The sequence below is a fragment of the Daphnia carinata genome, chromosome 8 (genome assembly GCF_022539665.2).
Source record: "Daphnia carinata strain CSIRO-1 chromosome 8, CSIRO_AGI_Dcar_HiC_V3, whole genome shotgun sequence".
NCBI lineage: Eukaryota > Metazoa > Arthropoda > Branchiopoda > Diplostraca > Daphniidae > Daphnia > Daphnia carinata.
Genome location: NC_081338.1, coordinates 2,987,995 through 3,130,697, shown reverse-complemented (window position 1 = coordinate 3,130,697; position 142,703 = coordinate 2,987,995). Strand labels below are relative to the sequence as shown.

Genomic DNA, 142,703 nt, shown 5'->3' with positions numbered 1-142,703 from the left:
ACGTTTTTCTTTGCTTAGCTCACTTCTCTTTTCAGTTGTAACGTTTGAAATTTTGCTTGGATAGAGACCTGCCGAAATGGCATCGATGTCAAACCGTTTTAAACTGTCTCTACGACAACAATGCGATTCAATTTCCAGTTTGACATCAATCTTCTTCAGCTTCATTTCCTTCGGCTTCCCGCATGTCTTTTTTTCAGATTTTGCTCAATCACAAAGTGTTAGGTGATTCCATTGCCGTTTCACAAAAGGCACAGGCCTTTTGTCACCTGACGTGATACATATTGGATTTTGGCCGTATTCTTTTTTTCTTTCCGCGGTTTTGTACGGTCACATCGCGTTCGGCCGTGAAAACTTTCTACACACACATTTCTCTTTGTAGAGGAACAAAGCTTTTGAAGCTGCACTTGTTTTCACTTGTTCTGTTTCAATGGGACCGTTCGCACGTTCGAGTACATGGCGTCCCATTGTCAACAGACGCATCGCAATTTATTTTTTTTTATTTTTTTTTATAATTCGATAGAGAGAATGATTGTTATCCCTTTGAAAGGAGGTACTTCACATTCATACAAGTGATTATTGGTTTGAAGTAGGTCCCATTGAATCAAAGTAGCCAATTGAGCCGTTTTTTTATCATTAGACTATCGTCACGTAATCCTACATCCTTTTCCAAGAATGGCCTTTAGTTTTATCCTATTCACTGCCGACAAGCTTCTAATCACAAAAAAAACTTAATGAGCATCCCATTTTAAAAATTGTGAATGAAATGAAACATTATCAAAAGGGTGTATGACATCATCGTCTAAGAATTAGCACAGTATCTTCTATGAGTTACACACCGATTAAATGCTCTGCACACAGACCAACAGACACACGGACAATCTAAATATCTGTGAAGGAAGGCGATCACGAAAATTTAAAAAAAAAGAGGAACGGAGCACGCGGCCGAAATTGGAACGATATTCACGGGCAAGAGAAATGGACTGTAAAAGAATCAGATCTCGTGCATCTAAACAGAAATAGAATAGGCTTCTTTCGCTATATATCGTGCTGTCCAATCTGTAAAAAAAAAAAAAAAAAAAAAAAAAGGAGAGAGAGAGAGATTTACATCTAGCTGTCTGCCATGTTAGACATGAACGCGTGAGGCCATTTTCCCCGGCTGGGGATATACAGTCGAGATATAATCATTTCGAAAGTGGATAGCCATCGGACAGCACAGACGCGTGTATATATACTTTACATGAAGGGTGGTCATATAGATCTATCCTATCGATGTAGTATAGACAACATCACAAACATAAAGAATATATAAAAGAGTCTATATAGGAGAAAGGCTATCTCCTTTCTTAGAATTAAAAAAAAGGATGTACAAATTTTCTGTTTCATTCGATTCGATGAGTCTTTAACTTGCAAGGTTTGACGAATGAATGTTCTTTTTAAATGTAACATACTTATTATCCGTGTGTAAATGTTAGAATGTTTTTTGTATTGTTGCAGTTCGATCCAGAACAACGTGACGGCCATTCTCGACTCGCTGCAGCGCGGCTACGACAAACGCGTCAGACCTAATTACGGCGGTAAGTTCTGAATCGATTCCATATGATTTATTCATCTTTATATTCCATTCTATACATATCCTGGTGTACTCTTTGCCTCTGACTCACATCAAAATTCCAGTAGTTATATTATTTTGCATTTATGCGCATAATTATTATTACACACTTGAAATGTCCCCTTCCGTTCTGTGCGATGCAGACTGTCCACAACCGACGCAGTCTAGTCAACGCGTTGCATATAATTGTATGCTGACTTTATTATATATTGCAGACACACACATACACATACAAAAAAAAAAAAGTCTGCAGCAGCTAGATCAAAAGCATTTCAGACTATACACTTGGATACATTTGCAAGTGTGTTTTTAGAAATAAGACGAGTCTTACTAGAACAAGGAGATTTCTTATGTATTATTCCATTTAGACATTGAAGAGTGTCTACACACACACACACACATGACAGACGTATATCATATATTATGAAAAGCCGGAGACAAGCCCGAGTGCTGTGTCGTCTATTTGTAACGAGATAGTCGCGAATATTGTTCTGCTACGTTCTGTGTTATGTTAAATTTTTATATGCAGCATAGAAGCTTTCGTGAAGTTTCCACGCAAAAAAAAGAGATTGTACATCTAAGGAGAAGAGAAAAGAGGGAAAAAACAAAATAATTGAAAAAGAGATGGCGCCGACAAACGACTGTCCTTTTTCTAAATCGCCTAATGGATGTGAATCTTGCGACGTAAGATAATAAAACAAAGCTGGAAATTTTAGTTGGCATTAAAGAGGTGACTACACTCCCGCCCTCTGCACATGTTCTTGGATTAAACGGATCATTTTGTCTAGGATTGAAAGATGGATTAAGTTATCAAGTGTAAGCGCTCGTTTCTGTCCCTCGTCGTAAACCCATTCTTTGCGTCAAGTGTTTTGAATTTTCGAAAAGAATAGCAAAGCATAGAGCTGGCCGATATTGATCAAATAACAAGGGGAGGGGGGATGGCCATCCTCCTTTCGTTTACGCCACCCCCACACAAACAAGAAAAAAGATGAAACATAACAACAACAAAATGAGACAAAAAAAAAACAAATTATATGCCACTGGCACATGGACGGGCTTACATTCTCAGCGCTTTAAAACATCCAGTTTAAACAAAACGAAATTTCATCACACTGGGTGTTTTTACTAGGCACGCAAATTCACGTTTATCTTGCGTATACCTCAATGTATCGATCATTTGTTTAGCCATACAAACAATCTCAGTATATGTAGGCCTATACATATTTAATACATAACGATTTTCGCTGGAGAATACGACGCGGTTTGAACGCCCCTCTGTCGGACACACCGTATATACATATTATATAGACACTGTATATACGTAGGTGTGTATGTGTGTGTGTGTGTGTGAGAGTGTGTACATAACGTTTATAATATGGATCGGTTTAGATTATTTTTCGCGTGTTGTTTGTACAGTACACAGCGGTCACGGAGCTGCGATGGTATATATAGCTGCAAGCCGCAAAAGACTCTGTACGCACACACAGAGACACACACACGTATGTTACAGTCTAGCTTCGACAAAAATCGATACGGTGGTCTCTCGCATTCGCTACCGGCTTTTAAGCTGTGAGACCCCGTTTGGTATCCCGTAGTGAGAGCCACACGCCCTATATTTGTATCAATATGTAGTCTATACGATATAAATCCAATAAAAAAGGGAAGTTAAGTTGTGTGCGTAGTTGATAACAGCTATAACATTTCTAAGCTGTCCGATTTTGCTTGTGAAAAAAAAGGGGCCGCATCATTGAAGTGGCCAAGGGCAACGAATAGATGAATCGTATTTCATTGCTATTTTTATATATATATTTTTTACTACTTATAGATTGATCTCTGCCTCTATACATTTGTCATATCTGCACACACACACACACACACACACACACAGAGGTCTACGTTTAATGAAAAGCTTCTCCTCTTCGCTCCTTGTTACACAGCGAAAAGAGGATGTATACGTATAAGCTTTCATATATCAAAGGGCGAGTATAACAACTACAAAGATTGCTGTGATAATATTAAAGCTTCTCGGCAATTAATAGCCAGACATCAACAAACAGCAGGCAGCCCCAAGTATTAAAAAAGGGGAAGGGGGGAGGTTTTTTTTTTTTTTTTTTTTTTTTTTACTTTTGCCAACAAAAGAAAAATTGCTATTGGCTTAATAATCTATGTATTCTCCTCCCGTTGCATTTAACGATGTGATCATACAGCACACCGTATCCCGTTTTATAGCTTCTTATATATATAAGAACGGCTTATGTCGAACAGTAGAAAGGTCAACAGACGCTCACCGAAGATTGCCACAGCAAAGTTTTTCGGCTTTACAAAGAATCTTTTTTTTTTCTTTACACTTTTATTGATGTGCTCTGTTGAACTGATTGCTAAAAACGTCCGATCTGTACGTATGTGGGTAAGAAAGTAAAGTTTAACGCGAGCTGTAATTGGGGAAAAGCATACCAGATAATGCTGTGCCCGCATGATAATATATATATATATATAGCTAGACGAGAATATAATAAGCGGCTTTCCTGAATCAGGAATGCATCATCAGAAAAAAAAAATATGGGCAAGGGTTTCGTTGAATGCACGACTTTGATGTCTCGTTCGTTATTTTCAAATGTGTAATCCTCCCCCCACTTTTTTTTAATGAGAATATTTTTGTATATTTCTTTTTTTTTCAAATAGGACCACCAGTTGAAGTCGGCGTCACCATGTTCATCATCAGTATCAGCTCCGTCTCCGAAGTTCAAATGGTAATTTTAAATTCCCCGAATTAACCACAAAATGACATTTTTAAAAAAGGTCTGTTATACAACCGTGTTTGCTTTTTTTTTTTTTTTTTTTTGCCCGGTTCATTAAATTCCCCCCCCCCCCCCCCAAAAAAAAAACGAATACGCCCAATCATCAAAGGCGAACCTTTTCGCACACAAACACAGATAAACGAATCATCTATAAACACCACACACATCACAATCTAGCCTATTATACGTATACGTGCTCTCTCTTTCTCGTCTATCTATACGTCTCTATTTAGAAAAAATAAAAAATAAAACAAGCTCCCTCAAACACACACACTCGAAAACCGAAGAGGTAAAAAGTCAGGAGAAACCATTGAGTCCAGCATACTGATTTTGCCTTCCTTGTATTATTTTGCTGCTGCGGTCTGCAAAAAAAAAAAAAGATAAATCTTGTAGAGTTATATAGCCCCCCCCCCCCCACCTCCGAAAAAAAACCTCGGCTTTCATATATACGCTTCCCTTTTGTATGTATATACTGTATATATATATACACAACTCTTTGCTTTTTTTTTTTTCAAAAAGAAGAGAGAAAAAAAAAAGAATGAGCTGATGAGTTCCTTGCTGGCCTCCTATATATGTGAGCTATATAGGAAAGTATGGGCGAGAGATTGCTGCTGGGAGTTGTTTAATGGGCAGCACGCGTCCGCGTTTCGTCACGCCATCTATAAGGCTAAATCCCCCTTCGTAAGATGGCTGTGAGGGACAACACGCAGGAACGTCTATCTAACACAAAAGAGAGTGTAGGATTAAAAAAAAAAAGGAGAGGAATATAACAAAGCGTATGTGTAGCATCAAAAAAAAAAAAAAGGAAGAATAGCCGATTTATGTAGTCTTCTTCTTGTTGTTTATTTTTCTTTCTCTTTTAAGGGATATCTTGATGTTGTTCTCTATTTACTGGCTATTATATATTGTTTGCGGTGCGGCGTACGGTACATGTAGCAACAGCCTCTATATATGTGTACAAAGGCACGTATCTATTGCGGGTTTGGGGCTGTTAGTTTTTCAGTAGAAAAAAAATATATATACGGTATATAAGGTAATTAGACAAGACGGTCTTACAACTTTATATATAGAGAGAGCTTGGTGATTACATTTTTTGCTTCGAGTTAAAAAGGGGTGCAGGAGAAATAGGAAAGACGAATGAAGGGAAGTACTGTATATATCAGACTAAACAAAAGAGCTTTGATTTGCTAGGTACGTGAGGAAGCTGTGCGGTTGACTGACTGCTTCCGGTTATCGATTGATGCTTTACGAACAGCATTACATTTACATGAAATCTATGCACATCCAGATGCTATGTCCATTCATCAGAAATCTTAGCGGGGAAAAAAAATGAAATCTGATTTAGAGTAGGACAGAGTTTCATTATTCGAGTGTAACACGACAATCACCTGACACTATATAGCCTCATATGTCTATATAAACAATGTAACAAGAGCGAGAGAGAGAGATAATATTACGTTTCAAGGGCTGTTGTACATAGATCCATAAAAAAAAGTGTTGATATCATAACAGCTATGTACACACAAGGCGCAACGTTAGATGTATTAGAATGATCCTCGCGCGTGTCTGTGTGTTTAGCCCTTCTATACAGTATGTACTGTATATAGGTAAAAGGTATTTCGGAAATGCGATCTCGTTTGAGAAAAATATGTTAGCCTTGCCAAAGCGCAGTCCCAAACAGCGGCTTGATTTGATACTGGACGCGTGAAAAGCGACGGGAGACTGGTCAAATGTATCTAATAAAATTGGATATCAATGTAAACCAATTCCCACTGTTTATAAAGGCCTCATACAATTAATTCAATCAAAGAAAAAAAGCTCTGACTAAAAGCCGAATGGCATTACATTAAATCGCATATCGGAAAATCCTCTTTCTTTCATTATTCGGAATGGTATTATACATTAAAGCCCTGATGGCTGCTGTTTCCTTTTTTTTTTGTTTCGTTTCGAACTACGCTCGCTATGCTCGGAGAATATATATAGATCCAACCTGCACTTTGCACGCCATATCCAAACTTGCCAATTAAACAGTAAACAACCCCGCACACTTAGACGTAGATATACACCAGCGTTGGCACTCTTGCAAAACTTATAATCCTCTGAAGAAAATGAAAAGAAAATATAAGCCTTTTCGCAACTCCCTTTTTCTTCCCCCCCCCCCCCCTCCGTGCCACCTGAGTATATCTAAACGCACCCTAGATATATAAGACCCAGATATATATATGTATGTATAGAAGGGGACAACTGCGTGCGCATGAATTATTCGTATAGAGCGGATCAGCTGATGTGTAATGCAATTCTACATATATAGTACAGCACGACCTTTATCTCTGTAAATGGCTCAGTCAACGACGTAGAACATTAGAATGAAATAGGATAGATCTACGCCTATTATATGTTATTGCGCTGTCCACGTTATATGCGAGCACGACTTGTTTTCGACGACAGCAGTGTGGTACGTACTCTGCAAAAAGATCCTGTAAATAATTATCGTCGTAAATCTCGATTCAAACCATCTCACGTGCCAGTCCGTCCAAGAAAGGTGCATTTACATATACATATACTATATTAAAAAAGAATAGTGGTCTCTATATTCAAATATGATGGAAGGGAGGAGGGGGGGGGGATTATATTTCACGTGAACATATATGAAAACAAAAAAAAAATGGATGTCGTGATTTTGTGCGTACAACAACATCGAGAAATAATAAGTTTGATGTATCCCGTGATGATGGATGGGTTGCGTATATATGCAATATTGTACGTATATATAGACCTATGGTGTTGTTGTACCAATATTTCGAGTGCTTTTTGAATGCCGCAGGCGAATGGCCAGGCCCAATCGATAGGCAGTGCCACGATATCCACAGATTTATTCATGACACCAGCCATCCCCCAGCAAAGTGTACAACAGAGTACATCGTGTGTATAATATAAACAGACCGTCATTTGAAATATATATATATAAAAAAAGGTCTATGTAGGGTTGATACCCTAACGTCATTGCATATAACCCATGTACTACAGTATATCGAAATGTTTCAAATACATTTATTTTGATTTTTTGAATAAGACAGGATTTCACGACGGATTTCTACTTCCGGCAGTACTGGAAGGACCCCCGTTTGTCATTCGCTCCGTTGCCGGGCGTCGAGCGGATCATGGTCAGTACCGAGTACCTCAAGAACATCTGGGTGCCCGATACGTTCTTCGCCAACGAAAAATCCAGCTACCTTCACATGGCAACGACGTCGAACGAGTTTCTGCGCATTTCTCATCTCGGCGAAATCAATCGGAGCATCAGGTAAGGTATATATACACACACACACACACACACACACACACACAATGGATTTCTGTTTCAAGAAGTATATCACACACACACATATTCCATTTTTTAAATACAGGCTGACAATCACGGCTTCGTGTCCGATGAATCTACAATACTTCCCGATGGATCGTCAACTATGTTCCATTGAAATCGAAAGCTGTAAGTGTTTGATTGCCCCCCCCCCTTTTTTTTTTTAAATCCCCGCCCCCTTCCCATTCACGTAAGACAATCAATTGATTTTGACGCAAAAAAAAAAAAAAATGTCTTTCATTCAGTTGGATTCGCCATGAGTGAGATCACTTACCATTGGCTGGGTGGCAAGAAAGCGGTGGCCGTCTCTCCGGATGTCCAACTGCCGCAATTTCACGTGCTCGGCTATCGGCAAGGCTATCGAGTCGAAGTATTAACGACAGGCAATTATTCGAGAATGTCGCTGGAGATCCAGTTTGTCCGCTCGATGGGCTACTACTTGATCCAAATCTACATACCGTCCGGCTTGATTGTCATCATCTCGTGGGTCTCCTTCTGGCTCAACAGGGCCGCAACGCCAGCCCGCGTCTCCCTCGGCGTCACCACCGTGCTGACCATGACGACGCTCATGTCCTCCACCAACGCTGCCTTGCCCAAGATTTCCTACGTCAAATCGATTGACATTTTCCTCGGCACGTGCTTCGTCATGGTCTTCGCTTCTCTACTAGGTACGTACACACAAACGCTTGCTTCAAATTGAAACGTGCGCTCATCAACTTGATGCGCCCTGTACATCGTCTATAATAGAAGAAGGGATCGTATACGTTGGGTTCATTAGGAAATCAGAAGGCTCGCTACATAAAATAAAAGGGGCCCACTCCCTAGCGTCCCTCAGTCACGATGAATCATCTTAGAGAGATATATAGTGTAGTTCTTATTTATACTAATGTATTATTTACAACAACAACAACAACAAAAAAAATTAAAAAAAAATAGTCCGTCCTCTGCGCCCTACGCATCACGGTCTCCTTTCGTTTTTCTCTCTCGTTGTTGTTTTATTTTTTTTTTTTTCCATCAGTGGCATCATCAGCCATACTTCCGGCTTCCTTTCAGCTTTATTCCGCTTTTCTTTTCTTTATTTTTTGGTGGGATGTTGGGTGGGTGGGCTGTGTGCTCGTAGGGATAGCCAAAAGGCAAGCACCAAATAAAAAGTGACGTCTAGCGCGATATCCTCCTCTTCCTGTTCACGTCTACCCATCCGGAATGTATATATAATATTAAGATCTATATATATGTGTTAGACACTACTATTGTAGACGTTACTTATACATGTATAGTAACATATATATATATATGGGATTGAACGCATTAACAGTTAGACTGAGACGCGGCTCGATTACACAAATGCATTTTTATCATGGCACTGCCAACATATTCACGCGTATCATTTCAAATCCTATTATCTCCCCCTTTTCTTTTCTTTTTTTAAATAACATGTTTAATCTTTGTCTCACAAACTGGTTATGCAAGACGTGTCCACATCGTATATAATCCTTTCTTGATGGTACTACACAGCGATAACACACACACACACACACACAAAAAAAAAAAAATGTGAATTTTTTTATTTTAAAAAACAACAGAGTACGCGACGGTGGGCTACGTCGAGAAGAGGATTCGCCTACGCAAGACGCAGTACCAGATGATGCAGAAGTTGGTCGAGAGCCGGAAGAAGACGGTGACGGTTGCCTTAGATGCGGAGATGGAGCACGCTCCCAGACAGACGGTAAAAACAAACAGCCACACTTCGCATTTCTTTTTTTTTTTATGCACACAAATATTAGACAAAGCGTTTCCATTCGACGGTATATACGACAGGAATGTAGTGCCATTTACAAGATCTCGAAAGAAACAAAAATCGGGAGAAACAGAAATGGCCCTGTTATAATGCGCGACTGAGAATAGTGTCATAACTGTAAATACGTCTACACACAATTGAAAGCACACACACAAAAAAGAAAAAGAATATTAACGTCACAGATACGCATAGTGCATATTACAGATATATGCGAGATGTGTGTAATATCCCATCCGTAACATTTCCCGGCGACTCTCATGTCTCACTCGGAACTGTTCGATTATGCAGTCAAGTTTTTTTTTTTTTTTTTTTTTTCTTTTTTCTTCTTTTTATTATTCGGCAGGGTGCTGCTGAAGAGAAATGCTACAAGAAAGTCATCGTGTTTACAGCGAATAATGTGAACCACGTTCATTTTTCTTTTGCGCCGTTTGTATAAAACGAGCGATATGTAAAAAGGGTTTTTAAGCCAATATTTTATATTGCCTGTCCTATTATTTTATTTTTTTTTATCTATAGATGATTGAAAGCTATTTCAAATGGCAAAGAGGAATGCCAAATTTTAAAGATCCTTCCTCTTTCTTTTATTCCTTTGGTGAAGCGCATTTTGTCCGTTACGACGTTCGATGATAACTCATTTGCATTTGACGACAGCACGGCTTCAATTTCGCATTTCGAGCTGCTTCTCCTTAGGCATATAAATCTAATAATGCAAACGAATGTACACGTTGATCGTTGTTGATGTTAAAAGATCCCATTTCCTTTTCATCGTGATGCAAATCCATTAACTGGAAAACGGGGTTAGAACTGAACTTGGCAGAAGACGTTTAGCCATTGGCATACATGGGACTAATTCATTATAATCTAATACGCGAGCAAAGTGTGCTGGCAGAAGTATGGGGCTTCTAATGTAGACCAATTAATATTTTGGGACAAAAAAAAAAAGAGGTTTTGAATGACGAGGGCGATTTAAATAGAACAAGAGCGAATGAAAATTGAAACAAACGAAATGGACCACTTGAAGTGTAGCCTTAAAAATTCCAATGCGTTCCCAACTTTGAACTGTATAGAAAGGCTTTGCACTTATAGCTTAATAAAAAATATCCCCAAACTATACTGCATGCGAGTGGTTCCAGGTATAAGAGTAACTTTATACGAGCGGCGTAATGTTGATCTTTTTTGTTTCATACCAAGAACTTCTTTTTGCCAATCTGCTAATGGCCCTACGAACGTTTCCTTTCCCATACATCCACTCATTAAACAGTTACACTAGCTGTATATATATATATATATATAAACGGAGCTCTCGAAATAAGTTCAATATCCGCATTCCAGTTGGAATTTCGCGAATGATGAATCGCCAAAAAAAAAAAACTGAAGGATCGCCACGCATAAAACCGCGGATGCGTGGCACCACGTTGGGCCGAAAGCAAAAGCAAAAACAAAAACAAAACGAAACATAGCGACATATAAAAACGAAATAAATGCGGCATTTAATCATTTTGCTGCGTCGCATATAGGAACCCATTAGGTTGCATACTGGAACGCATGCGTTTCTTCTTTTCTTTGCTTTCTTTTCATCCATTCGCAGAAATGTACTTATCCGGCCACCCGCGGCCAAAAGGATGTCATCCGTCTTTAACACATGAGACACACACACACACACACACACATACTACCCACATGAATGTATGACTATCACGTTCCCATATGAGCGATGATGATTTCTCTTTTACTGCGGCTCTTTCTCTTCCCCCATTGCGCAAGACAAATCATCTCGCAGACGAAGAAGACGCACACACGTCGATCGCTCAATGCGTCCCTTTTCTCTGCGCTGTCGTGGGTGTACGGTAAACGCAGACGAGTATCAAATGGCAATACGAAATGAGAAAAAGAAAAGCAAGCAAAACGCAAGAATTTTCTATCTCGAATAGGCAACATGTTAATGAAACATGGCGGCCGTGGATTAAAAGATTCTATATGAAAGAAACCTTGCTAACTGTGTCATGTTTAGACCAAGACGAATGGCATCATAACACGCACACACACACACACACACGCAAAAAGGGATCAGTTTTCATTTTTTTGTGTGTTTGGCCACGGGGGGAGGGGGCGGGAGCTGGCAGCACACGTTAACGATCCTTCACTCCCGCAATCCTACGATAAACTGTGTCTCGTTTCACCTCCAACATCACTGCGGGATACAACCGGAAAACACTGTAGGATGACAGCTATTTATTTTTATTTTTCTATCTCGATTGTCTTTAAACTAATCGAAATGATATTGGTGAATGCGTATCTTTAAATAATTTCATTTTTTTTTTTCGTTATTTTACCTGTAACATAAAATAACAGGAGGTGAGATTCCTCATGGGTCCGCACGGCAAGGCGATGCCGATTCACGAAACATCGGGACATGCGATGCCGTCGGCTGTCGGCTGCCAAGCGGTCGTCAATAACAGCATGATCATCAACGGTCCGCGGATCGACGAGGAAGCGACGGCCGTCATGATCCCGCCCGGCAAGGATCTCAATAAACTCTACGGCTTCACGCCGTCCGACATCGACAAGTATTCGCGCGTCGTGTTCCCCGTTTGCTTCATCTGCTTCAATCTCATGTACTGGATCATCTACCTGCATATCTCTGACGTCGTCGCCGACGACCTCGAATACATCGACAGGTCGTAATGATAATATCTTCATTTTTTTTTAAATTGCCCCCAAGGCCTAACACACGCTTATAAATTCAAACAAAAAATATCCTTTGCGCTGCTGTCCAGTGTGTGTTTTTTTTTTTAAATATGTATAACGTCTCCGTGTATGGAATAAGAAGCTTTGATAAAAAAAAAAAGGGCGGGCTGATTCAAATTGGACAAACTAAATCGAAGAAGTGCAAAAACAAACGAAGGCAGGGTTTGTTGATTCCAAACAAAGGCTTGTCTTTTTTCTTTTTTTTTTTTTTTTCATTCAATCAACAAATTAGTACACACACAACGTATACACACAACAAAAAGGGGGAAAAAATAAAATAGGATCGAGCGTGTGCCTGAAATGGGCTAGAGCGAGTCGATTTCTAATCACGCCACGACGCCTATATATTCGCACGGAAACAGCTCCCAGCGTTCGGGAATATCTCGTTTATAAGCAAATGAATTTTTCAAGCCGGTTTGATCCGCATCGTCTGTGTGACTGGTCTATACGATATACAAGTTGACACTGGCGTAGTTTAGTGGCTTTATTTATTTATACCCTTTTTTTGTTTTGTTTTGTTTTTGTTTTTTGTTTTTGTTCCTGAATGCTCTCAGCGTTCGATCAAAACTTCTTTCTCCGATTGCTCACAACCCCCTTCTAGCGCCAATCGATCGACGTAAATCGAGTTGTTGTTGTCTTTCGGTCGTCAACAACAAATAGAAAAGAGCCAATTGCCTGCTCTTCAGCTCTTTCTTTTTTGTTTTCCTTCTTCCCCGTAAATACACAACGTTGGGCGTCTTTTGATTTCATTTCCTCCCTCGTTTTTTTTTTTTTGGTGCTCGCGATATTCGAAAAGAAAAACGAAACTCATTAACGTTTGTTTTGTTTTCTTTTAAGTGTCGCCAGCGACACGTTCGAGCGCAAAGAGTTTCAGTTCGATTTTGATTTGTTTTTCGTTTTGAATATTGAGAGGAAAAAGAATCGCTTGTTGAATAAGGAAACAGCCAGTCAGTGTAACGTTCATTTTTTTTTTGTTTTATCAAGTGAATATTTGATTCATGTCGAATTGGCGATCAGATAAACTTTAGCGTTTATCGCCATTCATCGACATTGATCTCCAAGTTCGGACGATACGTGGTCTCGCGATTTATATCTAATGATTTGCAAATATTTCATTGACTATATTTGCATATGATTTATAATGTGTACATACCATGTCAACTCCTTTCAGTCACATGTATAGGATATTCTTGAATGCGCCGCATTTTTGTACGCCCCATCTCCCCCTTTTTTTTTTTTTTTACATATGCAAACGATCTCGGTCAGTCAGAAACACCATTTTTTTGTTGTTGCGGTGTTATTGTTTCATTCATTATGTTCTTGTGTACAATGCTCAAATGCGGTCTCGTTCCAGCGTCACTCACGTTATATCGAAAACACTCGTTCTGATTTCGTGTCGATCATTTTTGTTGCAACATTCTTATCTCCCTCGCCAGTCAATTGAAACACACGAACAATTATATATATATATATATATATATATAAAAGACGCCATTGATCTCGTACATACACAGACACACCTGCTATAATGTTACAAACAAATTCTAAACATGCACAAGCGACAACGCCATTTTCTTTTCCTTTTTTTTTACGGGAATTTAATAACAAAAAAAGACTATAGCACGTTATCTATTAAACACAGCCCAGTTTTAATATACATCTATATACATATATATATATAACTCAGCAGAAAAAAAAAAGAAAACAAAACAATTTTTTTGCCTTGATGCTCACCTTTTTTTTCTCCCCAATTTCGATACTCTATTGAAGTGCGTTGATTTGATTCATTTAAAAAAGATAATTTATAATTCGTGTTGAAACCAAAAAAAAAAAAAAAATGTGCAAAACTATTCTGTATACATTCTACATGAATTTATCTGGTTTAAAATGATCGTTTTATATTGTCAGCACCTGATGCTGGTGACGTCTCGTGTGTACGTTGTTATGCGGGATCTCCGAGTGTATCGTGTTTTGCTGTTTTTGAAACCCGATAATTTGGCAGTTTTTTGTTGTTTTTTTTTCGTGTGGGTGTGTTTTTACTTGTGGTCAAGCATTCCTCAGTCGTGTGTAACCTATACCATAGGCTAAAATAATATGAAAACAGTAAAAAAAATACTCTGAGGCACACCACGACGAATCTCAACTTCCTAATTTTCGTTTATCCATAAAAAAATCGTTTTCTTTTCATACTCTTTGTTTTGTATTTTTGATTTTTCGTGATCTCGTGTTACGACATTCATCTCGCTCCCTCCTCCCCCACGACGGTACATTGGCCAATACCTTTCGGAGGGAGGAAATGAAGTCCAATGTTTTTTATGTTCTCGAAAAGAATTTCATTTCCTTTTTTTCAGACACACGTTGCATCACACCTCTAGACCTATCCCCCATCTGTTACTCTTTTTTTCTTTTTTTTTTAAACAAATGTATACACAACTATATCGCTTCTTTCTTCTTTCATCTGACCCCGCCCTTGTTTTATTGTGAAACCCCGGCAGCACCGCAGAATATATAAAACTATATATGTAAAATGCATATTATTGATGATTTGATTTCTAATCCTTGTAATCATGACCGATCTGGACTGCTTTCAATATAAACGCACCGAAAAAAAAAATAATAATAATAAACATCAACACGATTTTTCAAAGTATTTCCCCCGTTTTCTTTCAACGTTTACAGCCACAAGGCTAAGTACAATGTTTTTCAAATTGAAATTCAAACTCAAACACAGTCGCAATATGCATACGCTAAGAAAACAGCGCATGCGTATCAGCAACGCATACGTTTTCGCGACCGAAATAATAATCATAATAATAAAAAAAAGAAAAAGGTAATAACTTCCCGTCGCTTGCGATGTCGTTCACTTTTATCCCACGTCCATTTTCTTTACGATTTTCTTTTTGTGATATAGCCTATAGTGAAGCGGTCCCTTCCGCCCACTCCTATGTCCTACACATATATATACTGGAACTGTATATGGGCAAGTTACATGGAACGAAAAAGCTATTTAGCAAGAGAGAGCAGGGAATGCAAGGCAAAGAACGGACAATATAATAACGACCGGCGACGAAAGGACGAAAGGCTTTCCGTGAATTATACGAGTCCTCCCCCCCCACCCTCTACAACCAGTGGCTCTATATGTAGCGTCGATATAGAGACGGACGTGCATATAGAGCATCTGGACTTATAATATAGCACGAAACATTTCAAAAGAGTCGTGGGGGGTTTCTTTCTTATTTTTATTTTAAAAGTCTGAACGTTTCACGTTTTTTTTTACTTTCATTTGAATTTGTTAAAATAATGTATTCGTATGTATAGCTATGTGCGTATGAAAAATTTTATTGACTTTGACGTCTTGACCCTTTCTTTTTTTTTCAAATAGGTAATTGAACAAAACTCTTGGACCCTCTTCCCATCGAGCATTATTCAAAATGCGTCATCAAAATTCCTTTTTTTAATGCCTCCTTCTATGCGTTTCAAATCCTGCATGCGACCTCATTTCAAATAAACGAAGAGCTCTTGTTCAATGGTGGAAAACAAACGAGCGAAACCATTATACGGAACTTCTCGAATTGATTCCGATACTGGAATCTATGAATGGCAAGATTTGATGAACAAACCCATAAACCACAATGGCTATCCAAACAAATCTCTTAATTGATGCTTGATTTTCAATTGACAAACAGCAGGCTCACAACCTTTGTTGTTTTGCATAACAAAGAAAAAAGCCAATCAAACAAAAGAAAAACATCCTGAATCATGATCCAGGAAATCAAAAGCAAAAACCCAATCAAACGAACGTTAATTCTATTCAATAGAACCCTCCATCCCCCAAAGTATTTGTCATATCTCCAAACTAGATCACGTAATATAAAAATGTCTTTTAACAACACACACCACAATCTATCGAGTCCCCATGTCTTCAATCGGTCCTCTTCTGATGTTTCGAATTCTTTTTTTTCTGGTTCTATTGTTCGCGAAATGTATTCACCATTGTGCCACGTCCCTCTCTATAAACCCCTATGCACAATGACAGTAGTGGGTTTGCCTTTTTATCAAAAGAGGCCCAAAAAGATCTTCGTCTGTTTCCCTTTGATGGCTTTGTGTCTCATATACGTTCTGCATTCCTAGATGTATACAACACTGACTGCGAATATATAAAGCGACAACGAGTTGTTGGCCCCCCGGTCTCTCCAATAAGATACGACCTTTCCCTTCTATTCTTTTCTACCACCCGCGAAAGAAAGTGAAAGGGATGACTCTAGATTGCTATATAAACTCTTTGAAGTGAAATGCTCTCGGTGTAATAAGCCTTTTTTTCTGTATTGCGCTCTAGACGCATCACTTTTCCTTTTTTGATGTAGTAAACTTTTCGGTTTCCTTATTGCGTCTTTCATATCCCCAGACTTTTCCTTTTTTTTTTTTCGTTAAAAGATATTTTTCAAAAAGAACTTTTTTGTTGAAAGCGACGACTTTAACGATAAATATAACTAATGTGCTTTGAAGGAACACACTCTCTGCCGTTTATATATATATAATACAGTCTATAAAGATTGATGTCTCAAGAAAAAGGGGAAAACGGTTATAGGTTAGGCTGTGAACAATAAAACGAGTTGAAGAAGAGGAAGGAAATTGCCTTAAATTGTTTTGAGTAGTTATATGTACGCATATATACGTATACAATGTCCTCAATAAATCTTTGTATAGACCTCGCTGAAACTGCATCTGGGAGCGCTCAATATTTAGGGTTATCTCAAGAAATATATCGACTCCGCCCTCTTGCCTATTCAATGTTATTACGTCAAAGAGGCTATATAAATATCCATAAGGCCAGAAAAAAAAAACTCAATTTGAAAAAGAAACAAACTAAATGGCCGTTATACTTGCGCTAACACGTGCCATTCTTTTACGTTAACGACAAACTAGGAAGACATAAAACGATGGCCGAGAGTGTCATCGTTTTTGTTGAGTCAGCCCATTAGGAATGTTTCAAGTATATGATGAACTCCAATTGCAAGTGATTTATTAGTGCAGACACGTCGGAGATGCACCTGTTCTTCCACAAGAACTCAAAGAATGGACAAACACACATCAGCAATTGTTTTACATAATCCATAAATCTGTCCTCATTTCAATGAGGATCCTTCAGCTTCCACGTGACACACGTAAATAGCCCTCCTCCTTGTTCAATGTCCCATTTCCACCCAATATACAATTTTTTTTTTTTAAATATAGTAAAATAGATATCTCTATCGAAACGTGTATATATCTATTACGAGACAGCGACACACTCAAAGATATTGGAAACCATTTGTGTGTTGCCATTTTTCTGCTCACGGTCGACTATATTTTATCTTGACGTACACACAAACACACACACACACACACGCACGTAAAGGAAGGGGAGAAAATATATTTATATTCACATCGAAATAAACCGGTCGTTTTTATTGCTAAAGAAAGAAAAAAAAATAATAATAATGTGCGAATAAATGAAAAAAAAAAAATAATAAGAAAATCTAGAACGAAATCATAAAAAAAGAGATGCGCGTGATGTAGCGTATGAATTCATCCGATGTATCTCCCACCCCCCCCCCCTCCCCCTGCTGGTCTGTTGGATATACTTTGTATCATTCGTCTGTATATATATATATATATATATAAAGACGGTCTATATGTAAGATAGATCCAACGCGTCTATACGTCTTTTTATATATTTTTATGTGAGAGGGGGTATACGATATTCTTTTCAGCCTCCATATAGACACAAAATAGAATATGTTTCTTGCTCTCATTTGATAGCGAAACATGGCGATCCAATCCCACGACAGATCGGCAAATATCCAGCAAAAGAATAACCCAAACGACCCGGTTATAGCAATCTTGTTCACGTTTTTCTTTTTTTATATCGATGGTGTGTATGTACATTTCGGATAGCAGATAATAATAGGCTGGACGCGAAGGAAGAATAAGGAGCAACTGCCATAAATTTGAGCCCCGTTTCATTTGGCCGTTTTTTTAACGTGTGATAACTTGATGCCGAGTCTCTAATCCTCCTATAGAAATTCGAATACAGCAGACGTTGTTATAGAGCTGGTGGACATTATAAATGCTAAGTTCTATCGCAAAGGCACAGTTCTATGCGTTGAGCGTGACGTTACATTCTCTGTGGAAGGCTCGCAAACAGATCCTCCGTTTCAGCTGCGTTCGATTCTTTGCAGTGATGATGGCGTGAATAGGCTACGCTTTTGATCCCTTCTAAAAAGAGAGAATAATAATGCAGAAAAAGAAAACACACACTGAGCAGCGAAATTGTATGTCAGAGCTGTACACAGCGTTGCTGCACTACGTCTATGTATGGCCGCGTGCGATTCGACGAAATTATGCAAAGCAGTAGCAGTCAGCTGTACCGGCTATATGGAGAGATCACTCAGCTGCAGTTAATCAGCCCCTCCACAAATGAACCAATTATAGAATCAACGGGCGTCCGCTCACATGCACACACGTAGAAATGTCTTGTATATATGTTTACCATGATCTATGATGCTTATATTTCTAAATACACCAAATGAAATTTCTTTTCGTGTTTTCTATCACGATCCGAAGCGTCCCCGATCTTGGTAATTACGTCATTCAGGTACTCTTAATGCATTTACGTAACGTGCGTTCTTTATCTTCGATCGGAATCCCACCAACAAAACAAACGAAAGCAAAACAAGATTAGTTTAGGCTATAAATACGTTTGTTTGGAAGGACCCAACTATATAACAATGGCACCTTGCACTGTTTGATATACACATGTAAGACCTATATATCAGAGACGTATCTCTTTTTGTTTGAAAAAAAAAAAAAAAGGAAAGAAAGAAAGACAAACGAAATCTTATATGCGTGTGCGTGGCTGACGGGCAAAGGGCCGGGCTCTGTGTGATCTATATCTACGATAAACTTTCCGCTTGAGCGGGAGGTACGCGCTCGAGCAACGCTCCGCTATAAAGCCCACCCCAACTTGTGGCCAATTGTCGGGAGACAGTATATATAACTCGGGTAAGTTATAGTTCACGTCGAATAACTTTCCACTCTAAAGCAGAACATCGCCCTTTTCTTTGAAGGTGAGCATTTATATTTTAGAGCAATGCTATACTGTCATCTCTTCCACCTCCATCTCGAAGGTTGCGAATAATTCATTTCACCATTTTTTTTTTTTTCCAGGTTTTATTTTTTTTTTTGCAATACTTTTTATTATTTTTGGATTTGAAACGAACGGAGAAGAAAAAGAAAGAGAGGATGTTTCGTTGCGTGATGATAGTACTGGCTGCTGCCAGCTGCAGCCGGGCACTATACGACCCCAACTGCAATGGAAAACAGGCAATCGTTCAGCTGTTCGAATGGAAGTGGACCGATATTGCGGCCGAATGCGAGAGATTCCTAGCAGCCAACGGATTTTGCGGTATGTTAAAAGCTTCACTGTACAAGTATAATAGGCTACTAGTTGCCCATACATACATAATTATCGGTTATAAACACGAGCCCAGTTCGCTTAAAACTCTTCCTCTATCCTATATGCAAATCCCATTACATCGTGACGCACGCGACGTTATTTATCGCATCCAGGTGTTCAAGTAAGTTCACTTTAATGATTCAACTTTAAAAGCCTTTCCTTTTTAAATAGTAAACGATCTAAATTTTCCAAAAAAAACAAAACAAAACAAAATTTAAATGGGCTTTTTTCTTAAAGATTTCTCCAGCAGCGGAACATATCGTTCTTGCCGACTTGGCGTGGCCGTGGTGGCAACGCTATCAACCCGTCAGTTATCAGCTTAACGGTCGGTCAGGAACAGAAGCCCAGTTTATCGACATGGTACAACGTTGTAACCGAGTCGGAGTAAGGTACACGCAAAACACGCACAAAAAGAAACAAGAAAACAAAAGCAAATAACTGAATATCCGTTTTCGTGCACACAACATCTATACACACCCAGGATCTATGTGGACGCTGTAATCAATCACATGACAGGAGCCAACCAGACGGGAGTCGGCCATGCTGGTTCAACGTTCAATACGATGGGAAGCGTCCGCGATTTCCCGGCTGTCCCTTACACGGCAGAGAACTTCACGCCTCGAGAACTTTGCCCTTCAGCTACTGGTAGAATTATTATTATTTTATTTTTTTATTTAAAATAATACCGAAATAAACAAGAACATCAACGTTGTGTGTTGGAAAAGGTAACGTGGACAACTACGACGATCGCAATAACGCCTACAATTGCTACCTCTACGGACTGGTGGATTTGTACCATAGATCCGACTACGTCCGTCAGACGATCGCCAACTATTTGAACAGAATGGTCGATATCGGTGTGGCCGGCTTCCTAATCGATACGGCGAAGAACGTCTGGCCGGAGGTATGTAAGAGTCCGTCGTTTTTTGTTTTTTTTTTTCAAACCGTTTTAAACCGACTTTGATCGGACGGCCAAGTTGAGTTAACAATATGCCATTGTTTTTGTTTGTGTACGAAAGGATATTGCAGCCATCGCGTCGCTACTTCACGATCTACCGACGGATCAGGGATTCAGCAAGAACGCACGGCCATACATTTTTCAAACGGTTGTTGAATTCAACGAATTTGACATCAAAGTGGGCGATTACTACAGCACAGGTCCGTTTGTTCGACGTTCTTCTTTCGTTCTCCGAAATTTTTTGTTGTTTTCTTTGTTATTCAATAGCAACAAACAAACAAAAATAATAGGATTATTACCATAATAATAAGGTATGGTGACGGAATTCCGCTATCCGGCCAAAATCACCTACGGAATAAACAGTTACGAGCAGCTGCGCAACTTGGTTGATTACAGTTGGGGAATGTCCATACCGGAGAGAGCCGTCGTCTTCGTCGACAACCACGACCTCCAACGTGATTCTAATATAGGACCTGGTATGCGTCTCATCACATCACATGCCTTCATTTGTTTTTCTTTTCTTTTCTTTTTTTTTTTATCCAATATCTATATGATCTATCCCACCCCATCCCTCACAAACCGCTATTGGTTAACCACAAAACATGTCTTTTTTCATCTCATTTATGTTTAATCAAACGATCAATACGGATGTATATAAAAATGAAGGTGATGTCACCACGTTCAAGACGCCAGCCCAGTACAAACAGGCGGTAGCGTACACTCTAGCCCAGGTATGTAATCGTAAAAGATGTGCCCACCAAAATACTAAACATTCATTTTTTCCAACAGGATTATGGTTTCGTTCGTTTAATGAGCAGCTATTACTTTGAATTCGCCGACCAGGCGCCGCCTAATGACGGCACTTACAAGTAATGCATAAGCTAGATGATACATTTGTTTCTCACCAATTCTACGTGCATGTATAATGTACGCATTTGGGTATTGCAGCACGCTGGATGTCATTATCAATCCGGATGGAAGCTGCGCCAACGGCTGGGTATGCGAGCATCGTTGGAACATCATCAAACGGATGGTAAGTATATCATCTTTTTCGGACACAATGACGTCTAAGGAAATGACATGCGCTAATTGTTGCCGACGTGCGCAGATCCGATTCCGTAACGCGGTCGTAGGTACGGCCATGGAAAACTACTGGAACAACGGCGTGGCTGTGGCGTTCTCCCGTGGCGCTAAAGGCTTCTTCGCCATGGCTCAAAGCGGTTATCTACAGAAGAACTTGCAAACTGGTAATTTATTCGAACGTGTGCCGCTCCTCTCCCCAGTGATCTTCCTTTTTCACATGATCGTTCTGTATATATGTTTCGTTTTGTTACAGGTTTACCGCAGGGCATCTATTGTAACATTATCGATGATTGCAACACTTCCATCCAGGTTCTGGCTGATGGCACAGCTGATATCTCTATTGCCAATCCAGACGAACCTGTCGTAGCCTTTCTTGTCCAATAAACCTCGCAACGATGAAACGAAACAAGGCTTTTCAAAACTGCTATTCGATTATATCCCACAGCCTTTCCCCTTTTTAAAAAAATATTTCTTGTCCAATAGCTCTTAAAAATACACACATTTATTCCTTATCTTGAAGTCTATTTCATTTTTTTTTTCTTTTTTTCTTGAATATTTCTTTATCGATTCAACAGTAACTACGTTTCCGTGTTACGTAATGACGCACGGGCGTCAAATACACGGCTGTCAGAGAATTGTTCATCTTTCCCTCTTTTGCGCCAGAATATATTAGGTGTGCAGATATAAAGCTCGCGACGTAAGTTGACAGGCCTACACCGCGATTGCTGAATCGATATGTTTGTCAGCTCGTTAACGTTGCAAACGTCCGGCGCTTGTATCCAAGAAGGAAGCGAGAAACGAGACGATGGGCGAAACAATTCAACAGAAAACTAATATGCCGTGAAAATTGGGTAAAACGCGTTGGAGAGTGCGAAGAAAATCGAAGCTTCCCCAGAAAGCAAGGCAATCATCAGTCACTTCAATCAGAATTGGGTTTTTTTCTTTTTTTTTTTTCATTTTCACCCATTTTTCAAAACTAATGAATGCCAAGACTCTGCCGTTGACAGCAACTTCCGCTTGCTCGTCAGTGACGATTGCCCCAGACACAAGTGGCCAAAAGAGAAGGGCGAGAAAAAAAAAAGAAGCCCCCATTTCGATAGATGTGCGCAAGCAACAAGAATAATGAAAGAAAAAGGAGAGGTGACAAGTGTTAGTCTGCAGAAATGCGCCAATTTTGGGCGAGCACTCCTTCGCAAAAGGCCGTTATTACTGTCGACTCGAACGATCAAAATGGCGATTCATCAACTTGAAAGGTCTTTCTGGAATAATCGAGCGAAAATCGGTTGCAAATCCCCAACAAACTTGACGACGACTCGAACCCGCCGCTAATGTACACGCCGTTTCGTATTGAAATTTCGGTTTTACGGGATAGCCATTGCTTTGTGTAACGTCGATGGAAACCGAGATCTCATCAAAACGTGCGCCGTTGATTTGATTCTTTCGTTCTGCGCGTTGTGCCATTCGGTTTTTCCTTACCTTCGTTTTTCTGTTCAGGGAACCGATATCGTTTGTATACGACGCTGCGTGTACTAACATCATCAAGTTGAACTGCTCAAAGAAAAACGAAGACAACGTCATATGTCTCATTACTTCCTGCTGATTCAATCCATTTGCGATCAGCCGATTGGTTCGATTGTTGTCAACAAACTTGATCGCTATAAACAAGCGCGTTTATCTTTGTCTGTAAAGATTTTTGTTTCACCTTCTAGACATGAAATCTCTGTCCGCCCCGCTATGCGCACATATTCAGCACTCTTTTACGCCTTCAAGTTTTCCTTCGCCGGCAGTAATTTTTGGGGGGATTTTTTTTTTATTGTTATTATTTGAGTCCTTGAGAAGTTTTGCAATCAAGAAAACTTTTCAAAGACCTCCCGCCCTCGTGAAATAAATGGCAATAAACATATGGGGTTTGCGCTGGCCGTTGCCATATAGTCTATACATATGCGACTTGTGGGAGGGTTCTTTAGCTTTCCAACTTTCATTGAGAAAAAAAATCAAAATAAAAAGCTTAGTTCGCGAACCCGGCCCTTTCGTTTGGCTATAGGGCGGGAAGTATGCAATCGTTAAGAATAATAGGTGAAACTGCCACGAAGAGCGTGGCAAAGTTCAAAACAATTATTTAAATGTCTACTTTTGGGCAATGTAAATTGACGTGACGGGCCTGTATACATATATATATATGGGATACGAAAAATGAAGAGGCCAAACTCAATTCCAACGAATGGCTGATATGCATGCGTTTCGCTGAAAATGATATCACAGTTCAGTTCATTTAAATTAAAGTCTCGCATAGCATTTCCTAGATTGTAGTTGGCACAAAAGAAACTTTTTTAACAAACGCCGGCGCTGGCAAGTAACGGTTGGACGATTACCACTTCAATGGGGTCTCCGACTTGTACAACAGACAAGCGCCAAAGAAGAGAGAGAGAAAAAAAAGAAAGGCAAAATAGAACGCGGAAAAACGCTGCTGTCGACTGTATAGCTCGATCGCTTCGTCCAGATTGGATATAGTCGTCGTCGGAATTCGTTTGGAAGCTGCCAAGCGCAGCATCTCTGACTTTGGGACCAACTTAAATCCCCGCCGTTTTTTTTTTTTCCTTGCCTGTTCAACAATGTTTATAAGACGGGTGACAATTTGTTGGCTTCCACTGTATATCGAATAGCGATGCAATCAGGAACAACTCGCACAACAGATCGAGAATTCCCGGCGCATCACTTTGACGTACTTTTCTTTGCGCATAGACAAACAGTTGACTTCTTGTATATATATATATATATATAAGAATATCGTAGAAGCGTCTGTGTACGACTTGTGCTGAATAAATCTAACACGAGTGGTTTGCGTTTTTATTGCAACTTTTAAATGAACCTAAAGGTCTTCAGCTTCTGACTTCTCTTCCGGAGGGATTCATCTGTGACAGCGACGGATCGCAATCACCGGTTTATTGATTGCAAAGGTTATACGTTACCCACTCGCTGCAACAGACCCACGCACCCTCTGTCGTTTCTGGGTTACCTTTATATGTCATTGATTACAATATCAAATATGTCATCATTGGCCGGCTAAAAGAGGAACGTCGCAAGGCAAGCTCAAATCAAAAGCTTGTTACATTATATTAACGAAGAATAAGGAAAGTCGATATCAAATCGCATTCGGGCCAAAGAGAGCTATTCTTTTCGAGTTACGACAGTCCTGACCTTCAAAAGTCCGAGAGACGTGGGACCTTTGGACGTGACAAATAAAAGACGGGCTTGGTCGGCTAGAGCTGCCGTGCCTGTGTGTATGCGTCGTGGGGGTGAACAAAAGCTTCGGCTGCTTTCCAGGCTGTTGCTCTCTCCGGCTGTAAGTCCAATTTGTGCAACAATGTCAGTAGCCGGAACCATCATGGAAGCTACTGGAACAATAGGCCGGAGCAGCAAGGCCAATTGGTTATTCTTGTAAGAACAATAAAGGTAACATTTTCCGGCCAACTAGAAATGCGACTGGACATTAAACGGATGAAACGAATTCTTTTTTTTTTATCTTCCTACTCCGGATGCAAAGAATTTTTCGTCGTTGACGATCGTCTCACGACATCTATCAGCGTTCGTGGTAAGCGGCCGGGACCGTGAATCGAAACCGAACGCTAGAAACATATAAGGCTGTGATGTGTTGGTATAGTTGCTAACCCGTGGTAACTTCAGTCTCTTGTTTAAAGGTCATCCGCTAGGACAATTGTCTTCATCGAAATGCAAATTGTTTTGGCCGTAGGGAGGCGGCCCAAAGATGCAAGTGCTTTTGTTCCAACTGACCGCACTTGGCGTGATACGTGGGCCATGCTTTTTCGCGAAATCCATGATCCCCTTTTTTCCTCTTTGTTAGTCAAACGCCCACCTTGCGGTACGTCTGTTATGACGCAGAACAGAAATAAAATTTGGAAATTCTTTTTTTAAAAAGTTGGGGATCATCAGCTGGAATTGAGTTCGCCTTAAAAGAGGCTATGTTAACAGTTTTGCACGGGTACGTATTTGAATAATCGATTTTACCTTCAAAATCTCGTTTATCTTCAAGAACTTTTTTTTTCATTTACTGAGTACGGTGTTATAAAGTTAACAACATCTCATGGGATATAGTTTGTTTTTGGTCGTGGGTTTTCTAGAATGTTTAAATTCATTTAAGTCGCCTAACCTTTGCTGAAAGAAAAAGGGTGGGGGTGCGCACCTGAAGATGCCGCTATCGTCCATGACCGGAAACGAAAGAGGTAAAAACAATTTGCACGACAAAGCATTTCATTTCTTTTAGCCCACTCCTTTTCTTAAACGTCAGTGGGCCTTTTAATAGCCTGGCTGTTAGTTTGAAATTTGCCTTGTTGTTCTTTTCAAAGATTGTTTTTGTGACGTTGTCGAAACTTATCGTGCTTTTAACTAGGCTTTACAATTTCGTGTGTGACGGAAGACGCAGGAGTTTAGCAGTATCCCTAAGTTTAGCTTAACATGTATACCTACTGAAAGTTTTTATTGCCTGTACGTGTTCCCTGTCAGCACGGTGAGTTGTTCGAACTAATCGCTTTTTTCGTGAATTTTAATTGATGTTCTCTGTAAGCATATTGTAGTGCAATTTTCTTTTGTTGCGTGGAATTAGCATGGCAGTTATGGTTTTAAAATAAAACTCGGATGACGTTCATCATAACTTTTTTAATGAAAACGCCGAAACGAGTGAAATAGAAAGTTAGGCGTTATGTACAGTAGGTGGAAAGAAGGGTGAGTAGAAGGACGCTAAATCTCCAACCACACGATGAAAATCACGAATTATGTACGTAAAGATACGAAGCCATCACGTAATCTGACATGCAGATTAGATGTCTCTATCACGAAATCCCTTTGACAAATATTTGAAGGCGAAAACAAATAGTTGTAAACAATTTCTCGTTCCCCTCGCGTTGCATACATTATGTAATAACGTCTCAAGAACTTTTATATGATTTTCAGAAACGCAGAACTAAGGATGGCTGTTCTTTAATTACATGGATTGGTTTTCAGGTGGATTTACATTGTCAGTCACGAGCCTGATTGCCTTCAGTCCCTTGGTTAATTGATAATGCGTTAAAACTTTCTTGAACGTGCCGCTTGTCGGTAAATAATGCGTTAAACTTGTGTACTGAGTATATCACACAGTATGCAAGACTACGCACTTTAATATATTGAACCGCAAGGACTTGGGATTTTGCTATCAGAAGGTCATAGAAGGCTCGTGAACATAAGCGACTACAGACTCCACAATCGGATAATGGAGAACATCGAACAAGGTAAACAGGACGATAAAGGCCCACCTATATAAGAATAGTAGAAACGTGTCAGCAAAAGGAGAGAGAACTTTGATCGGTCAGTGACTGTTTGTCAGGGCTCGATCTGGAACACTTTGACGGTGTTGCCTCAATAACACCTTTAAACAGAGAAAAAGAAATGTTACGTTGGTTGCTCTTTCTTAGTTTGGCCAGCCACTGCTTGGCTCTTTATGATCCCAACTGCAATGGCAAACAGGTTATGGTTCATCTCTTTGAATGGAAATGGACAGATATCGCTGCCGAATGCGAACGTTACCTAGCTGGCGCTGGGTTTTGCGGGCAAGTATATGATTCTTAAAATTGAAAGACATTGTTCTTAACTAGCTTCTTTCTTTTCCACAGTGTCCAGGTGAGACTTTATACAATCCAATCCTGATGACTTGATGACATCGAATTGTTTCGTCCCCATAATCGACGGAGAAAGCTTCCGTGTTAAATTGTTTGGTTTTATTCTAGGTATCACCACCAACTGAGCATGTAATTCTACCAGAAAACAATTACCCATGGTGGCAGCGTTACCAGCCAGTCAGCTACAAACTGTACTCTCGATCAGGAAGCGAAGCTGATTTCGTTGACATGGTCCGCCGGTGTAACAATGTTGGAGTGCGGTACGTTTTCTTTTGCCGTCGTACATCACGTGTGAAATTCTATTGATTTCTATCAGGATTTACGTCGATGCTGTTGTAAATCACATGACTGGCACGGGACGTTCTGGCACAGCTGACGGAGGATCGACCTATAACTCCGTTGGCGACGCTCGCGATTTCCCCGGTGTTCCATACAGGGCGGAACACTTCACTCCACGCGATCAATGTCCTTCAGGCGATGGTATGATATTTTTTTCTCTTGCTTCTTTTTTTATTCTCTTTTCAAAATGTGACAAAATTGGGTAAAATGCTAAAAGACAGTAGAAAATAATCATTGACTTCTGTTGCTAAGGTAACGTCAACGACTACAGCAACCCGGCCAACGTGCGTAATTGCTACCTAGTCAGTTTGACTGACTTGTACGGGAAACTAGACTACGTCCGGGACGCTGTGGCTGGTTATTTCAACCACTTGATTCAAGTTGGAGTGGCTGGCATTCGAATCGACGCAGCCAAGCACATGTGGCCCGAGGTAGGTTATATTCCTTGGAAATTTCAAAGAGCTAGTGAAAAGTAACGCATTGCGATGTTCATTAGAGAAAGAGGGAATTCAAAAAAGTTGGTGCAGCTTTATTTGTTTTAATCATTTCATAACCTTATCTTAGGGAAGAATGGCTTTATTAAACATTCAGCCGGCGTTGTAATTGTCCTAGAATTCATAAGGAACAATCAGACGTTAATTAACGTGCAATGATTTGTTAAAAAAAGGATATTGCAGCCATCTTGTCCAGACTGAACGATTTGCCCACTGATCAAGGCTTCCCGGCAGGATCGAAATTTTACGTGTTTCAGGAAGTTATCGATCAAAACGACGGCGCAATTAAAGTCGACGAATACTACGATACAGGTTAATCCTACGCTTAAGTTACTTCGATGGTATCTCTAGTTCTACATTAATGAAGCCTTTTTCGCTGATTACGAAAACAAAAGGGTACGTGACTGAATTCCGCTACTGTTCTAAAATCGCGTGGGGTATCAAGGACTACGGCCAGCTGAGCAACTTGATCGATTATGGCTGGGGTATGGCTCGTTCCGACAGAGCCTTCATTTTTGTCGACAATCACGACAATCAGCGCGGCCATGGAGGAGGCGGTATGTCACTAATGCATTATCTTGATTGCTAGCTGGATTTTTTTCGGGATGTGCGCGCTACAAATTCTGACAATGCCTTGTCTCTTTTTTTGTAATACTCGAATGATGATAGGCAATGTTATCATGCACGAAGCACCACGCGACTACAAACAAGCTGTGGCCTATACTCTTGCCCAAGATTACGGATTTACTCGCATCATGAGTAGCTACTATTTCACCAATTCCGATGAAGGACCACCTTCCAACGGAGGTTACAGGTAATTCGAATTGATTTCTCATCATAGTAAGAGCTTTTCTGGTTCAAACGGGTGTTGCTCTAACACTTTGTTTAATCCTCTTTCAAAACAGCACGGCTGATGTCATCATCAACGCCGACGGGAGCTGCGGTGGTGGTTGGGTTTGCGAGCATCGCTGGAACGTCATGAAGAAAATGGTATTATTTCTATTTGTTTCGACTCTCTTGTTTATTTTTTATATTGTGGATTTGATTGTAGGTGGAATTCCGTAACCTTGTGGCAGGTACAACAATGTCGAATTACTGGAACAACGGTAACGCTGTAGCATTCTCACGCGGCAATAAGGGCTTCTTCGCTATGGCCAAACAAGGCTCAATGACGGAAACTCTCCAAACAGGTTTTTGTTACTTCATACATTTCAAAACATCATTGGCCTCATTTTTCAATCTTCTGTACATTTTTTTTTAATGAAGGTTTGCCTGCCGGTAGTTACTGCAACATTATCGACGATTGCGCATCATCGATCCAAGTAGGAGCCGATGGCACGGCTCAGGTTAACATCAATAACTACGAAGAGCCTATTATGGCTGTGTGTATTGGTTGTGGTGGCGGCGGTGGAACTCCAGGACCTATAGTCACGACAACAGCCGGACCGACTCCGCCGCCAATGACGGGCATTCAGCGTACGGTAGTCTTCGTCAAGAAGCAAACATCTCCTGGACAGGATCTGTTCATCCGCGGAGGAGTCGATTCTGCAGTTCGCCCTGGTTGCTCTCAAGATATCACGTCCACCTGCGCCATTGATTTCCAGGTATGAATGCTATACTGAATCCGTGAATTTTCGAAATCATTATTGGTGATTTCTTTAACAGATAAAATCACTGGGAACAAGTTCGCATTACGATAAGTACAACAGCTGGAGCACCGGTGATAGCCGCCTTGATTGGTATGGAGTAGAACCAGGACAAGGATCTTACATGGGTCAATCGGCGGAAGGAACTCCATTGGCTTGGACTTCAAACTCGGCATCCAGCCCCGGATACCAAAGCCTCAACAGGTAAGAAATACTCGTTTTGGAATACAAGTGGAAAAACGAAAGCGCTTTTTCTCAGTGCTCGTCACTAACAAAAACACCTATTCTTCTTTTCATGTATTACTGCACTTTGTGTAGTTGGGGAGAACATTACTGGATGGTCGAATTCGACATGGATTGCTCGCAGAGTGAAAATGGCTGGTTCGAAGTGAAAGCGTATCTAACTAATGGAGGTGCATAGTCGATAATGTGCATTGATTTCAATATCGTTTGCTAAAATTGCCTTCTGTTTATGATTTTAGCCGGATGGGAAAGTGACATCAATCAGTCCACTTGCACAGGATCGGCTGGTGGCCGAGCTCCTTACACATCCAAAAATCATTTAGGTCGCTGCGGTTTCGTTAACGTCTTCGATTTCGGCATGAGCTCATGCCAGATTAGTCCGTTTTCAGCATAAACGGCTCAAAGAAAAGACTGGCTATCTTTGTTAAACAGGAGTTTTCACATTTTATCATAACTTGATCTTCCGAGAAAAGAATATAAATTTATTGATTAAAAGATAATTGGCATTTGATAAATACAACCTAACACACAGCCCTCGCTAAAGTAAAATCCGCTACATGTAAACTTCGCTAAATGTAAACTTCGTCAACTATCAAGAGAGTGCAAAAAAAAGCGCGTTTGTTTTAAAGAGGTGGTTAAATAAACTATTGATCAATTAGCGCATACAGGAATGAGTGACTGCCATTGCTTGAAGCCGATGCAATTCAAAAGTTTACAACAAATGCAGGGTGCTGCAAGAACTACCACTCCCTAGCTGCCGCACAGTTGGCCTCTGTTGCGGTCGCAAGAAATGCTGCCATGTTTTTGTCAACAGGTTTGCTGCAGTACAAATATACACCAAAACATTCCTGTAAATAAGAATAAGTACGTACCTACAATACGAGAAATACAGCGGAGTAAATAAATTTCAGATCTTTCTCGCTACAAATACAGATCCCATACAACGATGCTGACCGCATCCCGAAGTAAAGTTGCGCAACTGCCAATGTCCAACGAGCGCCGCAAACCGCAACAACTGGATAAACAGAGCAATAGGAAAACTTTCTTCGTCTAGATCAACATCTCATATCACAACGTAGCATTTCCAAACATCTAAGTTGGGAACCAATTGCGAAGCCGAATTTATTCCAGGTAGCACCACTCAAGAGAAATGGTTTGTGTTTTCACTATTCTACGTGGTATTCTGGTAATTGCGTTGGCTGGGCTTTCTTGTTCTGTCTGTGCGGTTACATTGAAACAGCATTTTCAGCACCTTCGGAATGATTGCGTAAGAAAAGATTCATTCTTTCGGCAAGTGCGTTGGAATTATTTTCTAATTTACTTCTGTGTTCTATCTGTGATTAGGTTCGTACAAAGGAATTACTGGAAGGTAATATCGTTCGATTAGAAAAGGTACAAGCCCAACTGGAGACGCTGGAGCTGAAAGCTCAGCAGCATGTATGAGATTTATTTCAATTTGTATTTTTTACTTTCAAACTAATATCAGTATATTATTAGAGCTTGTTGGAGGAAGTTTTATTTGATCAGTTTGAAGACAGCTCTGCTAAACTGCAGGAAAAAATGCTTGAATATGATAGCGAAATACAGCAAGAAGAAAATCTTACGAATGTTCCACAGGTTAGCATATCGTCAACTGTTACCGAATCAATTCCCAATGACGCTATCGGGTTCATACAAGAAATTAAAGGGCCAGTGATGGAAACATCTGATCCAGCTAGGCTAATACCCGTTCTAAAAGGCGTTTTTAAAATGGATTACAATTCGTTTACTCTTAATTAAGCGTCAATCTCATGCATAGGTCTAAGTTGCATTGGGCGATGTGAAAGAGAAGAATAAGACCTACGAGTGGAGATGGGTCGTAGAAGCGGATACATGCAATAAATGTACTAGAACAACTATGAATACTGTTAAAATATTTTGCTTTCAATTCTTGAAACGTTAATCTAAGTTACTAAAGACTGCGCTTGTAGGCCGTGGTACTGCTTTCTGCAAGTTCCCCATAGAGATTGGCTGGTTTGATACTATATATATCATGGCTCGGCTTCGATCTACATATTTAATCGAGTACGATAATTACTGGGCTTCAAAAACGTCATGTTTCACGTAAAATAAAGCCAATTTCGAGATCTTCGGTAAATTTTGAAAACAAAACCATGCTGAACAGCAAAAATAAGTCTTAAAAGTGAAGGGAATACGATTCAATCCGCTACAGCGCTACATCCGAGATTGCTGTCGCGTACTGGCACGTCAGTGCGAACCACTGCTAGCGCGATGCAGCACAAAAATTCGGTGTATTTCCAAAATTGTTAGCTTAATGAAAAAAATAAAAATTTTGTCAAAATCAGCATTCAATCTTAAGTATATCCCGTGATAATCAAACAATTCCGATGAATGCCGGTTTTTGCAGAAAAAAAATTAAGCCCGACTAAATATTAAGCCCGACTTTTCTTATTTTTTGCACAAATATTCGGTGTAACTCAAAAACGGCTAATTTGACAAGAAAACGAATGGCTTTTTCTGAATCTGCGTTAAATTTTGATTATACTGGATGATTCTCATCGAATTCCAAGAGATTTTGTTTTTGGCCGATTTTGACAAAAGTGGGAAGGCTATAGCCTTTGCACTTTTTCGTTTTTGGCTAAATTTTAAATTTCGTTTGAATTACATGATTTCGATTCAGAATTGAATGCTAATCATGGAAATCAAATTTATTTTTCAATTGGCCTTATGGTTTTTTAGTTAAAGGCAAAAAACGCCATAACAAAACAAGTCGGGCTTATTTAGTCGGGCTTAAAAAAATTTTCTACAAAAACTATGACTCATCGGAATTGGTTGAATATAACAGAACATACTCAAAGTAAACTTCGGATTCCGGTAAAATTGCTATTTCTTTCATTAAGACAATCGTTTTTGTAATATACCGAATATTTGACAGCGCTATAGCGTACTAGCGTGCTAGCATCACGAACAAGCAAAAAAAATTATGAATCTACTGACCAGGTTATGCTGCCATCTAGTGAATAAAGTAGCAACAAAAATATACAACAAATATATAATTTAGTGTATATTCCCAAAACCAGTGTCGAAGCCCTGTTATACAGCATTGAAAATAAATCCGTCGTTAAAATAAGCCCGACTTTATCACCAATTTTGTACTTTTCTAAAGGCTCAATTTTGCAATGAGCAGATGTGCTCTAGATCCAACATGAACAAGAATTACGTAAATGGATTCTTATTTTTCAGGAGGTCACAAATTTCTGAAATTAAAAAAACAAACGCTAATAATGCTGGCGCGCTAGAATGGTACGGAGCAGTCGTGCTACAGCACAACATTCAATACATTTCAAAATTAGCTGTTTTGACCGGAAAACCAATTACTTTTCTGAAATCAGCGTTTAATTTCGAGTGTAAAGTGTAATTTATTATATAATTCTCAGTGGTTTACTTTTTGTTGGGCTTGAAAATTAAGCCCGACAAAATAAGCCCAACTAAATAAGCCCGACTTTTCCATTAATTTTGTTTTTTCTCCATAATTTTTAATTTTGCAATGAAGAAAAAGTGGTTTAGATTAGAGAGAATTGAGAATCACGAAAATTTTGGCTGTATTTTCAATGAGATCACATATTTCTGAAATTAACGGATAAATCGGCGATAAATGTTGGTACGCCAGTACGGTACAGCGCAATTAATCCCTATCGGCAATTACATGGACAAATTTAGCGTTTGGTCAGATGGCAGATCTCTAGTTGTCAAATGAAAGACATCTTCAGCTCTCTTCTGCTTGTCTGACTGGCAATACAATAATATGGAAAAAGAGAAAGTCCATGTGTGGCAAAGAAGCCATGTTTGTCTTTTTCTAGATGGGTTCTTCATAGCCATTGGTCGTGGAACTTGAATGGCCGCCAGGAAATACCAAAGCCTCGGGAAACAATGGGAAGGAACCAGCGTCGTCACATGATCTTTTTCGCTATTGGTTCCCTCGTTTCTTTTGTTGTAAGCCTCACCTCCTGCCACCAAACTCTTGTTTAACGATCTGCTTGTAACGTTTCATGGAACAAATCGTGATTGTAAATTAAATGAAATGCTAAAATAAAAGCGTATATCAATGTTTTACTAGCTACTTATCTGCCAAAATGTCAAATAGGAAACTTAATTACTTTTAGCCCATTTTAAGGTAGCGCTATACTTCCTGATTGATTCACGACGGATGCATAGCAGAGTATTTCAACGTGGAAGTTTGATTTGGCCACTTCATTTTGGGAGCAATAATGAACTAATAATAGCGGAAAGCTCTTTCTATTTTTTTTTCCATTTTTTAATTTTTTATCTAGCCACTCTAAAAACCGTGGTTAAAGAATTAAGAAAGATTCATTTTGCAACTTTGAATTGGTTATAGTCTGGAGCGTCTGTTACGACTTGATGGAACAGTCGGACCTATTCCCGTTTTTACGCTGCGGCAATATTAAATAAACAGAAGGGTTTGTTACAGCCAAGGCGTGATGAGCTGCTCGCGCGACTGTTTTCGGGAAAAGCCATCGTTCCCGCATCGTGCCGTTATGCCACCACTGTTGGATGCTAAACATAGAATAAGCGGGGCGCAAGGACGATGAGGCGGCCAGCTAGATGATGAGTGAGTGAGAGGATGCCGTGACACGCACACACACAAACGCACAAAACACAAGCCCGCTGGTATAAATCTTCTCCTAGCGGGGCGAGACTGACGTCATAATGTCGCCTTCAACACGCTCCGGCTCGTTTATACCTATATACACGAACTCTTTCTATAGCTTCTTTCGCTAGCTACTGCTTGTTCCAAACCACACGGTATAGAAAGGACACTGGACAAAATTTTTAAGTTTTGGTCGCCATACGCCCTCCACTGACAAGCGCTTGATTCCAAATTTGGACGGAGATATTTGCATGACATTTTATACGTGCATCTTACTGCCAGAAGCTCTGGATGTGCACACATGGTAGCGTTGTTCCAAACCAAGATTTCCTGTCCCCCTTAAAACGAATAAAGAAAATGCAAGACAGAATCAACAAAAAAAAAAGCGGATCGTTTTGTTTCGTCATCAACAGTAGAGGAAGCCGGTGATTGTTACTGAATGATATTGTCCACCTACATCTATACAGCTGCTCGTTCTTTCTAACTGCTTTTTCCCGTCAACGGACACCGGGACGTCTTTGACGTCGCCAAATAAGAGAAAGAAATAGATTGTCATTTGCTTTCTATAGGAGAGAAAAAGAGAATGGAACATGGAAGGGAGGGCTGTTGGTTTGGGCGCACAAACTACGTATTTTAGAACACAATAGTATTGTTGCGTCACCAAGTTCTGTGTCTCACTGTGTGTGTGTGTGTGTGTCTGTGTGCTAAAAACGGATGGATGACATATTGTTCAACTTACATTTACAAGAACAAGAAACTGGGCTGCCCTTGGCACCGAGCCAAAGACTATGGGGTTCTGTTTTATTCTCTTACGTCCCCCCCTTCGTCTTCCTAAACTTTGTTATGTCCCCCCTCTTCGTATTCCTCAACTTTCAGGACGAGGGAAAAACCGGAATGTAAACTCGTATTGTCCTTCTGTTTGCATTATTTGATGTGTCCACAGATTTCTTTTTATTTCATTTTTTCCTCTTCCTGGCACTGTATAGAAAACGCTCATCCCACTCGCTTGGTAATTTACTTCAGGCAAGCGAATCAGCTACGCAATTTGTCCTTAAACGGAAGTTCCATGGGTATACACTTACACGGCCTAAATGATGTCCTATCTGCCCATGGTAAAATGCCAAGTTTGCATCTCCCTATGCTGATGACAATGGGACACTTACTGAAAGCAACGCTGTTAATCTTGGACGTTGTGCGCAGTAGGCATAACGACTGTTTTATGGAAAAGGGGTAATTTACTCTGTCAGCAAATGTTGTGTGCTACACGTACTTTGTTGCATATAACACCCAGCTAAAAATATTGCTGCGAAGTATGAATTCACAACACGGGCTCCGGTTTCACCTACATACTAGCAGAAGGATATTCAAAAAAGATGCAACACATCAGACTTAAAAACTGGTTCTCCGAATTGCAGCCAGAACAATTGTCAGTTCAGTATCGTACATTCGATCGTTCGTACAGTATAAGTAACGGTATATGCACCGCATATTTTATAGATATCTACTAGCCTAATACCCAACAATTGCATCGTGTAAGAGGAACCGATTTAGATGACTAGATGAGATTGTTTTGTTCCATCTATTATACACTGGGATACAATGAGCACATCATGGGACAGCGTCCAGAAGCAGATGTGACCGAGGGAAAGTACAGAGGGACGTGGGTGCGCTGATGATCCACAATAGGCCGGATTTGGACCTTCATGCTTGTAGCTGTCGGTATAAACTTGTAGCCTTTGCTCAGTTCTTATAGTCCTCGTATTACCGTCGACATAAACACAGAAACACAGTCTGTTTTCCATGCAAACTTTCGCTTGCCAACCATCTCCCCCCTTTAGAGCGACATAAAACCTCGCCGTCCCTTCAATTTCTATTACCGAGATCCTTATACATGCGTCTTAACTATTATCCTATATATATTAATCTTTTCTACCTCATGAATCTCTCCTTTAGTTTCATTCTCTGCTTTCGACACTATACCGAAGGATACGAACTTCGCGTACGTTTCATCTTTTCTTTCTCCATTCAGCGCCAAAGTAGCGTACACTCTTATACGTTTGTTTACATGCAAACCTGTACTATTTGCCAGGGTATGATGTCGTGCACCTTGTTCACGTGAAAAGAAGCAAACCCCCTATCGACGTTTCTATCAGCAGGTGTGCGCCACGTACACAGCGGTATAGAACATAGCGCATCGGAAGAGAGACACAGTGTCATATGTTTTCTCGGCATTTGTTTCACCGATTTTACCCAACCGTCTATTTACCCCGGATAACGATGACGCAATTCACCGATTCATGCGTCTAGCTCAGTGTTTTCAATGGTATAAGAGTATCAAGCCTCTTGTTCAAGTCCTGGTTTGTGCACCATTGCACCCCAAGGTGGTCGTTTGGTGCTTTATCAACAGCTTATTAGAAATCCGCCCGAGTAAATGACGAGAACGTATAAGCAACCCTTTATCAGATCGGAGTATTAGACAACACGAGCACAATAAGTGGGAAACTCTGCGAAAATCCTATCAATAACAAGAAAACGCTGCCTGTCTCTTAATGCAAAATGTGCATTATTAAATAGCACCGCTCACATACACAGGGCTCGATGTCGTCATAAAGATAACGGGCAGCAGACTGGACGTCTTCGAGTGTGCAATCAGCCCTTTCTTCTTCTTCTTCATCTCTTTGGTGGTTTTGATTCATTCAGGCCAACTGCCGCTGCTCTAGTCCTTATATCAAATAGTTTGCAACGATAAATCCCGCTTTTGTTTCGGGACCCTGTTTGCGTGTTTTACCAGACGAAGCTTATTATGCAGACTGTGGAGGAACAAGATTTACCCAATTCGAAAACGAAACATGGAACGGAGGAGCCAATTAAGAATGAAGGGACCTCGTCTTTTTGAATAGTGCTTAATGCAAAATTGCGTTAACTACCATGGGACTTACTGAAATGAAAAAAAAAGGGGGAAATATGAAGAAGAAGAAGAGAGAAAAAAAAAAACAGAAGAAGATGAGTTTTTATACAAGTAGATTATGCAATGGCCTATATGAGTATACGCTCGTATGGGACAATAGCTATTTGGAACAAGAGCTAGTTGATGAGTTCCATTGCCGATTGGCACACGGTTGTCGTCGCTGTCCCTGCAATCCGATTAAGGCGCGGCTGTGATGAAGGTCTGGCGCACAGACACACAACAATATACTTGCGGATATTACTCGATGATGGATCCGTGCACAAATGTCCGCTCATCTCATCACTCCCTCAATGTCTGACTGTGTCTACGTTGTTTAGAAACTAGCAGATGCTTCGTTGTCAGGGAGACACATCATAGTCTCGTATTCTTCCCTCCGAAACGACGAGGAGATAGGAGGAGAGGGGTCGACAATCAACATCCTTTTTCGCTACGCTTGTAGTTGGATGACTCTGAAATGTTGAATTGTTTCCTCTCCAGCCGGATATGAGTCGGAAGCGCAATCGGAAAATTAACAACTTTTGGTAACCGAATTATTGTGCGTATGCATAAATGGAAATAAGGGCTGCCGAGCAACCTTTTGACACAATGAATCCGTAATGTTTCTTCACAACGACACTTTTGCTTGACTTCTATTTCAATATTTTTGAATATCTTCTTCGTTTTGCTTTCTCTATTGATTTCAAAACCCTCATTACCGCTCTCTGAAGTGTGAATTGATTTGGCCTAAGGAAGGATATTTAGTTTTTGAAAAAGGTGGCGGTCGGGAAATCATTTTCCTCAACAGTTGATTGTCGCCAGTCCTCAAACTTGTGGCGCTTCGAAATGCCCAACTGCTGGCAAACTGATTAATGCACAACAAAGTACGAGTTGTGTGCTCGACCTTCAATGAATCCCACATGTATTGCACGGTGCGTTACCTTGCTGTTGGAGATGCTGTCACTTGCATATAAAAACACATTTACTTAAACATTAAAAAATCCTTCATTTATGAACCGTAAATAGATCTGGACCGGGAAAAGAGTGGATCACTATCCTTGAAGCTTTCGACGTACAAAAGATAGGAGGGAGACGAGCCGTGTCCTTTTAAGTGCTTGTTTTGAAAATCTGCTTTCAATGGATTCATGTGTTTACATCATTTTTTGACACCCTGAAGAATATCGATGATCTTGTATTCCCCAAAAACATGCAACAGCGCGATACGATCATCAACTTTCCTGTATTCTTCCATCGTGCTGTCCCGCGTTTCAAACTCCAGTTTAAAGCTTTGCCAATCCAGTTCTCATTACTCGGGCCGAAGAACATTTTTTGATTGAAATCAGAAACGAAAAATGCATGAAAAGATGAATAGGAAATGCGGAGAATGAAGTGAAGGGTTACGTTATACAGTTTTTTTTTTGTTACTGTTCCCTTGCCAAAATCTCAATGAGTCGTTTGCATTGGGAACGCTACGTTATAGTCAATTGTCAATGATTGTATGACCACTAAAGATGCCTGCTGCTCCCCTCTCTCAGTTTCCCCCCTCACATTAATGTGCGCTTTCTATCTACTGCACCTCTTCAAATTGTATACACATCGGCGACAGTATCAGCCCTTGGAGCCCATCCGCATACACGGAGATGGAGCGGCTTCAATGTGTATCTATATAGGGTGTACAGAAAGAGAAGTTGACAATAGATTCATGCCTTTGTATTTTCAGAGGCATCAGCTGAAGAGGTGGGAATCGACCCCCCAAAAAGCTGGAATAGAAAAAAAAAAAAAAAAAACACGGAAAGAGAGGGAGTGAGCATATACAGAAAGATGCTGTGACACGAACTATAGGGCAATGATTCTCCGGGCCCCGATGCACGAAAACCCCAACAACAATAATGTACTTAAAGCATTAAAAAAAAAAAAGTCTGTTCACGTAAGTGCGTTGGTCTGTCTGGAAAAAAAAAGGGATAGGGAAGGGGCTACGTTAACCCCCTCAAAAAATAGGGAAAAAAAAACACAACGAAAATGAAAGTATGCTTTGTTTGATCAGCCCCTCTGATCTTCTTCATCTGGTTACATTTTACCATGAACAAAGTTTGGGCGTTGTCAAATCGTATGAGCCTACTGCATTAATACAATAACGCTATCCAGCAAAGCTGTCAAGAGCAATGACCCTGTACCGCCATAATAATCACTGACACAAGAGAACAACAGCAATCGTAATGATTCCGCAAGTCTTTTTCCTTCTTCATCTTGCGCCAGTACGCTACAGCGCTAGCGCGATGCAGCACAAAGTAGTGTATTTCCAAAATGGTTGATTTAATGGAAAAAAACCAATAATTTTATCGGAATCAGCATTCCATCTTAAGTATATTCCTGTGGTGTTCAACCAATTCCGATGAGTTCCGGTTCTTTCAGAAAAAAAATTTAAGCCCGACTAAATAAGCCCGACTTTTCTTATTTTTTTGCACGAAATTGGGTGTAATTCAAAAACGGCTAACTTGACAAGAAAACGAATGGCTTTTTCTGAATCGGCGTTACATTTTGATTATACTGTGTGATTTTCATCGCATTCCAAGAGATTTTGTTTTTGGCCGATTTTGACAAAAGTGGGAAGGCTATAGCCTTTGCACTTTTTCGTTTTTGGCTAAATTTTAAATTTCGATTGAATTACATGATTTCGATTCAGAATTGAATGCTAATCATGGAAATCAAATTTATTTTTCAATTGGCCTTATGGTTTTTTAGTTAAAGGCAAAAAACGCCATAACAAAACAAGTCGGGCTTATTTAGTCGGGCTTAAAAAAATTTTCTGCAAAAATTAACACTCATCGGAATTGGTTGAATATCACAGGGTATACTCTAAATTTAATGCTGATTCCGGGGAAATTATTTTATTTTTTTCATTAAGTCAATCGTTTTTGAAATATATCGAATATTTGACACAATGCTAGCGCGCCAGTACGCTACAGCGCCAGCACGATGCAGCACAAAGTGTGTTTCCAAAATGGTTGGCTTAATGAAAAAAATAAGAATTTTATCGGAATCAGCGTTCAATTTGGTGCTGATCCCCACGTAAAAATCGGTGCGCATAATAAAATTTAAGACCCAGAGTCGGTCAGCATTTGTTCACCATTTCGTGGCCACTTGGAGCGGCTCGTCAAAGACACAGCAGAACGCAACATAAACGACAGCCGCTGTTTGGAGCGCTTTCGGTGACACCGGCTTTATACAGACGGTGTGTATATAGGATAAAAGGATATGAGATACGATTATGTTGGATATGATAAAGCAAACATTAATATTGAGCTCTTTTTTTTTGGTTTCTTTTTTTTTTTTCATTGGTGCGGTCTGCTGCCATTTTAATGGGAGCTGAGCGATTTGTCGCTACCGCCCTCCAGTTTCTATTCATATCGTAAAAGAATTGCTCTCTCCATCCAACTCTTTTGCTATTCGGCGGCCCCTACGGACAAGTCTTTGGCTAACCATAACGTATAGAAGAGTCGGAGGTTGGAGCCAAAGTAAAGAAGCCTCAGGAGAGGAGGTAAAATATAAAAACAAAAATGGCTTATTTATTGAGAGTGGCTCCAACTGGGGAGAATTTCTTCTTTTTTTTTCCCCTTTTTTCCTTTGATATTTATAGGAAACATTTTTGTTAGCCAGAAAAAGAGATGATGCGCATCAATTTTTAAGAAAAGTTAAATGACGGAGAAGAACTAAAGGGAAAAGATTCTTCTGTGGCCTGTGAGCATTTCATTTGTCAGTTGTTGCTTTTGATTTTTCCAACCAGTCAAGCGAATAGAGTCATCCCATGTAAACCTCAAGTGGCACCTCGTACTGAACAAGGAAAACTTAAAAAAATATATATATGTATACATCGTTTATTTCGTGATCAAAAGAAGAAGGAGGGCCTACGAGAAAGGCCTATTCTCTTAGCTGGAAGAATTTGATTGGAAGTCATCAAGCTTTTAGCCTTTATTTCAAATAGTGTATTCAACGGCACGAAAGAATTCGATATTTTGTCTTTGATACGAATTGTTGGCACTCCACCATACATTACCTGGCATCAATTGTAAGCGTTTCCTTCCCTACCTACCGGACGTATCGTCTGGCAAACACACACGATGTGAATCGACGTCTATGCATCACGAAACGATTTAGCGCGGCCATCTTATCAATTCAACCCATCGCATTGAAATCAGCATAATAGACGCGGCTACCCTAAAATGCGGATGCATTTTTTTTTTTTTTTTGGGGGGGGGGGGGTGTTCGGATTGAGCTCAATAACATGCAGCGATGTTTTTCGAGGCTATTTATTTTTCGCCGGAGCGCTAAGGGAAAATGGATAACTGATAAAGGACCACACTCGGCTATACTATGAGAGAATAAAAGAGGACGGTAGACAGAAGCGGACCGATTCAAGGTGTTTACAGTTGTCACCCGTAGCTGTTTTGAAGAATAGCCCTACGTCCTCTTCTTTGAACTTCGCCCACCATTTTTCTCGCCATGTTTTCGATACACGCAAAAACACCTTACACTGGGCTGGGTTGGTGAAATCAAACAAAACCCTCTTCTACATCAAAAGGTACAAAGCGAGAACTTGAGGGTAATTCAATCAATGTAAATAAAAACTGAACATATCGCATCGAAAGTTAAAAACTCTTGGACATAAGAAAGAAAAGCATACAGAAAGCGACGAACCCCCTCTGTGTTAGTTATTGTTCCAAAAAGGACAGAAAAAAAAAAAAAAAGAATGTATATAAGTTTTGGACTGACAACCGTGCATTGCATCTCTTCTTGTACAGGTACACATATATAGAGAATATGGGCCTTTTTGGGGGGGTTTTGTGTCTCCGACGACGCAAGAAGATGAAATACGAGGCGTCTGACTGGAAACTATACAGTAGTGGTAGCACAAGGAATGTAAGAAAAAAGACGAAAGGAAAAAAATAAATAAATAAATACGGTATGAAAAGAATAACCAAGAGAAGGAAGAAGGAAGAAGAAAAGATATACCGATGTTCTTAATCGGAGGCGTTGGCGACAATGGGCCACGTACGTATACGTTCGTGTAGCCAATCCACGCAAGACACACAGGGCGTTTGTAACGGAGACAGCTTCCACAGACGGGAAAAAAGAAAACCTTAAAAGGAGCTGTTGTGTGTTGCGCGCGACTCCGCCGGCGTGGAAAATCAAATTAGCGATCGGATACACCTCGGAAGAAGAATTTTTATAAGAAGAAGAAAAAAAAAAAACGTAAAATCAAATGAAACATCCCCCTACATCGAGGATCAAACGCACCTTTAAAATATTTATTTTTTGTTTGTTATTCTCAAGTTTTTCTCTCCATTTTTTTTTTTTTTGTTGTTTAGGGAGGAGGCCGTCTCTTCTTAGAGCCAATGACAAAAGCTTCTCGGCCGTCATGACTTCTCTTTCTCTCCTCTTTTTTTTTTTTACTGTGCGTTGCACCTCTTTCATCGTCGGATACACACGAAGCTCCTGAGGCAGAACTTTTTTTTTTTTTTTTTTATGTAACCGGACAAAAACAAACAATGGCCTACTGAAAAATGCGGATAAAAAAAAAAAAAAAAAAAAGAAAAAGAAAAGCTCAAGCTCTTTTTGGTGTGTCCTGCTGCTCCGGCCCTCAACAAGCAGCCACACACACATAACCGATGAACTATGGATGATCGGCGAGGAAGCTTTTCCTTTCCACAATAGAAGCGCTCCTTTTTTTTTTTTTTTTGTTGTTATGCTTTTTTTTTTTTTTACGAAGAAAAAAAAAAGGGAAATATATGATAAATGATGGGCGCGTTATGTGTCGGCCGATGCCGCTCTATGCCACTGAATGAAGGGTTTTTTTTTTTTTTCCCCCCTGGCTCCAACGTCCTGTAATGACATAGAGATGCATTCGAAAATCGAGAATAACTTACATGAAAATGTAGTGGACAAGTAGCATACCTATCTGAGTTCTTCTCTTTTTTTTTTTTTTTTTTAGTCGTATAACGTATTGTGTTTATTTACGAGCGTGTGTAGGCTTCCGATGGGGATGAGAAAGAGCTCGCAGGATTTCAAAACCATTTTTCTCCAGCATCTTCTAACGGGTATGCTTTATTGCACTTGTGCCAAAACCGCCAAGTCATCCAACCTAATCATGACCTTTCGCTCGTCGTTGTTGCAACAATACAAAGTGTCATCGTTTTCCTTGTTCGTCTATTCTTCACCTTTTTTTTTTTTGTGTGTGGCCTCCCCTCCGCCGCTTATTCTTCCGGCTTTTTTTCCTTGTTGCAGGAACAGAGCAAAAAAAAAAGAGTCCAGTAGCACATCACTTGACATACTTCCTTTGCGCTTGGCTGTGTCTTAATAAAGCCGACCCGTATATCGCAAGAATGACTGTCCCTTTTTTTTTTGTGTGTGTGGGGATACTCTAATGCTAAACAAGATCAATAGTTAGGAACATGATATTTCGTCATTGTCTGGGAACAGGAACTTTGGATGTACTGCAAATCGATAACAATGGCCTCAAAAAAAAAAAAAAAAGGTATTGTGCGTATATGTAGAACAACGGTTGTGCTTGCGGATTAATCAAGCCAATTATTGGGTCCGGTTCGACCTTATTTTTTTTTTCCCCAAAATTTTAAATTCGTTTGTTTGTTTTTACGTCCTACTACTTGAAGTGGCAAGCGCAAATCAATGTTTGCGCTAACTGTTCGAGTGCTTCTTGATCTTTTGTCATCGTTTGTTTTCGTGCATGGGAATAGTTTCACTTGTTCTCCGATGGTCTTCGTCCCTTTCGGTGCCCTCCAACTTCGAAAGGGAACAGAGAACGCACGTTATACGCCACTACAATTCTGATGACAGCTGCAGTCTTTTGTCACTCTCAAGTGGGCCTGCTTTTTCATCGGCTAGCACAGAAAAGAGAAGTAAAAATACGATAGACACAACAACGAAAGGATCATTACGATGGGCAGAGAGGGGGAGGCAGTTTTTGCATCCACATAGGGCATGGCATTGCACATAAGAAAGGCAAGAAGAGGAACTGTTTTTGTTGATTGCGGACAAGAGAAACGAGATTTGTATCTCTCCTTTTTTTTCTTCTTCTTCTTCTCTACAGACAAGTATACATGTCCCTCTACTCCGTCTGTCGTTTGTTTCTCGTCTGATACCTTTTTTTTTTTTTTTCCTTGTAACTGAGGCCCTCTGCTACCGCTATTCAGGGCACTACACGTATTGATGTAAGCCTCTTAGCATGGCGGCCCCTGGCAACCGTATCCATAGACGCTCTGGCGGGGGCAGGAGGGTTTCGTTTATTCAGATTATTAGTGTATATTCTCTTGTGATCGTTCCACTGTCACAACAGTTAGGCCAAACAAGTTGAATGCTTCATTCAAGAGAGAGGAAAAAAAAAAAAAAGCAACAACAAAACAATCAACAATAACAAATTCCGTTTGTCTTCCCCTTTCCTTTGGTTTTTGTTCGTTGGCTCATTTTTTAAAAAATTGATTTAAAGAAGAATGAAATGAAATTCAAGTGGCCCATTTTCGAATAAAAGCGGGGAAACTCAGTTTTTCAGTTGCGCTAATTTCAAATACGTTAAACTGAAAAAAAAAAACGGAATTGACTGGAACAGACTGAAGCTTATTGTCCAGTTTTTATTCGCCCTATATACATTTTATTTTTATTTTTTTTGCCTATTCTACATCGAATAGGTTCGTATTATTCTATTTATTATCTCATTCTTAGTCAGCATATGTGGCGGAGACAGTAAAGGCCAAAGAAGGAAATCTATTGAGAACAAGAAGAAGAGGAAAGATTACGAAATGTGTGAGCTATATAATAAATTGAGGTTGAACAAAACCAGGTGGGGGGCGGATTTTCAGCTTGCGGTATAGACGTGAACAGAAAAGGGGAGAGTAAGAAAAAGGGAGGGGGGGGGAATGATATAACATTCAAAGAGGAAATAATGAGGAAAGCTGCTCCTGGTTCTTGAATCATCACTGCCTTATTGTCGTCATAATTCGCAAGTATTGTCGAACGTAGGGCAGGCATTGGTTATATACTTGCATCGACAAAAATTATATGGATCTCACGTGCTCCGGTAGCTGCCTCCCCACTAACACACATCAATCGGGGCTTCTTTTACGTCGATTATATACTCTATCAAAGGTTGTTTTTTTTTTCCCTTTCTCTTATCAATAGACTGAGTTATATAGTTTGCTCTAGATATTCCATTCTATACTTCGTTATGATTGTCGATTTCAGGTTTATACAAATTTTCTCGATTGTTCCTCACCCTCAGCTTGCGGATACGTTCAAATGCCTTTACTGGAAGTTCACTTTTTTTGATTTGACGGACTCAATGCCCTCCTCCGTTACCTTCTGTTTCCGCCCGATGTTTGAAATTCTCTTTATTCTACGCAAATGTTCAATGCATTCTGCACTCACATGCCCGACATAAAACGACTTACACGCCGAAGGTCTGCACTCTGCTATAGCGCGCAGGTTATGTTATGCACAACATCAAGCTTCTCCAATATGCAGAGTTGCGTCGCGTGACCTGTCCCGAGTCTAAACACAGGCACATCACTCTGTATCTTATATTTTTACATGGAATATTATAAGCGAGTCGTGGATGCTTCTTGTATTATTCCCTGTCTGTCGAGGGCCACCGCCCTTCTTTTATAGGACAGCCGGCAAGCAAGCCAGTTTCGTGTAAAAATACAAACACTATCAAGACTATAGAGCATAACACAAAACGCTACTTTCCCATTCTCAAAGGCCCACAGTTTTGCATCTTTGACGTCTACCGGCTACTTTTGTGTCGCCCCTCTCTTGTTACATCCTTATGTAAATAGGTGCAATGCTGCAAGCCGCCTTTTTCAACCAGTGTAGAAGGCCCTCCTTTTTTCTTCCCGTCTTCCTGTTTAGATGTGTGCGGACGTAAAACGGATGCGAGTCCTCCCAGCCAATGTCTTTTTTTCTTTTTCTTTCTCTTTTTCATACATCACGCTGAATCAGAATGAAATGACTTTTTTTTTTTTCTTGTCTTTTCAGCAAGAAATTCTTTGAAACTCTTCCCCATTTTTGTCTGGCTTTCCTTTTATCCAGTCAGCACCTCTTGTCGTTCGCGAGACTAGCTTAATGTAGCAACTACCTATTTTCTATGTACAAGGCTTTTTTTTTTTTTTTTGCTGGGTTGTTCTTTTGATTTTTCTTTTTTTTTTTTTTTTTTCCTCCTCTTCTTGTCCATTATGTGACGTACACAGAATCGAAGAAAAACGGCGTAATTTTATCAAAGTAGTCGAATGTTTTTGTTTGGTTCGAGCAGCACAGATCAAATTGAGAATGTTCCTATACACAATCTGTAAAAAAAAAAAAAAACGGAAGAGAATGAAGAAAAGGGGAAGGATATACCTTTTCACTATGCAGATTGGATTCCGGCACAAAGAAGTTCCATTTCACCTTTTCTTTTTTTTTTTTTTTCCTCCAGTTCCTATTTTATTTATTTATTCCTCTTTTGCCCTTTGAATTCCGTTTGTTGGCATTGGATGCGAGGATCCCCCTCTCAGCCAGTTTTGATTATGTACTTGCTACCTTTGCATACCAAGGCATTGAGGACATATAGTGTGTGTTGCGACGGACTTGGCCGTCTCTACAATTCGCTCTGTATACACACAGTCCTGTGTTGTGCACACTGTGCGTTTGATGCCATGGCGGCCGATTGTCAGCAGCTTCCCTTTTATCCGCCGTGATTGGATTTGAATGATAGAGCTGATGTCCGCCCTCATGAATCTGAATAATGCAAGTTTCTTTCCTGAATGTTGCAGCGCCGTCCGTCTGTGATGTCCTACGACCTATCTTCCGTTTTCCATTTAAAAAAAGAAGGCAACAAAAAATAAAGAAAAAAAGAAAAAGGAAAGGCCTGATTGTGAAACTTGAAGTAGACGATATACGAAACATGCGACTTGATGAAAAGAGGGAATCAAAAAGTCAGTGGATGTAACGCAACATTTTTAGAATTCATTAAAAACAAGGACAAAAAAAAAAAATGTTTTCCCCTGTTTCTGATTTGTTGCATTTAACAATTTTTTTCTTGAAACAGGGGAGTTCCTAAAAAGCAGTCGAAGCAGAAAAGAGAAATCAAATGAGAAATTTACGTCGTCACAGACAGTCGTCTAATCACCGTAACGAAGTCGAACTGTCACAAACGTCTGTCTTTACCAGCTGCTAGCTGTTTATATGCTTACTGACTTAGTTTTGCCCTCTGTTTCTTTTTCTTATACCTCAACTCTCCTATCCCCCCCCCCCCTCTCCCCGCGTGACAAATTTCGTAGACGGAAAAATTTCATTAGCAAAAGCGAAAACTGGATCAGCAAAAGTCTAGCAACCGAATGAGCTGTAAGAATTAATATCGTGTGTGTTGCTCTTACTTTTATTTTCTCTTTTCGTATAGCATCTTTGGCGCCACTGACAAAGATTGTCTAATTGCCGACACGGGCCTTCCATGCTCGCAGGCGAACATCAATATTAAACAGGGACGTTCTATACAAAGCTAGGCGTTCTGCGTGAAATATGTCCTGCACAAAAAAAAACAGGGAAATGCCACTTAGTTCTCTTAAAAATAATCGAGGCTTTCATTTGTTGACATCGTTGTTAAAAACAAGCTGAAATCGAAACATTTAATAAAGCGGGTTTAGGCTAAGAAAGGAATGAACACACGTCGTATTGAACGTATCCAGTATGTAAAACACAGGAAAAGGCGATCAGCCGGCAATGGATCAACGCAAAAACTTGCGTGGATTAGAGAATCAATTGTCACGGAAGAATTCGATTGTGCGATAAGTCATATCGGTTCTCTCTTTTGTCCCTTTGAAAATATAAAAACGTCTCGCAACTTAGTTCGATTGCGCTAGTGAATAATCCCTTTTGGGGCGTGACACAAGGTCCCCCCCCCCTCTCTTCTTCATCGGTCTATAGTTGTTCTGCCTACACACAAGAAGGACATCACTGTCAAAGTGATCCCAATATTACAAGTTACGAGCCCCTGACGAGAATGGCATCGCAACTTATCTCACTTACGCACATGTATGGAAACGCATATAATCGTATTCTTCCCTGTTTTTTTGCACCCTCCTCACTTTTTTTTTGTGGCAATCATTTTTTTTTTTGTGTGTGTGTGTGTCTCTAGTAGACGCAACTGGCGCAGTAGAGTCTCATTCTCTTTATCAAAAAATATTTTTTTTTTTTTTTGTGGAGGGAGTTGGTATACAAACCACACGGTAGTGTCGTCATCGGCAATGGATCTCCTGGGGTCACAAAAGTTACTTGCGTAAGAGAGGTGGGTGGCTTTTTACGATGAGGCCATTTATACCACACAAGGCGAACTTGTTTCGCCATCCCAAGAATATTAATACAAGTTATACAGTTTTTTTTTTTCTCTCTCTTATAAAAATGATGCGTTTCTCCGTAACACAAGGGACAAGAAAAAAAAAAAAAAAAAAAAGTTCCACATAGTGTACGAAGAAGAACGCAGGAAAAAGTTGGGAAGAGTGGGATGTAACCTTGTTATGGGTCTGTGTCGCATTGAGCCAATACAAGAATTCGGCCACTAGTCTTGTTACAATTATTTGATTCTTTTTAGATTAATTTTTATACGCCTCTTCTTACACGTGTCCCGCGGACTTCTCGCAGCCACGGCCCCTCGTAAAAAACGACGTGAAACACAAAAAGATCGAGGGAATTTGTGAGACGCTGCTCGTAAATATCTCGTCACAGGTGTGCTGTGTACTCGTATAGGTAACAGGCAACATAAACCGTTGTGCCATCATCTACGCGCACACTAAATAGAATAGAAAAAAAAAAAAAAACGAAACATTGCAATAGTTCCTATGACCTCCTCTCACTCGCTCTTTTAATTTTCCTCCCCAACAACACAACAAATGTTGAATGCCGTCCCGCATTAGCGGCTATACACGCGATGCGGTGCTGTTTGGATGAAAAAACATCTCGCACACGTCCAATTCCGATGCCGAGTGGGAAGCCAAATGCCTTCCAATGAAAATAGATGTCACATTTGTGAAATAAGACGCGTTTCTTTTTCGTGAGCTATTCTTTATGCACACGCGATAGAATGAAACACGACTCCGTTTAATCAGGAACGATAGAAATAAAGAAGAATGCAACACATGAAGGATGTTCTACTGGAGGAAAAAAAAAAACGGTCTTGTTTTGTGAGGAGGTAATACATTCTTCGGTCTTCAGACAGGTGGACCTATGTGTACAATTCATTTTTTTTTTTTTTTTTTTTTGTATTGTAGACCGTCTAGTCCAGGGCTCTCTGGAAGCGCAGCCACACTATGCCGCGCATGGTTTATACGACGGCCAATAAAGAAGTCTGCGGTTTGTATACGGGCATAACGAGCCTCCGTGTACTTTTGTTAAGCGGCGCCATCATTTTTTTTGGCCTTCTACTTTTTTTTTTTCTTTCAAAATGTTTTTTTTTTTTTTTTATTTTTGTTTCTTTTCTTCTTTCCCGGGAGCATTTTCACAATCGAGACGCTGTTGTCCTTCGGCCAGACTCTCATGTAATCGTTTTCTCTTCTTGCTTGCCTTTTTGCTTTTGTCCTCCTTAAACAGATGTATAGTGTTATGCTATCGCTGTTATTCTGCCTCCAGATGCGATTCTTATGTATATACTGCTATACCGTGCATATTTTAAAATATTTCATTATTTCTTCAGTCTTACGGCTCGCAATCGCCTCTTGTATGCGCAGCGTTAAGCCGTTCACGTCCCAAGTCGCAATCACGCAATGCGTGATTCTCCTTACAATAACACTGGAAGTCATTAACAGAATCGAATCGACTGTGCCGGATCGACGCTTTAATCTAATTCGATTCAAGCGAGAAAGAATGAAACATTTTTTTATTTTTTAATCCCATAAATCGTTCAAACGGTTGATATAAAGGGAATCTAGGGGTGGATGCCGCGCATCGAAAGACGTCCCGCAGATTCCAACGTTTTCTTTTAGCGTGTCACCTTGTGACGTACGTTCAACATTCCCACTCACCTACAAGTTTACTATATATATATATATACACATAACATCTATACTGTATATCACAAGGAAGTTAGAGGAGTTAGCCGCAGGCACTTCCTTTCGTTTATCCCTTTAATTCCTTGGGTACAGTTTCTATTGATACAATGTAACGCACACGTCCTTCTCCCACACCAATTTCATCTCGGCTCTCACGTTCTGTTGGGAGGTCCACCTGGCCATGGAGATCATGGCCCGCTTGCCCCAAAATCATTGAACAATAGCACCAGCGCATCGCTGAGCTCTCTCATGTGTCGACCTTAAAAGCCGGACCCCAAAAAGATGCAATGGACGATTCTCTTTACCTCGGCTGCCGCATTTTCACACAACAACAACAACAATCAAAGAAAGAAGAAGAAGACGAAAAAAAAGGGGGAAGCTTTTTTTTTTTTATTGTCCGATTTCCCATCTTTTCTCCCGTGGATTAGACATGGAACTATCCCCCTTCCCAAAACCCATAGGCCATACAATATCTACGTGAAAGAGCGCGAGTTGACAACAAGAGAAATGTACACGGCCAGTTCTATACATCAAATTTATATATTTTTTTTTCATTCTCCTATGGCACTTTCTCATAAACAAAATGCGGCCAAGATATATCTATTTTTTTCTTTATTTTTTTTTTTTGAAACGCATAGGTGCTTGCGTGGTGGTATTACACAAAAGAAGGGAAAAGGAGGGAAATAAACGATTCGACTGGACATTATTGTATAAGTTAGCATCGGTCGCCTGGCTTATACACCTCTTCCCACCGGTTGACAGACGAAGGTCTACACAACCGTTGGCACCTTAGACATTATAGTAAAATACAATCCTACGGAATAGCTCGGTCGTGATGATGCAATGAAGAAGTGAAAAGGCGAGGGGAAAGGCGGGTTCTCGAGACTGTGCTGTTTACGAGCCACTGCCTTTCCTCATATCGTCTTTTCATGGCGATTATATTTATTCCGCTTCTGACTTTTTATTTCATTTTTTTTTTTTCTTTTTTTCTGATTCTTTCTTCTTTTTTTTTTTTTCTTTTTTTTTCTCCGTCACATGTGCTGGACTAACAGCAGCCGCGGCTACAACAAACAACTTTAAGATCGTAAAAGAGAAGAAGAAGAAGACGAAGAAGAAAAGAAAAAGTGTGTGGAAGGACGACGAACTGGCGCTGCTGATTACGAAAAAGCATCAGCAGAACGCAGCAATCGCACACACAGCCCTTTTTTCTTTATTACAGTAGACGTTCCGTGAAGGTGACAATAACAAAAGACAAGCAAAGCCAAGAGAGAGAGAGAGAGAGAGCGGCGCATTCCTCGACGCCATCAGCCGGTTGTTGGTCTACCAATGCAACCAATCCTTTTTCTTTTTTTTTTTTCCCAAATGTTCCCGTCTCGTTTCTTTTTTTCTTCGAGGATATCTTTTATTCTTTCTTTGGACGAATGATAAAAGGAGAACGATGCAAATAAAAACTCTCGTCGGAGAGGATATTATTTATAGTTGGGAACATCCAGAGTCTCGTTGCCCTCATTTGGATGTGCTGAAAAGAGATTGAAACCTTCTTTTTAACAATAGGCACACACAGTGTTAACCCCCCCCCCCTCCTCTCCCGGCCCATGTGAGCACCTGTGCTACTTGCAGAATAGATAGAGTTTGATCCAATTTTTTTTTCGGACGACATGTTCAAACTGATGATTTTTTACTCATCACATAACGTTGAATAATAGTCATTTTATACGTAGGAATATAAGAGGGGTGTGTTACAAAAGAGAACTGGCGTGTTTTGATCGTAATTGCATGTTGTCGCCATCACCTGCGTCGAGTATGAAACGCCATCAACGTTTTGTTTTTTTTTTTTTTCGACTGCGACAAGTGGTAGTTACACAACTAGGCAGGGGTCAAAAGGAAACTTGTATGAAAAGAAACAGGGGGGGAAAATATGGGCGGAAACACGGAGGGTGACTGCTTTGGACACCCCTTTCCGAACGTATAGACATAAAGGCTTATATATGTATATATATATATATATATACAGAAGCGGGATAAGCTGCGAGTCGAACAAACAGAAAGAATGAATTCGAATGTAATCCTCGACGTTCTCCATATCTGAAGACTTTGTCAACAACAATCCGTTTCTAAGAGGAAAATAATTATTCTCTTGCCAAAAAATAATGAAAGTCCTATTTCTTTGTGTGTGTGTGTGTGTGTCGCCAAAAACGAATGAAGCTCTATTCACGTTTTTCGTTCTGGCACCGCTTTTGTTCCACAACATCTTTTGGCGTCTTGTTCCAACGTTCATTTCCTTCCACTCTCCTTTTCTTTTTCTTTTTTTCTTCTCCTACCGATGATTGAGAAAGGAAGAAAGTGGGGCGACACACGCAGACATGGATGGTATACAGAGCTATAGCACATTGCGGTTGATTTCCCTCGAGATGATCATATTCCCGAACCACATTGCGTTCGGCGTCGCTATTTGGCCGTTCTTTAACCACCGGTCCCTTTCAATCTGTCGTCGGGCACCAAACGGACCCAAACACATCTCTCGGTCTTTGCATCCCCTATAGTCTTCCTTAAAAGAACGAAACCATCCTTGTTTTTTGCTTTTTTTTTTCTTCTTCTTAAGTATAGTGATCACATTAATCACTCAAATCAGATTTAGAAAAATATAAAGTAGCAAGTGTTTAGGACATTACAGTGTCACTGGTACGGAGCTTCCAATTGCAGATCGTTCACCAAGGACAATTGGAAATCCGACTGGATTGACATCCGCCTCTCACAAGGGAAATGTTCATGGAGTTCATAAGCTATCGACCGACGTAGTTACGTAAGTGCAATACAAATCAGGTGTTTTAAGACGGGGGGAATCCTCTTTGAACGGGTAGATCAAAACATTGCAGCATCACTTAAGAATGTGATCTCAGCCTTGTGTTGTAGGGCAAACCCCCCCACCCCGGCGGTTTAAAAGATTACAGCCCAGGAAAATGTGTAACACACAGTGGGATACTGTTTTTGCTATGTTCAAAAGGCAAGTATAGGTGTAAGAGCTTACGCGTTATAAGAAAACACATACTCGACTTTTCTTTTTCTTTTTTTTTTATTATTATTGGTGTGACACTGCTGTCGTTGCTAGTGCAGGTTCAATCGAGTATAATACTAGTAAGCTCTTTCTTATTTTCATCGGCTAGAGTGTGTGTGCGGACGTGTACAGTGTTTGCGCCAGCATTTTATTGCTCCGCTGGATTATCGAAAACACGGTGGCGATATGAAAACGTCCTGGTTTTATTGACGCCAACGTTTTAAAACTATGTTCAAATAAGACCCTTGGCTTTCTTATGACGTGTATCCACTCTCTCTCTCTCTCTCTCTCTCTCTCTCTCTCTTTTAACCGATGATTATTTTCCGTGCGTGGGAGAAGAGGGGAAATGCATCATAGACACAAGAGAGAATCAGAGGCTTTTGTTCGAGACTTTGTTATTAGAGAATGCTGATCACGGCTCTGGAAATAATAATAATAATAATAATAATATATTTATGAAAAAAAAAATATATATATATATATAGATACAGTACAATAGTCATGGAAGCATTAGTTGTATCGGGGGAAACGCAGTTATAGAGCGCCAAAGGCTTTATATTCAAGCCGCACACCGCAGTGATGACAAGCGCGAGGCGATTAGTGATGGATTGTATTTCATAGAGACTATACAGACTTCTCTCTTTTTTTTTTTTTTTATCCCTCTCTTTTTTTGTGTGTGTGTGTGTGCGCGTGTGTGTCCCCTTATTCTTTTCCCGATTCGATGAATCCGATCGGTGACACAGTCGCCCGCATAAAAAAAAAAAGAGAGTCGATCATGCCGAGTTTTTTGTGTGTGTGTGTGTGTGTTTGCAAGGGGCGAACGTTCTCCCCTGGATCTCTATAATATTTCGTAGAAAGATAAGTTTGAAAATAAGGTTTTATTTTTCTTCTTCTTCTTCTTCTTCGTGCTGCCGATCGTGTAACACCGAAAAGATAACTGTGTATTTCTTTTTTTTTTTTGGATAGGGCCGTGAAGTTGGACAATCCGTTTTCCGATGCCCTTGAGCTCATTCTTTTACGCCATCCGCTGCAACTCACGACATGATGGAGTGAAATTTATTGTGCCTTGCTCCCGCAACGGATAAGCTCTTTTATGTGTGTGTGTGTGTGTGTGAAGTTTCAGATGAGGCCGGTACTTGCCATAGTTAAAAAATAAAAAATAACAACATTCCTTAAGTTAATTATTTTGAAATCGAACGATCAGTCGGACAACAGCTCAGATGAAAAACATAATCGAACATTACTATAATTCTGTGAAGATTGCTGGTTTCACCTACGCAACCAGACTGGCTTAATCGTCTGTTGGTTACATCCCCCCCCCCCCACCCAAAAAAAAAATGATGAGGAGACATAAAAAAAAAAGTAGAGGACATCGATGGAAGCAAAGTCTTTTGTATAAAGCCCTTGGGCGAAAGCTGGGCGATAGTTATTTCCATCGCCGTAAATGTTGCTGAATGGCCAGCAACGTCCTCCTCTTCTTCATCTTTTTTTGCTGCCATTTTTAGCCATTAATCATTGCCACTTTTCGATAACGGACCGTCGCCGACATTGACCTCTCACATCCGACAAGCTTAAAATAGAGCTACGATCCTCTTTCTTCGTGCGCCGTCGTTTTCAAAACCAATACGTACCGCAAATCCTTTGCGCTTCCGGTCCCGCATTCTGCATCATTTTCTGCAACATTTGCATTCTGTTTTCGAATTGGCCTCTTGTTTTCTTGTTTTTTTTTTTTAATATTTAAACGAATGAACTGCTCGTATAAATGAATCAATTTCGGGTAACGAAGAGAGCAGTTCTAATTATTTATTAAAAGCAATGAATTCACATTCTTCGTCGGCAAAGATCGTCGACTGGGCATGCTATTAGAATGGCCGTTGGTGGAACTCGCGAGATCCAATCGAGGTCGATACACCCAGCAACCAATAAAATAAGATAATCAATAAGATGAATGTTGCATTCTATTTATAGCAAAGAGGACAGATGGGTTTATTATGGGCTAGTGTTCTGGCCATGCCCGTCTTATATATCACTGCTAATGTCATGTTTATATAATGCGAGCGGCAGTTGAAATGAGGACAGGATGTTGAACAACATGTACAGAGCAACGGTCTTGATTATGCCAGGGTGGTAGGGGCAAAAGTTACGATTGAAGAAAGAGTAATGACATATCGTCAAACAGACCTTGGCTTCGCGTATATACGCACGGAACAAAACACTGTCGGTCATCTACAGCACGCGCCTCCTAAAAATATAAATCGAATTTTCAAAAACGTTCATTTTTTTTTTTTTTTTTCCACAAATGAAAGCCACCAATTATTCTTTCCTATGCAAATGTGTAGTTAGGAAACTGGCAGCCCATAATTACGTCGGTCGGGACCATCACCTTCTTTCAAACGAGGTTTTTCTTTTTTCTTTATGTTTCGCAATATCGTCCAGCAGTTGAAGATCAGAGTATATACACGTCAAGCAGTTCCCAAGCCACTCGTTCGTGATGTGAAGCGTATAGCGTAACGAATCCTGTACTTTTATTTTTCTTAACCTCCGCAGCTATAGAGGAGCAGCGTTTGTCACGTTCGTGATCGTTCGTCTCCACGGCAAAGAGCGATGTGTTGAATTGTACAGTGAGAAGCAATTATTGTCCGTCTTCCCGCCTACGCCGAACGCATTGAGAGCTAAAGGGAAAAGAAAAAAGAAAAAGCATATGAGAATGGGATCCTTTTGCTACATAATGGACATTGCGAGGAGTGAACAGAAGTGGCAAACGGCAGTAAAGGTTCGAAAAAAAGAAAGTGAAAGAGAGAGAGAGAGAGAGGGGGAGAGAGAGAGAGAGAGAGAGAGATCCGATGAATGTGTGAGGAGAGTGATCGGGACAGCAGTCAGCTTGGCAGCCGACTGATGGATGGCCAATCTATTACACCGTCCCGATAGCCCGACGCGCTGTTAACGTGTACACAGTCGGCATCGCAGTGTGTATGGGAGGTGGGCCCAACATAGTCTATCCCACACCATCAGACAACCGACTGAGATATGGATGAGCGGCTGCCGTTCACATATAGAATACGTTCTCTCACTGTATTACCAAGAAAAGGATGGTAAAAATAATATCAATAGAAGATTATATTTGATGTTCCATAGCATACATGTGATGCCATCTTCAAGAGGGGCGAAAGCATCATTTTGAATACACGCATGTCGGGGTTTTAAAAAATTCTAAATTTTCTATTGTACGTTTCAATGTGTTTTGCACGAGCATTTCAAAATTCTGGAACTCTGTCGTTCCGTTGGCGGAGGAACAACGAGATGAGAAACTTGATCCACGCCGACTGATCATCTTTAATGAATACCCCATTTTGGAGAACCGATGGGATGACAGTTTGCCAATATGCAATCGACGTCACTGCTTGACAATGCCCCTATTATTTAAAATGATGGATCGGATGTCGTTGTTCCGGCCGCATTTTAGTATGGGAAGAAAAAATTCAAAACGTCAAAGCGTCGGCACAGCTCCTCGATGCTAAGACCAAAACCTCGAGCCGCTAAACAACTGAAGCATAATACGTAAACTAAGTGACAGATTTCAAACAGGAATTGTGGGGCTCACATTTATCTCAGGTGCATAGAAAATTGTTTGTGGTTACCTGTTGTGAATACAAGAAAAACAGATCAAAGCTGTAAGCGATTCATGGCTCATCACGTGTCACTTCTCGTCATCTCCAAAACGCTCCAACAAGTTGACTTGTATAGTCGTTAAAACATGTGTTCGCATTTTCAATGCCCTTGATTTCCCCCTAATATCGAGCCGCATCACGTCACAAGATGTCAACTTGCTATAGGGCATCAGACGTTGTTCCCAGTTTGGCTTTGAACAATTCTGAATGAAACGTGCAACCGAAACGTTCCAGCCGACGTGTTACGTACATTCTATACAATGATCAAACCAGAGAGGCGTACATAAGTAGCTTTCGCACTTGATGGTACACGAGCAAGGCGACCCTGGCAAGCCCACAAGGACTCGTGCCACGTATTAGCCCTCGTACAAGCCGAGCAGAAGGTTGACGACAAGCCAATGGATGAGACACGCAAGACAGTAAGGTTAATGAAGGTTGAGCCACGCACTACATGAGAAACTAGACGCAAGGCTTTCGGAATGGGTAGGTCGTTGTGTGCGGTTATGGTGTGCCTGCCTTTGCGTCCCTATCTCTTTTTAATGGCCAAAGAACAGAGAGTGGAGGAACTGATAACTACAACTGCGTTCGCAGCGCTGGGGGGGGGGGGGGGGGGGGCGAACAGAAAAAAAAAAAAAAATGAATAGACCACAAGGAACGGCCTCTCTCATAGACGCATCTGCCGCGTTTGAATTTCTTGTTGTTTTCTTCGCTTTCAGACTTTGTTTCTTTCCGCTTCTTGCGTATATATCCAAAAGACAAAAAAAAAAATACAAGAGTGGGTTGGTGGGGTTTGAGAGGGATGGAAATGCCCCCCCCCCCCTCCCTGAAAAAGAGATATGACAGCACAGCGGCGGAGGAAGAAAACGAAGAAGCATGACTTCAATATCGCTGGGCGGACAGGACACAACCGCCTTTCGTTGCCGACGAGAGAAATGAAACGAATAATGGCACGACGCGATGCTTTGCTCGGCTATTTTTCGTTTGCTCATATCTTTTGCGGCCAGGGAGCATCTTTCCCACTTTTCCGCAGTCTGCCATCATTTACCATTTGCCTTCCGGAATTTATATGCGTGTCGCATTTTCTTGTATCGTTTTTTTTTTTTTTTTTTTTTTTTTTTGAACGTTCGACTATTTTTCTTAGTTACGCCCACTCTGTCCCCTTCCCCCCTGTGTTTTTTTTTTTTTTTCTTCTTGTTATTTATTATAGCGCTGAAGGTAATACGTAGGTATAGTTTCAAATGTGAATCAGTTCCTCAGCGCCGTTCGAAATCGATTCATTTTTGCCAATGCGCTGTAATGTCTATAACAATAAGAAGCTCATCATGTGCGTGAGGAACGCAATTTCACGTGATTGCTACCCGGCACTGAAATCGAACCAACACGAACTCAATCAGTTAAGCATTTCCCTTATGTTCATAAAAAGAGACCGTCGTATATATGATCCATCATAGTTTTCCAGCGACCTCCTTTCTTTTTTTTTTTTTTTTCTTCGTTGTTATTGAGACGTCTGCCGGCTGTATTCGTCAAAAGTTTTATACATTCATTGCGATAGAACAGAAAAAAAAAAAAAAAAAAAAGGGAAACAAACAGAAAACGATGGCCACGGAAACAGACTCGTTTATTTGTACGGCCCAACAGCAGGCATATAGGCGGCTCACGATGATGGATGTTCACGTTATATTTACTTCTTTCTTCATCTCTCTCTCGATTTTTCTTCCTTTTTTTTTTTTTTTTGTTTCTATCTCACGAGTTTCTTCTTCCGTTTATTCGACTCCGTTTGCTTTACCAACCCGTCCCAAAAAAAAAAATAAAAAATAAAAAGAACTGGCTGTATTCCATTGGTTTATCATTTTGTTTCTGCCTCTCTGTCTGACAACAAGCGTCCCGCACAGACTTTTGAAAGAAGAAATTGGGCCGGCCTTTTAGTTAGACAGAGGAGGTCTGATGAGTAACGCACGTGATTAGCAATCCTATACTAGTACGCAGCAAAGACAAGTCTATGTATTTCTTTTTTTTTTTTCATACATATATATATATATATATATATTTTATTTTAGGGGAGAGGTTTCGTGCAAGGCCCTGATTGGAGTAGAAGCTTGGGCGTTGCTATTTGGTCGGCAAACGAAATGTGACAAGAGAAGGGAAGGAAGAAAAAAAAAATGAAGAAAAGAGAGAGAGATACGATGATGAACGAAACAAGAGGGGAAAGATTAGGAGCAAAAGACAAAAAAAAAAAAAAAAAATGTTGGAAAGAGAACGAGAAAGAACGAAAGATGTAGAGATAGAACCGCAGCATAGCGTACATCATCACCAATATATAACGCAGATGTTCTTTGATGCTGACTGACGTCTTCAGATTGTTCCGTCCGCCCACTAAACTCCTTTTTTTTCTTCTTCTTCTTCTTCTTCTTTTGCTTTCCAACTGGGCGGCTCTTTCTTCCCTTCTCGGGCTCCCGTAACCGACACGGCTTTCCAATTAGATCCGGACAAACGAAACGAAAATAAAGAATGCCACGGATTGTTTTTCTCCTTCGTCTTATATCCCTTTCCTTTTTTTTTTCAAATCACAATTTGAATCAATTCCATTTCAGTGTTGTCTACAAATTAAATCTGTTTATTTATAATACCCAATCACGGCCAATTGTTTTAAAGAAAAAACGCCCTTGTCTGTTTCGAACTGTATATGCCACCAGTTATGCTTCCCGTTTTTATGAGCTCCGGATGTTTGCTACGTCGATATATAGTTCCTTTTGCTACAAAACGGGAGGTAAGGGGGGGGGGGTGGTGTTCTCTTGATGGCGTGACTTGTAGTTAAAAAGAAGAAGAGAGGTAACCCAGGCGTAGAATAGAAAAGAGATTTGAGACATTTTTCGGTACAACCCTCTGCATCACGTTAACATGCACAGAGACGAAAGGGAAGGAAGGGAAAAAAAAAAAGAAAAAGAAAGGAGAGCGCAGTGATTAACGACTAGAAGCATTAGCGACCATTGACATCACACAGTGAAACCGACTCAGAAAAGAGTGAATGGGAGAGGTCTTGGTGGGCGCACAAAAAAATAGAAATAAAATAAAACAGGGAAAATGTTAAATAAATAAAAATAGCGGTAATAACGCACAAAAGCCAGAAGAGAACTACATACGAGCGTGATTGTGGCTATATGCGAGACGAAACAAAAACGTATAGAAAAGCGCAGATTTATACAGAGTCACTGTCCTGCCATGTAATGTGCTTTTATTTTCAGCCAATTTATTATATGCCTTATATTTTATACATAAAAAATAAAATAAATAAGATTCTTTCAAATGAATTTCTCGAAACGATAAAAACAAATCTTGATATTTTGTATTTGTTTATTTTGTTTTTGTCTTCCTTTTTTTTTTCAAATTCGGCTTCCCTCGCCGTCGTTACGCGCTCATTACGGGCCTCGTTAGAGGCTTTTCCAGGAATAATCTACTGGACCGGGCAAACAAGCGTAGAGAAAACATCAACGTTCTTTCTTGTGCGATGATTGTCGCTTCACGAGAGCCATCGCTATCCCCATTGACAAAGGTTTTCCAAATTCCCAGTGACGCCCACTGACACGGATCCTATTCAGCCCGTCGACGTCTGTCTTCGGTCCCAGATGGGAAATAAAAACAAGACAACCTAAAACCTTTTAATGCTGACCCATTTTACATATTGGCGTGAAACAAACGACTGTAAATGAACCGTCCGCAGCCCGATGCGTTTTGTGATGTTCATTTGTCTTTCATTTGGAGTCTTCATATTTTCTAGACGCGTCCCGATTGCGTAACCAACGCGTAGGCTTTTCATTTCCACTAACCCGTTTGAACGATGCCCCTTTAAATTGAGTTCTAATACACGTACGTAGAGCGGAGAAAATCATTTCGAAGGCAATCGCCTTTTCTTTCAAGACTTGGTGGGTTGTTCTAGAAACATATTCGTGTCAGCGACGTATGATGAAGGCGCACCTTGATCTTTTAAATCTCCATTATAAAATGGATATTTGATTCTTTCCTCCACATTCAATCGATTACACACCAATTATTACAAATCTCTTTTCCCTCTACGTGTACACAACATTCGTTGTTAGCTCGTAGTCTAGGTGAGTGACTTTTGTCGAACAAACACAGCCAAGCATTGCTCTCTCTTGTTTTATCGCTACCCTTTCTTATAAAAAGCCAAAGTATCAAAGGAATGAACATGCAGCTACACACACTCGATTAAAGTCATTTTTTTTTTTTTTTTGTTTTTCATAATAATTGGTTTCATCATGTCGAATTTTTATCCTTAACCAGCAAATGAAAAAAAAAAAAAAAACGTTGCGGACGAAATGTTTCGAGCGCAGATTTATATATGGCGGGTAGGAAAAAGAGGAGGCGGAGGAATGAATGCACAAGGTGCAAGGGAAGATGGAGGGAGGAGGAGGAGGAGCATGCGCGGGCGGAGGCGAACTCACACGATTGGACGGCGGAGTATTAACAATGGGCCCTCAGCCAAGAAGTCGCTTGGCTGCGCACAACAATAGGTTCGTTTTTGGTCCTCCTCATTCTTTGGTCGGTCCATTGTTGTGCCGCGCCTTGACAGACAGGCCATCCACTCACGCTCCTTCAAAAGCCACGGCGGGCCGCCTCGTCTAATATAGCAAATAGAAAAGATAAGAATAGAACCACAGAGAGGTGCGCACCATTCGGAACGCGCGCGAGAAACCTCCTTTTCGGTATACGAAAACAGACCGACTGACTTCTCCGGGATTAACGTTCAGGATAAAGCCGTTTTGTGTTTAGACGGAGAGGAGATTACATTGGTGTAAAAAAAAAAAAGCAAAAAAAAAAAAAAAAATGATGTTGGAACGGAAATGTGCTGGCGCGCAGCAACACCTGCCGAACTGCGGTCAGAAGTGGATGCGATGACTTGGCGTTCGCGTGACGCACAATCAATAAAAATAATCAAAACACACCGGCGTTCTTGACGAACTTTCCTTTCGTCCCCTCCTTTTTTTTTTTCTTTTTTTAATATGCGCGGAGATAAGGAAAAAAGGACGATTGAAAAATACGTTACAATACAAAAAAAAAAAAAAAAAAATCCAACAGATGTTGAATCGTCATTTTCAGTTGGAAAGTCTTAGCTTTCGGTGGCATGTGCGTTATTTCCTTTTGTCTTCCCATCTCTTTTTCTAAATCCATGCCGCCCTGCACATTATTCATCCCTGTTACCAAGATAAATCCCACTTTAACTGCCTTTTTTTTTTTTTCCTCTCCTTATGTTCCTGTATCATTTCCATTATCATCTTACGCTCAATTAACGAACTTGCAGAATCCCACCAATTAAGAGCCCTTAATTTTTTTTTTTTTTTTTTAAATCCACCGCAAATGTTTTGCAACACGAACACGATCCAATCCAGCGAAAGCCTTGTTACGTTCATAAGAAACACATAGTCGATACAATGCCCATCCACTGTGCAGACACTACACCCAACTGGAAATATGGAAAAAGCAAAAAAAAAAGAGGGAGAAGAAGAAAGAGGAGGAGCTTAATAGAAAGACTTGTTTCCCCCCCCCCCCCCCCCTCTCTCTCTCTTCCTTTCTCGGGAGAAGTAAGGAGGATGGGAGGTGGGTCTGCTTGGTTTTCCTTGTCCCGCCCGGATCTGCATTTCAGTTGGGATCCAGCCCTCCGACTGTGCAGGTCGGTTCTATGGAGATTTCTCTTTTGATTTGACTTCTCCCCCACCTTTTTTTTTTTTTTTTTCCTTCTTGCTTTTATCAACCGGCTGCGCATCTCTTTCCTTGTTATAGTTTCATTACATCCGTTTTCTTTTTAATACGACCTATACGCGTTCGTATACGTGCGTGAATTGCCGTGAGTGTAGGACCAATTGTTTCGTGACATCATCATTTTTGTTCTCCATTTGTTCCTGAGCTGAACGCGGGACTCGTGAACGGGTGTTTCAGTGTGCTGTAATAGCCTCGCCAGAGATTGTTTCAATTTGTTGGACACCTTGCCTGCACGTTCATAGTGTCAACTGGCAGTACCTCATTTTTCAAAACAACTATATGTCTAAAAAGCAGTTGCACCTGTTGCCAAAACAATAACACGCACAGCCGTTGGAAGCCAAACAATACACCGACTGTTTGTTTTCAAATTTCCTGTGCAGATTCGATGCGTTTTTGAACTACGTCCGTGTCATAAAAAAACAAAAAAACAAAACAATAAAGAACATTTAAATTACGTCGCAGTGACATCACGTATCAAGGTGAATCCGGCCCCAGTTCAAAATCAACTTAACCTCCGTAAGTGATTTTCTTTGCTTAATTTTTCTTTTTTCTTATTTCTTTTTCATTGGCACAACATGAGAAGTGAGAGAAAACGATACTCTGCATACCCTGGGTAACATTCAAAACGATGAATCAAAGCCTTGACAAGTTTTCCTTGTCAACGCACCAGACTTTGTTCTCACGCTTTTTTTCTTTCTTGCAAGGGCGACGTTTCACGTTATTTTTCGAATGCCAGTGAGCCCATAGATTGTGTGGCTGTTATTGGCCTAGCCACTGAAACCGCTCCTTATTCAGTTGACATTCGAGACTTTTATTTGTCTTTGTTTCTCCCCTTTTTTTTTTTAAACGAAAATGGAGGGGGGTTTTGATGGTGGAATTCTTGCGGGGTCGCAATCATTTCTTGCTAGAAATACGAGTAACGCGTCAACCCTCTCAACTCTCTTTTATCTTCTTGTTACCATCGATAATCGAGAAAACGTTCAAAAAGTCGACAACTATACAACAGGGAAAGTTAACAATCGAGAACCCCTCGAAAACGAAACATTTAACTATTTTTCAAATTCTATATTGCGATGAAAATGAATGAAGCAAAAAAAAATTAAATGAAAAGGATTTTTACTCATATTCTTTTTTTTTATTCTTAGTCATCCGCAATTTAGGTTTTATATTTCAAGCTTAAATTAAACATCGCCTCTCCTCTCTATAGTATCCGAATTTTTTAATATGAAATAAAAAGAAAAAACATACACGTAGGATTTAAAAAAAAAAGGAAACTATTGTATCCAAGAAGCGAACATAATCGGACCCCCCAATTTCCAATTCCCCCCCAACATCACCCTTGCAACCTAATAATGGATCAATCATTGAAGAGTCACGAACACGTTGACATTTATGACGCCCAACAGTATATCCCCAGAAGTGGAGGGGTAGCCAAACACACACACAAAAAAAAAGCATCCGTTAAACCGAAGAAGCTTGAAACCTCTTCTTTTTTTTTCTTTTTTTTTTGACACAATACCCTTTCTCTATATATAATATCAGAGATTTAACACGGACTATTGTATGCGCAGCCCACCGATGACGACGCGCAGCACTTCGAATAAAAAAAAAAATATATATATTTCTAACCCCTCCGTGTTACTTTGTGTAACTCCGGCCCCGTATCTAAAGAAAGCCACAATAGCCCTTTTTTAAAGGGTATATATATATATATATATATTTTTTTTTTTTTTTTCACTTGACTTGCGTGTGTGCGACATTATATACAAACTGACGCTAGTAGCTATTTCCCATGTCGATATTCGAACCACCTTTTCTAATATCTAAAAGTCATGAGGCATTATATCATTTCTAAATTTTCAATCCGCTATTGTTATTGAACTCGCGTGTAGATTAGTAACGGCTTGATGCGACGAAAGGCCTTTATTTCTAAACCCCCATACGTTCTCCCCCTTCTTTATTTTTCACGGTGGCAAGTCACTGACGTCGATGTGCAAATATGAAGGATGAGTTGGTATTCATCATCACAGTTCGATTGGATACATACTGTATATGTATCTTAAAAAAAAAAGAATAACATTTCAAGGGTATAGACAAAGCGTGAAACGTTTGGCTATTTTGGGGGTCTAAAATAGGCCATTTACCGTAGACCGACTGGACATCATTGTGCGCTGTGCAAGTGACAAGAAAATGAGAAAGAACGGGGGGGTGGGGAAGTCGTTGGTTCTGTCATCGGAAACAATATTGTGGCAAACCATTTGAGACACTTGAAAAGAACGGTGGATTTGCGAGTGGGGGGTTGATGCTGGACGGACTTTCAGAGGCCATCATTAGGCCCTTCGCCACGAAAAAAACCTAGTAACTATAGAACTAGTGACGTTGGCGAGAAAGGATAAACAGAGGACGAGAGAGAGAGAACAAGCTACTTGCTGATGACAGCTCCAATATGACCGTCCAGTCTACACAAAAGCTGCACGAGTCAAAGCCAAAAACACACACACACACATACATACACATAGAAAAGAAATAAAAGGTTCGGATAGTTCGCGTTCGGTTTGTATCACTTTATTACGTTGTATTTCCTTTCTTTTCTTTCTTTTTTTTTATATATATCAGAGAGTGTGGAATAGAAGTGGCTGTCAGTGACATGAACTTAAGCAACAACAACAAAAAAAAAAAGAGTTGTCAAATGAGTTTCTCGTCGCTGACCGCCTTGGTTGATCGTTACAAAAGGGCTCGTTCAATCGCCAACTGAAATCGAGTCACGCGTGATACTCATTTGAAAACTATCTCTTGTTTTATGACAAAGCATTTCTTTTTCCATCGTCGTAATTCCCCAAATGTGAGCACAATGAATTATTGGTAGACAAACAAAAGACTCTGAGAGGCGATAAGAATCTGCTGCTCCTCGTAAAGCCGTCAACGTGATACTGAACACGTTCGTGCCATCCGACACCTTCAACCCTCTGAATTGAATCATTCTCTTTTTCTTTTAAAATCTCACCCTGCCTGTATTAGATGCAAATGCTTCGTTCCACTGTCCCCTTTCGCATAGGACTACACTCTGCCAATCAATTTTTGAATTTCGTTACGCATCTTCGTGTAACATCTCCGTTCCACATGATAATGCAAGCTGCAGTCAACCCCAGTTTGGATCTTTATTATACCACGAATAGAAATGCGCACTGCAATAATGTGCGGGTTTTGATATACAAAAAAAAAAATGAAAGGCAAATATTTTTTCGATAGAAAATAAAAAAAAAAAAGGGGCTAAAAAACTTGGTATACAAGCAACGACTATGGAGATGGGGCACGATTGGGTTGTGTGTGTAGTTTGTGGATGAAACCAAAGAGCCATAGGTCAAGACCTTGTCGGTCTTGATTTGTTGGCAGCGCATGCCCTTCTTCTTTTGGCCCGGCTTGCACCACATATCCTTGTACTCTATACGAATTGAGCGCGTGTAATAAAGACGAAGAGAAAAGAGAAAAAAAAAAAAAAAAAAAAGGGATGGAACAAAATAGCCATGGCTTTCATCACTGGCCAGGATTTCGAGTGCTTGTTTGACTGCTCGATTCCCCGGGCTTTTTCTTTTTTGTGTGTGTGTAACATTTCACAACGATTTTCAAATTTTTATTTTGTTTGGTGGCTTTTTGCGTTCCTTTCCAAGAATCAAAAGAAAGAAGATAAGTCTTTTATTTCATTTTTTTTCTTCTTCTTTTCTTCGAATGGGTTGGCCATTCTCTCGTCTCCCACCAATAGGATTTCTGAAAGTCATCACAGCGGCACTTATCTACAAGGAGAAAAAAAAAAAAAATAAAATAAAATGCGTCCCTGAGAACCCATAGTTATAGACGTAATCATAAAAGGGCTGGCGTTCTTCTTTTGCAATCTCAAATTCCAAAAACGACCATTTGCTTGTTTCTTTTCATTTCCATCGCAGCAAAATGTTGGACATTTATTTCATCCTTACCCCGTTCTTTTTCAATTTGGATCTGCCCTCATTTATAGAGTCTTCTTCTTTTTTTTAAGGAAGACAATGTCGTGTGATTCAGGGGAAAATAAAAGCGTGTCTAGACTGGTCTGAAAAAAAAAAAAAAAAAAAAAAAAAAAGATTATTGGTATAAGGGTGGGCGTCGGCTGTTTGGATCTCAGCGACGTCAAAAGGAAGTTGGCGTCATATTTCAATGGCGTACACAGAGAACGTCTAGCATTGGCTTGCTCAGTATAAAAAAAAAAAAGGAACCCGGTAGATAGGAATAGCTTTCCCTGGTTTTCGCTTTTATTTGTTTATATACGATGCGCGAAGGATTCAAAGTTTTTCTTTGAGTTTTCGCCTCTTGTGTTCTCCTCTTTGTTTCCTTGTTCCTTACGTTTTTCTCCGTTCGCCATCAACTAATCTGATGGTCAATTGTCCAATGTTCGATATAAGACTACCAATAAAAAATACAATGCCATGAAAATAGAACCCTCGCATGGCTGAAAACAAGACAGGTGCGCAACGTCGTGTAAATTGCAATCCATCGGTTATACGAAAAGGTCCAGTAAAATCGAGCAGCTGCACGTTTCTATTTTCCAAATCGGTTCATCTTTTTTATTTTGTCATGTCAGCGGCGGTCAGAAGAGTTTTCTGGATTAACCAATCCAAAGAAAAGCCTTTTTTCTTTACGAATTCGCTAACCGCTTCGCTTGCAATTGGGTAGACGCCGCACAGAGTATCCAACAGTACACAAAGAAAAGAACTTTTTTTTATCGAAACCAGATTGCTGATAACATTCTTCTCGTTCAAATCAATCGGCTTTGGCGCATCTTTTTTATTGAGATTCTTCATTTTATACCAACAAGATAAGGCGTCTTCGGTTTTCATCTGTCTATTGATGTGGAAAGACTGGCAACACAGGGACAAAACAACAACAACAAAAAGGAAAAGAAAAGATGCAAGCAGAAATGAAACCCAACACCCGAGCGCATCTTCCCTTTGGATTGGGCTCTACACAAAAAAAAAAAAAATATTGGCAATTGCAGCAATGTTGCGCTTGCTGAGTCAGACAATGACACGTCCGATAAAAGCGGAATCTTTTCTCTTCGTTGCCACTTTTTTCTTTTTTTTTTTTTTAAAGAAATATAGCGCCGAAGCGTGTAACTCATAGTGTGTGGATGTATCCGCACGAAGACGTTTTTATTTGTATGAAATCAAACAGGAAGCAGCAGCCAATAATGAATAAAAAAAAAAAAAAAAGAAAAGCCGAACGTCGGCTGCGATTACGACAGAAAGACTTGTCTAAAAAAAAAAAAAAGGCTATAAGAATTCATGCGTGTGAAGGATATAGGCTACATCATTCACATCGTGTGGTTGTTGGGGAGTGGGGGAAAGCAAAGAGTAAAAGATGGAGGGGGTGTAGGTTTAAATTTATTGTTTTTGGGTTGAAATAGAGCTGATACAAGCATCTTCTCGCTCCTTGGCGCGAGAAGAATGGCATGCTGGAACTATTAGACGGCCAGCGGTCAGTACATCATCGGCCAATCGAGCGTATCTACTAGACGAGCATCACGCCGTATACTTTTTCTTCCTCCATTGAAATTCTTTTTATATTTTTCTTCGCTTCTTTTGATTCTATGACGATCCCAATTTTTTGTTTTTCTCTGCTCTGTTTTTCATTTCTTTTGGATCTGTTATTTTGTTTGGTTTTTTTTTTTTTTCTTCTTCTATAGTTCAACATGAAAATGATACAGGACGAGCAACGATGCATTGGCACAATAGCGACCATTCGCCTTGAATTGGCTGCAACTGTCATTCTGCGGTTTTAATGACAAGTGCAGACTTCTCTCCTAACTGTCTCGCATACTTTTGTTTGTTCGACGTTCTTTCCCAAACGTTTGGCCGCGTCTACACAGTTTACACTGTGTCATTATAAATAGGCCAACAGCTATAGAACAGTACACCCAAATAATATACACACGCACACGCGCGCACTCTATAAATCCATTCATTTAAATCGCTTCATCCTCTACTCGTGATGGTCTTGAAACAAAGAGTCACAATCAGCTTTCTTATACGCATTCATTTTGATGAACAGCGGAGAACGACTGATGATCATTTTGCCCTCTCTCTTTGGATGAATAGCCGCCTTCCGCTCACAAGCGCATACATTATAGACCTTATACATACAAACAGTTTGTTTGCCTTTTTATTATTTATTTTCACACGTGTACCAAAATCGGTACAGTCCTACCGCTAATGAAAACCCGAAGCAAACGCACCAGCCGATGGGATGAAAAATAGGATAGAACCGTTGATGATGATGACCATGAAGAAAGGCAACTGGCTGCTGATGTATGGAGAATCACACATCTGTATATGGTTTAGAGTAAACTATATAGAGCTACATACAGAACGATATAGAAAACAAAAACCCCGACTTTTTATTTTTTTTTCTTCTTTCCCTTTCCTGTTTGCAGCCGCAACGGAAGCCCCGCTGTGTGCAATGGGGAAAGAGAATTCCGGCTGGTGAGGAAGCAAACACCACATAGTCTTTTCTTATGGGTTGGAGGGAGGCTGTGTGTGTGTGTGTGTGCTGACTGCAAGGGTCTCTTTTTTTTTCTTTGAAAAAGAGAGTCGACGTCTATTTACTGCGTAGCCCGGTTAAAACTCTCGAGATGCGGTCTTGTTCACGTCATCCTCAGAAAACAAGTCTCAGCTTCCCTCTTTTCTCTTGGCGTTGCGTCTTGACAAGCGGCTAACGAGTTTGCCGTCACTCGATGAAAAGGACCAACGCCATATTATTATTTTTTTTTTTTTGCGTGTGTGTGTGTGTGTGTGTGTGGGCTTTTGTTTTGCTATGTCTTATAATCTTCTCTCTCTTCCTTGCGATTTGCTACGTACGTTTCGCTATTACTCGATTCTTTTCTTGCTTCTTCATCAACTTCGTTCGCCAGTAATCAACGGATAAGAATCCCGCGGGGAGAGAAGCACCAAAAGAAAATCATAAGAAAGGCACAGTCGCTGTCTATAATAATAAAAAAAGAGGTAGAAACAAAAAGAAAAAGAGGGGGACAACATCCCTCATGAAATGTCCGTCCTACATCTGACGTTCTAATAATTCACAAAAACCGCCGGCCTTAAGCATTTACTTTCTTCGCTTGAAACGTTTTTCTTTCGTTCACGTCGGCAAAAAGCATCAACAAATTGAGGTAAGAATCAAAAGAGACGATTCACAAGTGGAAATGAATAGAGCACGCCCACCTCTCCCCCCGCCCCATTGAATAGTAGACCGCTTCTGCCTTTCCGTGTCCTCACAACTTCTTGTTCTTGCCTACATTCTTCTTAATTTCTGCGGTTCACATTTGCAAAAGTGTCTTTTCATCGTAGCCGAGTTTTAAATTATCCTTTCTCTTTTCCTCGTACTGGAGGCTGATGGAACTCACGATACGTACAGCCCAACTTTCGGTGTAAAACTCGAGGAGGTATTAAACACAAAGTGCGGGTACATTCAGATAGGCTCTCTGCAAAGAGATGCAAACTGAACATTTCTAGGGAAGGACTAGTCCGACCTTTTTTTTTTTACTCCGAGTTCATCACCATCGTTAGAACAGATATGGTGCTGGAGCAATAAGCAATATAATAATTTCCAAAAAGGGCAAGCTAAATATAGATTGAATGACTGATTGACTCGCTAGACAACACGTTCCCCGAAAGCAAAGAGTATTTGTCAGTTAGGCTCGTTATTTTTGAAGGGAAAAACGGTGCAGTTGAGAAAAAAAAAAGGAGAGGAAAGACAAGGGCAAATAACAAGAGGAGAAATATTAGACAAGTCAGGAAAAGAAAAACACAAAGACGCCAAAAACAGAAATGCCAAAGACCCTCTGTCACGCGCACACAGATCCCAAAGATCCCCCCTCCCCCCGCCTATTATTTTCACTTCATAGACACATACATATTTTTTTTTTTTTTACCGTCATATTTTCTCTTTCCCCACCTTTCTTTTTCTTTTCTAAGATAGCCAATCGGATTCTAATATATTCACGAAGAACGGACGATTACTTGTCCTCTTTGTCTTGCTTGCAACGTCGTTTGCTTTTTGCTTCTGGAAGACGGTACAAAACATTGTACTACAGCACAAAGAGTAGAAGGGAAATGAACAAATGTGAAACGTACATCTCAGAAGAAAAACGCTGTCTTGATTAATTGAGCGCTAGCATTATACCAGCTGTTGTGTCTGTGTGTCTGTACGGCAAACGTGTGGTGGGCGCATGACAAATAGGCATAGTTCCATCAGCAGTCGTTCGACTTTCCAAAAAGCTGCTGCTTTGCCAGGACCTGAACGAAGAGAACTCGAAAAAGATCATTTATTCTTTCGCACAAGGCACATGGCGTTTTTCGAGACAGCTGATTTCTCTCTGAAGACCAATTTCTTTTTTCTTTTTTTTTGTCTTATGACTGCCATCCTTCGTTTGGTTTTTTAAAAGTATCTTTTCGCATCCCTCTCTGCGTTAGTTCGACACTGTTTGCGAGGCGCGATTGTTTGTAGAGCCAACTTTTTTCGAAGTCAAAGATGATTATAGACAATTGCGTGGAGAAGAACAGTCTCGTGCTGGACCCAATGACACGATTGTTTGGTTGTTATCGCTACGCTACGCGCTGTTTACAGTTTGACTTGCCCCCCCCCCCCCCCTCTCTCTCTCTCTCTCTCTCTCTCTCTCTCTCGCCAATGTTATTTCTTGTGTCTCTAGCGGTACTTGTCCAAAGTTGCGGCCATCTTTTCTCTTTTTTATTGGCTGTCGATGTAGTCTACACACGAAATGCTTTGATAGGTTCAGCTGTTGTTTTGGCAGGGGCACGCTCGTGTTGTAGTATTTCACGTGTTCCGCAATTTGCGCGACGTTTGTTTGTCTTCGAACCATCGGTTTACTAGACCGAGTACAAGACACTTCGTTTGGAACACTGTCGTTTTTTATTTTGTCCATTTTTTTTTTTACATGCGTTGTTGGTAATTGAAATTTATCTTGTCTGCATGGCAACTTGATTTCAATCAGATCACGAAGATGAACGACAATCTTCATCACAGCCAATTGTCCGACACATCCAGCCACAACGGCAGCAGTTACGACAGTCTGGAACTAGAGAAAATGAATCCACTAGGAGAACTGAATTTCTTCTTCGGCGAACGATCCACCGGCAACGGCCAGCAACAGCGTTCGCAACACAATCATCAACAACCTGGCAAACGATCGATGGACGACGTTCTGAAGAAACTCTCATCCAAGATGCACATCAGCCATTCGCCAGTCGATGAAATGGATCCTTTCAATAAAGACAGGTATATACAGTACATGCATTCCGTAATTCAAATGCCCCACACAAACGAATCTAGTTGTTGCAAATCCGTTGAAATTCGAGAATCCATTTTCCCTCGTATTACACGTATTGAAACAGAGCGCTTTGAATAGCAACGTAGCAAAAGGGCTGCAATGAAAGCGCCTCGGAACCAATCGCACAGTGTACATGAACGTCATGGCTATTAGCTATATAAACTCTATATAGAACTAGATGTACATACACAAAACAAATCGGATATCCAGCAGGCATAAACCGGGGGTAAACAGTGGCCTGTATTGTTGTAAAGGCATCAATGATTAGCGTACGTGGTTTTCAACGACAACTTGTAAGATTAAATGCTCGTGAAACGATGCGGTCGGTATTCGTATCAAGTGCGGAAAGTAGGATAATAAATATATAGACAGCTATACGCTAGGTAGACACACATTCAATGGAGTCTAATTTCAATCTTGTTACATTTTTTTTTCTAGGTCAGGGCATTCGAATCAATCCGGCTCAGGCGGAATGCATCGCTCGTCTACTGAGAGCGGCAACAGTAGCGCAGCTGGTAGCCATGCGCAAGAAACCGGCTCGCTATTGGACGTTCTATCCGGCGAATCTCTGACGGAAAAGGAGCGCCGCCTGTCCGAGACGATCGCCGAATTACAGAAATTGCGCGAGCAGATGATCGCCCAGCGCAGCGGAAGCAGCAGCAGCGATTACACAGACAAAGTACGTCAAATCCAAATTTCGTACACAAACAATAATAATATTTAGCTTTCGATTGATGACGATTAATTAATAACCTACGAAATTTGCGCACGACACACGAAGCTTCGGATTGATTAAAGCCCATAAAAACAAAACGTTATGCGGCTCTTTGTCGCATTTGAAAACAAACCCATTTTGCAACAAGATGTAGATAAAGCAGAGTTTAAAAAATGTCTATTTAAGAAAAAACAAAACAAGAATGATCCCCTTTGAAGACCAAAAAGAAAAACGAATATATCAAAGTCCGCGAATGAAACAATTAGAAAATAAGGAGACAAAGATGAAGAAGCGGCTATACGATGCAAGCGGCGATGGTATTTGATGATGACGAACACACGGCCGAGGCTTTTGTAGTTTTCGAGAGGATGGCTTCGCCGCTAGTCTAATGAGCTGTTTCTAGTTGATATTCTATAGGGAGCGATAGATGAATATGTATACTCTTGTATATTTATATATATGAACACACACACACGGTAAACCACAAAGCCTTCTTCTTTGCGCGCACCCCCTCCGTTATTTTGCTTTGAATTGTCATATGCAAATGGCTGCTTCTATTTATACCGGCTATTTTCTTTTGTGTTTGTTATCCGATTATTTCGGTTTGTTCTCTTATCTTATCCAACTTCACAATGTCCTTTCGTGGTTTGCACATCACACTGCGGAAACTAAAGTTACACGTAGTGAGGCCAATTCGTACGAATTAAATAGGACAAACAAGAAAATGAAATTAGATTACGACTATTCACCTAAATTAAACAATATCCATTGAATAGTTAAACATCCGATGTGAATTTCGCTTAATTTCCCTATCTGAACTTCTACCCTGTTTTTTTGTTTTTTTTTTAAATATATATTTCATTCTCTCTTCTCGTGTAATGCCAGCCAATGGCGTCTCACAAAAAAAAAGGAAAGAAAGATGAATAGAAATTGGCACTTGTTTCACCAACGTTGTGGAAGTTTTGCTCTATACATGCGGTCTGCAACTAATTAGTTCAAAGCGGTCGATGTAATTAGCTCCAACCGATTCTACACGCTCAATTCACTTCATCCCTCCCAGCCCTCCTGGCGTGTGCCTGTGAACAACCCTCTTATTAACTCTATATATACAAGCTACTTATACATTGGTTTACAGAAGACATCTTGACTTCTAATGGCACATCATTCTGACGTGTTTCTAGTCCTCTCTTGTTTCAACAGCCACGAAAGTTCGATGCAATAAAGGACACACATCCGCCTCGTTGGCTATTACACAGAAAGATTCTCCCCCCCCCCCCCTGTTTTTCTTCTTTTCTTCTTAATTGTGCAAACTTACCTATTGAGATCGTGCCGTTTTTACTCTTTTTCATAGACGAGCCATTTAGTAATGCACACAAACCCAATCGAAAGTTGGTTTGATCTACAGGAACGGAGAGAGGGGCGGCCATTGATAGGAAACTTGAACTTAGACTAACTTTACAGCTGGTTTTCCTTCTTTTTACACTTGCACACATCGCGTTTCGCGCTGTTGTGAACATTCATACCTAAAGATACACTGTCATTAAGCTAATGAACTAATTGATGCCCTTGCGGTGTTGAAATCAATGGATCCCGAACACACACAGCGTCTTCTTCACAAAGTCCTCGAGTGTACAGTATCTCCAACCCTTCTCGAAATATTCAGAGCCAATTGGCCATCCCCCACTTCTTCCGAGTGTTCAATCTTTTCATTTGAAAGAATGAAACTTTACTCAAACGTAATAACACTCTAACTGAAAAATTAACAATTTTACACGACCAAAGTCCACAGCGTCGTTGGCCAAAACAAAATCCCAACTTTTGCCACATGCTATTTGTTTTGTTTATGATATTTTGTCGAGAACAGAGCACAGCAAGAACAGAGAAAACATGACAGCGCGGAACAGAGCCGCCCTTTTTTTTGCTTGTGTGTTTACGTCACATAACAGCTGGCATTACTTACCAATCTTGCCCCATCATTCCGAGCTGTGGTGGTCGCCCTAAAGGTTTTTCTTTTTGTTCTGGCTTTCGTTTGTTTGACAAAAAGAACAAGCAATCGACGCAAAACAAACCCTTGGAGATGTAGAAACATCGATAGAACAGTAGACTTCTCGTACGAGGCCCATGAGAAAGAAAATATTGAACAGCGCAGCGGAACAGATATCGACGGAAGTTCGGAACTGGCGAACGTTTCCTTTTAAGCTTTTGCGCAATTGACTGTATGAGAGACGCAAGGCAAGCTGCTTTCCGTGTATAGCGTTTCTCAAATAAAAAAAAAATCAGTTGGGGTGGAAACAAAAATGTCTCTTAACAAACGTTTGGCCTCCACAAATCGTTTTTGACAGCCTTTTCAATCCTTCGGTTCCGGTTTCCAACTTTTTTTTTTCGGCATCGTTTTTCCCCTCTTCCTTATGTCTCTCTCTTTCTCTATTTTTCCTTCCTCATATAGCCACTTTATATCCTGGCCGTACCAACAACAGCCGGTTTGAAAACGCTGTCGTGCCCCGTCCAATTGATTGAACACCACCGCATATGGCAAAGCTACCACCAAAGCTCTCGCCACATTAGACACCAACAATTCATTACCATAAAGAAAAAGAAGAAGAGCACAGATATATCCTCCCTTTTTTTTTTACACATTTCGCCTCTCTTCACGTTGCGGTATAACGTTTGTCCTACAACCGTACACCGCCGTTCTTTGTTGTATATACATCCCGTATTAGATAAACTGTGTGGGTGTAGGAACGGAAGTCATCCATACAGCGTCTTCGCAGAGACGGTGTGTGAGAGCAAGAAACAGTCGATAGTTTAACGAGGGGGTCTATTGACTTTAGATCTAAATGGCTTTGCTCCCTGTTTTTTTTTTGTTGTTTTGCCTCCCCCTCAAGAAAAAGAGGGGGATGACATCGAGTGTCAAAACCGTAAACCCCCTTTTAAAGCTCGTGAAAAATGATCTGAAAATAAGGAAGGAAACAAACAACGGAACACTCGTCGCTGTCGATAACTAGGGCAATTAAACTGAATCAACATCGAAGAGTAACCTTTGCAAAGAATATTTCCTGAAAATGATGGTTTAAAAAAGAAAAAATGCAACAGTTGCGCACATCTCATCCGTGTGGCACGTATTACACGTGCTGCTGGGGCTCCAGAGGCGCGAACTTATGACTGATGGGCTGGTTGTTTGTGTGTCGGGCATGTTTGCCATCATCGGAAAGAGGTAGACAGAGAGCGAGAGAAAGATATGGAGTCGCGTTATATTTACTGACGTGACTTCTCGCATCACACACAACGAGGCAAAACAACAACGGGACCTGGCCCGTGACACCCGCCCAAGCTGTTCATTAAAGCATTCTTCCTCCCGGGTGCCACCCTCCGCAGAGCTGCTGCACATCCTGTTGTCTGTCACAATTCATATTTCAAAGAGGAGGAAAAAAGAAAGAAAAAAAGACAACGATATGAGCGCCCCTTATACTCAAGCCGCTCGTTATGACCCTCTTTTCTGTCCCGACGTTCTCGGCTAGACAAAAACCTGCTCATATGTGTGTGTGTGCATATATATATATATATACACAAAAAATATATGGATACTTTGGACTCAATCTTTCTTGTGTATGCGTGTGATAATGTCCTTTTCTTCCTTCTCGCGACGTATTCACATGGCACCAAAAATATCTTGGACGTCTAACAAGTGAAGCTTCTACTATACCTGGAACTGGGAATCCTTCATTGTTAAATAGAAAAGCACAACGGGGCTAATGTCTTTTTCGCAGTCTCAAAATAGCAAAGATACAAAGGAACGTAACAAGCGTCTGTCTTGTCCAACCGAAGCTTATGAAGCAAAAAAATCATAGCGCAAAAGCCAACTCGCAATCGTTTTGGCCAGACGGTTTCATCTATTCCAACACGTCCAGTGAATGCAATTTCTAACGTTGAAGGTTTTAGAATCGATAAGGCAGGAGCCAATACGATGATATGGCGCTACTGTTTTGTTTCGAAATACTAAACCAACAAGCTGTTGATACATACCTGACAAACAATTAGAACTCGAGGCAGGTATAGTGTCTGCTAATAGCCAGATTTGTTTGCCTTCTCCTCTACATCGGCCACAAATGTTTACAGAAGAGTGCATTGAAACAATAGTAGTTAAATCGAGAGCCAAACATCGAACAAGATTTCCCTTTTCTCGATCGCTGTTTTAATTACTAAACTAAAGAAAAATAAAAGGCTCATTTGAACACAGTGCTCTTTTGACGCTGTTAAACACATGCTCACCGCCTGATGAATATTTTCTATAAAGAGAACAACAAGTTAACAAGAGACGGCGTCTAGTCCCAAAAGGAGAAGCGTCAAATGATGGAACGGAAAGAAAAGGGGTAAACAAAAAAATCTTACGTGATCTTTGACCTAAAGGAGAATGTCCTAGTTTCCGGTAGTTCCCTTCAACTCGTTATTTTCCCCTCAAAATTCATCACTTATCCATTTGCAAGTATGTCCCCCCCCCCCTTACTCTAACGAAACGTCAACGATCCCATCGTCTAGATAACATTCGTGGATGTTGCTATCATTTTCTTTGATTCATTTTGGGGAACGAAACAAGTGCTGGCTCTATCGTGACGTTCCTAATTGGCGAACGTCACAGCGTTTGGCTATGAGAACGTGTTTATTGGCGTCGATAAATAGCCCCGGATGGGATTGTTTACACAAGTTTAGACTAGCCAGTCAGTGAAGGTTTTTTTCTTGCTCGTGGTCTAAAGAAGGCGAGCAAAAGAAAAGCGCAACAGAAACACAAGACACAGCAGCAGGCCCAGTCGATGGTGATCGGAAAGCAAATGAAACAACATCAGAAACAGAAAGAGAGTGTTAAAAATGTCTCGGAAAACTTGCAGCAACTCGGCTGTCCAGGGGCTTTTGTGGTTCGACTTGTTTGTTCTGTATAAAGTTTTTTCGGCTACGTCAGTACGCAAGAGAGGGGAAGTTGTTTCAAAGGAGCTATAGTTTTTACAGACCTTTTCGAAAAACTATGCTGTATTTGTTGGCTGTCTGGCCTTTTGCACTGGCTCTGTCCTGTCCAGCCATGTGGCACAAATAATGTGTCGGACGTCATCATTGCAGCTCACCACTGAACCTCAACACATTCCCACTTGCACAGTCTTTTCTTTTTCTCTTTTACAATCCCCAATCAACCCACCAACACCATCGTCTTCTCCGCAAGACAAAACAAGAGAGTCGTGCCTGTGTTTTCTAACCATGTATATACATTTGTTGTAAGAAAGAGAGGATGTAAAGAAAAAACAAAACATCTAAGAACTTTGTCCGGTCCATATAGTTCCTCTTGTTTACACGCATATTGCCCTACAGCTTTTGTATGTAAAAAAAAAAAAAAAAAAAAGATCTAGAGTCTATTTTTCCATTCGTTACGTCTCTATAGTCTTCCCTCTTCAGCGTATCCAGACGTATATAGAAGGTGTAGTAGATACGAACTATGATAGAGGTCTGTGTCATCAAAAGAAATGCTCCCGGTGGGACATCACTCCGCCTTCTAAATATACATAACCTTTCCAGTTGATATGCGTATATCTATTCGACTCGTTGCTTCCAATCACGTCACAATGTGTCTACAAAGACGCACTGCCGTAAGGTCGATCTCCATACACTACACCGTAAATTACGCGCTCTATTGGCTTGACTTGGGGTCTTCAAGCCAAGCTTGAAATTTCAAAAAAACAAACAAAAAACAATAGGTTATTTAAAATTGCACGGACGAAGAGCCGTTGGCTGGTGAAATTTGACGTTTAAAAAAAAAAAAAGGCCAATTTCCTCAGGACCAACAACGCCCTCATCGCCCACTAACACATAAGGGCATCTCTCTTGATCACTAAGGAATATGTAAAAACGTCGCGCTTTACCGTGGGAGGTTGTGCGCACGTCAGCTAAAAATAAAAAAAAAATGAAATTTAAAAATCTCCATATTTTCGTCACACTCTTTTTTTTTCGGGTTGCCCCCTCTTGTGTTGCCCTTTTTTTTGTGTGTATAAGTACGTCCCTTGTTCCGGACAACGGAGCTCGGATGACAAGCCATGTGACATCTTTTCTCTCGTTTCTGTTCAAGAAACAGATACAGTCTGTGCTGTTTCAAGGCACAATTCTGAGCCAAAACAATTGTTGGCTAGCAGATTTTTTTCAGTTTTCACGGTATACGTGCAACGGTTGAACGATGGGGATGGCAAACAAAAGATCTTTTTCTTTTTTCTTTCTCCAAATCTAAGCGTGAATCACGTGTGCGCGTGACAGGGTCTTGTCAAAGAGAAGAAAAGACAGGCTTGCAGCCAAGGCGACCGAACGTACGACACGTTCCGTGAAATTTGAAATGTAGGACAAAAAAGAATAGAAGGCCGGGTGGAGTGACATGAAACACACGCCAAATAGACAACGAATAAATTTAAAAAAAAAAGAAACAAATAAAAATGGAAACTCATGCGTGCTATAGCCCAATGCTTATCCATTCATTGATTCATTTCCCTCTTGTTGGAAAGGGGGTGGGGGCTGCACATTTGTCTTGCCGTTTCTTCTTCTTCTTTCTGTCGATGAAAGATCATTCCTTCATGTGGACGTTCGTTGCTGTACTCTCATTTCCAGCAACAATTCTTTATGTGGCTTATGGAGAGGCACTAGTACAACCAGTGAGGTAACACGATACCCACCAACTGCTGATTGCTCTTGCTCGAGTTTTGTCTGGGAAAAGAAAAAAAAAAGAAAAAACATAACGGGGTGAATTTTCCCAGACATATCATGTCATGTAGTGCAGTCGTACTCTGTCACCCAAGCTTTCCATAGACCTACATACGATCCGCGCGTAGGAGCATCAAATCTGCTTTTGCAATCAGTTCTTGGAACCGTGACTGTTATCAAAACTAGTTCATTAAAATTGATTCAGACTAAATTCGGTTTTGTTGTTGGATTAACAAAAGATGGACATCCTTGGTCCGAGAAAGTTTGCCTTGCCAAAGTGTTCTTACACGCGTTTGTTTCTTCCGCCATTTGTTTGTTTTCAAAACGTTCGTCATTCATCGGATAGCGCGCGATCGATCGTCTTCCCCCCGTTTTGCCATAATGATTTTCCTCGACGGGAAGTTTGACAACTGCCAACGGGTCGTCGGTTCGTACGAAGAACAGGACTCAACCGGAAGTTGTCCGAATTGTTCCTCCCTATCTTCCAACACCCCGTTTTTCCCAATTCAAAGCCCATTGGTTGCCAGTTGCCGCAAACTTGCGCGGGCTAACAAATTCCGTAATAATCTGGCCATATTTCTTTCAACACTGTACAACTTATATATACACACATACACGAAACCTTCTCCTCCCCCTATCCCCCCCCCCAAAAAAAAAAAAAATGTTTTTAACTCGTTGACTTTGAAAGCCACGTCTTTGTGCCGTCCAGTGTCCAGATGGAAAACAGAACGGCCCTTTGTTTCTGATGCCTGAAAAAATGTAAGCCCCATACGAGAAAGCGTTGTTCGAATTAGGCCGTCTGCAGCATCATTTCTAATAAATTTCATTCGATCCAATTAAAAATGGGGAAACGGGAGGCGAAGGGAAGTGGAACATTCTCTTTATTTTCAACGGTGCATTTTGTTGTATCTTGTGTTGTCAAATTGCCTTGTTATTTCTTGTTGAGTAACGGCGCTCTCATGTCTCACAGCATAATACCGCACGTATATTCCTCATATAGCATCCGTCACCAACCGCACAGGGACACTTAACACCGGAAACGGACATTTTTTATTTTTGTGTGTGTGTGTATGTATATCCTCGACGCGGTACATTCAGAAAGACATCCAATAAGAACGGGCACATACGAAGTTCGGCTTTTGTTCCCACTTCGCGTCTCCAAAACGACCTGGTAGACGTTTGAAATAAAGAAAAACGATTAAAAAGCGTCACATTTCTTTTTTTTTTTTTTTTTTGCTCCGTTTTCTGTTCTCATTTTCTCTTATTTTGATGATTTAGGTTTATGATTGTTTTGCATGGGTCTCATCTGCAGTGTCGGCTCAGCCCTGTCTCCCTTTTTGTTTTTATGATTCCTCCTTTTTTTTATGTTTACGGTAAAACAGACGAGTGTGGCGTCTGCGCATATAATTGCCTCTCTTGCCCCACCAAACGATGCGAAACCTATCCGTCATCACGCTGGCGCTATAGTCCTTGAATATCATTGGCTTTTTTATCCTAAGGTGGCCGCTTATTCTACGCACGCGTTCTCTCTTTTAACAAAATATTAAAAACTCTGTCATCGCTACTTCTCAGCTGTTCTCTCCGCTAAGACAACGATCATCTCTATATAGCCTTTCATTTCTTTTTAAAGAACAACATCCGCTCATTGGCCGGCAAAAATCGCTAAAAATAAATCATTATTTCAGTAGCCCGTATTCCGTTTAAAAAGGACGCGTCCATTTTCATAGGGCATCGTCTAATGACCACCGTTAAAAACGGCTGAACGCGAATGATACAAAAACACTCCCGGATTCTTTTTTAAGAAAAATCATCGGGAAATGTTAATAATTACGGACAGAGATCCAACGACAGCTTACTGATGAAAAAGTTGGCGTCAATAGGAAAAACGATTGAACGCGCTTCGCAAATGCTGATGTGTCTATTTATAATGCATGGGCAGAGGAAAAAAATAAAATAAAAATAAATGCAGTTATTCTGGTTGAAAATGAAAAAGGTTATCGGACGACATAAGCGAGATTCTATATTTAGACAGTGGGCTATTGAAGAAAGATGCTGATGAAGGATCGTTTATTGCAGCGAAAGTTGTATCAGTATATATATAAACACAAGAGTATGTTCATTCGTAACGCTTGCCAATGCACATGAATGACTGCCGCTTTGTTTTTTGTTTACTTTCCAAATGTGTCGCTGGAATTATCAAGCGAAACATTTCGATGCATGTTCATGTGCGTTATCGAAAATGGATCCAGATTAACTTTGAATAATCAGCAAAGTGAAAATTGCGGACAGTTCGGGAGCAATGGTCGATGGGATATTCGCTAGTTGAGGCTATGAATGAAATGCAATAACACGAGATTTGCGTGTCTGTGTGTTTTTTTAAATGAATGTTTCACGAGTCAATGTGAACCGTAACGTTAGTTCATTATCAAACTGCACGAGCAGTACATTTCGTGATTGCTCTCCAATGCGATCATCTTTTAAAATGTGGACACCATAAGAAACAAATCCGAAAGAGTTCGATGATGTGATATGATCTGAAAAATTTGGAAGCAATAAGAACGTCCCAACTAATGACCTCGTTTAGCTCTCCATTGACCACTATAGTACCATGGAAGATGCAGAAATATAAGGCAGTAAAATGCTCGCGTGATTGGGTAAACTTTCAATATGCATAGCTCGACACGGAAAACATGAGTCTTTCATCCTATGTTTAGATGTCTGGATGTATCTCTCTTCGGTCCGGCTCCTTGTTTTCTCTTTTCCCTCCAACGACTGTATAATGTAAACAAATTTTTCGTGCGAGTTTTGTTTTCCACTAACTACAACAGAAAAAAAAATGGAAAGGCACGAGAAAGACTGGGGGGTTACAAAAGGCCACCAAAATGGAAATGATGAAACCCACTGTCAGCTGATCTGCTCGGCCACCGCAGTTCAGCGCAGTTCAACAGATAATCTCTCGTTCTTTTCTCTTTCTTTTCCAGTATTTTCTTCCCCTGTTTTCGATATCGTCATGTCTGGCTGTGTTCTACCATCTCGGATTTCAGCTCTCTTTCTTTTTTCCTCCCCAAGTTCCAGCGTCATTTTGTTTGCGCTTTTGAAGTCTCGGTCGCGGTTCGTTTACACGATCCGATAATCTCATTCTTTTCGTTTTTAATTCTCATCTCCTCTGGATTTGTTTAACTGGCCAGCGTAACGTTTTCTGTTCTTGTGAGGCCGTGCTTATAAAAATGTCTGTAAAGGCACAACAAACAAGATAGCGAGATGCGTTTCCCCCCACTAGTCCAAACAAACACACAACAAATAGGAAAACAAAAGAAGACCTCTGTCCACTAGCCATCATAAAACGTTATCCGTTCATCAACTGTTCTGACCTACGAGTGTTTCAACAAATGCCGCTTTTATGTTCATCAGACAAAACACATAAAACATGCAGAGCCGGGGATTTCTTTTTAGTTTATTATCAAATATGTTGGGGCAAACTTGCCTTTCGAAAACTGCCACGCACAGACTTGTCCTTTGACGACAAACAATTCCGAGAACAAGAAAATCAGTAGACTAAGCAAAACGTTCTTTCATTTCTTGCGTGACGCAATTATTCCGGGAATCGTAATGAACAGAGGAAAAAGGGTTGAACTTTTATTGCTCGTAACATCCAATCTCGAAAGTTCTTAATACGGTCTTACCATATCGAATAGGAAACAAACGAAGAACTAAAAAGATTCTTGATCAATATGCTATTCCATCTTCCACAGGCTATTCATTCGTCCCCGGTTGTTATCGCTATCCCTTTAGACACACACATAGGCTGATGTACGTAACGATCTCTTCCTTGACCGAGGCACTTAAGTTCCATTAAGACGAGGAGAGCTGTCGAAAGAATACGAAAACTGTTGCGCACTTTCTGATCGTCTGTTAACGCAACGACATGTCATCATGATCGAGTGACCTCTAATTGAAGTGCATTGCATGTAGCTCATGTTATCCCCCCCCCCCCTCCTGCCTTATCCTCAAAATGCGCTAATCGATCATCATATCGAACAAAAGATGTGACTACACATTCCGGTCAGGCCTGTCCAGTTACATTTCCAATTTTAACCAACGGCTCTGTTTCGTATCCATAACATTTAGAATATTGAAATCTCCCGCTTGTCTGAATGGCAGCCATTTTGCTGAATTCTTAACCATAACATTTGCAATTGCTTTTGTTTTTTCCCAAAATCTCTTGACTTTGTATGAGATCCTTTTTCTTCTCTACCCCTTTCTTTTCCATCGTTCTGCGAGTCGATGGGTCTCCAAGAAAGAATGGACTTGGCTAGTTGTGTGTATTGGACTGATTCGAAACACATGTGTTATATCAGTTCCTAAGTCGTGGGAAAAGCCACCCTCGCTTCTGTTTGCTTTGGGTGTTTCTTTTCACCCTCTTGTATTCCGGAGGGGGGAGGACTCAAGTGCCCTGGCATTCTTTCGTTGTTTTGTCCTTTTTCTTTTTCACGTCGACCGATGTGGTCGAACATTTCATTCTTCGACATGGGTATTGTTTGAACGCGCGTGTTAAATCAAAGTTTTTTCAAAGTTCAAACGATTTTGCGTCCATCGAAGCGCTCCAATCAAAAACATTAAATGAAAATGAAGTTGTTCTAAATTTGAAACTACGAATTTTGAGAAGGAAAAGGGCAATCGAGAAAATGAAAAGGGTCAACGAATCGGATGCAGTTCAATTCGATGACGTTTGCATAAACGCGCATGCACGCACACGAACGCCCACGCTAAGAATCTTTATTAATAGAATCCACTTGTGTCTTAATTTTGTGTGCGCATCCTATTTTGGTCTTGCGTTCTATGACGCTTTCCCTCTTTTGCCCCCGTTGTTGTTTGTGTTCGTTCAAATTATACCTTCTCGTCCCAATCCCGTTGTTGTTCATAGGTCTTTAGCTTCGTAAAAGAAGGAAACAGTTAAGAACATAGGGAGGAGCGGGGGAAGGGCACTGCGTATACAATTAGTTACGTCGAACGTACCCGAAGTCTTTGACAGTAACGCCCCTGTCGCCACCAACGATTTCGACCTTATCACATCAAATGGTTACCTACCTTTTTATGCAAATCAGCGACCTTCGGTGTTTTCCTTAGCCGAGGTTTTGAAACAGTCAGGGTGCTAGACCTTCATTTTCTAAAGTTAGGGGTAGGGTTTGAAAAACGAAATTTAAATATCGAGGGATAGGAAAAGCATTGACGAATGAGAAAAACCAATGCAAATTTGAATCTACTTAGCTCATGAATAAAGGGAGGGAACTCAGAAGGGTTTCTGAGCTCACCTTTCTTCATTTATTCTTTAGCCTCTCATATGAGATGACGTCTCCTTTTGCCACTCGTCCCATACTTTCTAGTTCTCCATCTTTATTCTCGTTTTGTTCTTCCATATAATTATTACATTTGCGACTGTTTGGATTAAAATGTAATTAATTTTACGTGTCACTCATGCATCTAACTTAGTTTACTCCTTTTCGTCACGATAGGCTGGCCATAATAACCAACAGCAGCAACAACAGCAATCGTCACATCACAATAACGGACCAACTGCCATTGAAATTGCAGCGGCCACATCGAAAAACAACGCCGACATGCAGCAGTTCCAAGAGCTCCAGCAACAGATTGAGCTGCAACGCTTACAGCAGAGCCAGCAAATGTTCCTACAGCAGCAGCGACTCCAGGAGATCCAGGTAGACATTTCTGGCAGAATTAATTGTTGAACAAGTTGTTAAAAGTCGAACTTCTTTGAGTGCCCATTTTTAATGATAACTAATGAAAAAAAAATTCATTTAATTTAAGGCCCAGGTACTTTCGCAGTATGGCAATAAAGCCCTGAGCCTTGCTGCTGCTGGCGTGCCACCTCTGATGCTACTGCCCTATCTGGAATCTCTGCGTAATCTGCAAGGACATCATGCTGGCATGCAGGGATTTCAATCAAACCCACTAGGAAATTCGCAATCTGGCTCTGGCCATTCGTTCACAGGCCTGCATTCAGCAATGTCTCCTTTAACACAGAATTTTCTCGCTTCGCCCTCTGGTTTACCTTGTTCATCCACCGTTACCTCCAAAGGCTCTCCGTCAACTCCAGTTACATCCATGGTATCTAAACAATGTTTCGCAAATTGCGCACAGTCTTTTTCATACGAAGAATTTTGGAACAGGCTTCGAGTTGGGGGTTGTCTCCAATGGCACAAAAGTTTTTGCCTTCACCAGTAAGGCGGAGCGCAACGCCTGAGCAGCCGAATAGCAAACCAGCAAATGAAGGACCTGCTCTGTCATCTTCAAATGCCCCGTCAGCCACAAAAAAGCAACGTGGAAATCGAGAAGGTGATGGACCTCTTAATCTGAGCAAGACGAAAGGTGTGTAGTTAAACACAATTCTTTTTTATATTCATTGAAACATGTATCATGTTTGCTACAGGACAAGGAGGTAGTCCGACTCCACCTAGCACTCCGTCTTCGACCCCTACGCCGTTGACCTCTACAGTTTCATTGACGTCGTCACGCCCTTTCCCAGGACAGAACCACATGATGCACGGATCGGGACTACTCTTTCCTAGCCATTTTCTTCCTTACCCATCGATGCCACCTCACTTAAGTGCCATGAGTTTCACAGGTAAGGCTTACGAAAGCAAAAACTTTGTCTTATTTTGCGATTTTACCTCATCAACTGAACATTTTATTGACGTAGGATATTAAACCTGTCAGTCTAATACATTAAACTTTGTTTTTATAGGTAGTAAAATGGGATTCAATGCACCAACAGCTGTAGGCATGGGAACTAACGATCGTATCCTAGGATCAGACAAACATCCTGGAGCCATGAGCAGCAGCAACGGTGGGGAGTTAAATGGTCCGTTTCCAACAATGCCCTTCTTTCTACCTACACTGAATGGTGCCGGCCTACCAAACATGGCCAACGCGGGAGCTATGGCATCTTCCGGCGAAGGATCGCAATCTTCAGAACCTACAGGAAAACAACAGCGCGATGGAAGCTCGTCTAATCGCAACAGTAAGTTCATAATTAAGACCATAATACAAACCCAATAAACAAATGGAACTCGTAATGTTACTATGACAACCAACGACGAAACATTTTAACTAAAAATTTCTTAAATTTGAGTAGCTAAAATGTACGGTGCTAAAATAATACGCCAAAGTCGCAGAGATCCAGAAGGAAAACCACATATTAAACGGCCGATGAATGCATTCATGGTCTGGGCTAAAGACGAGCGAAGAAAGATTTTAAAGGCTTGTCCGGATATGCACAATTCCAACATTTCCAAAATACTCGGTAAAAGAAAACAAATCATTTGTTCCAGGCTATTTATAACTTATACTAACCGTCAATAATCCGATTACAGGTGCTCGTTGGAAAGCCATGTCGAATGCCGACAAACAGCCGTTCTACGAAGAACAATCCCGACTATCAAAGGTGCACATGGAGAAGCACCCCGACTACCGTTATCGACCACGGCCCAAGCGTACGTGTATTGTTGATGGTAAGAAATTGAGGATCTCCGAGTACAAGGCACTGATGAAGCAACGTCGCCAAGAGATGCGCCAGATGTGGTGTCGCGATGGCGTCAATCCGGCTGCCATGGGACTGAATGGAGCTGGACCTTCATCTAAAGATCGTTCGTCTAAAAATGGAGAAGACGACGACAAAAACACAACAAACTCGTCGATCTCTGATTCTGATGATGAATTAGACGCTGCTGATGACAGTTTAGATATGAATTTCTCTGGAGGAGAACACGATGAAACTGGCCATCATGGCGATTACATCAGCTATCATGCTGCATCTCTTTTCAATCCAACCGGATCATCTTCTCTGGCCAGTGAGAGGATATCGTTTAATAGTTAAACAACTCTTTTCGTGTTAAAGTGTTTTGCTTGTTTGAGAAACAATATCCCAAAACATAATTTCAATATGTCACCAAGGTGATTTGAAAATTCGGTTGCTTCATTGCGGTTATCGTACGGCGCATTTACGGCGTTCTATTTAGGCTGGTGTTCCAAATTCATGGAAGGCATTGTTTTGGGCGACAAACGATGGAGAACAGGTTATGTGTACGTTTAATGGAGATCCCGGAAGAGATGTGCTACAGGTCTCTACTACAATAGCGGAGGTAATTCAAATCTTAAAATAATAGATCGTTAATCGGATGGTATGACATCTGAAATGATTGCAACTACTCAAATGTTGGCCGGTTGAAATTAGCGAAATTTCTTCATAAGCTCCCACCTCCTTTGGTCTTACTTTGAAGACAAAGCAAATCACCCTGTTATCTACCCAACGGCTGTGAATTGCTTTAATAAGCGTTTCGTAAATCAAGGGAAAATCCCATAATAACATTAGTTTATTTGTAAACAAAAGTTATGTCGGTGCTCTCGTATATTGTTTGTCGATTGTTAAAAAACATCAGAAGAAAAAAAAGACTAAAAAAAAACGAATTATATCTTTGGTCCAAATGATTCTAATTGTGTGTAACTGTTGTTATATGGTTGTACTGTAAGATTTTCTTTCTTAAGTTGAATTTCCAACAATGGTTGTTTAGTCTTCAGTGGAACTGAGCGAGAGAGAAGAAGGAGCTTAGCAAAAGGTGTCTACGGTGCTATCATACCTATACATAATGACTATCTTCATTTGGCTAAAATAGTGTGTAAAAATGGCGCTCAATAACTTTGCATTGTTGTAACATTAACCCAAAAAAAAAACAGACGTGAAGTAGAATGCCGTGATAGTTGACATCAAATACTTGCAACCCCAACGGAGAGAAGAAAGACGAGAAAGAGTTTCATTGTTTATTTGTTTAGCTTAAAAAAAAAGTCCTAGATTTGATGAGTTTTTCTCCTAATTGATTTATTATTGATAGTTCGTTACAATTTCTTCTCCCCCATCCTGTCCATTTAATTGTTAATATTTTGAACGATTTTGTCGTTTCACATTTTGAACAGTACACTTTCACCAAATTCTCAGTGAAAAAAAAAAACAAAAAACATATGCCAATCCCATTTATCTCTTTTTTAATGTTTTCTTTAAGTGGCCCATTTACAATTTCACGAATTTATCCCATTTTTTTTTCCTTGTTATTGTCAAGGGTTTTATTGTATGTGTATACGCATTTTACGGTAAATTTTCTTGGTAGCTTAGATTTGTGTTGACTGGAAATACACTTTGCACCCTATCTCTCTCTCCTTGTTCAGTTCATCTACGTTGCTGGACACGTACGTCGCAATGGTCCGTCATCGTTAGGTTGGGAATCAAACGTCCTGTTGGGTCTAACTGCGGATGTCTCGGAGTAGGACTAACGGATTCTCAGTGTAATGCAAATGCCCTTTTTGTCGAGACGGATATCAGTGCGGGCGACGATGATCATCAAGCGTTTGTGCCAGTAAGTTTGGCTTGCCATAAATTGAAAGGAAGCGGAAGAAAGGACGTAGGGGAGGAGACGATGGATCGGAAAGCAATTCTCAAGTATACGTTGTTAACGATGGAGGGGAGGAGACAAGGTCTTTAACCAAATCGTAACAGAAGGCGTTTTCACTACTTCAACATTTGTCAATGTTTTCCCTTTCTCGTGTCTACAAGGCTCGTAAAGAACAGCTCACTGCAAACGGGGATACTCAGAGAGAAAGGGAGAAAGGAAAACAAAAGGGGAGAATGAAGAAAGAAACTTTGAAACGTCTTGATGTTTGCCATAATTTCTCATTGTTGAAAGTCATTCTCCGAACAAGATTTCCAGAGCTCTATCGCTAAAGTAGTACACGGAGTCGTTAGAATGCCATTTGTTTCTCCTTCGTCGATACCTTCCTACAATTTCGACGTGTGTTCCTAGTCACTCCTCGAACTGAAAGCGTTTGACTGTCCCGAAAGCTCCGAGACGTGGATGACGGTTGTGTATACAACAGCGGTTAACCGTTTGATGAGAGGAACTCGAAATTGACGGTGACAATAGGGCGTTGTATATCTACGTACGAAGGATCGCTACCGAACGATTATTCTACGTCCATAAGACATGGGGCGACGTGAGCGCGTTCCACGCACGCATCCGCCTTTCTGTTTTCCTTATACTCAACTTACTACTGAACTAATGGTCTTCGAACAACGACATGTAGGCAGACGGAATGATTTCAATAAACCAAGGAGGCCCACTACAAAAGAAACCGTCAATCAGAGCGTTCCCCAAAGGCTAAATCATAAAAAAGTCAGGGGATTTCAGGTTAAAATGGATTCTATAAATAAAATTCTTGGGTGTGGTCACGTGTATTTGTACGTGATTGTTTAAAGAAACGTCTGTGATAGAAACGCCGACGACTAGTGCGAAAAGTTAAATGATTTTCAAAATTAACAAGCGATCGACAATAAACGAACCATTGTTTCATAGCATTCTAACTGGGGTAAGCAATATTGGACGGTACATTAGGAAATTTACATAATTTTCTGTTGCTTTTTGGAGCGGCTCCTAAATAACGGCATCTGATAAACACAGTTGCACCGTTTCCTTTCATTTCTGTTTACAACGACTAGGCATTTTATATTTTACTTATGGAACTGTTTACGTTACATGTCGGCCATTGTTGTCTATTCCACGCTGATTAGCGTCTTTCTTCTTGCTCTTTCTTTTTTTTTTTGCTTTCTACATCTTGAAATGCTTTATAATGACGGGTAAACCGCTTGAACTTGTCTCGTAAACATTTGTTCAATTCAAACATTTCAGGGCGGCGTTTGTTTTTATCTGCGTTGTCTGTTCCTTTGAGAGACTGAAAAATTGCAGTAGTGCCATTGATCCTTCCGCAGTTCTTTGTTTGTCGGTGACTTTTAGCCCTTTTCAATCGACTGTTTGTTTACTCGACGGCGAACTTTTGTATTCTCAGTTTCAACACACAATGTCTCTCGCTATCGTCTAACATCCAATTTCGCTTTTTCCTTTCTTGAAAAACCAAAAGAGAACCCAACAAATAGACAAAAGAAAAACATAAGAAGATAAATGAAATGGGAAGCGGAGAAAGGAAAAAGTCAAATGGCGTTGTGTGATTGAAGAATAACAGCATCGCGGCAGTTAGCCGTGTTTTCTACTCGGCGTTGATGTTCGTTTGTTTCGTCTTTCGTTACTCTGCGGCTGGCGACGTATAACGTCATTAACGGAGCTCAACGCACAACACCGACCCTCGTAAATATCTTTTCAAAATAAACAACATTAACTGTTACGCTCATTCCTCACGATACATCAAGTATCGCGAGGAGTCGTGCAACCAACCTGGTTGCACAAACCTTGTTCTATCTTACATAAGAGGAGTAACGGGTTGGGTAACGAAATGAAAAAAAAAAACAACAATTGAAAGTCGCAATGGGTTAGTAGAAACGTCAGAATTTCTGCTAGTTTGACGTAACGCTATAAGACTGCTATAAACTTATTGTCGTACTGTGATATGTGATATTTATTTAGTGAAACATAGACGTGATCACGACACGAAGAAACACCTCAGTCAAATGACCTTCCCAGCATTATTCACCTTATAAAGCTAGTCAAAAATGTCGTTGGCGAATCCGAAACAGAAGAAGGAAAACTACGTGTACGATGCTTCAACATCATTGTGGAAAAGTAAGTTCTTTTATGCCATTAAACAAGTAGTGGCCTTTAGACGTCTTCTCCTTACCGGCCATGCTTTGTATAAATAGTGTTTATTGAACTGTTCAATGCCAACACTAGACATCGATTTCAAATGGTTCGTTATAGTTTTAAGCTTCTCTTGTGACTAACCCAGCACGCTCCCAACAGTCATACTACATTTAAGGCTAACTTTAACTTTTAACTTTAATTTAATTTTACCTTTTACTTTAAGCTTGTGAAAAGCGGTACGTTCCTCAGCCCAGATAAAAATCTCACATTGTTTCAAAGAGCCATAAATTGCCATTCTAAAATTGCGTTGGTGAACGAATTTCTCTGCTCAGTCTTGACTTGAGAGCCAGCACATCGCGTTGCTCATGTTGCCTTCAAACAGCGTAAACATGACGAAATCTTTTTGTTGAACTTGGCTCTCGTAGCACCTCTGTCAATGGCGGACTGTGCGGAAGTCAAACCGGATAGACTAGTGGGCACTGTTTTACGAGGAGACGTTTCACGTTCAAAATTCCTTCCATCTTTGTTCATCTGTATAGATATAAACAACACGAACGAACCATAGAATACGTTAATAATGCCCAACAGTTCAACTCTCAATCTAAAAAATCTCAATTACGTGTGTAACGACGGATGGTGAAGCTTGAAGCGAAGTTCCACTACAATTTCCCGTTATGGCATTCACTTTGCAAGAGGTAAATAGAACATTTAAATGATTAGTTCGCAGGCGATGAATGACGGTCTAATAAAAAAATCAAGATAATTGACACATACTTCGATGCTTTAATTAAACTAGTATTTTAAACCTCTTTCTCTATTCACATACACGGTCCGCTTTTTCGGGAGCTCTAGTTTCCTGGAGAAATCCGGAAAGTTTGCCTTTGAACTTGTTGATGCAATCCTTGGGATTCTGAAACGACTTCTCGTAAAAAGTGCTGACTAGTCTATCAGGTTTATCTTTCGCACAGTCCGCCATTGAGATGGTCAGAGATGCTACGAGAGCCAAGCGCAACACGAAAATTTCGTCATGTTTACGCTGTTTTTGAAGGCAACAGGAGCAACGCGATGTGCTGACTCTCAAGTCAAGACTGAGCAGAGAAATTCTTTCACCAACGCAATTTTCAAATGGCAATTTAAGGCTCTCTGAAAGAACGTAAGATTTTGGTTTGAAGAAACGTGCTGATTTAGTTAAAGCACGTATCGTTTTTCTCAAGGTAATGTCTTAAAGATGGTATGACTGTTGGGCAGCGTGCTGGATTAGTCACGACAGAAACTTAAAACTATAACGAATAATTTGAAATTGATGTCTGGTGTTGGCATTGAACAGTTCAGTATACATTATTTACATAAAGCACGACCGGTAACGAGAAACCATCTAAAGGCCCTATTGTTTAATGACATGAAAGAAATTAGTTTCCTACAAGGATGTTGAAGCATCGCACGTAGCTTTCCTTCTTGTGTTTCGGATTCGGCAACGACTTTTTTAAACTGCTGTTGTATCATTGGCCGAGCATTTAATCGATTTGTCTTTGGATAAATATAATTCCTCAAAAATAGCATTACGTGCTATCCCTCTTTGTTGTTGGCAACAGAGTTATGCGTACCGTGCGTAAGCCTTCATAAAACAGCCTGATTTTCACAGCATTTCGCTTAGTTTCATGTCAATCTTGAATCGTGTTACATTTACCTCATCGTCTAACCTGTTCAAACCCACTCGAAGCAACACCCGTTTCAATAAAATGCATTTCACGGATATAAGGTACGGTAACCCTAACCTTTAAAGATAAATTGGTTACACATTACGTCATTGTTTGGAGAGTTGGTGAACTTTTCTTTTTACCGCTATTAAAGAATCCCTTGTTCTGTTTGCATTCGTCAGAGCTAGAATGAAGATGTCGATGATCAACATCGTTCTATGTTTGTCGGCTCTTGGCCGGGCAGTTTCCACTCAGCCGGGCATTAAACATAATCAAGACATTTATATGAAGCAGCGTTACCGTCCAGCTGCAAGTCACCTGCTGACATGTGTATAGAACTCCTGTATACTACCCGGCTTATAGGACCACAGGTACATAACGCATCCTTTTTTTTTTATGTGCATTTTCAATTTAAAAAATATTGTGGTTTGCTACGTTTGAAAATCAAATTCTACAACCAAAACATTTGGAATGATAATGCCATTGGGACTTGTTAAAGTATTTACGTTGTTCATGCGCATGGGAAGGACGGCTCCTCTTGACGTTATCTATTAATCAGTGTTCAACTGTCAGCGGACGTAGAAAAAAACAAACAAAGAACTATAAGAACTATAGGCTCTTCATATCCCCCTTTAGTTCTAAACTAAAAGGGGAGAAAAAAAAACACAAAACAAAACAGAAACGGGGGTGGCTTTCCCACGACTGGGGACTGATATAACACATGTGTTTCGAATCAGCGCTGTACATACACAAAGTAGCGGAATTTCATTCTGTTGGCGACCCGTTGGACAGGAAACAAAGTGAAAGGGAAACAAGAACAAGCAGAAGGGGTTGTGAAGAAGATTTGTAAAAAAAAAAAAGAAAATAAGTCGACCAGCATCACAAGAGATGACAGAGACGTCGGAGGAATGAAAGGATTGTATTCCACTTTACTTGTTACACTGCCCGTCTGGAACGCATACGTGTTCAATGTAAATGGCAATGGGCTGTTTGATTTTCTGATTAACTAAATTAAAACTACACTAACTTTAGCGCCTGTTATGAAATTACATCCTTTTGTTTTTAGCTTTACACGAAAGATTTTGCCATGGCGGCATATTACAGCTTCCCACACAATTTACAAATAGAGCCCTTTTAAATAATAACCCAGTTCCAATTGTTTTTCCTCAAACTTCTGGGATCTTCTTGGATGAGGGGTAACCCAGGAAAACAATATTTTTCTCCCCTTGAACTCTCTCACAGTTCATCTTTGTCTGCACTTGTTTTTTCTCTGTTTTTGACCAGCAACGATTGACAAATGGAATTGGATCGAAGCGAAGCGCATGTACCTCGATACTTCTCAGGATTGATTTATAGCAGTCGCTTTCTTGGGCTTAATATATCTAAAACGATTGGTGTATTCTTTAAATACGTAAGATATTTAAAACGAAATCAGTCTACTTGACGGTATTATAACATCCGCCGAGGACGTGCAAGATATCATGTCATCTCATTACGTTATCGCTGTTCAATTGTAATAACATGAGCTGTTTTCAAGCGTTTGCGGGGTCGAGGAGGAAGAAACTGGACAGGATGACATGCTCCTCAGCTACAGCCCACTCGATCATGCTGGATGTCGGAGTGATGGCGGACGAAAGGATTAGCCTGCGACAGTTTTCCATGGGGATATTGCATTTGTAATTGTCTAAATGGAGCTAAAATACGCGTTTCTTTTTCTTTCCGTCTATTTGGATCAAAAGATGGTCGCATCCGAGGGGTCGTGCGTAGCAACTTAATACATCAATGCATAAGTCAAAGAGCTTCATCCGTTCATCTTTATGCCTTTTCATAAAAATTCGAGAAAGGCAGCATTGCAGTTTATTTGTTTCCTTTCTCGGCATAAAAAAAGATGGACAATGAACAGATGCACAAATAATGGTGACCAGAAATGGTACAGAAAATGCAATGAGAAAAGAAAAGAAATGAAAAGCGAAATAACACTGCTGCTGGTTATTGTACACAAACGGCGGGGATCATTGTAGGGAAAACCCTATGCAAAATGAGGGAGGGGGGCTGAGGAAATCCGAGATGTCCGAATGAGGAACCACTAACTTTAGAAATACGGGAAAGAAAGAAAGCCATGGATTATCTAGTGAACTAAAGTGAGCTACGGTGACGGAATGGACCGACGGATCGGCTGTCAGTTGCCGGTTCTACATTCAAACTTTTGTGACACAATTCGATGTCCTTGTCGACCATCAAATTGTCTCTTTGTGGTTAACGTATTCGGTCGTTGTTTATCATTGAGGTGATTGCCATGATCTGTTCGTTTGCCGGATGCGTCGGCAATGCATTGAAAAGACCAAAATTTTCATATCAGTACCTACGTGTGGATAGTCCGGACCCACGTCGCTGATTTTCTTTCCTTCTGTACGACATTAAGTAATATTCATGCATTTTTAAGTTTGAAGATATTTAAATATGAAGATATTTAAGTATGAAATATGAGCCATGAAATATGCTTGTCAATTACAGACATTGCGATAGCCGTCGTCCATCTGGCGGTCATTTAAGCTATCTCGTTAGGAATCCTTTATAGCAATGCAGAAATCAAATTATGAATAGCTAAAACGCATCGTTTTGTCTTATTTTTAATACCTGCGAAGTTTAACCGACAATAAGTTGCACTGGTTTCTGCGATATACAAAAGTCATTCGCCAAGCTATACATGTGCACACAACATAGACAGTAGAAAGATTAACGTGCCACCATAGTGCAGTCAAACAGTACGATCTCTTCGTCAATCGAGGAGGTCCTTGTTTTCTGCCCCTACACGGTGAGCGAAAAAAACTTTCTGTTACATTTATCTTTTCGAAGGAAATCCTGTTCCATTACAGCAAAAATGTCATCTGATGATGACAGCTTGTCTCCTTTAATGACAATGAGCCGCAAGAAGAAGATTCCTTTTGCTGCCTCAAACACAACGCCTCTGCAACCTACAAGAGGTTGGTACAAGTAAATTTTAAAGGCAACGCTTACCGTGATTTTAAATTTCTTAATTTCACAGATCATGCTTGCAAGCTGTCATTGACTAAACAAAAAAAAGCAAAAGAAAATAAAGAACCATTCATGACTCCAGATAGAGCCTCAAAACAAAAAGTCTCTGCAGCTTTCATTTTTAGTTCCTGTAAAAAGAAACCATTGGCAACAAGTAGTCGCCTTCCTGGTCACACTATTTTAGTTGATGACAGTTCTGATGAAGAGCTCATTCAGTGTGACTCTTCAATGGATGTAACTAATGCTAACCGAAATGCTGAAACTGTTGATGAATCTCTGGTTGAATATTCCTTGATTCGTAAATGGCTTCAAAATGCAGAGGAATCATCTACTTCAGCTGAAGATAGTGATGTGGAATCTAATAGTTTTGAGGAAAATTCTAGAAAAAACCTTCAAATCTTTGATCGAGTTTGTAAGCTGAACAGTCAGACAGCTTCAAGAAACCCTGGAGATAATACGGTTGTTTTAAGTTCTGACGATGAAATTTGCGCTGGGTTAGGTAAGATTGCGGAGACAGTTTTACATTCAAGAATAGTCATACATTCAGTATTATTTCTAATGTGCTCATAGTAGAAAAATCAACGTAATAATAATCACTATTAAAATTTTCAGGCTCAACACTTGACGACAGCTTTGATTCACAGTGTGTCACCAGTTCGCTACAGGAACGGTTGGCAATTCTAGAGCGGCCTCGACAGCATGTAGCAGAAAGCACTTCTGAAGATGAAAAAGAAATAGAATCTGAAGATTCTCTAACGATTTCGAGATCTTACAAGAAACCACTGGTTGCACTGCACATTTCTTCGGAGGAAGAAATCCCGTCATCACCAGAAGTTAAACGTCATCAATCAGTACCAGAGATTTTCCCAAGAAGAAACCATTCACCAACACCGATTACTATACCAGAGTCTGAGTCTGAATTAGAAGATGTATTTGGTAGCCTGACGATTAATGAATCGCCATCACCGAAAATAAAATTGAAAAAAGTGATCAAACCAAGACAAAAGAAAATTGCCAAAGGCCCAACAATTTGTAAACAGCCTCCGTGCGAATCACAGCGAACTTTCCTTGCTTCACTTTCTCCTGAAGTTCCTCAAGACTGTCGACATGCAGATGCCATTCCTTATTTAAAGAATTTTCGCAAGAATCGTGACGAATTGACCAACCGACTTTTCAAAATATTTAATGAAGGAATTTTTCACAATCATTTTCAAGCTGAATTTTCCATAACGTGGAACTCTCGTCTTACGCGGACGGCTGGTTACTGTCGCCATTTCACCAAGCGGGAAAACGGATCCGCTGCCACAAGCTTCGAATCACGAATTGAGCTATCTGTTAAAGTTGTAGATACGCCTTGTCGGCTGAGGGACACCCTGGTTCATGAGCTCTGCCACGCAGGTAGATTCATCAATACGTAGAATCGTTTTATAAATTCATTTACTTTCAAAATTAATTTATTGACTGTGATGTGTTTATTGCAGCCACGTGGATGATTGACAATTGCAGAGGAGGTACCCGGAAATAAAGTTGAAATTTGACATTACCATAGGTTGTATCTTATGCTTTGGGTTCTCTGTTGCAGGACATGGCCCGGTTTGGCGAAAATGGGCGAACCGAGCATTAAAGATATTTCCCGAACTGCCACCAATAACGCGTTGTCATAACTATGAAATAGCCTTTAAATTTTATTATAACTGCGTCCGTTGCAAATATTCAGTTGGAAGGCATTCTAAATCCATCGATACCACAACACATGTCTGCCCAATGTGTAAAGGACAACTGCAGCTCAGTCAAGGTTGGAAAGGATAAGTGCGATAAACAGGCAGGGCATAAATAACCATGAATTTTTTTTTTCCTCCTTCTAGAGCCTTCAAGTGGTGGAGCGGCAAAGGAAGAAGGAGCGACGGCTAAACCAAAGACTCCACGAACACCCAATGCTTTCGCTTTATTCGTTAAAGAGAACTATGGAGTCGTAAAATCATCTAGAGCTGACCTTCCTCATGCAGCAGTTATGAAGCTACTAAGTGCAAAATTTGCTGAGAGCAAACTAAAATTAGTTTAAAACTTGTTCATTTAATGATATTTTTTATATTGAGCTTTTATCCCAGATGTAGAGTGTGCATCTAGAGATGGCACCTTTTATTATGGACCTAGTACACAATTGAACAATATAGTTTTGTAACTATAAAGATAAGAAAAAAATAAGTTTGCAGAGTGTAAACAAGCTAGATAATTGCCAAATTTTAATCTGAATCTTTTTTGAAACAAGAACTTTAGACTTGGAAAATTGAGAGACAATTTCACCTCTTCTCAAGAGAACAAAATACAGCAGCTATACACATCGGTGAGAAAAATAGGTGACACGACTACTCGGCTTTCGGCCGAGACACATCCTCTTCCTCGCTGCTTTCTCCTTCTGTCTCCCCATCTGAGTAGTTTCGTGATAATTCTCCTGGTCTCAAGAGTCGACCGATGTACTCGTATTTCTCTAAAATAGTGACAACATTTTACAGAAGAGTGCATAATAACGACAAACCAAAGTCACTAACCAGTGAACTGTGTTTCCCATTCTTTCACTGATTCTTTTTGAACAGGGGTAAGATCAGAAAGGTCATCAAAGTCATCTGAGGCAGCAACAGAAAAGGTGGCAAGACCCCGAGAAGCGTCACGTCCAGCAAACGCGGCGTAAGGTCCACCAGGGCCATAAAAGCGTTTGCCTAAAAATCAGTTCAACATGAGACTTTTTTGCATTCAGGGTAAACAAAAATAAATAACTAGGACAGAATGAACAGCACTACACCAAAACAAATAGGGTTCTACTAATACAGAAAACTATAGGAGGGTAACTTGAACTATTTTTGATGTTTTTGTAATATTCATGTTAAGTTTTTTTCCTGCTGTATTTAGAACTTAACACTAGTTATCATACCTTTGGTGACATCAAAAACTTTTCCATTGACTGCTACCAAAACTCGTCCTTCAGGTCCAGTTCCATTGTACTGCTTCAGTTGTTCCATTGTCATATCTTGTTTTCTAAGCTAGAAACATGTTGATTAAACAAACAATAACAGATGTTTACCATGAAAATCTATAACACCATGAAGGCACCTTTGGTAAAGGAGGTTCTTCCGGTTTAACTTTTCTCTCTTCCATTTGGGTAGCGACAATTTTGTAAGCAACATATCCGATGGCGCCCAAAAGAGCCAAATTGAGCGGGCTGCTAACAATTTCGTTAAATATTCTAGAAATGAACGCTGCAACTTCTTCGTCTTTCGTTTCCATGATGCGTCGTAAGTGATAAGAGAAAGATATTTGGTCTGCGTTCTTGTTTTTCTTCTTCGAGATTCTCAAATGTCACGTCTTCGTATGCTTTCACTGCCATCTGTCTGTCACCGACGAGAAACTGGTTGACCCAATGCTTAGGATTGCTCATCTGCGGCCTCTAACACTTCTATAGGAAAACTGAGCTGGAGATAAAGAGTCACGGAAAACATATATACATACATATAAAAAAGGAATCAGAAGCAGAAGATAAAACAGCAAAGCTCGCAAATGTAGGAGTTCGTTAGCCTAAGGGATATTTGAAAAAAATCACTCGGGATGTTATTTGAGAAATGATTCGCAGTTCAACGTGCTGTTGTTTATTTGGCTAACAAACTGGTTCCTGTTTACCTACTCAATATACTCGATCCCGCACATTATGTGCCTCGAAGCCGGCTAACATTCGTTTTATGGATTTCCATTTCATTTAATTTTCTGACGGTCACGAAAGACTGGATTCTTGGTTTCGCACATTCAAACATTGACGAATTGAAAACAACGTTGGAAATAGATATTGGAATGAAGATGTATGTGTTTATGATGAACTTTCTCCAGATGGAAAAGCTCTTCAGCAAAGGCAAAATTGATTCTTCTACTTTGTATAGTACAAAATTCTGTCACCGGGAGGTGGTGTGTCGTCCATTCTGCTTGTTCAATCAATGGTTTCTCCGGCCTTTGAAGTTATTATAGGGGTATACTATGGAGAATAGCGGGCAGAAAACCTTGTTTTGATGTTTCGATTGTAAACTTGTAACCATGGCTGGTGGTTTAGCTTATTCAAATATCGAGCTTTCAATAAGACGAGTCATATTTAAAGAAATAGAAAAACGAAATTATCGGGAAAAGGAACCATTCGAAGTCCTCATATCTACTTGTACGTCTAGTTGTTTACCTACATTACCCTTAATATTTAGCCTGCTTCAAATCCCACTAAATATTATATGAGGTTTAATCATACACATTTAATTTGTTAGATAACAAGTTGTTTGATGCTGTGTCAGAACTAAGGCATGAGATTCTACTCCTTACCATCCAGAATGAAAAACTTAGGCAAGAGAATCTTCAGAATGGACAAGGGACATTGGAGGGAAAATCCACTGAGAAATCTTCAGTTAGTGAATATCATTCATTACCATTTAGAAGCTCAAGTGATCACAAGATTGGTACTGTATTAACAAATTAGATCCTAGAGCAAAAGATATATTCCCTGCAAGAGGAACTTACTAATCTTCATCGACGTAAAGGAGAGCATGCACAGCAAATAGTTGACCTTACCAGCAAACTACAAGAAGCTGAGAAAAATCTCAACTTGAAAGAAAATTTGTGAGTTAAAAAGTTGCCTGAATATGGGAAAAGAAATCATTTTGGTATGTTATTGTAATTGCAGACTGTCGGAAGCAGAAACAAACATTATTGTCTTGAAGGATGAAAAAAAACAGCTGGAGATTAGTCTTGCTGAGACCGAAGGAGGTAATCAAGTTCTTAGAGATGAACATCAAGCCCTGCAAATTGCCTATGCTTCCATTGAAGAAAAACTCAAAATCCTCCATGTGAGTTCATATATGAAACTTTTCGACGTTATGAACTTAGCCAATCTAATTATTGCAGTACGAAAACATTGCTTTGGTGGAGAGGCTGATGGCTTATAAAGCCCATGACGCTGAAATTTTAAATAAAGAAAACGAACATTTCGTAAAGTAAGTCATTGACTGTTCCTAAAGAATGATTGAATAACGTATAAAAGTATCGTGGTTGCTTCACAGAATTAAACAAGCTCAAATGCAAAAAGAGCTCGAGGAAGCAGCTAGCGAAGTAAAAGTGGTTACTGCAGACCGACTTCTTTTCGAAACACCTCTGCTTTCAACATCAATTCCCACCAAAGTCCATTCGAAATTCGTAAGTTAGGCGTAGAAAAGAATCTACTGCATCAGTAATACTTATACATCTATGCAGGATGCTCATGAAGGCGAAGTCAATGCCCTTCAATTCAACGCTGCTGGTCGAATGTTGGCATCTGGTGGAAGTGACAGAAAAATTAAGTTGTGGGATATCGGCCAAAGTAATACATCATAAATCCTGTAATCAGTACAGAGAAATAGATGAATCATATTGGTTTTGATTTGTTTGAATTTTAGATACCTGTTCACTTCGAGGATCTCTAACAGGGAGCAACGCTGGCATCACTTCAGTTGAATTTGATGCGAATGGTGCTTTAATATTAGCCGCCTCCAATGGTAAAAACTTGAGATTTAGCCGTTGGAATATATGACTATAGCTTATTTTTTAAACCATAGATTTCGCCACCCGCGTCTGGACGGTCGAGGATCAAAGGCTTAGGGTAAGTTTGACAAATCAAACTCCATTGTATTTCTGGATTTTGAGAAAAAGTGGACCGATTCTATGTACACAGAGAACAATTTTAGGTTCTTAACCTAACTTTTGAATAAGGAAAAAGGCCGTTTGCAAACACTAGGTAGTTCGATTGCACGATAAAAAAAACGGGAGTGACAGGGGGGGGGGGAAGAAGGGGAAAGCATTTCGTATCATAAGTATACTAAGAAATTCTTAAGCCTAGGAATAACTGGAACAGATTGAGTGGATTATATCAGTAGGATAGAAACGCCTCATTCAGAATCGATAGAATACCCCATCACCTTGCTTTTCAAAACCCCAAATCAAGAGAAACCACGTATGTGACTTAATGACCCTTTCGGGAAGAGGGAAGGCGTTTTCGAGAACCCCTTGCGTCTCCCTGTTGAGTCACATTGTCGGGGAGGGAAACATTTTTTAAACAAAAAAATACCAACCGAGGAGATTGAAAAAAGAACATCAGAGAATCTGTTGTCTGGAACGCTTTAGAGTCTTCGTGAGTAACCGGCATTGCTCGGGTTGTAGAGCTGGTGGAGATTGTTGACGGCGACGTCGACCATTGTCATATTATCTTGTTGCTTGGCCCGCCTCTTTCTTTGCCAGATGTAAGTCCAGGCTACAATGATGACCAATTGGGCGGCCAAGAATAGAGCTCCGGCGATGATAAGGCCGAGCGTGTTGATACAGCTGCTTCCCGACAATTTCTCTTTGATAAACACTTCAGTCAACGAAGCATTACCGCCGTGCTTCAAATCGTTGATGAACGAATAGTGGTTTCTATCTTTTTCCAATTCCATCACGCGGTCGGACAAATCGGCTGCTGGTGGTGGGTTGAATCTGTCGACAATTTCGATCGTTTGAACGACGAGGACCTCTTCGCTCTCAGCGTCGCGTCTTTGACGTGCCAGAGCTCTCCTCTTGCGACCGTAAGAATCGAGCAGGCGGACGTCTCCGGTGTAGTCGGCCACGTCGCATTTGACGGGCTCGCAAGATGGTAGACAGGGCGAGACCAAAGCGCGGAATTGAACCTTATCGGACGAGGGGAATTTGAAAGCGTCGAAAGCGCTGAGGAGGATTTTGCTGGATTCGATCGATTTGTCAATGACGCCCATAATACTGGGATCGGTCGGGCAACCGCGGTCGTCAATCAATAAAATCTCGTTGCTATCGACTCCATCGAGGGCGACCAGATCGCGGACAAAGATCTCGTACGGGCTGTTCTTGTCGACAATCTCGAAGCGGAGGTCCAGAGCGTCTCCGACCTGGGCGGAAGGCACGTCGACGCCATCCTTGGAGGTAACGCGCATAATGACATTGGGTCCTTCGACGACGGCCTCTTCGCTGAGAACGGGGATGATATCGCCGGTGATTTCCAGGTCGACCTGGTTGGAAACGCTCTTGTTGCCCAAATCGTACTGACAGTGGACGGACAGACCCAAATCGGCGCTGGTAATGATACGGTCGTGGTGCTGGAGAATGATGTCGTTGGAGTATCGGCCTTGTCCGTCTTTGCGAACGTTACACTCGATGTCGTTGTAGGCCATGCGCAGCTCAAAGTCAAGGCTGGCCGTGACGTCATTGACGCAAGAATTGGGACTGCCTTTGGCGTAGATTTTGCCGTTAAAGATTTTACTAGTGCGAATCTTAGCCACCATGTCGCCCGAGCGGCAATCGATCGTGACGTTGTAGCACGAGCTCAATTCGTAAGTGGCCGCTCCGGCAATCTCCAAATAAGGTTCCTAAATGGGTTCGCCGTTTCAAATTTTTGTGTCTACGATTCGGCAAATGTAATGAAATTGAATACCTGAATGTTGGTCAAAGTGGCCAAAGCGTGATGGCTGAGACGGCAGACATTCTCGCCAGTATCGGCGTAGTCGAAAGAGTGGCATCGGTAGGGCGCGGTGAGGCAGAGTTGACGGCAATCATCGATGGTGCTCACATCTTGGAAGACGGAATCGACGGTCTTGAGGATGCGTCCCTCCAATTTTTGGAACTCGCAGAGCTTGACTGGATCGTCGACGCAGTTGTTTTCCATGTAATCAGAGTTGGACGACGTTTTGAAAGCGCCAGTTCCGGCCATCGTGTGACGGTCCATATCGGATAGACGACAATCGCCAGTGACATTGTTGAAATTCACCGATCTTTAAGGATCGAAAATCGAAAACGAGGAATGTTGAATATTGCGTTCATTGTTTTCCGTGTGGCGAACGAAATCTACGGAGCGTTTCCACCATTTTCCCCCTCCAACGGGATAAGCGGGGAAAACCTGTTTGCTTGGCCATAACACTTTCGTTTGGTGAGAAATCGCACCAGATGGTAGCTTCCCTCTTTCGTTTTCTAAAGTCTCATCGTCGCTGGCTATGTCATTTCAGAATAGAACTAAACGATGTCTTGGTCGAGTGAACAACCGCCAACAAGGTCTTTTTTAGTTCGCTGCACTTTAAATTCTCGCCACTTGTCGTCAGTATCGAATCTTTTGTTTTCCTCTCCTTTTTTCTTTGTTCTTCTTTTATTGTCTTTTTTTTTTAGCGTTCATTTCGGCCCGATAATTTTGTTTTTGATCCCAAGACGAAAAATCAACGATGGGGAAGATGAGAATAAACTTCCCGTTGTTGGTTTTATTCGCTCTTTTCTCCTTTGCTATTTTAGATTTTTTTGGGTGTGGTAACAGTTACGTCGTAGTCGTTAAAAAGCTTCCAACATCTTTTGAATTTTTTTTTTTTTTGAAGCAGAATAGAGTTAGATACGGCGGTGGTCTGCAAAGTGCAACCTGTCGCAGATGGCCCCGCGATTCAGTCCATTTAAAGCGCATCGCTATAAAGACTCGAGACAAAATGGAGTCATCCAATTTTCGCGGAATAAAGCGGAGCTCAATTAGGAATTCTTTTTCTTGTTAGCGGTGTAAAGTGTCTGTGATTGAAACTGTTTATCTTTTCGGCAAGAAAAAAAAGACAAAAAAAAACAACCGAGACACTTTGAATATCAAAGTGGAATGGAATTTTGACGAACAAAATGTTTAAAGGGGGCAATTAACGCTAGAAACTGGTAATTGCGTGATTACTAGTAGAAGGCATGTCTACAAATTTCGCGTCAAACAAGGGTCGACGTCTTTAAAATCTTTTAGCGAAAAAAATTGAGCTAAACTATCTCAATGTTCTTTGGAAATGTGTCTTATTCTGTTTAAATATCAGAATATTCTTTTTACTTTGGGTGTGGGTACCTGTTTTGCAATGCCATCTCGATTGAAATAACGACCGGAGTCTGTGAGAGAATTGCCGGGTTTTTGTTACAGGCCTGATGGTCAGAATTACGCACCACTGCCTGTGAAACATTTTGCCTTGGCGAAGACAAAATTGAATTGCCGTCTGTGGGAAACGCCGGTTTCTCGCTAGCATATTATATGCAATTAAGTCTTTTCTTTTTTTTTTTTCTCTTGTTCTTGTAAATAGTCATTTTTCCTCCTTGTTTGGTATTTTTTTTTTCTACCCTTGTTCATCGCTCGATCGATTTCGGGATCATTGAAAAGATAAAAGAGTCGGAACTGACCTGCAAGTAAATTCACGTTCGCCAAGGCAGAGTTCCTCGCAAGCTTGTCGGTTAGCCACGCGGCGACGGCGTTTGGCCAGCGTCTCCAACTCGTAGCCCTGGACGCGTTCAAAGCTCCAGGCGCGGTTGCAAACGGTGTTGGCACCAACTGGTTCGGCCCGGCTTGTCGGAAGACGTTGCGGTCTCAATGGGTTGCGCTGTCCTGGGCTTGCCGGGCTGATGCGGAGGGCTCCTCGTCCGTCGGTGATGGACTCGACCGGTTCCGTAGATCCTACCGTGATGCGCAGACAATTCTTCTGGACGTACAATGTGAAGACGGGGAATTGCGACGTTGTCAAAGCGCCTGCGGATGGTGGGAAAAAAGGAATTTCAGTTTGCTGTCGGGGAAATTCGAATTTAAAAGAGAGTTTAAAAAATGAATTGTTACCTGGCATGGAATCGGCGTTGGAGCTGAAGAGCACGCAGAGCCCAGTTTCGTAATTGATGGACTGACAGCTAGCGTTTTGCCTACATGTCTGAATACAGTCTGTTAGCATGAGCGTGCCCGGTTGTGAGTCGAGCATGTCCGCGGGTGCTGAATAGACGTAGCCAGTAATGAGCTCGAAAGTCACGCTGTCCTCCGGACAATTCAAACCGGCCGTAGCGGGCGAAGTGGACGAAAACGAAGGTCCCGATGTTTGCGGCTGGGGTTCCGGTTGCTGTTGTGGAGTGGCCGCAGTCGTTGCGATGCTGGTAGACGAACTCAAATTAGCGGGCGTGGTTGGGGCTCCGCTGGTTTCTTCGGTGTCGGTGAATTGGCCATCGGCTCGGCCGATCATCCCGGCGATCATGATTACGAGGAGGTAGGTAGCCGACCACACCAGGTGCGATGCCGGCTGACGTCTTTGTTTAGCCATCTGTCGCTTCGTATGGGAATCGCTGTTTTCAAATAGGCCCGCAAACTCTCGATTTCGTGAATCTCTCTGCTGTTCTCCCTAATTTTTTGTTTGTAAGGGAAATTCACATATTTAATTCATAAAGGATAATTGCGTTTATGCAATATGTGTTCAGTATTCAACGCGCGTAACCGTTATCCTAAAGCTCAAGCTATCGCAGTGTCATCGTACCGAAAGATATCCCCCCCCCCCCCCCCCCCAGAAAAGGATAACCCTAGATGTAGGGTATACTCTATTCGTAATAGAATACTTTCCCTTTCTTGCTGCTGGTTAAGGACTGATCGTTGCAAGTGTCCTTGCTCTATCGAGTTCAAATCCCGGAGCTAGCTTTGACTCAGTCAAGCGTTTCGTTTGCTTTTGTCTTTTTCTTTCTTTTTTTTTTTTTTTCTATTTACAATTTGAGCTATTCCTCTTGCCCGCCGCAAGTCGCCCGTGACGGGTGAAGTTTGTCTTTCAGTGTCACATCAAGTGAAGAAGAAAAACCCCGAGGTGGTTTGCAATAGTTATTTACCATTTTTTTGTTTTTGCCAACAACTGTTAACAAGACAATTAGATGACTTAAAAAAAAATTGCTTTTACTGCAGAAAAGAACAAGGGACGTAGTGATTAGTAATCGTAGCGCTTTTGTTTCTTGCATGACGGATCGTTTGAAAGTCTAATGCACCTGTGTTTACCTAACGATAAAAAAAAACTTGCGCTCAGAGGTGATTGACCGATCAGTCTATTGACGTAGTCCAATTTTTTCTCTATCCCCTTTTTTTTTTGGCCCAATCTTCCCTGGACTAGCTGTAAAATTGAGAGCAATGTCCATTTTTGAAATTACAGAGAAAGATTTCCAAGTATTAGTCAAGTATCTGTAACATTTTTTGCCCTATCTTTTGAAGTCTAATTTCTTTTTAGCCCACGTGAATTTGCTGATCCAATTGAACTCATTACTCGATTTTTTTAAAGTGCTGCTGTTTGGGACGTTATTTTGAAACTAGATAGAATTTTTCAGCTTGAAACAGCCCGTTAGAAATGAAATTTTACTCTACGATTTTCGGGAGAGAAAAAAAAAATGGGGTTGTGTGTTAACAGGATTGTTTTCAATTCAGCTTACCTTGCAAGGTCGTAGTGACAGAAATGTTTCCTCGGTTGGTTTCGTCCGGAATAAAATTCGATGTCAAACTGAAGTCGCAAACAACTTTAGGGAATCCAATCGAAATGATCACCTCGATGGCCCAAATAAATAAAGAGGATCAAAACTTGTTGTCTTGTACCCTCGATGATCGAATAAAGGGAACTGCAAAGAGAGTGAGAGAGAGAGAGCACCTCTTGAAGAGAGGACTGTTCGAAAGATGTTGTTGGAATGATGAAAACTCCTTCGGTACCGGTTCTTTTTATATGGTGGGCCGAGTCGTACCGCGGGCGCATTGGAGGAAGTATCACTGCGGCGGAATGCCCTCTTCCGGAATTACGGCACGAGGATGTTCCTCCTCCTTTGCCGTCTTTTTTTTTTTTTTTTTCATGGTCAAGGTTCTTGACGTCAGAATACCTACCAAACCTGGGGGCCTTTCTTTCTTCCTTCATTCGTTCGCCCGTCTCCAAACAGCCAACCAGCAATTTTTTTTTTCTTTCGGCCAGTCCGTTCCATCCCTCCCCCGCGTTGTTGTTCTAGTCGCTACGACAACTATCCTTATCCCTTGTCGACGGTGTATTCGACCGTCATATTTGATAATTCTGTATTTATTTTTTTTTTTCATCTTTTCGAATGCCTCTCGTTTTTTTCCCATTCCATTTATTTCGGGTTGACGAAACAATCCCATCGTCGTCTAAAGTGTTTTCGTTTAATTCGACGTGTTGTTTGCTTACACTGCACGCCTTAATTCAAGGAGCATTGGCGTCGGGTATTTTTTATTTTATTTTTTTTTAAATTGACCGCGCGTCAACGAAATCCCGGGGAGGTCAGTTACCTGTTCAAGCGTTTAGGGCCAACTACCCCTCCGCCTTAACGAAAGAGTACGAGGCCGTCATCGTGCGTGTTATGTCGCGATGCTACCGTAATCTTTTTATTGTCACGATTCTTTCTTTTTCTACGGAGATTTGGAAATGACACAGTCAACTTGTCCCTCCTGACATCTGGCCATACCTCACTCTCTTTTGTTTTGTCCAGAAAAAAACAAGTAATCCAACACATGTTTTGTCGAGTATTCCCTTTCTTTCGTCATCTCATAACGACCCATTAAACCAGGTTCTAATTAAATAGTTCTTAAAAAAAAAAAGCGGGTAGTTCGTCGCACATCTGTTGGCGTACTGGAATTTTTCAGCTCATTTGCATCCTTGTTCCATCCGTACTGTTGGAATTTGTCACGTTTTTTTTTTCCTGTTGTTACATTGTTTCGGTGCTATTCAATTTGAAGACGATGCGCGCCTTTTCGCGTGTTCAAATTCAAATTGCGTTCCAGCAGCCGAGCCATCAAAAATTACTTAAACGAAATTGAGATTAAAGCCGACAAAATGTTTCGAAAACAATAGAGCGAGGATAACGGTGACTGTCAGATCAAGTCGCCGTCTTCTCTTACTATCCATTGCGGTGTCAATTTTCTTATATATTTTTATGGTGTGCGGCCCGGTTCCACTGATTACTCAGTACGCTGGAACGAAATGATTTCAATCATATTTGGCGAATCGAGTACGGATGGATACTTTCTTGATATTGTTTTCTTGCCAACTGTACATTTTGTCCATCACTGGACACTATATCGTTGCATAATAAAAATGAACGAAAAAAAAAAAATGAAATGGGCAGTAAAGAAAAAAAAAAGAAGCCTGGCCAGTGCCAATAACCTGCTGGACAGGTGGGTTGGAACGGAAGGAGACAAGGCTGTTGCCTCAACTGGTGGTGGTGGTGGTGGTACATGGTGTGGCATTTTGGTGCGGTCGATAGAATACCTTCTCGCCGACTCCACCAGAACAAGACGAAAGAAAAAAAAAAAAACTTTCCGTCCTTCTTGCCCGCGCGCGCGCCCCTTCTATTCCCATGCCTGTGGTTGAGAAATAAAGTCCAAGTCTTTTCGTATCGAAATAAAGACGGTCGCGGCCGGTTACCCATTTTTCGACCAGTGTAAAAAGGAAAAAGAAAAATTCCTTCTCCTTTTTTTTTATTTTATTTTTTACAAGGTTCCAAGAAATAACCGCCATCGTTCCGATAGGGTCAATCAATATAACGGTCATTGGGTATTTCTTCTAATCCTCTTACTGTATGTATATGAGTATATAGAGGATACGTTACGGATGATAAACCGTTGGTCAGTCTCTTTCCCTCTCTCTCTTAAAGTTTGACGACGCATTGAATGACTGGAAATCATCACAGCGCGCTGGATGGTTTATTTTTGTTAGGCTTTTAGAGTAACGTGAGTTATTTACAGTCGGCTGAATCGGCATTTACTCACCACGTTCCGTCTCTATCGCCAAATAGTAAAAATTAAAAAAATACAGTTCTTTTTTTTTTTTTTGGGGGGGGGGGGGGGGGGGGGGGGGGTTGGTGTCATAAAAATGGCGATAGTGATAATCTGTCGATTTATTGATTTATTTATTCACCTTGAACTTGCCGCGTCGTACAATTAAAGGATTTTTGGTGGGGCTCGCGTTTTTCCATTGATTTTTTTTTTTGTTGTTAAAATTCTGACTGTTACAATTCTTTAACAAAAATCCGGAGGAGAAGTAACAATAGTGCGCCGGACTACGGCAACCCGTTGGCGTGTTAGTGATTAATGATTCTCCAACATACACGACGAATTCAGGAACAAACACCAACTGGCATCGTTCTCTGAAACGAGATTTTGTTGGTATTTTTTTTAATTTTTTAAAGCCACTGTAGCCTTGGGTGACGGATGCCCGCGCAATTATACAATGACGAGGAACGAAAATTTTACCCAAAGGAAACTTAAAAAAAAAAAAAAAAAAAAGGGGAAAATGAAAGTTTTTTTTTTCAAGTTCTTCAAAATGAAGGATAACTACCGCCCCGTCCGAAAGTCAGTACAATTCTTCTTTTTTTTTCTTTATATTTAGAATTGAAGCGAGTAAAAAGATGATTCGTATATTTCGGTACGATGATGGAATGGGAGGGCTAGATAAGCACAGATAGCAAAGTGTTGCCAGCTGTTTCCTTAAAGCGTGTTTGCTGTCTGTAATAATACTTAACACCCATGTCTTTCACCCCACGAAATCATGGCCGAAAGAGATCGTGAAGACCGACCGCGCACACCAACTGCACGTTGCCTTCATTTTTTTTTTTTTTTTTGGGCGAGGGAAGTCTGTTGTGGCCTGTCTTGTTTGTAGATTTTTGAGACTTTGTCTTTACAGAAAAGCCCAGTTTTCACGATTGCTAAGCATCCGAAATGGTTCATCCTTTTTACCCTTGAATTATTTAGGCATAAATGAAGGATGCGCTATCGTAATTCAAAAGATCTGCTTCTCTTTTTCCCCGACATTCCAATTTTTATTAGGAAGAAAAGCCCTTCAAATAAAATAGAAACCCAAGTAAATATGAAAACACAGAACTATTCTGGCAGTGTTTTCTGTGGTAACACCTCCGTGAGAATTGAACAGAAATAAAGGACCGGCGGGCTCAACTCGAGTCCCTCATCTAATTCTCAAAGCTGTCGCGCCCCGCTCCCATCTAACGTAATCGCATCCAAGTTATTTCAGAAAAAAAAAAAAAATATGATTTCCTTTTGTTTTTCTGGTTCGCTTGTTCACGCGCTTTCGGGTGGGATTTATCTTTTTTTATTATTGGCCGCATTGTCTGTCTCTGATCTTGGCCTTAATAATGAGAAACATGGTTGAAAATTTCGATGAGACTCGACACTAAATCAAGTTGGTGTGGTGTATCAACTGGCGGGCATTTATATTGTCATGGGCAAATCGATTGACTGCCGAATTTATTTTTCTGTGGTTTTGTTACCGACCCTGAATTGCCTCTTATCGATTTCTAACGACAGCGGTTCGTTATTTTGTTGAGTCTTCATGTTTTATTTTACTTGCCGTTTTTTGTATTCGTACCCGATAAATGTCAAACGGTGGATCTTTCAATCAACTAGAATGAGAGGAACGCTCATTGTGGATGAGTGTCAAAGGGAAAGTTGATTGAGGACTAGCAAAACAAAAGAGAAAGGCTTAATTTGGGGGGTGTACAGGTGGGAGCGATGTCCGGCCTCTATGCTTATCACCGCTACTCACACAAATCATTGATTGTGCTCGTCTTGATTGTGCCTCTTTTTGACTTTTAGACTTGTTCTTATCGTCAACAAATGCATTCTTTTTCATTTGCGCTTGGCCGATTTATCTTTAAGCTACGGCAGGAGCCCGTTCATTTTGAACGCGCTCCTCGTCGTCCCTTGGTATAGAAACAAATTTGCCCATACTTTGAAAAAAAAAATTATAAAGGGGGCAAAGAATAACAAAATAATTTTAATTATCAAAAAATTAATAAAAGCCCGAAATGGATGACATCCATTCATTACGTATCTTTCTAGCAGCAATTTTTTTTTTCAGATGACGCGTTACTCTTTTCTTGTACCATTTAAATTGCGGCCGATGACTCTTGATTTAGCCAAGACAAATGGATGTTTAAAAAAAGACGGCTGTTAGGCTCTTTGCCGCTACCGTTCAAGCAAAGCATTTTTATTTTGGTGTGACGCTTGTTTCTTTTTTCTTGTTGTCGCAAACATTCTCCATCTTTTTCTTGTCCTTTTATTTAACTCTTCGTCTAGACCTTCGACTTCTTTCGTTTCAGCACGACTGCTCGTGATAATGACCCTAGATTGTCTTGATTGGATTTGTCCGGCTGTCCATCTGTCGTGTGCTCTTGTCGCGATTAATGATCCTTATTTGATTTACTACTTCGTCAGGGAAAAATATCGTCAAACATTTCACCAATGCACTTCCTTCGATCCACCATTTTTTTTGTTGTTGTTTTGAAACCTCCTCATTTGGATTTTCAAATTTTTATATTAGCTGATGATTACAAAGCAAACTTACCGGATGTGAGGCATGTGCCATCGCATTGGGCCCTTTGCTTAAAAAACATTTTTCTTTTACTTTTTCTTTCTAACCTTCCCCTCGAGCTTTTATTGCAACACTTAGACTCGTTGAGGTTCTCAAAATTTATCGCCTAACTGTTCTTTTTTTTTTTTTTTTTATCTTTTTAAGAACGAGAGTTAACTTAGTAAAAGGGTTAGCGAATGTGTGTTCGAAACAAGTTAAACAACTTCCAAGTCCCAAATGAATGGCCTTTTCCACATGTTTTGAATGTCGTTAAGGGGACGAAAGAAAGTGATGCCGATGGACTCTGATGAATAGCAGAATAAATAGCGGGTCTTGAGGTTGTTGTTGTTTTGGCAGAAGTTTTTTTTTTTCTTGTCAGGTATTAAATGTTTGGTTTATCTGCGTGTGTTTTCGTGAGCTTGGTGAAAGCTCTTGTTCGACCGGTCACGATAACCGGACAACAACTCGATGTCTGTATACATTCGAATGTCAATATCATCGAACGGATGACGCTGTTATTTGAACATTAGAAGAAAAAGAATGAAGAACATCTTAAATCAATAAACAGCCGTGTCCATTCTTCTTTTTTATGGGTACCCCCAACTGCGCCGCCGATGACGTTGCATTTTGTTTTAGTCTTAACATGTTGCTCTTTTTTCTTTCTAACCCTCGAACTAGAAGATAGGTGATTGAAGGTAGGGAAAGAAGAGTACCTAGACCTTGCTATTGCGTAACGTTTTTGTTTGTTTTTTAATCGGTCATTTTTCTTTTTACGTCAATGCCCTAAAGTGACCGAAGCTGCATGTACGTAGGGTCGCAATTTCCTTTTACAGCAGAGGTGCTGAATCCATTCTTAGTTTTTTTTTTATTTTTTATTGACACTCTTTGTTGTATAATGTCAGCGAGATAATCGTTGGCTTCAATAAACATGGCATCCGCTACGTATCCGGTGTCCGTCGACAAAGTCTATTACACATCTCCCTGTATGTAGATATATACATTTATTTCCCTCATTTTGATGTGATCATCATTTGAAACTCTTGCGTGTCATTCGCTCCAAAGAAATCAAATATCCTTCTTGTGGTTCGAATAGGAATCAAAAGCCCGTCCGTAATAAGTGCCAAATAATCTGAGTTGAAAGACGGCCATTGTGCTGGACGTTCCGTCTTTCAATTGTGCTCTGATGATGGCGCATTTTCTTTAATGTATTGTTCAATAATCGGCCAAGTTGTTTGCGGTGGGTGCTATATCACGTTCGAACAACCTCGTGATGTCCCTCTGTAAAGAAATGAGTACGGCTGCGGATGGACGCGAGACGACGGGAGTGACCGTATTTTTCTCACGCACAGAACTCGGGAAACTTGCGGTGGTCCTTAAATAAAACAAAAAATGTAGACGAAAGGATGGGGGGGGGGGAGAGAGAAGGTAGTCATGATGATAAACGAAGGGAAGAATCTTGTTGGTTTTTGTACGTCTTGTCTTTTTTGGCAGTCCATCAGAATATGGGGGGAAAGAGGGGAGGAGGAATCTATTCCCACCTGAAGGTGGTTGACATTCCCCGCTGGTCAATACCCAACGAAGGTTGTTATGCGGTTCGTAATGTCATCATCATGGGCATTTGTTTTTCCTATGTAGTTTGTGCCCATGGAAAACAATAAATACCGAACGAAATAGACAGAAAAATGTGGAAATAAAAGAAAACAAATCCGGTAAGACAGGTACACAGTAATGTTAGAAGCGTTGATTAAATTGTACAGTTAGAAATGCCAGAGTGAATTCCACAAGTCACGACCGCATATGAGAAACATACAGGATACATGCATGTTTATGATATGGCAGAGCGGATCAGTTCGATGATTCTTTGGATTCATTCGGTTCCGGTTTGCGTAACTTGCCCGACATTCGTCCAATCGGCTTCTCACGATGGCGGATCTCGACGCCAGTTGACCGGAAAAACTCCTTCCCTTTTTTTTTTTTTTTTTTTTTTTTTTTTCTCGTTCGTGTACCTAAATGTAAAACGCGTTGTAGGAAATGCAAACTTGTCGTGAATGTTGTCAACAACAACACTTCGTTTTGCGTGACGGACTTCCAAAGTGTTTTGACTGTATGCGCGTTTGTTCAATTGCTCAGTGCGCGATTAGCGCTAGCAGATTTAGCAGCAATGTCCAAGTCGATAAACCTACTGGTTGAATGACCATAAATAGCTAGCTCTGTTAGCTTTGTGCGGTTTTTTTTCTTTAATCCGACATGTTTTATGGACTTGCACCAGTCTTGATCATCGACGCGGTGCCATGCGGTAAATTTTTCAAAAACCTGTTGGTCTTGTCTTTTTTCCCGATCAAGCATCAGCTAGAGGTTATTTCAAGGGCCTCCTCCTTTTTTTTCCCCCTCTTTATTCCGCCAAACATTTTTTTTCAGTACAGCAATTTGCCAAAGAATGCCACAAATAAGAAAAACCTTGCACTATTTTGTTGGAGAATCCGTCTTCCCAAAAAAGAAAAAAAAAAAAAAAAAACTCTTACATTGCCCTGTCAAACAAGAACTCAAGAGCGTCATTCCGTTAATTGAATTCAACCAAAAAGCATGATGTAGCCAAAAAAAAAAGGGGCAGCCAAAAAAATGGGCTTGTATACCTGTTTGATACCTTTCTTCTCTTAAAATATTTTCTAGTAGCCCCATTGATACACAGCTGTGTGTATCAACATCCTGCGTGTTTGCGATCTTGATAAAGAGTGTCGGGAAAATACGATGATGGAGCTCCTTGATTTTTCTCATTTTGTTAAGGCTTTAGAAAAGTCGTAAAAAAAGAGGTGAATAACCGCCGACGTTCGTGAAACGCTACTGTCTCCCTCCGCTTGGCGATGATGCAGCAAAGCCCACAGTGTACGCTCTCTCGAATTATTCCTCGGATGATGTGTTTACCTTTTTTTTTTTATTGCCAAGTTCGTCGGAAACAGATCTCTGTCTCCTCGTCGTTCATATATGGAAGTGTTTAAAACGACCGTATGATGACGACGCGCTCGACACGGTCGGCGATTACGCGTGCCTAAAAGGCAGCCCAATAGCGACATGATTAGAATATCAAAATTGCGAAGGCGGACGCTAACCATCTGATGAATATTTTGAGCGTGTCGTCGCACAAGTAATCGCCCTTTCTTCCTCGTTTCTTGTTGTTGTTGTCTCACAGCGTTAAATATGCTCGGACAATAGATGACGGAAGGTTAGAGAACCCGTTAAACAGTTCTCTTATTGTTTTACTCTTCGCTTGTTGTTATATTTTGCTTTTTACTAGAGATCCGTTCCCGATAATAAGAGCAAATTGAATATGACGTGTCAAACAGGACGATGTGTTTGGATCCATTTGAGTTTTTTGTTTTCCCCAAATTTTCTGAGAAAGTTCGATCTTGTAAGAGCCATGGCATCGGCTTCTTCGCGTTCTTTCCCCTCGTTGGCGTTGGCGACGTTAAAATTGAAGAACAAGCCAATTCCTAGAATCGACTTTTTAATTGGCCTTTCTTCATTGCTCTCGTTTTAAAGTGCGGTAGCAAAAACTATTGTAAAGACGTAAAAGACAAACAGTGCGCCAGCGGGAGATGTTATTGTTCTCCCCCGTTCCCCATGACGAGAGACGTGGATAACAGGTAGAGAATTATCAAATTGCGAACAAAAATAAAACAGACTAATACCTACTTTAGCAGCGTCTTTGAATGCTAAATCATTTTCTCAGTGTGTTTCATGTTATAGAGAAGATTAGGCAAACTGCATGTACCTTTTTACCAGTCACTTTCTCATACTGGCAAGGAACACTTGATATTGAAGAAGAGGAGGAACATGATGTTACTTTGTCAGAATGTGTCCTTAACACACGCAAAAAGCCATCGAGCTCCGGAAAGAATTTTTTGCTGTTTGATACGTTAATTACCTATTGTAAATGATTGAGCGAAGAATGGCTCGCCATGCGTTTATTTGTCTGCTTTACGTGGCCAACGGTAGTGACGGATGGCGTTGACACGCCCTTTTAATGGATGTAGATAACTAGGTAACTTTGCCGTCCCTTACAGTTGTGCCAGTCTTGACAGCATTTTTGAACCTTGTTTCCTTTCGTTTCGCCCATTCGTCTCTCTTTCTGTCTCCTCGTTTTGATTGTAGTACCACAAGTGTGTGCGTCTCTCATGTTTTTACCTGTGACGAGTTAATACTCAGAGTGTGTGATATGTAAGAAAAGAAAAAGAGTCGTCTTTTTCTTGTTTTTGAATCCTTCTTTTGGGAGGCTAGTCACTCGCGTTATATGGTTTGGAGACCGTGAGAAAGGAGGAAAAAGATTCACGCGGAAGTGCCCACCAATTTTATTTATTTACATTCCTTTTACCAACCAGCCTGCGCCGCCCAATTCTTAGCCGGAAGAAGAGACTCACGCGGGAAGAATAAATCTCTAACTTTTTTTTTTTTTTTTTTTTTTTTTGTATTAATTTTTTAAGGAGGGGAGGGGGGATTTCTTGAAAGGTTGTCTTAAACCTCTTCACCAATTGTCGCTTTGTCCAAATCTCTTTCGAGTTAAAAGGACACCCACCCCGCTCTATTTCTTGTATATACATTTGTTCTTGAATAATGGGCTCAACTCAGAATTGTACATCTATAAGATAAACAGTCTCGGTCGGTGTGGAATTGTTTGCATACTGGACTGTGTGTGTATACATGGCATAACGGGTCGTATTCCGGCCATCTAACCTATTGTGTTGTATTGCTTGTTCCGGCCGCTGACGCATTAAACCAACGGCCCACCATCAGACCGCATTTGGCCGACCTTCCGAAATCAACCAAGCGGTCAGGGGGAGCGCCCTGTGCTCGCTCAATGTCTTCTCTATTTTTTTCATAAGCTATTCTTCTTTTTACTTTTATTTGTTTTCTTCTCACCGTGAGTTGGAAGTTTCTTGCCTTTGCCTCTCTTGTTATGACTCTGCCAGGGCTCCGTCACGCTGACCTTCCTACCAACTTGAAACAGCAGTTTTTGCGTGATTCCTACGTTTTATGGAAGCTATTCAAAAGCCTAATCCGATTTTACCCTGCCGATTTCTATGCATTATTCGTTAGGTTTTTATTAAAAGTTAATGACTTGGTCTGTCATGTGGAAAAGGTTTATTGCTACGCGGTAGTGATCGATATTGATAGCATCGATTTAACAACAGGTCGTTTATCAACGCCGGTGCCGTTACGCGGACGGTGCGAAATCAAGGGAAGAAAAATGGACCGGTTTTTTCTTTTCTTTATTTTATTTTATTTTATTTTTTTCCACCATCGGCTGATTTACGTCAGGATGCACGTCACAGGCGGTCTCCGTTGTTTTATTTGTACAACTTGTCGATTAGCGAACCCCAGGCAACGAACTTTTGCCTGACGGCGGGGCGTTCGAATAAGAAAAGAACTCGGGGCGAATTTTTCGAATTGTCTAATGTTCTTAGTTCTATAAAGAAAAAATTGTTGTTGTTGTTTTGATTTGTTTGCTTACTTGAACAAGAATTGGCAGCGTGACCAGAGGTTGTGCGCCTTCGTGACGAGAGGTGTGTGTGAGAACGGTCACAGGGATGGACGGTAAATGCACGCGGGAACAAGACTTACGATTGTGAGTGTACATATGTGACGAAAGAAGCTCATCGGGAAATTTCTCAAGCGACAGAATTTCTTTTTTTTTTTTTTTTGTTGGCTTGTTTATTTGTCGTTACTTGTTTCCTTTATCAAACAAAAACAAGACGACAACTGGGCATAGCGGATCGGGTCCTTTTATTGAGCGAAAAATAGCGCGTGTCTCATGTTAGATCACAAGAACAGAGTTAAATTTTTTTTTTGGTTTTGTTTATGTCCTTTTCATCTTCTTGTTAGTTACGTTCCGTATGATTGCCATCTTCCGTTATGGCCGTCTTGTTTCATTTCACTTTCGTAGTAAAGAACAAAAAGCGATCCGTTAATTCGCGCTGGGTGGCAAATGCAACCCTTTTTTTTTCGTCAGTGCGTTCTATTGGTCCATGTTCCATTATCGGTCGTTAAAGCAAGCGCGATTAGTCGAGTTAAAACCATTTTGCTGAAACGATTGTGGCCACTTACGCGTCTCCTACAAGCCACGTCGTGAAAAGTGTATTTTTTTTATTCGTTCACAGCCATCTTGGAAAAGCAACCAGTGCTCTGATTGAAAAGGTTTTCTATTTCACCATTTTTTTAACTAAAGAGTCTAACGAACTTGCTCTAACGCGTTTGTTTATCGTCACGCGCATAGTGGAATTCCATCTTCTGTTTTTTTTTGTTTTTTTTTTCTTTATTCGCTTGAATTGTCTTTTTTTTTGTGGGTGTGTGTGTGTGTGTTTGCGGATAAAAGGTGAAGGACATTTTGAAGCTCAAAAAAACAGTAGAAAAAAAAAAAACAATCGTTGAGGCACGACATACCCCCCGATTAGAATAGAATCGATCGAATAAGTTTTGCGACCAAAGTATTTTAAGGTTAGTCTTAGTCATTTCCTTTCAACCACTAACATTCAAAAGCTATGCTTAAGTCAATAGAATAGATGGGAGCCCAGGTGGTAGAGGACTCTATTCGCTTGATTTGCTTATAGCATTAAAATAGATGATGCGTCGTTAAAAAAGAAATGAGAGGTTGGTAGGAGGTTACACGAAAATGGAGAGAAAAAGAAAATGTGTAGCAACGAGTTTGAAATATAAAATAAAAATCTGTTTTTTTTTTTGGTTGAAATTCTGACATTCGGTAAGCGCGGAAGTTGCGGTCATTTTTATCCATCGCTAAATAGACCTGAGGGCGTTTTCTTACACACACACGAAAAGTGAGAGCGTTACGTGAAGGCTTGGATCGCCGTGGAAAAACACATCCTTGGCTTGAGGCCATCCGTGACCGCCAGTTTGGACGATGCGTTCAAATTTCGCTTTCATTTGAATGTGATTTTCATGTTTATCTCTAGTTCTATACGCCGTTACGTCCATTATTGGATTCTTTGGCTGTGTCTGTGATTTCAGTGCAAAGAGTGAAATGCCCTCGTTATGGGACACTTCATTTCTACGTACCTTTTTTTTTTTTCAATTCGCGTTTTTTGAATCAATTCGATAAAGAGAGCAAATGCGGAGCTGTCTATGGGATAGCAATGCAATTTGATGGCCATCTTGCCCTCTAGCTAATTATTCTTTATATACATGTCCTTTTTATTTTTTTTTATAATTTCGGATAATTACATTTATTCTTCTCTGGCTGTTCGAAGGACGCCTGGGTTTATTCCGTCCTTTGTGGTTTTTTGATCACGTCCGAAAATACTGAAGATGATTGCTGTCGGTTGATTCCAATTGAGCTGCATTTTTCGGGGAGAAATGGGTCCGTGCTGTAATATAGTTTAAGGTTGTCCGGGTCGACACCCTTTCTTGATCAAACTTTGTTAGTGCATATTAAAGAACAATTGAATTATCTGCGAAAAAGAAAACCGGCAAGATCATTGGCGCCAGCGAGACTGCATACAACAAAAGTAGTCCTTCGTCATTTAACAGCTTTGCTCGTTAAAGTGGAAGAGGAACATAAGGGCTATAAAGAAATACGAACTCGATGAAAATGAGCTATTGTCGGCCGAAGCTCCTAGTCCTCGGGAAAAAAGAAATTTCATGACTTTTCTATCCACGTTCTGGAACGCTTTACGACCCTGTTTTGCTATTTTATAAAAATTATAGAAATGGCGGCAAAAGCAACGAAAAATTTTAAAAAATGGGAAATCAAGTTTAAGTTGAGATTTTTGAAAAATAAAAAATGCCCAAATCCCATTTGGTTCCAGTCAATTTCCGGTGTCGTGTCCACTCGACCAAGTGGCACTCTATGGACATTCCAGCCAGTTCCTGTCCGTATTATAATTATAACTATTTGAATGGATTGTCCTCTTGAGTACGCCGTCGCCTATGTGCGAATGCGTGGAACACGGCAGGTGTTGCCGACGCCTTTGGTCTTTTACGGATGCCGCAATCTGCATTTTTTTTTTTATTTATACCTTTCTCAATGCCATTGTGGTGCGTCATTTTCTCTCTATTAGATGCTAATCTGCATCTAATTTCATATGCCTATCGCGTAATGCAACTGTCTGTTACGGAAACTGCTTCATTCTCTTCCAAATAGAGCTCGCGCTATTTTCGTTCATTGATTTACTTTGATGTCACTTCAGCGCCGTTTCATCTTACTCTCGAAAACAATAGGAACCAGTTAAAATTTATTATCATAGCTCCGTCCTGAAATATCCTTTTTGCTTTTAACGTGGCAGACGTGCCGATCTAAAACATCTAAACACGTGAAATCGATAGTTGAAGACGTTCCGGTTTAAAACTATCCGTCTCACGAAAGATGATTCTCTTCTTAGTAGTCCCGCTTCAATCTGCACGATCGTCTATTTTGAATACCCTCTCTCGCATTCAACTGTTTCTTTTTTTCTTCTAAGATTGGTGGACAAGATAGATGCGTGTGACTCGTCGTGTCTACGTGCACGGCAGGGGGACACGAAAAAAACCACAGCGACAATGGAATGATAAAGAAAAAATACGAACTTGAAATTCTTTCGGCTTCTCAGTTAAAGCCGCCAATGAGCCGCACAAACTACGCTTTTTTCCTCTCTCTAATCGCCTATTTAAAAAAAAAAAAAAATCGGGAATGATTCTGTCCAGTAGTAGGGGGAAGGGGGCTTTTTATTTCCTTTGAATCGGTGCCCAGCAAATGAAAGTGAAAGAAATCCTTGCTGGTCCTTAATATTTTTTTGGTGAAAACCCATCGAGGGAACCCATCGTCACGGTGAGAACGTCAAGAGACGTGTTGCATCGTTTATCTTCTCCGACATTATCATTATGACTGTTTCATTCACACACATGCAGACCGGTAGGAAGTGCACAGTTCCGTGCCAGTACCGAGCGGAAATGCCCAACGCTTCATTGACATATCGAAAGAGAAGAAAGAAATAAAAACAAGCAAAACGAAATGGCGCACTGCTAGGTGAATGTACTGGGTGATGATGAGTTTGTTTAGCTCGAATGACTCAGCAAAGAACTGTAACGGTTAACATTAGCCTCTTGTTGAGAAAATATGTCCGCAAGGTCATTCTCTTTGACTTCCAATAACGAAATAGCCATAGCCGTAATATCTTATTACATTTCACGCGAAGGAAATGCGTATCGTTTTACCATCAATTTGTTTTCGCAATTTTTGCTCGATTTCTTAGTTTGAACGTTTTCACTTGGAATGCCCGTTTAAAGTTCGGCCAGTCAACTGTCGATAGTCCAATTTGTTTCATTTGGTTGATGCCCGCTTAAATGGCGTGACGGTGATTTCGGTGTACCTAACTGTCCGTTTGGAGAACCTGGAAAAGAAAAATCTTAGAGAAAACAAAATGAAAACCAGGAATAGCTATGCGTGATTTGGCGTGAAGTTTTTCAACTGAAAATTTTTTTTTCCTAGCTGTCATCATCTCTCGGTCAGTTCATTTCTCGGACTTGAATGAACGGAAGTCGATGGATGATCGTCAAATTCAGGGTGGAACGGATTGGGAGAAACGCTGTCGTACATTTCACTAACGTTTAAGCCACTGCGTTCTCAACAGGGCGTTGCCAATCGGTGACAATGCCACGAATAGTTCAGTCTCCCTCGCCTAACTGTTTCTCTTCATGCCCAGTTTTGCTTATAATCAATGTCAATCGTGGGATGAAACACCGTCTAAACGGTTGACGGAGCGACCGTGAATGGCACCCACCACGTCCGTCCGCTCAGCGTATGAATTCCATCACCGAATAACTGCGTTTTGCATGACCAGACGTGAGAAAACGTGACATTGATAGTATCGAATTGACTTGGTTTCCATCAAACAGTTACATCAGCGAATTGAAAACCCTTCACTTTATATTTGTTTGCGTGTCTCTCGCACGGTCAGGTTAACTCTGTGGTCATACATATTCCGCTGCTTGCACTTACTGGCCCAGTTGTTGTTGTTTCCTCTCTTTTCACGTTGATTATTTCGCTTGACGAGGTTAAACCGCTCTGTCGGCACAAAAGATCCGTCAGTCTGGCCGACAGGCAGGCCGTATAAGAATGGCCTAAATAATTTTTTTTTTTTTTAGCTAGCCATGATGTGACTAGCTGTTCTTTTGGTTGCGTTTCTTGTTCGTAGCAGAACAATAAAAAAAAATGGGAAAAGGTAGAAGAAAAGCCGAAGAATATTACAGACAACAAAAAAGACCTAGGATGCGTATACAATTGACTCATCTAACGAGGACGGAAAGCAGTTGCAATCTTGACGTCAGCGAATCCCGTCAACATCTCTTTTTATGTAACGGCAATTAAAGTTTCTATACAGCAAATTGAATCATGAAGGTCGGTCAATGCACAGAGAAAAGCTGAAAAACGTGAAGAATGATAACATAGGACTTGAACCTTAAAAAAGAATTGTTCACGTCACCTTCGGACGTTAAATACTCCGCGGGATTTGAAGTAAATCGTTCTCATGTTTCCCTTTAAAACGGGACAAGTGTCGTTCACTGAATAGCAAAGAAAATTCTTTAGCACAGCAAATTTCGCTTCCCAACTTTTCCGCGATTGTTGCTGATATTCCAGGAAACAAACCGAATAGTATGATGTCCATTCATTTGCCTAACTTATGGGATTTTCCTTGCCGTTTGTATCAATCGTCATTATTTTATTTTCATCATAGTTCCGTTCGTGTTTCAGTTGGCGAGAGGCTTCTTTTTAATAATCTTCTTGGCTAATAGATGTTTCGCTTAATCTAGTGAAAACATCAAAATTTTTTTACTCAGAAAAAAAAGCGAACGTCTCTTCGTCGTAGATGAGTAAAAGACACTTCCATCAGCTGTTCTTTTTCTTTCCTTATTTGTTTGATATGCCGCCATGGTAGCGGTGTTTTGCTGTGCTCTTCTACTCATCCATATTGGGCTGATAATTAGTTGAGCTACTGCATACGTACATCTTGCGACACGTGTTTTACGGGATTCGATGTTGCGTTCCAAAGAGTCGTTCCAGGAAATGTTAGTGCGGGTGAAGGAGTTTCGAGCGGTTTCTTCTTTGGTTTACGCTTGGCGTTAGATCAAACTGCAAACGACCAATATATTTCGAGATTAGGTGAAAACGAACGGATCGCCGACCACCGCAAAGACAATAGATTTGGTTCTGTTAGATTCACATCAAACTGTATGTTGAGGCTTCTATGATTCTCGACGTCGTTATTCATCAATTTCACAAGAGCAATTTCGCTATCCGTTTCCAGGTGGGGCGGACGTATTACCGCCTTCTTTTTTTTTTTTATCTGACGTGGGAAGAACTGAAGAAAACGAGGGGGTTATTAGATGTTCAAGACATAGTTGTATATCCAAACAGCCACGCAGTTCACGACATGCTAAATAAAGGACAGTTGAACTTGTGTGTATTCTTACATCCTCCCTCCCTTTGTGTCGGAGAAACAATTGACCCTTTCATATGATAGTTATCATGAAGGCAACAAGTGTTGTGCAAGTGTCATTTCTTAACAATTTTGGGTTTTTGGATTGTCATGTCATTGTTTTTGTCGTGTACTACAATATTTTTTAAAATACTTTTTTAAAAATATTTATTTTCCGTTTTCTTCTATTTTTAACAGCATACATTGACCGGGCACAGCGGCAAGGTGCTAGCGGCTCGATTCATGGGCGACACGTCGGTGGTCGTCACGGGGAGTCACGATCGTACTCTGAAGATTTGGGACTTGCGGTCTCGTGCTTGTAAGTTGATCATCATTTTCAAGTTTCGTTGGACGTGCGTTCGACCAAGAAACTTCCAATCAATTAATTGAAGTGGATCCAATTTTGGGACACTGTTTTCGATAGTTGCCTAGCTGGTGGCGTACGGCTTGCACAAAAATAGATACTGCTACGCTTTGGACATAATTTGAAACGAACGCCATACTGAATTTCATCCTTGTCGGTAACAGTACAGACATTCGGAACAGCGACACAAGTTGCTGGTCAATAAGAGTTCAGCAGGATGTGGTCGCTGTGGCCGGCCCTAGGTGGTAGCCAGTTCATTATGTACCTCGATTTGGTTTAACGAAACGTTACTTCTTTTTCCACCACAATCCGATTTCAAATGATAGGGTCGTAGAAATGTTGACACTGTTGACGATTGAAAGTTATTGTTTCTCTTGGCCATTGACTTCGCCCTTCCACAAAAAAATCAAGGGCGTTCACGCGATGAAACTTTGATTATTTCTACACCTCTTCTGTCTCGATTCGCATATCTCCGACGAAGCAACATTTGAACGTTTTGTACGTCATCTTTTACCTTTATCGTAATCATAACAGGCATTGCGACAAAGTTTGCTGGTTCAAGTTGCAACGACCTGGTAACGATCGACGGCGTGCAAATCCTGTCTGGGCATTTCGACAAGCGCATCCGCTTCTGGGATCAGCGTTCCGAATCGAGCCACAACGAGATCGTCCTCCAGGGTAAAGTGACCTCCCTGGACCTGTCCCGCGACCGCAACCACCTGCTGGCCTGCGTCCGCGACGACAGTCTCGTCACCATCGATTTACGCATGAATCAGAAGATTTGCAATTCTTTTACGTGAGTAACAATCGCTTCTTTCTTCAAACTAACTGAATCGGAGAACGTAATTCAGTACGCTTGAGCAACTCTTGATTGCCCGCCGGTTCAACGTCCAGTAGAATGCGCTGATGTGGCCACATTCAACAGTTCCAAGTTTAATTTATTGGTGGCTGCTAACGGTTCTAGCGGCTAGTATTGCCGCGTGCCGCGTGCTTTTTGCTTTTTGTTCTGGTCACTGTAACAATCCAATCTCCTAGAACGGTATTCGGTTTTCCAAACTAGTAATTTGTATTGCGTGCTCTCCCTTCAAAGTGTGGCTAATTCCCATTCCAAAAAAAGCAGTAACACTTTTACTTCTTTGACGTTTGATTTGCAACACAACGCAGGGATGACGAATTCCACGTCGCATGCGATTGGAACCGAGCTGCGTTCAGCAGCAGTGGCGAATATATTTCGGTTGGATCGAGTGATGGGACCGTGTTCATTTTCAATACTTCTACAACCGTTGTCGAACAGAGGCTTAAAGAGCACAGGTAACATTCGAAATGAAGAATTATAAAGCGTTCGGCTGACGTGTATAATTTTTTCCTTTTTTTCTTCATAATTTGGTTTTAGCTCCGCCGTGATAGCTGTAGCTTGGCACCCCTGCGATTATGCTTTAGCTAGCTGTGATAAAACCAAACGAGTGGTTATTTGGACAGATGGCGGCTACAATTGAAACACATTACGAACTACGCCGGCTTCCGCGTGTGCAGTTCTTTTGGATTTTTAACTGGATTCCGTCGTTGCCCGTATCAACATTTCCGAATGTAAAAGCTTCCTTATAGTTAAGCAACTCAAAAACCATAGTTCTATTACACACAGTTGTCTTTTCTCGCACTCAATATGTCTCATCCAGCACCGGTAATTTTTGTCCACTCCATTATTTCAGACTGCGATGCGTAGACTTCCTGCTCGGCCAAGATGCCAATGTTTACCATATACGATGTTTAATAAAGACGATTTTTTTTTTAACCCTCCCATTGGAGTGGATTTGAAGCTCACCTCATCCCCATATTAAATGAACTTTGAGGTATGAACAGAAATAGAAAAATATTGTCAATATTGATGTTTGTGCCTGTTTTTTTAATGCTTTGATTGGCCTTTCCTGCTATGAAATGCTTTATACGATTTGGTGAGCCAAAAAATCAGTGATTCGATAGCTTGAATGAAACTATTACGATGGAAACGAAAAACTCTGATTTTCCATTAGCCTACTTTGATTTTATTAATCAAAAGTGTTCACCTTTTCGAGCAATTAATTACCGAAGCTGAAAGCAGTGACCAAATGTTTTGGAGAAAAACTACCTTAAAAAGTATAAAACCACAACCATTATTGGGCTGTCAATCTCGGGCTAAGAAATTTCTTTGCGTTCAAAAACGATAACCTTATTGAAGTTTCCCGAAAGAAATTCTCTCTGAATAATAAACGTAATAACTATTGGCACGCTTCCGCACTAGATGGCAGCTTATTGCAAATGGCGCCTATTATTCAATAGATGGCGTTAGTGTTTTCCAAATAGTTTTAAATACATTTTTTAAATTAATAACTTTATTTCATTAAAATATAACTATACAATAATTATTTTGTTATATTCTACGTACTTAACTTCATTATTATTACTATTAACTATTAACTTTTCATTTTGTGCTGCAGCAATTATAATGAACGTAATTCTAATAGCAATGAGAATAATTGCTTGTTCTAGGAATAAATAATATGTTTGAGTAATATAAAGTCATTATTGGTCATTTGGTTGTTGCGATGTGAAAATAATACACAATAACGTCTTTATATTACTCAAACATATTAATTTTCTTAAGTTAAATATTCATTTGGATAAGTACTTTAAATGTTTAAAAACATTTAGTTTGTGGCGGATAAAATTTCTCGTAATGACTTTTGCGTCCACAAGAGGCGCCTTAAACCGTGGCTCATCGGAAAGTTTTTTTTTTCAGGCATATTTTTAGATTGGCTTAACGCGTGTAGTCTTCTGTCTACCTTTACTCGCTAGATAGACCGTCCTCGCTAGATTTTACTTCTTGACCTCTCTATATAATGTTATTTGTTTCATTCTGTTCTACATTTTTTCTGTCCAGGGTCACAAAGTAAGTGTGTTCTTGTATTCCTAGTGTGATTACTTTAAACTATGGTTTTGTTTAACAGTGTGAAGGACATTTTGCCAGAGTGTCCACAAGCTGGTGGGGGCGGCGGTAGTGGTCCGTTGACGTCACAAAGTAAGATGAAAATATCGAAACATGTATTCGAACTTAACTTCTTGGTGCTTTTTATAGTATGGGGAAGGGGGACATTTCTCGAAGGATTGTCCACAAGAGGGTCGCGGTGGTGGTGGAAGTCGTACCTGCCATGAGATAAACAAAAAACAAAAAAAACATCATTTTTAGTGCTCATTTTTAACGAAGAAGAGGGCAATATAGCAAGGGATTTTCCTCAAGGAGGAAGCATTGGTGGCAGCAACTGTTATGATGTAAACATCAATTACATCTTCACAAAACTATTTTATGTTCCAGTGTTCATTGTTTTACTCCTAGTGTAATGAAGCTGACCACAGCTCGATAGGCTGCCCGAATCTCTTCAGTGAATTGACGGAAGATGGAAAGCCACATGAGCAATACATTCCAGAAGCTATGACATGCGATGAAAAGGAACTGTTTAAGGGCATTGTCTATGTGGGAACGCTTTAACAATTTTGATAAAGTCGTCCTCCATGTAAGCCATTTCTCGAAACTGTATTTTTTAAAAAATATCTATTATGTTTGCTTTAGGCTACAGGAAAAGATGTACTTCAATACATAACATCATTCGAAGAAGCCGGCCTGCATCAACTACTACTTCAAAACATTAAGAATTCTGGCTACATAAAACCAACACCTGTTCAGAAAGCTTCAGTTGTAGTTATTCTTGCCAAAAGAGGTTAATTGCTTGTGCGGTCACGGGGTCCGGAAAACGGTAATCCAACTAATTAACGCTGTGTAATTTTGAAACCTTGATGCCCTCGTACTGACTTGATTCGAATGGGTCGGTATGAACTGGGTAAGTTGAAGTAAAAGTAATTTTGAGTGGGCACGCCGGTGATTGCGACTACTAAAAGGTCCAATTGCATCTAAGATACTCAACAAACCCTTCGTGATATTCGTTGATTAAGTCATCTAAAATTTTACATTTTTTCATGCAGGCGGTGTACTTGGTACCGGTTATGAACATATTGTTAGAACAAGGTGTTGTTGGTGCGTCTCATGCCATGGGGCAAAAGCCAGAAGTTGTAATTGTCGCACCCACCCGTGAATTGGCCATTCAAATTCACCGTGAGGCGTGTAAATTCTCCTACAGTTCGGTTTTAAAGTCTGTGATTATATATGGAGGAACTCTCACGAGCCATCAGCGGTCAAATCTTCAAGCTGGGTGCAATATTTTTGTCGCAACCGCGGGGCGATTCAATGATTTTCTCGACCGTGAAGTATTTGACTTCTCGGGAGTCAGGTTTTAAATTTTGGACGAAGCTGATCGAATGCTTGATATGGATTTCGGTCCCTATGTTGAAAAAATTGTCAATCATCCAACGATGCATCCGAAAGTATGTCCTCGATTGCTTTTGAGTATGAGATTTGATTGATGTAATATTATTTGTTTCTCTGTAGGGAATCCGTCGTGTTTGTATGTTTTCGGCTACATTCCCAGATGAAGTGCAAGAGCTGGCTGCGACGTACATGAAAGACCACATATTCGTCACAACAGGCATTGTCGATGGCGACAATCCGCGTGTTGAACAGCTGTTTTTTCAGTGCTCGAAAAGAGATAAGAGAGCTAAGCTGATCAAAGTTTTACAAGATCTCGGTGGTGCCAAGACTATCCTTTTTGTCAACAGCAAAAAGACCGCGGATTTCGTCGCTGCATTCTCGTGCAATAACCACTTACAAGTAAGAATCAAAACTGTTGGAATTGGGCAAAGTGTCTTAACTTTAAATGTCTAGTCTACCAGCATCCATGGTGAGCGTAAACGAAAATCGTAAATGTCTCTTCTGAAGCTTCTGACAGAAGAATATGCTCGCAATCAACTCACGAATCATGTAAGGTATGAACTATATATATGAATTAAGAGTTTTTATGCCTAATGGTGTTTTACTGTCTTATTATAGATGAACAATAAATTTTGATCTGAAAAGGTTTCTTGGTTGGGGCAAGGTCCTGAATAAATTATTAGGTTTGGATACACTACATGGAATTTCCATACTTCATTCAGATTCTCAATTAAAAACGGTATTAAATTTTTCATAATTTGAAGTGCATATCTGGGCTCCCTTCCTTTCCGTAGCCCCGTTTCCCCTTGACTCGTAATAAGCCCGTAGGGGGTCATGCCCCTACTGTACGGTATATATAAAAATAACATATACCGAGGTTTGGAGGGCTCTGGCCGGAAAGGGGACGTGGGGGTCCGCTTAGTCCGATGATGTGTTCACGGAGGGCGACGTGGCTGCCCACAAATCCGAACTAAAGGTTAATCGCTCCAGTAAAAATGTTCCATATCTTCGGCTCTTCTTCCGGCTTCTCTTAGCCAATCACCGGGTAATCTCCCCGGTGGGTCAACAAGGCAGTGTCTCCCCCTGCCTGGGTTGACGGCAACTTTTGAAAGGGCTATTGTGCCTTTTTAAAGTTGCAAAAATAATTCTAATGTGCAGAGAATTGTCAATAAAATTTGTTTTATAAAATATTTTTTCCAAAATTCGTTTCTTTCATTGTCTGTTTTCGCTGTGTTTACACATTACATTTTTAAACTTTTTTTTTATTTAGCTTGCTCAATTTACTTTTATTGTTTTTGCCACCTTTGATGGTAAGCATTGTTTCCATTGGTTTATCGTTTATCTGTAAGTATTCAATTATTATCCAGGGATCGAACCCTGGATGTTCGGCATACCGCGCCGATGCTCTACCAATGAGCCATTTTTTATGGTAAGCATTGTTTCCATTAGTTTATCGTTTATCTGTAAGCATTCAATTATTATCCAGGGATCGAACCCTGGATGTTCGGCATACCGCACCGATGCTCTACCAATGAGCCATGAATCTTATGATAAGTTGGCTTTTTTCTAGTCACTTGCGGACTTGCATTTACACTTAGAATAAAACTGAAATGCAATACTGCAAAATTCTTTTCTACATTTATTCTCCTTCATTTTTAAACATCTACTGAGGTTAGAACCCAGGGTAAGAGATATCGCAGCTAAAGACTATACCACAGAGCTATGATCCTTGTGAAAATATTAGACAGATAAACATATAGTTGTGAAGGACTGCATAAAACATCCTAGACAATAACATATGATATGCGATAATAAATATCTCGTGGCTCAATGTTAGAGTATCGGCGTTGCACGCTAAATGTCTGGGGATCAGTTCCCATACGAGTAAAATAAAATAAAATTTCAACATTACTTCAGAAAATATCTAGGTATTACACGTTATTTCTTGAATCTAAGTTGAAGACTTAGATTAGACGTAGACAAAGAGTGTAATAAATAATAATTGAATACTTACAGATAAACGATAAACCAATGGAAACAATGCTTACCATCAAAGGTGGCAAAAACAATAAAAGTAAATTGAGCAAGCTAAATAAAAAAAAAGTTTAAAAATGTAATGTGTAAACACAGCGAAAACAGACAATGAAAGAAACGAATTTTGGAAAAAATATTTTATAAAACAAATTTTATTGACAATTCTCTGCACATTAGAATTATTTTTGCAACTTTAAAAAGGCACAATAGCCCTTTCAAAAGTTGCCGTCAACCCAGGCAGGGGGAGACACTGCCTTGTTGACCCACCGGGGAGATTACCCGGTGATTGGCTAAGAGAAGCCGGAAGAAGAGCCGAAGATATGGAACATTTTTACTGGAGCGATTAACCTTTAGTTCGGATTTGTGGGCAGCCACGTCGCCCTCCGTGAACACATCATCGGACTAAGCGGACCCCCACGTCCCCTTTCCGGCCAGAGCCCTCCAAACCTCGGTATATGTTATTTTTATATATACCGTACAGTAGGGGCATGACCCCCTACGGGCTTATTACGAGTCAAGGGGAAACGGGGCTACGGAAAGGAAGGGAGCCCAGATATGCACTTCAAATTATGAAAAATTTAATACCGTTTTTAATTGAGAATCTGAATGAAGTATGGAAATTCCATGTAGTGTATCCAAACCTAATAATTTATTCAGGACCTTGCCCCAACCAAGAAACCTTTTCAGATCAAAATTTATTGTTCATCTATAATAAGACAGTAAAACACCATTAGGCATAAAAACTCTTAATTCATATATATAGTTCATACCTTACATGATTCGTGAGTTGATTGCGAGCATATTCTTCTGTCAGAAGCTTCAGAAGAGACATTTACGATTTTCGTTTACGCTCACCATGGATGCTGGTAGACTAGACATTTAAAGTTAAGACACTTTGCCCAATTCCAACAGTTTTGATTCTTACTTGTAAGTGGTTATTGCACGAGAATGCAGCGACGAAATCCGCGGTCTTTTTGCTGTTGACAAAAAGGATAGTCTTGGCACCACCGAGATCTTGTAAAACTTTGATCAGCTTAGCTCTCTTATCTCTTTTCGAGCACTGAAAAAACAGCTGTTCAACACGCGGATTGTCGCCATCGACAATGCCTGTTGTGACGAATATGTGGTCTTTCATGTACGTCGCAGCCAGCTCTTGCACTTCATCTGGGAATGTAGCCGAAAACATACAAACACGACGGATTCCCTACAGAGAAACAAATAATATTACATCAATCAAATCTCATACTCAAAAGCAATCGAGGACATACTTTCGGATGCATCGTTGGATGATTGACAATTTTTTCAACATAGGGACCGAAATCCATATCAAGCATTCGATCAGCTTCGTCCAAAATTTAAAACCTGACTCCCGAGAAGTCAAATACTTCACGGTCGAGAAAATCATTGAATCGCCCCGCGGTTGCGACAAAAATATTGCACCCAGCTTGAAGATTTGACCGCTGATGGCTCGTGAGAGTTCCTCCATATATAATCACAGACTTTAAAACCGAACTGTAGGAGAATTTACACGCCTCACGGTGAATTTGAATGGCCAATTCACGGGTGGGTGCGACAATTACAACTTCTGGCTTTTGCCCCATGGCATGAGACGCACCAACAACACCTTGTTCTAACAATATGTTCATAACCGGTACCAAGTACACCGCCTGCATGAAAAAATGTAAAATTTTAGATGACTTAATCAACGAATATCACGAAGGGTTTGTTGAGTATCTTAGATGCAATTGGACCTTTTAGTAGTCGCAATCACCGGCGTGCCCACTCAAAATTACTTTTACTTCAACTTACCCAGTTCATACCGACCCATTCGAATCAAGTCAGTACGAGGGCATCAAGGTTTCAAAATTACACAGCGTTAATTAGTTGGATTACCGTTTTCCGGACCCCGTGACCGCACAAGCAATTAACCTCTTTTGGCAAGAATAACTACAACTGAAGCTTTCTGAACAGGTGTTGGTTTTATGTAGCCAGAATTCTTAATGTTTTGAAGTAGTAGTTGATGCAGGCCGGCTTCTTCGAATGATGTTATGTATTGAAGTACATCTTTTCCTGTAGCCTAAAGCAAACATAATAGATATTTTTTAAAAAATACAGTTTCGAGAAATGGCTTACATGGAGGACGACTTTATCAAAATTGTTAAAGCGTTCCCACATAGACAATGCCCTTAAACAGTTCCTTTTCATCGCATGTCATAGCTTCTGGAATGTATTGCTCATGTGGCTTTCCATCTTCCGTCAATTCACTGAAGAGATTCGGGCAGCCTATCGAGCTGTGGTCAGCTTCATTACACTAGGAGTAAAACAATGAACACTGGAACATAAAATAGTTTTGTGAAGATGTAATTGATGTTTACATCATAACAGTTGCTGCCACCAATGCTTCCTCCTTGAGGAAAATCCCTTGCTATATTGCCCTCTTCTTCGTTAAAAATGAGCACTAAAAATGATGTTTTTTTTGTTTTTTGTTTATCTCATGGCAGGTACGACTTCCACCACCACCGCGACCCTCTTGTGGACAATCCTTCGAGAAATGTCCCCCTTCCCCATACTATAAAAAGCACCAAGAAGTTAAGTTCGAATACATGTTTCGATATTTTCATCTTACTTTGTGACGTCAACGGACCACTACCGCCGCCCCCACCAGCTTGTGGACACTCTGGCAAAATGTCCTTCACACTGTTAAACAAAACCATAGTTTAAAGTAATCACACTAGGAATACAAGAAAACACTTACTTTGTGACCCTGGACAGAAAAAATGTAGAACAGAATGAAACAAATAACATTATATAGAGAGGTCAAGAAGTAAAATCTAGCGAGGACGGTCTATCTAGCGAGTAAAGGTAGACAGAAGACCAGTGTTTCCACTTTCCGCAAAGTGGTATCCCTAGAACGTTGCCAGACTGGGGACATAAATCCCTATTTAAAAAAAATAAAATCCCCAGAAAAATCCCTGTTACTTTCATGGCATACTCACATGGCCTACTATAATAACGGCCTGTCAGCGCGCAATACCTCCAGCGCCTAAAACAGTATTGTGCATTGCCAGAGGGGCGTAATACCCCAAACCGAGCTCCACTTTCCACTGTTTGGTAACGAATTGAAATGTGTGGGAAAAACAGTGGAAAGTGGAACCTAGCGCCACGCGTGGCCAGCTTACGGTAGAATGACTGAGGCTAGATTCTTGAACTCTTATATATAGCTTGTTATATTGTTATATTGTTATGTAGCTTATATATAGTTTTCTTGTTCAATAAATAATATTACCAAACATTCTCCAAACATTCTCACTTCTTCTCAACATTGGCTCTACTTACAAAACCACTCTTTCATCAACAACAAAACTAGGCTTGTTAGATACAAAAACTTACGGGTTTTCAGCGAATTGGGTCACATATCCGCCAGTGACTGTCGCTGTGACAGCCAATGCTATTTTCGCGATGATAAGATGCTGCACAAAAATGCATCCAAAAATGATCGAGATCCCGTCTTTCAGTTTGATCCGTGGGATCGGAGGCTAACGAACAGCCTACGTTCAACGATCACCTGATAAGCTTCTCTACCTTTTCAGCTTGTGGTTCGATCTTCAAGGTAGTGAACAGTACTACAGATCGATTTTTAGCCTGGCAAGGCTATTTTTGCCAATTTTAGCCTGGCAAGGCTTTTTTTTGGTGTGCCATTTAGCCCCTTTATAGTAGGCATGGCTCTTCTTTTTTCTCTTTTCTTTCTTCTTGTTTTCTCTCTTCTTTTTTTCTTTCTTGAAGGCGTAGAATCTTGCGTCTTAATCTGTTGTAGAAGCTTGCGTAATCCGATGAATCTTGCGTATCTTGAATGAAGATTTGGAGGGAAAGGGAGGGGGGGAAATTGGCGGTGTCGGGACTTGAACCCGGGGCCTTCAGAATGCGAAGCGAAGGTGGTAACCACTGTGCCAGGACCGCACATCTCAAACAAATTTATTTTTCATCGACCTTCGTTCTAATACCGGAACTATATAATATGTGACTAATAGTGGTGTCGCGCTGTGATAGGGCGCTGTGGTATAGCACTGAGATCATACGTCGACTGTCCGTGTTCGGTTCTTATAGACGCCATTGCTTCAAAAATTTTTTTTATTATTTTTATAAATGTAAATAAAAAAATAAAATAACCCATTTTATTTATTTTAGAACAGTATTAAATCGAACACATTTTTAAAGCAATTAACCAGTGCCCGTCAAAGCCAAACAAGTTACCAGAAAAATTTAAATTGGCTATGGAAATAAAACCATCGGATTGCCCCATCATATTTGTTTAGTTAAGCAATAAAGATATGGTTTTTTCCAAAAATAATTGTCATCGAACTTTTAACGTTATAAAGCCTCAAGAGAATCACAGCGTTTCCCAATGAACAGTGTGTTGCTCACCTAGATAACAAAATTGTGTGAGAGGCCTCGGGTTCATCATGTCTCAACAACAAATTGTTCATCATGGTTGAACAAAATAGATTCGTAATTCCTACGTATATATTCAAGGAACTCTCCCCAGCTTTTGCAATTGAGGTCAAGTGCTTGTCAGAAATTCAGTCGGAGACTTGAGTCTTAAAAAATTCGGCGTGCGATGTTTGGCACAGACGTTTGGAGGATCAAATGGAGTTCGTGGTGTATCCTAGTCAGTGTTACTTTCTGAAAAGCGTACCGTTCACCATTGTCCGCTTGGTGGCTCTTATTGAGGAACATTTTACTTTTGAAGTTGCATAGAAGCGCCAAAAGCTACAGCGGTTTGGCCAAAAATCTCAAAATCCCGAGAAATCCCCAGAAAATTAAATAGGCCCTGGATAATCCCGGAAACCCTAGATTTCCATAACTGCACCCTAGATTCCAAAAATTTTCCTTAAATCCCCCTAAGTAGGGTAATATCCCTAGAAGTGGAATGGCTGCAGAAGACTACACGCGTTAAGCCAATCTAAAAATATGCCTGAAAAAAAACTTTCCGATGAGCCACGGTTTAAGGCGTCTCTTGTGGACGCAAAAGTCATTACGAGAAATTTTATCCGCCACAAACTAAATGTTTTTAAACATTTAAAGTACTTATCCAAATGAAAATTTAACTTAAGAAAATTAATATGTTTGAGTAATATAAAGACGTTATTGTGTATTATTTTCACATCGCAACAACCAATGACCAATAATGACTTTATATTACTCAAACATATGATTTATACCTAGAACAAGCAATTATTCTCATTGCTATTAGAATTACGTTCATTATAATTGCTGCAGCACAAAATGGAAAGTTAATAGTTAAAAGTAATAATAATTAAGTTAAGTAAGTAGAATATAACAAAGGAATTATTGTATAGTTATATTTTAACGTATAGATGGCCATAGCTGTAAAAAAGAAAAATTTCGGCCTTTTTTTTCTTTTTTACAGCTATGGTCATCTATCGGCCAGATTCCTACTTAATTTTTTAAGTACAACTTTACGAATTCTAGCCATATAAATATATAATTTTTATAAATTAATAACTTTATTTCATTAAAATATAACTATACAATAATAATTTTGTTATATTCTACGTACTTAACTTAATTATTATTGATATTAACTATTAACTTTTCATTCTGAACTGCATTTTGTAGCAATGATAATAATAGCAATAATTGCTTTTCAGGTATAAACAATATGTTTGAGTAATATAAAGTTGTTATTATGTATTATTTTCACACCTCAACAAACAACAACGACTTTATATTATTCAAACCGTTCTTATAACAATTAGAATGATTGCTTGTTTTAGGTATAAATAATATGTTTGAGTAATATAAAGTCGTTATGGTTGACCCACCGGGGAGATTACCCGGTGCTTGGCTAAGAGAAGCCGGAAGAAGAGCCGAAGAAATGGAACATTTTTACAGGAGCGATTAACCTTTAATTCGGATTTGTGGGTAGCGACATAGCCCTCCGTGAACACATCATCGAACTATGAGGACCCCCACGTCCCCTTTCCGGTCAGAGCCCTCCAAACCTCGGTATATGTTGTTTTTATATATACCGTACAGTAGGGGCATGACCCCCTACGGGCTTATTACGAGTCAAGGGGAAACGGGGTTACGGAAAGGAAGGGAGCCCAGATATGCACTTCAATTTTTAAAATATCAAATACCGTCTAGGGAATCCGAATGAAGTATAGAAATGTCATGTCATCTATGCAATCATTACAATTTAATCAGTGTCTTGCCCCAACCAAGAATCTTTTCAGATCCAATGTTACTATTAACCTATATTGGGAAAAGAAAAACAACAATATTAAGCATATCAATTGTTGCTCATGTGACTTACATGACTCATAGATTCAACTTCTGGCAGAAGCTTTGGATAGGACATACAAATTGCAGATGAACATCATTGTATAAGGTTCTTGAATGATAAAATAGCACCTGTAGAATTTTGCATTGTTGATAGTTGTGTTCCCAGTATGATGAAAATCCTTTCCTATTGGATAATTTTTTTTTGTAGATCAGACATGGTTGGCAAAAAAGAGGAGAAATGCTTCATCATAAATTCAAAATTATTTGAAGAAAATTCCTTTCATACCTAAAGAGTCCATGTATGATGTTCATCGCTGCAATGCCAGTGAAGTGAAAGATCTTTAGGGCTATTTAAGTACCCAGTTTCACCAACACTCTGAACATAAAGTACAAGATGTTCTTTAGCCAGAGAAGCAGAATTATTTGAGGCTTCTAGCTGTGACAGAACCATAAAGGATTGCTGTTATACAGGATTCAATAACATAACATGATACTTCTCATTAGACAATTTGCATTACTCTATTACTTTACCTCATACCTTAACGGTAATGCACTCTCAGTGTTTTTTCAACTGTAGGCCGACTCTTCCATCCTGTAACACTTCCAGACTTGACTTGATCCACCGCTAAAATTCTGTGAATGCAAAATAATAGCATTAAAAATACTTTTTCGATAGATATAAAATCGAGAAATACCTAATCCATGTTCAATGTTGAACTCATGCCATTTCTGGGTTTCCGTACCACACCCATTTTCGGCAGTCTTTATGGCAATGTTAATCAAAGCCACATGTCCCACTATGAAATGGATGTTGAAAAGCAAATAAAAACCTGTTGAGATGGATATCAGGAGAATCAGATTAGATTTCAATCAACTTCAGTTGTTCCCTTCCCTATAATACTTAGTGACACAGCATAATAGATACGCCTGCCTCAATTCAGAACCATAGACCAACGGATAAGAACTCAGAAATGTAGCTGTGAAAGCAGATCACTTTAGAACACAGGATCAGGTATAGATCATCTAAGAGTGCACCTAAAATGCAAACACAAAAATATTGGGCATAATTACAGTTTACCAAACATAGTAGCAAAATAAAATAATTGTCAAAGAAAAACATATGCACACTTGGGTTGCCAAATGGGTAAGTTTTACCCCCCAAAAAAAAATATCAGCCTTTTTTTTTTTTTAATTTCGGCTGTTTTTTTTCTTTTTTACAGCTATGGCCATCTATCGGCCAGATTTCTATTTAATTTACTAAATACAATTTTACGCATTCTAGCCATATAAATTTATAATTTTTTTAATTAATAAATTTATTCGATTAAAATATAACTAAAAAATAATTATTTTGTTATATTCTGCTTACTTAACTTAATTATTATTACTATTAACTGTTAACTTTCCATTTAAATTAAGAGCTGTAATAGCACTTCCTTTTCTTTTATATAAAAAATGGCTGGTGTAACGAGAAAACCAATAGCTGAAGCGAAATCAGCGTTCAATTTTCATTATACTGTGTGGATTTCATCGAATTCCAAGAAATGTCGTTTTTGGCCGATTTTGACAAAAGTGGTAAGGCTATAGCCTTTGCACTTTTTCATTTTTGGGCAAATTTCAAATTTGGCTTAAAATGAATGATTCCGATTCAGAATTGAAATCTAATTGCGGAAATCAAGTTTATTTTTCAATTGCCCTTATAGTTTTAAAATTAAACGTCAAAAACCAAAAGATAAAAAAGTCGGGCTTATTTTTTTGTCGGGCTTATTTTTTGTCGGGCTTAAATTTTTTTTCAGTAAAAACTATCATTCATTAGAATTGATTGAATATCACAGGATGTACTCGAAATTAGATGCTGATTCTGGGGAAAATGTTATTTTTTCATCAAGTCATCCGTTTTTTAAATACAGCGAATATTTCACAATACTAGCGCGCCAGTACGCTACAACGCAAAAAAAATTAAGAGCGCTAATAGCACTTTCTTTTCTTTTATATAAAAAATGGCTGGTGTATCGAGAAAACTAATAGCTGAATCGAAATCCATGAATTGCATCCACTTATACATGATGCCCTCAATACGATACTCTGCGGTAAAATCTTCGGAAAGCCTAGTTAATTCTCAATAGCTCAGACGCGGCATTCTTGTAAGAAATAAAGGTGGATCTCAACAACACAGAAGGCGACATGGCTGTATGGGGCGGAGAACTTGGATCTATTGCACAAATCATAGAAACGCGATCATGCAAGCATGGAACCGTCCCTTTCTTCGCTTTTATATTTCTTTGACATTCAGGCTCTCTTTTGGTCTCTTCTACGGCTCTTTCTCAAACGTACGTAGTCGAGGACAAAAAAGCGAATGCGAAGATAGAGAAAAAAAAACGGAACGCCATTGCGCTAATGTGGAGGAGTTGCATCACACGCCACGATGCATCCGCAGTAGATCAATCCTCCCCCTTGCTCTATCTTCCTTCTTCCATGTATCTTCCTTGTTGGATATAACTGGAATCCCTTTCTTTTGTGTTATGTTGTCCAGACGTAAGACCGTGTGTCATTCTCATTTCTTCTCTTGAGATATGTATAAAAATACGTATTACGTATACTGTACACATTACGCACTATACGTGCTTGACATTTCGATATGAGAATTCTCTTTGGACTCCACTATTACATCAATGATCACCTTCCGACATTTGGACCTCGCTATTGATTTATTTAGCTTCAAAAAAGGCTGCAAAAGCAATTCGTGGGCGGCTCATGACGCTAGGTAGCTTGCATTTGTAAATAAATGTCACCAGTTGTGAAGATATGAAACTCCTTCTAAAATTACACCATACAAATAGTATTTTGTTTTTATGAATAGCGAACAACACCAGTCGGGGCGTGAAAAATCAGAAGAAAGTACTCAACACTTTGCATCCTACATTTAAATACCACAAGATCTCTAATAAAAAGGTGGCAAACGGCGAATTGGAACCAGGTGAAATGAGGAAGAAGCGATCGACACGGGCATCAAAAGGAAAGACAATCAGTGAATTCGTGTCAGCGGAAAATGTAATCTCCCAACATTATCAGAAGAAAAGGCTCCAGCTCCATTTCTAGCGACCGTGTTTGAATGCTTACATCGACACGGGAACGCCCGACAGCGTCATCCGAGCGAAACGCGTTCCGTTCGCCCACGAAAAAAAAAGATCAAGAGAAAGTGAACGAAAGCGTGACACCGAGTGTTGATGCGTCGTTGGTGGCAATAATTGTGCCTCGCTTATAGTCTCTGATGTGTTATGACTGCGATGGAAATAAATAGCGAGCGATCTGCGCATATACGCGATGAAACAGAGACACAATTTGATATATACGTGTGCATGTCTTTTATAGTGAATAGGAAATGAGAAATTCCAACAGCGTCGCAACACCATAGCAGCGCCGTATAAAGAGGGAAAGAGTTTTTTTTTCTTTTCTTTTATATGTTAAGCGAACGGCAAAGACATGCTCTTCGTCAGCAGCAGCGGCAGAGCAGCCGAGCGCGAATCAAACTATAACACGTTTCCGTATGCATCGCCGCCTCCTCCGGCCTGCTGCCATCGTCACACATACTGGGAACAAAAGGCCAAAACGGCAAAAGAAGAAAAAGAAAAGAAGGGAAAGAAAGTTCTCCGAGTGTATAGCCCAACACTCCAACGCCTTCCGTCTTTTAATTCTCGAGCACCAGCAGCTCGTCTCCAACTTTTTTCTTCTCGTTTTCACACGGTGGATTTTAAATATCACCCGAGAAGTAAAATCTCTCGTTCTCGCATAGAAGCAGAGGCAACGGAACTCAAGCGTGTGTATACATTGGAGGTAGAACGAAAGGCATAATGAATAAGGACGCACACGAAACAAACTTTGTATTCTGCAACAGTTTTCTTTAGTGCCTCATCGCCATTTTGTCTCGCCGAGCGGCCCCCAACTTCTGAGTGTCCCTACGTTTTCCTTTTCAATTCCAGAAAATGTCACATTTAAGGTAGAAAAAGAATAGATGAGCGTTGTTATAGTATGCCACTGATATAGACGTCTAGACAAATAGAGATGCTGTGTAGCACATAACCCTCTCGATGTGTCCTAATTTTTATCAGCCGCTTTTCTCGATAGCAATGAATAGACAGCTAACAACAATGGAAAGACTTAGAACGTGAAAGCGTGGTGATGATTCTTAGCAGATGAGCATGCATAAACCCCTTTTCCAATTAAACGTCGTTTTTATTTGGAAATCACAAAAGAGTGCAAGGAGCGTGTCCCGTCGCCGATACAAAGCAAGTCTCTCGGGTCTCACAGTCGTCAAAGCCGTCACCGACGTTCAACTTGGTGACGTTTCCATTAGGGAGAGACACGCGCATCGAGATTTTTCCCTACTTCTAATCCAAGTGGGAAAAAAGGATTGGCCTTATCTGTTACCCGGCAGTCTAGACAGGCACAATACATAACAAATGCTATATAGAGTACATGGAATTATGAGAGTATGGTGCTTCCAAATATTATTGCCCTATACGCACATTAGGGACAACAATATATGCACAATATGTCCCTCATGTCATGTCGCTTTAACTGCTGTCACCAAATGATCCGCCTCTTGACGCATAGTTCCTGACCCTTCTCATCAATCGAAAACCTTGTTTTTTTCCTACTCCCAAGGCTGACTTGCTATTGAGGCTATACTGCTGGTAGAGACTTGATAGTCCATTTGGTTTATCACTGATCAGCCATGCATTTTATTTATAGTCAGCATTAATCTCTTCGTCAGCCAATTGATGTTATATTTCAAATTTAGTATCGAAGTTCGTTAACTTAAACGGAAATTAAGCTTACAGTATGTGTGAACAATTAGCATACCTTTAAAATTATGGGACTATATGGCATTTTAGTTTTGAGACTCTAGTGGGTACTATAGTTGTTGTCTTAACCGCCACTAAGCTAATTAAATGTGTTGTTGTTGTTGTTAAACAAACGAATGATTTAACTAATTGAACATCATCATATATACTTAGCTATACTGTTGAAATCATTTACTTAATGGAACTGACAAAACTTCAGCCATATATGGAGAAATCAGTTCTTGCATCTTTGATTCCACTGGATGAGCACCGGGACTAACTTAATTCCTATGCCGATTTGGCAACATAAAACACAGCCACTACGTTAAAAAAAAAAAAAGGAAAACAGGGCTAAACAGAAAGGAGTATAGAGCATTTGTCTGCTTATTCAGTCACTGCGTAGCCGTGAAGTATTACATTGATTTCCGGACGTGGCGGCCATAAGCTATACATAGTGGACCGAAGAACATCTCTTTCGACGTATATGTACGGCTCATTGCTC

The 142,703-nt window shown here is 40.3% G+C and overlaps 9 protein-coding genes and 2 long non-coding RNA genes across 12 annotated transcripts in view; 8 read left to right on the top strand and 3 right to left on the bottom strand.

Annotated features, from left to right (window-relative positions):
- LOC130704316 (gamma-aminobutyric acid receptor subunit beta-like) overlaps nt 1-12,314 on the top strand; it is an 18,704-nt gene extending 6,390 nt beyond the window's left edge. Inside the window, exons 2-8 of the mRNA XM_057525791.2 lie at nt 1,495-1,574; nt 4,292-4,359; nt 7,485-7,711; nt 7,815-7,897; nt 8,014-8,436; nt 9,352-9,494; nt 11,919-12,314. Coding sequence (XP_057381774.1) covers nt 1,495-1,574; nt 4,292-4,359; nt 7,485-7,711; nt 7,815-7,897; nt 8,014-8,436; nt 9,352-9,494; nt 11,919-12,251 — 1,357 coding nt within the window. The 3' untranslated portion in view covers nt 12,252-12,314. The remainder of the gene's footprint in view (nt 1-1,494; nt 1,575-4,291; nt 4,360-7,484; nt 7,712-7,814; nt 7,898-8,013; nt 8,437-9,351; nt 9,495-11,918) is intronic.
- Nucleotides 12,315-19,311: 6,997 nt separating this feature from the next.
- Nucleotides 19,312-22,335, top strand: LOC130704146 (alpha-amylase-like). Its single transcript, XM_057525620.2, has 13 exons — nt 19,312-19,423; nt 19,524-19,761; nt 19,926-19,933; nt 20,050-20,201; nt 20,294-20,457; nt 20,538-20,716; nt 20,832-20,970; nt 21,082-21,246; nt 21,437-21,501; nt 21,560-21,639; nt 21,719-21,803; nt 21,879-22,017; nt 22,107-22,335. Exons 2-13 carry the CDS (start codon nt 19,599-19,601, stop codon nt 22,235-22,237), a joined length of 1,470 nt encoding a protein of 489 aa, XP_057381603.2. The 5' UTR covers nt 19,312-19,423; nt 19,524-19,598; the 3' UTR covers nt 22,238-22,335.
- A 4,856-nt stretch (nt 22,336-27,191) lies between these two features.
- LOC130703992 (alpha-amylase-like) lies at nt 27,192-30,784 on the top strand. The gene is made up of 13 exons (XM_057525463.2): nt 27,192-27,460; nt 27,634-27,785; nt 27,842-28,005; nt 28,117-28,295; nt 28,532-28,670; nt 28,754-28,915; nt 29,028-29,172; nt 29,264-29,348; nt 29,410-29,548; nt 29,625-29,962; nt 30,024-30,208; nt 30,323-30,417; nt 30,487-30,784. The coding sequence occupies exons 1-13, from the start codon at nt 27,296-27,298 to the stop codon at nt 30,639-30,641; spliced, it is 2,103 nt and encodes a 700-aa protein (XP_057381446.1). The 5' UTR covers nt 27,192-27,295; the 3' UTR covers nt 30,642-30,784.
- Nucleotides 30,785-31,333: 549 nt separating this feature from the next.
- On the top strand, nt 31,334-32,114 carry LOC130703990 (uncharacterized). Its single transcript, XM_057525460.2, has 3 exons — nt 31,334-31,514; nt 31,592-31,684; nt 31,745-32,114. Exons 1-3 carry the CDS (start codon nt 31,398-31,400, stop codon nt 32,024-32,026), a joined length of 492 nt encoding a protein of 163 aa, XP_057381443.1. The 5' UTR covers nt 31,334-31,397; the 3' UTR covers nt 32,027-32,114.
- Nucleotides 32,115-63,350: 31,236 nt separating this feature from the next.
- On the top strand, nt 63,351-89,469 carry LOC130703991 (transcription factor Sox-6-like). 2 transcript variants are annotated; one of them, XM_059496579.1, is made up of 10 exons: nt 63,351-63,959; nt 72,475-72,758; nt 73,249-73,489; nt 85,765-85,968; nt 86,078-86,377; nt 86,440-86,638; nt 86,700-86,894; nt 87,078-87,290; nt 87,405-87,572; nt 87,643-89,469. In XM_059496579.1, exons 2-10 carry the CDS (start codon nt 72,484-72,486, stop codon nt 88,143-88,145), a joined length of 2,298 nt encoding a protein of 765 aa, XP_059352562.1. In that variant the 5' UTR covers nt 63,351-63,959; nt 72,475-72,483; the 3' UTR covers nt 88,146-89,469. The 2 variants fall into 2 exon arrangements, with proteins under 2 accessions (XP_059352562.1, XP_057381445.1); XM_057525462.2 differs by having other exon boundaries at nt 63,353-63,959; nt 87,015-87,290.
- Nucleotides 89,470-96,208: 6,739 nt separating this feature from the next.
- On the top strand, nt 96,209-98,809 carry LOC130703985 (germ cell nuclear acidic protein-like). Its single transcript, XM_057525454.2, has 6 exons — nt 96,209-96,586; nt 96,649-97,137; nt 97,251-98,036; nt 98,120-98,149; nt 98,221-98,433; nt 98,504-98,809. The coding sequence occupies exons 1-6, from the start codon at nt 96,484-96,486 to the stop codon at nt 98,698-98,700; spliced, it is 1,818 nt and encodes a 605-aa protein (XP_057381437.1). The 5' UTR covers nt 96,209-96,483; the 3' UTR covers nt 98,701-98,809.
- A 55-nt stretch (nt 98,810-98,864) lies between these two features.
- On the bottom strand, nt 98,865-99,998 carry LOC130703989 (membrane-associated progesterone receptor component 1-like). The gene is made up of 4 exons (XM_057525459.2): nt 99,747-99,998; nt 99,568-99,676; nt 99,188-99,355; nt 98,865-99,126 (listed from the first exon to the last, which is right to left on the bottom strand). Exons 1-4 carry the CDS (start codon nt 99,918-99,920, stop codon nt 99,005-99,007), a joined length of 573 nt encoding a protein of 190 aa, XP_057381442.1. The 5' UTR covers nt 99,921-99,998; the 3' UTR covers nt 98,865-99,004.
- A 617-nt stretch (nt 99,999-100,615) lies between these two features.
- On the top strand, nt 100,616-126,542 carry LOC130703987 (autophagy-related protein 16-1-like). The gene is made up of 13 exons (XM_057525456.2): nt 100,616-100,833; nt 100,934-101,070; nt 101,143-101,282; nt 101,347-101,509; nt 101,568-101,656; nt 101,723-101,855; nt 101,913-102,018; nt 102,095-102,193; nt 102,254-102,297; nt 124,495-124,615; nt 125,195-125,456; nt 125,825-125,971; nt 126,054-126,542. Exons 1-13 carry the CDS (start codon nt 100,716-100,718, stop codon nt 126,154-126,156), a joined length of 1,662 nt encoding a protein of 553 aa, XP_057381439.1. The 5' UTR covers nt 100,616-100,715; the 3' UTR covers nt 126,157-126,542.
- Nucleotides 102,383-106,834, bottom strand: LOC130703993 (uncharacterized). The gene is made up of 4 exons (XM_057525464.2): nt 106,303-106,834; nt 105,876-106,218; nt 104,134-104,470; nt 102,383-104,068 (listed from the first exon to the last, which is right to left on the bottom strand). Exons 1-4 carry the CDS (start codon nt 106,769-106,771, stop codon nt 102,815-102,817), a joined length of 2,403 nt encoding a protein of 800 aa, XP_057381447.1. The 5' UTR covers nt 106,772-106,834; the 3' UTR covers nt 102,383-102,814.
- A 926-nt stretch (nt 126,543-127,468) lies between the features above and the next one.
- On the top strand, nt 127,469-128,993 carry LOC132088207 (uncharacterized). The gene is made up of 6 exons (XR_009421544.1): nt 127,469-127,586; nt 127,645-127,715; nt 127,773-127,966; nt 128,031-128,208; nt 128,265-128,448; nt 128,675-128,993. It is a non-coding gene; the product is annotated as an uncharacterized LOC132088207 (long non-coding RNA).
- Nucleotides 128,994-132,399: 3,406 nt separating this feature from the next.
- Nucleotides 132,400-133,956, bottom strand: LOC130703994 (uncharacterized). The gene is made up of 6 exons (XR_009004860.2): nt 133,807-133,956; nt 133,678-133,748; nt 133,427-133,620; nt 133,185-133,362; nt 132,945-133,128; nt 132,400-132,718 (listed from the first exon to the last, which is right to left on the bottom strand). It is a non-coding gene; the product is annotated as an uncharacterized LOC130703994 (long non-coding RNA).
- Nucleotides 133,957-142,703: the final 8,747 nt, after the last annotated feature.

Bases quoted from the DNA above. Each gene is read 5' to 3' on its own strand.
- LOC130703987 (XM_057525456.2), top strand. From the start codon at position 100,716: ATGGCTGGTGGTTTAGCTTATTCAAATATCGAGCTTTCAATAAGACGA. The intron at 101,657-101,722 runs GTAAGTCATTGA...GTTGCTTCACAG, and splicing joins GAAAACGAACATTTCGTAAA to AATTAAACAAGCTCAAATGC. The intron at 125,972-126,053 runs GTAACATTCGAA...ATTTGGTTTTAG, and splicing joins CAGAGGCTTAAAGAGCACAG to CTCCGCCGTGATAGCTGTAG.
- LOC130703985 (XM_057525454.2), top strand. From the start codon at position 96,484: ATGTCATCTGATGATGACAGCTTGTCTCCTTTAATGACAATGAGCCGC. The intron at 98,150-98,220 runs GTACCCGGAAAT...TCTCTGTTGCAG, and splicing joins GATTGACAATTGCAGAGGAG to GACATGGCCCGGTTTGGCGA. The intron at 98,434-98,503 runs GTTGGAAAGGAT...TCCTCCTTCTAG, and splicing joins ACAACTGCAGCTCAGTCAAG to AGCCTTCAAGTGGTGGAGCG.
- LOC130703991 (XM_057525462.2), top strand. From the start codon at position 72,484: ATGAACGACAATCTTCATCACAGCCAATTGTCCGACACATCCAGCCAC. The intron at 86,639-86,699 runs GTGTGTAGTTAA...TGTTTGCTACAG, and splicing joins TAATCTGAGCAAGACGAAAG to GACAAGGAGGTAGTCCGACT. The intron at 87,573-87,642 runs GTAAAAGAAAAC...ATCCGATTACAG, and splicing joins CAACATTTCCAAAATACTCG to GTGCTCGTTGGAAAGCCATG.
- LOC130703989 (XM_057525459.2), bottom strand. From the start codon at position 99,920: ATGGAAACGAAAGACGAAGAAGTTGCAGCGTTCATTTCTAGAATATTT. The intron at 99,677-99,746 runs GTGCCTTCATGG...ACATGTTTCTAG, and splicing joins AAGAACCTCCTTTACCAAAG to CTTAGAAAACAAGATATGAC. The intron at 99,356-99,567 runs GTATGATAACTA...ACTGATTTTTAG, and splicing joins AGTTTTTGATGTCACCAAAG to GCAAACGCTTTTATGGCCCT.
- LOC130703990 (XM_057525460.2), top strand. From the start codon at position 31,398: ATGGTTTGTGTTTTCACTATTCTACGTGGTATTCTGGTAATTGCGTTG. The intron at 31,515-31,591 runs GTAAGAAAAGAT...ATCTGTGATTAG, and splicing joins AGCACCTTCGGAATGATTGC to GTTCGTACAAAGGAATTACT. The intron at 31,685-31,744 runs GTATGAGATTTA...GTATATTATTAG, and splicing joins AGCTGAAAGCTCAGCAGCAT to AGCTTGTTGGAGGAAGTTTT.
- LOC130703993 (XM_057525464.2), bottom strand. From the start codon at position 106,771: ATGGCTAAACAAAGACGTCAGCCGGCATCGCACCTGGTGTGGTCGGCT. The intron at 106,219-106,302 runs GTAACAATTCAT...CACCATCCGCAG, and splicing joins CAACGCCGATTCCATGCCAG to GCGCTTTGACAACGTCGCAA. The intron at 104,471-105,875 runs GTCAGTTCCGAC...CGATCCTTAAAG, and splicing joins GAACGTGAATTTACTTGCAG to ATCGGTGAATTTCAACAATG.
- LOC130704146 (XM_057525620.2), top strand. From the start codon at position 19,599: ATGTTTCGTTGCGTGATGATAGTACTGGCTGCTGCCAGCTGCAGCCGG. The intron at 20,202-20,293 runs GTACACGCAAAA...ATACACACCCAG, and splicing joins TGTAACCGAGTCGGAGTAAG to GATCTATGTGGACGCTGTAA. The intron at 20,717-20,831 runs GTATGTAAGAGT...TGTGTACGAAAG, and splicing joins CGAAGAACGTCTGGCCGGAG to GATATTGCAGCCATCGCGTC.
- LOC130703992 (XM_057525463.2), top strand. From the start codon at position 27,296: ATGTTACGTTGGTTGCTCTTTCTTAGTTTGGCCAGCCACTGCTTGGCT. The intron at 28,006-28,116 runs GTATGATATTTT...TCTGTTGCTAAG, and splicing joins TCAATGTCCTTCAGGCGATG to GTAACGTCAACGACTACAGC. The intron at 29,549-29,624 runs GTTTTTGTTACT...TTTTTAATGAAG, and splicing joins GACGGAAACTCTCCAAACAG to GTTTGCCTGCCGGTAGTTAC.